We start from the raw sequence: 144,179 nt of genomic DNA, 5'->3' as shown, positions 1-144,179 counted from the left end.
AGGCACAATTAGTTCCATTTGGCAGATGAGCAAACTGAGGCTGGACAAGGCGGCTGGCCCCCGACCCAGATCCCAGTCTGCTGTCCAATCGAGGAAGCTCCTTCTGTGGTGCTGGTGGTGGTTTGATTGCTAAGTCGTGTCCGCCTCCTGCAACCCCATGGACTATAGCCCCCCAGGCTCCTCCGTCCATGGGATTCTCCAGGCAAGAATACTGGAGTGGGTTGCCATTTCCTTCTCCAGGGGATCTTCCTGACCCAGGGATCGAACTTAGGTCTCCTGCACTGCAGGCAGATTCCTAATCTTTTCTGCTGGAGCAAAGCTTGTTTCCTTTTGTTCTGCCCTTGAGGAGGGTAGGGAAGGGAAAAGGTCACCATACTCTCCCAGGGGCCAGGTGAAGACAGCAAGGAGCAAATGAGGGCGTGGCAGGGCGAAACCCCCCCAGATCGGGTAGGCGGCCCCCTGCCCCTCCCACAGGCCGGTTTTGTGAGCTCTGTTGCTCAGTCATGTCTGACTCTTTGTGACCCCATGGACTGTATCCCGCCAGGCTCCTCTGTCCATGGGATTCCCTAAGCAGGAATACTGGAGTATTCTTGACCCAGAGATTGAACCCGGGTCTCCTGCATTGCAGGTGGACTCTACCACTGGGCCACCAGGGAAGCCCCACAGGGTCACATGGGGAGTGTGGATAAACTCCCAGCCCAACGCTGCTGAGGCAGCCCCCCAGCAACACAGGTACGGGTGTGCACGGAGCCACCCCCACTCAGGGCCAGGCTCCTGGTACCTGCCCCACCTCGCCCTGCCCTGAAGGGTGCTGCCGCAGCCTCTCCCAGCCCCCGGGGCCCTCTCCTCTCCCCTCACACCTTGGAGGAACGTGCAGCTCCCAGGTGGGAGGTGCCCACGTACAAGTTTACAACAGCCCACTTTCCCCACAGCTACAGGGGCTGGAGAGAAGGCCGAGGCCCAAGGGGACAAATGAGGCCCTCGGCAAGTCACCCCCCACTCCCCCTGGCCCCACCAAAGCCACCCAGGGGGCACTGCTTGGCCTCAACGCAAAGAACTAGAGGCCTCCCTCCCATCGGTTCCCCAGGCTCTGCTGCCCTCCACCCAGACCCTTTTCTCTAGCCCCACATTGGAGCACAGCACTGGAACTCCATATTGGAGGTTTGGGTAAAGCAGGGGACTTGCAAGGCATACGTATACCAAAGAACTGGGGGTCCCTGGGATACTTCCGTGGCTTGAGAGTCAAGAATACATCAGGACAGATGTGGGAGATGACTAACAAATACATGCTCCCCGTAACACAGATAAACCTGATAAGGGCAAGTTCATATGTGTCCTTTCTTGGGGGTATTTATACTTTGAACAGTGTTCTCAAAATGTGCCTGGATCAGCAGCATCAGCACCATCTAGGAACTCATGAGGAACTCAAATTTTCAGGCCCACAGCAGAGCTACTGAATCAGAAGCTCAGGGGTACGGAGGAAGGCCTAGCAAGGCATTTCTTTCCTTTTCTTTTCTTTTTTTTTTTTCTGGCCACATCTCACGCTTGTGTGAGCTTGGGCTTCCCTTGTGGCTCAGCTGGTAAAGAATCCTCCTGCAATGCGGGAGACCTGGGTTCAATCCCTGGGTTGGGAAGATCCCCTGGAGAAGGGAAAGGCTACCCACTCCAATATTCTGGCCTGGAGAATTCCATGGACTGTATAGTCTATGGGGTTGCAAAGAGTCGGACACGACTGAGCGACTTTCACACACTCTACGCTTGTGGAAACTCAGTTCCTTGACCAGGGATTGAACCTGTATCCCCTACGGTGGAAGTTGAGAGTCCTCACCACTGGATTGCCAGGGAATTCCCAGCAATGTGTTTCAACAGGCCCTTTGATTGTGATGGGGGTTCAAGTTTGAGAACCGCTGCTTTGAAGGCACCTGGCCAGGATGAGGGGGAGGCTTTACTAGAAGCTCTGTAGACCCGCTCAGCCACAATGTGCAGATGGGGTAGAGAAAGAGGCCTGTCTGGAAGGTTCTGGCTTCTATACCTAGGGCCGCAGCTTCTGCATGCAACTCAGAAAATAATGCCCTTTCCTCTCTGGGTAGTGTGGCTTGGTGAGTGGAGCCCAAGTGGAACTTCAGCTCCCCCTTATTCCTCACCCTTGTGCAGTACCCAACCTGCCCAACCTGACTTGGCAGCTCTGCTCTTCCTGTGGCACAGAGAATGCCAGCAAGAAAGAAAGGTGTTCCCTTTCATTTCAAGTCTCCCTTTCAAGTTCCTTTAAGTGACAAGGAAGGAAAGGTTGGGGTGGGGTGGGGTGGGCAGGGATGGGGGGGCCAGGATTGCGGGGGACAGAGGGCAGGCCTGGAATCATTTCAAGTCCTTCTGTGCAAACACACATGTGTGCTGTGGGCCCAGATTATTTACCCAGGCAGAGCCAACAGCCCGCTCTGCCCTGAGTCCCCACCCCGGCCTGTGCCCACACCCTACCCCCCGGGGAGCCCCACCCCTGGAGAGCCCCCTCAACCCCGCCCTTCCCTCATCACCCCCCGCCTGCCTCCCGCCCCATCCACGTCCCCAGAACTCCCCGACCTGCCACGTTAGGACAGTCCCTGCCAACACCTTGGGCCGTGTGCCAGGGAGACGGAATCTTTTCCAACAGGCAGGAGAAACTGCCTCCCTCGTGGCCCTCCTGTTTGCTTGGCCTCGGTCACAGGTAGGATGGGGGCACAGTGGCACGAGGGGTCATTGAGGATGAATGGCTAGGGCAGGGGGCAGCATTGGCCAGGCGAGGACATGACAACACATCCCTGACACATTAGTCAAGAGACTTCGGAAGCCCTCGCCTTCGCCCCCTTCCCGAGAGGTCCTGAGCGCTCATCCCTGCGCTGCGGTGGGGAACTGAACCACTCAGAGGCAGGTCTTCTGGCTCCTGGCCGGGGGATCCTTCACCAGCAGAGACCTCCCGCCTTCTCCTCCACACCCCACATTCCAGCCCCCCGTCACCTTGCCCCTAAATGCCAAGGAACCAAGGCTTGGTTCCAGCTCCAACACCTCCCTGGTGAAAAAGAAGTTAATGATTAACCGTGTGGCGGGAGGAAAGAGCCCATGGCCTGCAGGTGGGACGCAGTGTGGAAGGCTGAGCCCAGCCCAGGGAACCTGGGTTTTCTGGTCAACGAGCCGGGGGCTGGTGTGCCCAGCCTGCAACTCTGGCATCTTCTCCAGGCTCTAGGGCTGGACCCTGCCCTCTGGAGGGCAGAGAACGCATGTCAAGTACCTCCTGTGCCCAGAGCATGTGTACACGTTACCCTTTTACTACCTACAGGGACTCAGGAGCCCTGTTTTGTGGATGTGGACAGTAGAGCTCAGAGAGGCCACACAGCTTGCCCGAGGTCCCCAGCTGGCCATGGGTGGCCTCTGCTCTTGTACCACGTGCCCTCGGAGGCTCCTGCTCTGGCTGGTCCCATCTCCCCAGGGCTCTGCCCACCTCCTGATTGGCCAGCTTGGTCCTCCAAAGTCCATTCGCGCCTCCTATCCGCTCACTCCACTGCATGGTCAAGCTCGCTTCCCTCCAACACTCTTTCACTGGGCAGCCCTGGACTCTAGAACCTCCCATGGCTCCCCACCGCCTGCCCTGCCTGATCCCAGGGGCTGGTCTGGGATCCCACCTCTGAGCATTGGAGCCCAGAGCCCAGAGCGGGAAACAGATTTATTCACTGGTTAGGGGCAGGGTCTGGAGCAAAGCACATATCCCGGCTCTGATGGGAACCATGTTTCTCCCTTGGACCCTGAGCTGTGGGCCTGACTTGGCTTTTCTTCTCTATTTTCTCTTGTTTTCGCTGGTCCTCTGCCCACAATGCCCCTTCCTTCTCATTACAGTTCAGCCCAAAGTCCTCCCCAGCCACTCCCTCCTCTGACTTCTCAGTTCTCCCCATCTGTGCAGTTCAGCCGTGAGTACATTCGTGGGTGATGGTCTCCACATGGGGACACTGGGAAAAATAGGCTTGGAGAATGGCTGGGAGGTATCCATAGTCACACAGCACAGCCTGGATCACTGCGCCCTAGGGTCCTGTGACAAATCCGGGCTCTGCCAGGTCCTGGTCCCTCCCAACAGCCCAGGCTCAAGGGGCTGCCCATCTCCTGAGCGATGCCTCCAGCTCCCAAAACCTCGAGCTGATCTTTTCTGGATTAAGGCTCAGCATGTCCTGGTTCCCTCCTGCCCAAGAGGCACTGGCTCTGACTTCAGACAAAGAAGTTTGGTAACAGCTGGTAGAGGCCAAGACCCAGAGACAGGGCAGACTCATGTGGCTGCAGCCGGAGGGATTACCACCTTGGCCCCTTCTCTCCGTACCTCGTGGTCCCCCAGGAAGACAGAGAGGGGAGAGGGGGCAGGGGGACCCAAAGTCAGAGATTTACAGCAGCTGTTTCCTGCCCCTCGGGACCACCTGGACATTAGAAAGATGCTCAGACAGCCCCGGGGAGTCACCAGGAGGTCTTTACTGAGGCCCCGGAGGTCATGAGGGTGGAGCCTGTCTCTCACATCCTGCTCAGATCTTACCCGCAGTGGGGTTGTGGGGGGAGGGCAGAAATATGCCTCGAGCCCCCACCTCAATCCTGAGACACAACCTTAGTCTGCCCAGGGCCCAGGATTGCAGGCCCTGGGAGAAGAGGGGAGGGGCTGGGGCAAGGTGTGACAGGCCTGCCACTCCGCCCAGAGGCTCCTTGCTCCAGCACCTGGGGGCAGACCGCCTCTGGTTTCCCCACTATTGGCCCTTCCCTCCCTCCATCCCAGCCTCTGGGTCCACATAAATGGGTCTGAATCAGGGGGCTTCAGGAGTACGCCTCCTGGGAGCCCTGCAGAGTGGGCAGGGGCCACGTGGGCCTGTCCCCTGAACCCCTAGGCAGTCGGTCAGCACCTTGGAGAGAAGCCGGGCCTGCCCAGGCCAGTGCCCAGGGCCCGCCTGCTGCAGTCTGAAGCCTCCCTGCCTCTGGCCTCGGCCTTCCTGCTGCCCTAGACAGGCCCTTCCCGCCCTGCCCACTGCCCCCATCCAGCCCCCTCACCGCTCCTGGGACAGCTGCTACACTTCCAGGAAAAGGCAGCTCCCCTGCCCTCCAAGACTTCTCTTCAAACTAGCTAGATCCAGGGGCTTCGCTGGTGATCCAGTGGCTAGGGTTCTGGCTTTCACTGCTGAGGCCACAGGTTCAATCCCTGGTCCGGGAACTAATATACCGCACACCGCACAGCACAGCCAACATAAAAGAGAGGAAAGAGCTGGAAACAACTAGCAGGAGCAAAAGGTCGACCTGGGGAGATCTAACTTGGGGAGCCAGCCCACAGGCCTAGGGAGACCTGGGAGCAGGGTCGGGCCAAGCAGCAGGAGGATGGGGGTGGGGATCAGAAAGAGTCGGGGGACATCAAGGAGCTGTGGTCAGCTCAGAGGGTAAAAGCATCTGCTTGCAATGCGGGAGACCCGGGTTCGATCCCCGGGTCGGGAAGGTCAGAAGGAGATGGCCACCCACTCCAGTGTTCTTGCCTGGAGAATCCCGTAGACAGAGAGGAGCCTGGTGGGTTGCAGTCCATGGGGTCGCACAGAGCAACTTTGCTTTCTGTGTTGACCACCATTCCCGTGGGCAGCCAGGAGCCCGAGGCGTGAACCACCTCCAGCACCACCTCCCATTCGCTCCCGCACAGGGGATCACAGGCATCCACTTCCTGTCCTCCCCCATCCTGCCTCACTGACACCACTTCCAGCCCTTCCAGGGACAAGGTGAAGGCCAAATAAAGAAACTGCTTGGGCTCCCCCACGGTCTCCTGGGGCAGCCAGGATTGTTCCCACCTGACGGGCAAGGACGGTGAGTGCCTGGGGGCATGTGTCCATGGTGACCGGGCAGGGACTGGGAGTCAAGGCTGAGCTCCGCCCTCTTTCCTGCTGAAGTCTTGGCACCTTCCAACTTCTTTAGGGTCACCCCTGTTGCCTCGCCCAGGCTACCTGCGGGGCAAGCCCCACAAAAGTTGCATTGGGGGGGTCTGGGTGGCATGGATGCCTGAAGTCTGCAGGTACAGGGATCCCCCTCAGCCCCAAGCTCAGCCCTGTATTCGAGTTTGCTCCAAAGGGGTGGGAGGCCTGGAAAGAACTCGAGGCCTCAACATCTGGAGACGGGGATTCATAATCTGCTCTGTTTCCACCGTATCTGAGGCCCTGGGCAGCCCCTGGTCTCCGTGGCCTCAGTCTCCTCCTCTGTTCTCCCAGGAGGTAAGTCAGCTCCCAGAGCTCTTCTGGTCCAGACACTGGAGTCTGTGACCCCATGACCTCCATCGTGCCCACCAGGCTGACTTGGGTTGGACATCAGAGGCAGGAAGAACTGGTCCCAGCAGCCTTCAGGCCAACTCGCTGCTCCAAGAGCAGAGACCTGGGCCCCACCCTGTTACCAGATCCAGGTGCTGGGACCCTAACCCAGGCGGTCACCCCCAGACCCTCTCCTCAACCCCAGAGCTGGAGCGAAAAGGAAGGGCCCCTTGGATTCTGGCGGGCCCAGAAGGACCTCATCAGCCCTTCCTACAGCCCAGGAAGGGCTCTGGCCCATGTGACTCCCGCAGAGTCCCCCTCCGGGCCCTGGCCTAGGAGGAGTGACCTGGAGGAGTCTGGAGGCCCTGAAAAGTGGGAGAGGAGAATCTGGCAGGGGGCACCTCCTGGACTGGGAACATGCAAACGAGGCAGGGGAAGGAGCCTGGCATTAAATGTCAGGAAGGGCCCAGGGCAACTCAGCTTGTGCAAAGTTTGCTTTGGGAAGAGCTGTTCCACCTGACAGGCCACTCTCTTGGCTGGGGGTGCAGGGTGGGGCATGGAACAGGGTGGGGGTGGGGTGAGGGCAGGGGAGGGTCCCACACTATTTTGAGCCCTAACCCTAGCTCCAGCAGTCGGGCAAGAAACTCAGTTGAATATCTGTTGAATGGGCTGTTAATAGCAGGTCTTAAAGGGTTTGTGGAGATTGAGGGGGACGGTGGATGGAAATCCCCTGCGAATTACAATGGGCTGAGCATGCAGGAAGGTGGCAGGTGAGGGGATGGGGCTGGAGAAGAGGGAGGGAAAGGTAACAGGGTGAAGAGTGAGGGGAACCAAGGAAGAAGCAGGTGGTGATGCTGGACGGAGGGGCAGGCCCGAAGGGTGGAGTCTGGGGGGGGGGGAGGGGGCGGAGAGTTGAAAATGGTGATGGGAGAGGCCTGGAGCTTGCCCCAAGGTCAGTCTGCTCTCTAGCCCGGTCCAGGGCAGCTGCTGGCTTCACTCACTCCTCCACGGCCTCTAGGAGGAGCCCGAGCCAGAGTCCCCCACTTCCCCTGACCTCAGCCTAGGAGACCAGACTGGGAAAGCACACAAGCTTCACAAAGCAGCAAATCCCGCCAGCCAGCCTGCCTCCACCAACTCCTACACAGCCTTCAAAACCCTACTCCAGGTTGCTCCTTCCATGAAGCTTCCTTTCACAGAGGGCCACCTTGTCTAATCTGCTGCAAGCGCAGGGAGTCAGAGTGGCTTGCCTAAGGTCACACCTTGCGGGTTCTGACCTGCCCCTTCTTGCCCTCCGCCAGAGGGCCTTGACCCCAGGTCCATTGCAGCTGCACCAAGTCGGTTGGCACACAGTTGTGCTCTGGTTTGTTGCAGGATTATTCCCTTTATGGCTGGAACCACCTCCGTGGCAGGAAGTGGGCTCTCCTGGTTCTTCCACTCACTGCCAGGGTCACACTTTCTGAGCATTGATTGAGCACCTACGGAGTTCTACCCTATTTCCTCAGGCTCAGTTGACAAGAGAAGTTTTGTGTAATCCAGAAGCTTATGGCAACCAAGTGACACGGCATCTGCCAAAGTGTTTTATAACCAGTAACACAATAACTGCGTCTGGCAGGGGCTGAGTTTTCAGCTCTGGGCCCCTCATGCTGCCTATTAGGCTCTCAAAGGGGCAGGTGGTCCCTGACCCCATGAGAGACCACCTCCTCCACTCCCCAACTTCCCGGGAATTCTGAATTCTGAATTTTGGGGGAGCTCTGAGCAGCTGGGTGCGGGGAGTCCCTGGCTCCGGCCCTCTCCCCAGTGATCAGGGGTGAGTGAACTGGCTGGCTGAGCTGAGCCCTGGCCTGGGCACCCCGTCTGATGGGTAATCTCCTGCCTGCCACCTGGGGCCTGGGGCAGCCCCAGCGCCTGTTTGCTCTGTTACTCAGCCGAGCAGCTGGGGAGATGGTTGCTTTACTGGGGGGTGGCTGTGAAGCTGTTTATCAGGGAGGTAGGGGCAGGAAGTGAGGCCAAGTCCCAGCCCTGGCTAAAGAGGAGCAGAAAGGCCATGGCTCTCAGGCAGGGGATAGCCCGCTTGAGGCCTGGCTGCGGGCTGCTGTGGGCCCAGCTGCAGGGGAGAGGGGCCCCAGGCTAGCTCAGGTCACTGCCCCCACCCTGCATGCACGTGTGCACACACACCTTGTCCAGCTCCAGAGGAGACTCCAGCCACCGAGACCCTTCAGCCCTCCACATTGTCATCCCCACCACACAGTTCCTTCCCTCCCCACAGGAGGCACCTGGCAAGTCCTAGAAAGGGGCACCTCCAGGTCCCCCTGCCCTCACCCGTACTGTTTTCCCCATGTGCCCAGAGGCACTGTGCCTCCCCGGGGACCCAAGGCGATCACTCAGATCCCCTGGTTCCCGTGCTCACCACGCCCGCCCCACCCCCCCAAGCCCCTGGGCTCTGGGACCGTCGCCCCTGCTCCAACCCCAGACCCTGGCCCTGACCCAGAGCCTCCAGGTTCCAGCAGAGCCCTGCCCACTTGTGACCAGGCTCTGAGAGACCCTGCCCCTGGCACAGCGGCTGTGCTGGCAGCCACAGAAAGGCTGCTTGTGTTTCACTAGCCAAGCAGAACCGGCCTGGTCTCGGGGCCGAGGCTCCGCACCTGCAGAGCCATCTCCCCTCAGGCTGGGCAGGGTGGGCTCAGTGTGGAGCCCAGACGGGGTCATCACAGAGGTGGGGCATCACAGGCCGCCCTCCCCAGGCCGGGGGGCTCAACCGGGCTCTAGGGTCAGCCCGGGGTTGGGGGCAGACCAGGCAGGCAGCATGCACAGGGATCGGGGCTTCTGAGGGTGAAGGACCCAGATCAGGGTCATCAACACTCAGGAGGGCGTTGAAAGTTCCCTCCACCACCCACCTCCTCAGAGCTGGCAGGGAAAGCCCCCATGGCCGGGCACTGCCCCCCACCAGACTTACCCGTTAGCTGCCTGGTGCCCAAGGAGTTGTCCGCAGCAGCGCCAACCTTGGGGGCCAGGGGGAGGTGCGGGCAGCTGGGACTGCTGCTGGGTCTCAGCCAGGCATCTGGGGCACCGGTGGTACCAGGGGCCGGCAGGACTGAGGGCAGAGGTGGCACTCGGGTGGGCCGCCGGGGGTCTGGCCACCCTCGACGGGCAGCTCTCTGAGGTCTCAGGGCTGCACGCCCCGTAGGGAGCCCCCCTGCCCCCAGCTCAGGGCCACTTTCTGGCACTGTGGCAAGACCCAGCCGGGGGGCTTACAAGAGAGGCTGCAGTGGGCTCAGGGGACCGGGTCTGCGGGGCAGTGTGGACGCGGGCGGAGTGCAGGAATGTGCTGGGAGGAAGTTAGGCGGCATGAGATGAAGAGTTGGCCGGGGCCTGATTTCCCATTATAAGTAATCCTTCCGTATTTACCTGAACAAATACGCTCCCTGCTTACCTCAGACCACAGACGGGCTCCTGGTTAACCCTTGCAGGCCTCCCCCTCCTCGCTGGGGGAACCACCCCCTGGCAGCCCGGGAACTCATTCAGTCACTCATTCATACATTCACTCACTCACTCATTCAATAGTTGATATATCGTTACCGAGTTCATCTTATGTGCAAGGTACAGGGGTCAGCTGAGGGCAGGGAACAGGAGCAGTCAGCACTGGAAAGAGCCCAGTGGAGGGACGTGGGAGAACAGTGACGGTGGGCATCTGGCAAAGGAAGTCAGCAAGGGCTTCCTGGAGGAGGCGCTGTCTGGCTCCCCAGGTCAGGGATGGAGAGAGCTTTGGGGAAAGACACCCAAGGCTCATAGGCCCACCCACCCTAAGTTCTGTGTGCCCCACAGGGCCTGGCACAGGCCTATCATAGCCTGGGGCTCAGGAAGGACCGGTAGCTCGCTTTCCCAGGCCCGGAGTGGCAGTCAGCCAGCTGCAGCTTGCTCCCCACAGTCCTCGTGGGGGGAGCTCCAGCCCCAGCACCCACCCGGGCTCCTCCACCTCCGAGAGACCAAGCAAGGCCACGTAGCCGAGCTTTCAGCGTCTTCCTCATCCTGCCAGGTGGGTTGAGGGCTGCCCTGCCCTCCAGGGACTCTTGCTCTGAATCACCTTGGAAGGGCACCTGGCATCTGCAACCCCCACACTGCCAGACGGAGGCATTTTAGAGAGTACTTATTGTTATTTTCCAATTTCAGAAGTAACTGTGTGACTGCAGTCACACAATTGTGTGACAATCTACAGTATGATTTTTCTAGGGCTTCGGGAAGATTCCAAGGTCTTCAGAACTAGCCCCCTCACCATAACTGTTGGCAGAATTCTCTTCCATATGGTTGCACTTTTCACCCTGGAGAGCCTGTGCTTGGCTGTTAGCTATCACAGGTGCCTTGGTAAGCAGGAATCATAAGAGTCATTTCCCTGAGAAGGTACAGGTAGGATGGAATAGAAATCGGGGAGGTAACACGAGTTCCTAAGATGACTACCGTCAACCATCCCAGCCTTCCAGAACCAAGAAAAAAAGGAAGACCTCCAACATTCCCAGGCGGGACCTTCTCTCCGTTCTCCCAGAAGCTTGTGCTTATATCACCACTAATAATAATGGCCACCGAGCACTACTAAATGCCAGGCACGGTCTATCGCTCACGAGACGCGAAGGTATTGATCACATTATAAGTACTGTAACATGGGTAAGTACAGGGAGCATCCAATAAATGCTCATTGAATGGATGGGGTGTCATAGATAGTTACCCCCAATGTCCATTCTCTTTTCCTCAATAAACAACCCCCTACTTTACCTGGGAACTTGGCTACCTGGAATTAAGACTACTTCAGGCTCCCTTGCAGCTAGATGCGACTGTGTGACCAAGCAGCAGTGTCATGTGTCATCTGCTATGACTCTTTCTTAAAAGTAAACTATCAAGAAAAAAAAGTAAACTAGCATGTATGATTTACCTCCTTCTTCTTTATCCTTCCTCCGTGTTACTGCCTGGGATGCAGCTGTGATGGCTGGAATCTTGGCTGCCATTTTGGACCATGAAAACAAAATGGTGGAGCAGTGAGCTGGAAGGAGCTTAGGTCTTTGAGGACTGCATAAAACCTTCATACTGGCTTTGGATTGCATGCCTCAGGACTTTTATGAGAGAAGCAGACCTTTGGTTTTTGTTAAGTGGTATCTTTATTACTCAAAGCCAAGCCTGATTCTATATGAGACAGAACAGAAGATGGGCAGATAGAGGAAGACAGAATACTCTTGCAGCCAGAGAGGCCATTTCACTGCTGGGTGGCATTGAGAAGGGAACTGGTCATACCACAGAAAACCTTGACCTTGGGAAGGCTGCTCCTTGAATGCTGATACAGCTTTGCCTTGGGCCCAAAGGAGCAATTCATAGGTGTCCCCAGGAATGGTGGGCCTGAATGGATGGACCAGGCTAAACTGTGCTGAGAATGGACAGATTATACCCACCCAGGCCTGGAATAAGCAAACAAAGCTGCCTTTGGAGGCTGGAAAGACCTAAGAGGTAGCAAGGAGAGGGCCCTCCATCCATCAGCTGGGGTTTCATGGACTGCAGTGCTAAGAGGCTGCTTGGGGGGATGTCAGTGGTGGGTTCAAGGCAGGTTTGGCGCTCACCTGGGGCCAACCTGCCTGTGGGCTCCGGGGGAGGGAGGGTCAAATAAGGGGCTCTGGCTAACACGCACCCCACCAGCACCTCGATCCATCCAGCTCGGTGTTCTGACACCAGCTCAGGGTTTGAGCCAAATACACACCTTAGTTCTGTCACCTTCCACCTTTGCGACTTTGGCTGGAACCTGCCGAACTCCCCCTCCCTGTCTCTGAGGAACTCTCAGAGCTGTGGTATTAGTGTTACTCACTCAGTCATGTCCAACTCTTTGCAACCCTTTGCACTGTAGCCCGCCAGGCTCCTTTGTCCATGGAATTCTTCAGGCAAGAAAACCAGAGTGGACAAGGAAGCTAAAAGGTTCCTTCTCCAGGGAATCTTCCCAACACAGGAATCGAACCGAGGTCTTCTGCACTGCAGGCGGTTTCTTTACCGTCTGAGCCAACAGGGAAGCCTAGAGTTGTGGTGAGGGGTAAGATAAGGTTGTGAAAAATGCTCTGCAAACCTCAACGCCCTGTCCCAGGGCCTTGCTGATGGCCAACCACAAAGCCATGTCTTCTTAGTCCCCATAGCAGCCCTTTCAGGTAACTTACTGTGCCCATTTTCCAGGTGAAGAAACTGAGGCCCAGATGTTAAAATGCCTTGCCTAAGGTCATAGAAGGGAATCAGATATAAGCTCATATCTGAAGTTTCCTTGATCACCTTATGCCTGATAGTCCCTCTTACTAGCCACCTTATTCCCTTGGGGTCAAGTCCCAGGTCCTTGGCATAGCTCACTGGGTCTACTAGAGTTTCCTTCTCCTGCTCACAGGTCCCCAAGGCTGGTCTCCCCTTCAGTCCCCCTCAGGCCAGCCCCTCAGGGGGTGAAATCTGCCCCCTCCTGTTCCCCCCACCTCATCCATTACGCGGGCAATGCCCTTCCCACATCCACCCACTGCCGACCTGGGGTCCAACACACACCCTCTCCATCCTGGAACTTTTCTCTGACCTACTGAGATAACATTCTCTCCAGCCACCGGGGTTTCTCGGGCTTCGGCGTGTACACTGGGAGCTGTCACCCCCTCGGGCTGTGAGCTCTGACAGCCAGAGAAGGCGCCTGGTGCAGCCATCACCCTCTGAACACCCGGATGAACCAGGAAAAGTCCTTTTCCTGTTGTTCAAATGGAGTTGAGTTTCTTCTACTTCAGTTGAAAGAACCCTCATCTTTTGAGCCCCAACTCAGGAGCTCTCTACTCCAGAGAGTTTTCTCATGTCCCCTCCAGCCCCCACATGTCCCAACTCTTTGTGCTCCATTTTCCAGTGTTTCTTTCCTTCCCAAGACTCTAACTCCTTGAGGGCAGGGACTTCACCCAGCTTGAGCAGCCTCAGACTCAACACAGACTGTGATTTCTGGAGCAGCTGGCTTCAGAGCCTGCATCCAAGCCCATCAGACAGTCAAAAGCGTGGATGGGAGGCAGGGCCAGGGCTTGGCTTGGTGCTGCCAGCGCCTGCCCCCTCTGGACCTCCATCACCTCCCCTGTGAGATGGAAACAACACCTGCCCTGCTGATGCTGCTGGCGGGGCCTTGTGATGAGTGATGAAAAGTTGGCAAAGGAAGTGGACGTACTTTGGAAAGGGCAGTTGGTCTGTTGGTCTGTCTCTGTCTGTTGGTCTGTTGGTCAATAGACCGCTGCTCCCATGTCCTTGGGTCCCGCTCTCCTAGGAGCTGTAGCCTGGGAGTGACAGTGAGGAGAAAGCGGGGACCCGTGTCAGCCACAGAAAGACAGGGTTGCCACTGGGTCCTTGCCCTGCCCCCCTGGCTGACACCAGGCCCTGCCCTGACCCAGGCTCCCGCTATGAGAAGGGAAATGGCTTGGGGAGGGGCTCAATTGCTGAAGAGTCTGGGGTTGGTCACCCAGATGGGGTCACTCAGTGAGGGCAGGGTGGGCAGGAAGCCTGGTTTGTGGGACCCGGAGACCAGGAGCCTGTGCTGTCCAGAGGAAGCCCCCGAGACCAGAGAGGCTAGGGAACAGGTTTAAGGACACATACCAGGGCGGCATCTGAGTCCAGACCCCAAGCGTGCTTATGCGCTACTTCATCTCACCGAGAAGCACCTGGGGGCTTCCCTGACCTTCTCACAAGCTCCAAAGTCAAGGCTGGCAAGCGGCAGAGGCAGAATTTGGGCCGCGTCTGTTGGCATTCTCTTCCCAGGACACGTGCTGCAGCTGGATGGGGGCCAGGGGACTAGAAATAGACTGGGGTCAGCTGCGGGGGTGCCGTGTCCTCAGGCCCACGTATCCAAGGATTCCCACCGGGAGCACGCAAGGCCCCCGGGCCATGACGTGGTGCTCCGGGCAGGCCAGCAGGCATTCACTGAGCACCTACTCTGTGCCAGGCCCTGTACGTGCGTGAGGGGCAGGGTGGCCAGGCATAGTCTGTCCTGGAGGAGTTCAAGGCCTGGTGGCCTCGGAGAGCCCAGGGGACCTCCAGCGTCTCTCCCAAGGCTAGCCATCTATGGTCACTGGTTTCATGAACACCTACGGTATGCGTGACCCTCTCCACTCTGGGAAAAACCGACAGGAGATGCCAAAGGCTTTTCCTCACCAATGCCATCCCTCCTCCTCCCCAGACATTCCCCCCAGAACGGAGGCTGAGCAGATGGACCAGTCTTCCCTGTGTCTAAGGTCTTTGGTGCTCACCCCCCGACACACTCCTGTCTACAGCCTCATCCATCCACCCCATCGCCGATTCACACCTGGGACGCAGCTGAAGAAGCCTCACTCCACCCCAGGACCCCGCATAGCTCTCAAGAGCTTCTCTGGGAACCGAGTCACACAGGGCTCCTGCCAAAGATGGGCTCCAACCCTGGGGAAACTTGCAGGCCTCCCTGGGGGTCAGAGAGGATACACAGACACACATATACACGTGAAACATCCGCTTCTCCCCCGCCAGGCCCCTGCGATGGTAGAGCAGGGTGATGACCTGGCCCCGGGCCATCCGAAACTAGTCACTGCACACATGTGGGCTGCAGGCCTACTGTGGGCCAGGCAGGGCTCCCAGGGATACAGCAGCCAACTTTGGTTGGTTTACATTCTAGAGGAGAAAGACAGACGGTCAACAGGAAAAGTAACAAAGGAGTGAATTACATAGCAGCTAGGGGCTGATGAGGGCCATGAAAAACAGCTCTCCTGGGTGCTGGGTGGGACGCAGGGGGCAACGTGAAACAGGGTGGTCAGGGCAGGCCTCCTTGGAGAGGTGAGATCTGAGCAAAACCGTGAAGGAGGTGAAGACTTGAGCCCTGAGCCCCGAGTTACCTGTAGGTATTCGAGGCGGAGGCAAAGCTGGAGGCTGGTGAAGCTGGAGCAGAGGACAGGGACAGGAGGGGGATGTGGCCCGGGGCGCAGGGGGGACTAGACGGCAGCCTGGGAGCCTCGGCTCCTCGCTTCCCAGGCCTTCCTGCCCAGCACTTACCCTGGCTCCCTGCGCGCTTAATTCACGGCAGTGTCCCCACGGCCCTGGGAGGCATCACGTCTCCCCTCCTCGGCCCAGGTTAAACCGCAGGGAGGAAACTGAGGCAGGCGGAGGGCGCGGAGGCCGGGAGTCAGGAGCCCAAGCCAGGCCCGGCCCCGCCACAGCGGCCACCCCCACTCCACCTCCGGGCATTGGTCGCCCCTCCTGGACACGCTCCGCGGGGGCGCCGGGGGCAGCCCCGGCCCGGCCCGCCGTCGTGGGGGCTGAGGGCGGCGGCCCGCGTCACTCCCTTGCCCTCGAGCCGCTGCCTTTCCCCCATTAGTGCGGGGCCGCGGGCAGACCAAACCGCAGACCCAGATAAGAGCACAATCGAACCTGTTTTGCTCGCAGGCCGTCCTGGGGCTGGGTGGGAAGTCAGGGAGGCCGCTGGCAGCGCCCCGGGCCTGCTATCAGCCCCTTTGAAATTTACCCACCTTATCAGGGCCACGCTTTCCGAGCGGGGCAGAGAGGGGAACCGGGAGGCTGCCTTCCTTCCTCGGCTCGCTCTGCCCAGAGGAGGGTATGGGGGCACGCCCTGGGAAGGGCCGCCCCCCACCAAGGACTCAGACCCCCAGCACCTCCTGTCCTGCCCTGACCCCGCACCCCACGCCTGCAGCACCCACTCCCTCACCCCATCCCCAGCCGGGGGCGCCTGTTACACGACGACCCCCATCACACCCTCAGCAAATGTTTGTTTGCTGAGCACCTGCTGCTAGCGGAAGGAACACACCAACCTCTCTCCCCCACGGAGCTGACACTGGAGCTGGGGAGACAGTAAATAAACACAAATAAGTAGGTAAGAGTGTGTCCGCAGGTGATGACCCCTGCGGTGGGGCAGAAAGGAAGCGAGGGTGTAGGATGGGGAGTGTTGGGCAATTTTAAGTGTGTGTGTGAAGGGGGTGAGGGGTCGGGGAGAGTCTGAGAAGGTGATGTTTGAGTCAAGACCAGAAGGCTTCCAATTCTCTCCCTGGGGTTAGAATCCCACAGGAGGGCAGAGCCAGGAGGAGCGAGATCAGCCAGTCCTCCGAGATCCCTTTTTACTGAGGCTCAGAGAGGGCGATGAAATGCCGAAGGTCACAGAGCACCATGGCAGCAGAGCCAGCCGGAGTTCGAGCCCAGCCAGTACCTTTCTCCGCATTCCTGTGGCCCCCGGCCTGGGGCCGTGCCAGGGCCCTGGGCAGGACAGTAGGCCCCTGCCAGGCAGTGGGGCTGAGCCTGGAAGTGCAGTGTCGACAGCCGTCTGACTCTGCCTTTTGTAGACCAGGGGCCCGCGGGTGGCGTTTGAGGCTGAGGATCAGGTCTCGGCCCATTGCTGGTGTATGTGGATGCCGTCGTGGTGGGGACCCAGTGCCCGGGTCCTCTGGCTCCCTCACCAGCCCTGCTCTCCACTGACCCTGGATGTCCAGGTCCACAATGGCCCGACCTGGAGGGTGAGTCCTTCCAGGAGGAGCCCCTCTAGCCTCAGCACTCCCTCCAGACACACACTCACGCTCCTGCAGTGAAGGGTGAGTGGCCTGGAGGGAAGGAGGGGCAGCACGCAGACCACCCGCACAGTGGCCGTGGAGTCCAGGAGGGGCGGACCCCGGGGCCTGGCTGAGGCCCGACAGGCTCTAAGGAAACAGAAGAGAAAACGGAGCTGAGGGGGCTCAGGGGCCTGGGGTGGTGGGGGCAACGTCCAGAGACCCTCGGGCACTGTTTTTATGGAGCTGCAGAAGCATCTGGGAGGAGCAGAGCCTGGAGACTAAGTTTAAGTCCCAGCTCTGCTGCTTCTGGCTGTGTGACCTTGGGCAGGTCAGTTTCCTGCCCAGCCTTGCTTTCTCTTCTTACTGAAAGGGGAGCAAGAATTTCTTCTTCAAAGGGATGTTGTAAGGAGCGAGTGAGAACGTGCAAGTGCCTGGCACACAGCCAGGACCTGTCAACAGTGGTTCTCCCAGTGGGGACCTCGGTCTCTCTCACCTAGATGGTGGCCAGGGTTAGGGAGCATTGAGTAGGTGTCAAGCACTTTCAGAGGCTGTTTTTAGGACGCTTGTTAATTGGATTGACCATAATCCTGAGTTTATGACCCACGCTCACCAGAGACCCTCTCGGTTATTAATCATGTAGTGAACACAGGGACCCAACTGCTAACCCAGGGTCAAGGTTTTTACCAGCCATGCTACTGAATTATTCATGTATTTCTCACATTAATCCTCCTGTACTGATTTTTTTTTTCAATTTTATGTATTTATTTTTATATTTTATTTTTGGCTGCTTTGCATCTTCACTGCTGCGCAGTGAAGGCTTTCTCTAGCTGTGGTGAGCGGGGGCTATTGTCCAGTTGGGACGCTCGGGCTTCTCACTGTGGTGGCTTCTCTTGTTGTGGAGCGTGGACTCTGGGGCACATGGGCTTCAGGGGCTGTGGCTCGTGGGCTCTGGAGTGTGGGCACCGTAGCTGTGGTGCACCAGTTCAGTTGCCCCATGTCATGTGGGATCTTCCTAGACCAGGGACTGAACCCATGTCCCCTGCATTGACAGGTGGATCTTAACCTCTGGACCACCAGGGAAGTCCCCCTCCTAGACGTTTGACCCCAACGTGTCCCCATTTTACAGCTGAGGAAATTGAGGCACAACTGAGGATTCAGTACATCCTGTCTACTGATACTAGAGATTCATTTTTCCAGTTGACTTCCTGTTCTGGGCTCCAGAGCCCCTGATGAGGAGTCTCCACACGACACCTCACGACGTGCTCGGGGCCCTGCCACGTTCTATAGATCAGCTCAGGGGGTTACAGCCATGGGCTCAGCCCCTGGCTCCCTGCAGGGCCCCACCTCTGGAGTCTGCGGGAGCCCCATGCTCTCTGCAGGCCTCCTCTCCCTGCCCCCCGCCCCCCACGAGTCCCCTCCAGCCCAGCTTGGTGACACAAGAGCCTGGTGCTCCCCAGGCATTCTCTGATCCTCCTTCTGGGCGCCCAAGAATAAATGAAGGAAATGAACAAGTGAATGAATGAATGAAGATGCTGAAAGGGGGAAAGGGATATGGAGAGAAAAACACACAGCATTTCTGAGAGCTGAGGGGGAGGGGTGGGAGGAGACTGAGGCTGGACTTGGCATTGAAAGATGCCCCTTTGCCAGCTGCTGCACTCAGGGAGCCCCTAAGTGTGGATCTGATCCTCAGATCCTGCTGCCCAGGCCCTGACCCTGAGTCCTGCCCCTCCCCCGTGGTGACTTCCCAGATACAGTGGCAGCTGCCGAGTCCCCAGAACCACCCTAAGCTGGTACAGCTGAAGCTGCTCCAGGGGCCGGGCTGTGGCTGGCACACCCCTGCCGGGCAGCCGCACCACCAGGCAGGAAGTGCTCGGGGCCCTCGCCTGCTGCCAGGAATGGCCAGCTCCTTGACGTAGGGTTGGGAGGGTCTAGGGTCCTGGGCAGAGTCAGAGTCAGGTTACGATTGGAAGGTCCTGAGGCCTGACCTCTCTCAGCAGAGTCCAGATGCAATGCTGGTGAAGCAACCTTCTTCCATACACACATGGGTCTTGACCTGTGAGGGGAGCTGGTCACTCTTGAGAATCTACTTGAGAATACACACACAATTCCAGGGGCTCACAGACCCCCTGCAGCCCCTCCATGAACCCCAGATTAAAAGGCCCCATCCTCCTAGGAACAGAGTTGCCATATGACCCAACAATCCCACTCCTGGGTATATATGCCAAGAAAACTCTAATTCAAAAAGATACCTGCAGCCAAGACATGGAAGCAACCCAAATATGCATTGACAGATGAATGGATAAAGAAGATGTGTATACACAGTGGAATATTACTCACCATGTCCTGTCCTATGAGCTCAGTCATGTCTGACTCTTTGCAACCCATAGAGCCTGCCAGGCTCCTCTGTCCATGGAATCCACCAGGCAAGAATACTGGAGTGGGTTGCAATTTTCTTTTCCATTTACTCACCATAGAAAGAATGAAATAATGCCATTTGCAGCAACATGGCTGGACCTAGAGATGATCATACTGAGTGAAGTAAATCAGAAAGAGAAAGACATATAATATCACTTGTATGTAGAATCTAAAATATGTAACAAATGACCTTATTTATGGAACAGAAACAGCCTCACAGACATGGAACTGTGAGTTCTATGGTAATTTCCGGTAACCAAAGAGGAAAGGGGGTATGGGAGGGACAAAGTAGGAGTTTTGGATTAGAAGATCTAAACTATTACATATAAAACAGATACACAGCAAGGCCTGACTGCATAGCACAGGGCACTGTAGCCAGGATCCTGTAATAAGCCCTAATGGAAAAGAATATGAAAAGAATATATATATATATATATATATATATATATATGTAAAACTGGATCATTCTGCTATATACCAGAAACTAACACAACATTTGGAAAACTCAGCAGTGGCCACAGGACTGGAAAAGGTCAGTTTTCATTCCAATCCCAAAGAAAGGCAATGCCAAAGAATGCTCAAACTACCGCACAATTGCACTCATCTCACACGCTAGTAAAGTAATGCTCAAAATTCTCCAAGCCAGGCTTCAGCAATATGTGAACCGTGAACTTCCTGATGTTCAAGCTGGTTTTAGAAAAGGCAGAGGAACCAGAGATCAAATTGCCAACATCCGCTGGATCATGGAAAAAGCAAGAGAGTTCCAGAAAAGCATCTATTTCTGCTTTATTGACTATGCCAAAGCCTTTGACTGTGTGGATCACAATAAACTGTGGAAAATTCTGAAAGAGATGGGAATACCAGATCACCTGATCTGCCTCTTGAGAAATTTGTATGCAGGTCAGGAAGCAACAGTTAGAACTGGACATGGAACAACAGATTGGTTCCAAATAGGAAAAGGAGTACATCAAGGCTGTATATTGTCACCCTGTTTATTTAACTTATATGCAGAGTACATCATGAGAAACGCTGGGCTGGAAGAAGCACAAGCTGGAATCAAGATTGCCGGGAGAAATATCAATAACCTCAGATATGCAGATGACACCACCCTTATGGCAGAAAGTGAAGAGGAACTCAAAAGCCTCTTGGTGAAAGTGAAAGAGGAGAGTGAAAAAGTTGGCTTAAAGCTCAACATTCAGAAAATGAAGATCATGGCATCTGGTCCCATCACTTCATGGGAAATAGATGGGAAAACAGTGGAAACAGTGTCAGACTTTATTTTTCTGGGCTCCAAAATCACTGCAGAATGTGACTGCAGCCATGAAATTAAAAGACGCTTACTCCTTGGAAGCAAAGTTATGACCAACCTAGATAGCATATTCAAAAGCAGAGACATTACTTTGTCAACAAAGGTTCGTCTAGTCAAGGCTATGATGGTTTTTCCAGTGGTCATGTATGGATGTGAGAGTTGGACTGTGAAGAAGGCTGAGCACTGAAGAATTGATGCTTTTGAACTGTGGTGTTGGAGAAGACTCTTGAGAGTCCCTTGGACTGCAAGGAGATCCAACCAGTCCATTCTGAAGGAGATCAGCCCTGGGATTTCTTTGGAAGGAATGATGCTAAAGCTGAAACTCCAGTACTTTGGCCACCTCATGCAAAGAGTTGACTCATTGGAAAAGATTCTGATGCTGGGATGGATTGGGGGCAAGAGGAGAAGGGGACGACAGAGGATGAGATGGCTGGATGGCATCACTGACTCGATGGATGTGAGTCTGAGTGAACTCCAGGAGTTGGTGATGGACAGGGAGGCCTGGTGTGCTGTGATTCATGGGGTCACAAAGAGTTGGACACGACTGAGCGACTGAACTGATCTGAACACAACCTTGTAAATCAACCATGCTCATAAGGAGTCTCAGTCCTGGACTGTGGGTAATGTGTGGGCAGGACTGTTCATTTCCAGCTCCCAGCAAAACATCTGGCATGCAGTAGGTGCTTAACATGTGCTTATTTCCACAAACCACCAGAGGATATGGACTTGGCTGAGAGAAAGGGCAGCTGCAACAGGGCTGATCAGAAGATTAGATCGGGGAAGGGAACGGAGGGTGAGGCGGGTGTCCCTGGGCCGCTTATGGCCCCCGTGGCCCCCTACTGCCCTCAGAGCAAGTGTGTGGGGTCTCTGAGGCCCCAGAGGCGCCATGTGGTCCTGTCCACTAGCGCCCACGATGCTTCAGCTCACAGGCACAGCGGCCACTTCAGCTCCAAGAGCTGTGGGACGCTGTCCCCAAACACTGTGACTTGTTCCAACACCTGCTGAGCACCAGAGCAGGAAGTGGCAGCCCACGCCAAGGCTCTTGCCTGGAGAATCCCGTGGACAGCGGGGCCTGGTGGGTTACAGTCCATGGGGTTGCAAGGAGTAGGACAGGATTGAGCGACATCAGTTTCTTTCTTTCTGTAATTCCTTTTGGAGAAGGAAATGGCAACCCACTCCAGTGTTCTTGCCTGGAGAATCCCATGGATGGAGGGGCCTGGTGGGCTGCGGTCTATGGGGTCGCACAGAGTTGGACACGACTAAGTGCACGCGCGCACACACACACACACACACTGAGCACCAGTTGCACGTTACGCTGTTCCAGACATTGGTGACCAACAGTGAGTGCAGCAGGCCCTGCGCTCGGGGGGCTGACAGACTTGCTTCCAGACTTCTCCACGTGCCCTCATACTTAATCACTGAGTCCAGCATGGGCATCAGCTCCCCTGAGAAGCCTTCCCCGATCCTGCCAGTGTCGGGGGCCCTGGGATCGGGACACAGATCTCACCTTATCAAACAGTCCTTCTGCTTCTCCGTCTCCTGCCCTGAGCAGGGAGTCCATAGAGACAGAAGCTTTGTCAGATTTTCTAGGCATCCTTGGCCTTGAGTGCAGTGTCTAGCAAAAAGCTATGCGTGGAGTAAAGGGATGGATGGATGGTTGGAAAGATGGACTGATGGGCAGCTGGGGGCACCAGCCAGGGAGTGGGAAGGAAATGGGGTGGGGCTGAGGGAGGCCTGGGAACGTCCCTGGGGAGGGCAGAGGGTGTGGGGAGGGTGGAAGGGAGGCTCCCTCCTTCTAGTTGAAGCCTGATTTCATTGGAAACAATGGCCGCATGTGCAGGGAGGAGGGTCAGGGGAGGGCTGACGGAGAGTAACATTTGCTTCCTGGTCCGGGGTTTCCAGTCGGGAACTTTGAGCTCTTACCTCCCTGGGTTGTGACATCTGTGTCACCAGGTCCAGGAGGACCCGAGACATGGCCCAGTCTGTGCTCAGACCCCAAGACAGGCTCAGAGAATCGGGGGTCCCCCGGCCTGAGGCCCCCCAGCTGTCAGGGCTCGGTTCCGGTCTCTGCTGTCTTCATTCTTGGGCAAAGCCTGCCTGACTCTGCCGAGCCAAAGAGGGGACTCCCCTGGGGGTTCCTCTGTCCTGATGGAGGGGGCAAGCCAGCCCTGCCTCGGTAGGCGCCCTCCCGGGTCAGAGGGGAGCAGGGGCCTGCCCACCCCCGGGGCACAGAGGGCAGTGGGAACCGGAAAGAGGGCTGGTCGGAGGGGTCTATCCCCTCCCACTGCCCCAGCCTGGGCCGCCTCCCCGCTCCTTCACCACCAACACTGCCCCTCCTTCCTCTGGCGCCTTTGTCTCTCCTGGAAGAGGGGAGAGGAGAAGGGTAGACAGGGGCTGAAGAGGGGCCCTGCCCTCAGGGGTGTGAGGACCGAAAGAGTGGGAGCAGGGTTCTGGGGACTGCGCCTCCACTCCCCAGAATGACGGACGTCAAAGCCAGAAGGAAGGAACCTCCGGCTGAACTAGTCTAACGATTCGTTTTACAGGGGTGAAGCAGAGGCCCAGAGAGGGAAGGGACTTGCTCAGGGTCACACAGCACTATCTGAACTGTTTTCTCGGTACTCCATAAAGGCACTCTTCCAAGCACTTGACACAAATTAACTGCTTCCAGCAACCCTACGGGGACCGGTGCGCTATTATAATCTGCATTTTACAGATGGAGAACAGGAGGCACAGAGAAGCTTAGGAAGCTGCCTCAGGTAACCAGGCTTGTGAGTGGCAGGGCTAAGCTGCAGGCTGTTAGCCTGACTCCAGGGCCTCGCGCACAGCCCTGCGCTTTCCCACCTCTTGCTAAAGTTACCAAGTGGGAGTCTTGGTCCCTCCTCGGCTCTGCCTGCCGTGTGGCTTCAGTTCAATCTCTCATAGTCTCTGTGCCTGTGACTAACAACCAATGTGACTTTTTGCACTTGTGGAAGCTTTTCAGTGGTGCAGGCGATGGGAACCGATGCCCTTTCTACATAGTGTCATGTAATTCTCATCATCACCCGATGGGGTAGGTATCACACCTCCATCCGAAGATGAGAAAGCCGAGGCAGAGAGGTTAGTTAACTCAGGGACATGCATCTAGTAAGAAACAGCCAGCATGCAAAGCCAGCCAAGCCCAGGGTCTGATCACTGGTCCCTCTGGCCGGTACCCGGGCTGGGATATTCAAGGGGGTCCCAGAGTCAGTCAGTCCCCGGGAGGTCGTTCTGTCCAGACCCTCCCTCCACGTTAGTGGGCATCTTGCCACGAGCACCCTTTGCTGGGCTCGGCAGCTTCCGGGCCCCCAGAAGCCGCCCTACCCCCAACCGGTGACCCTTGCCCCCTTTGGCCACCAGACTCGGCTTCTGCGTCACGTCGGGGAAGCTAGGATCCCCGCACCCAGCCTTGGACGCAATTGGCAGCAGCTGCAGGAAGCGGACTCGCCCAGCATCTCAGGTGTCACACAGGAACCTTCATTCACCCTGAGTCCAGGCTCACCCCCTCGCTCCCTGCATCCCCGGCCCCCCCCCCCCACCATGCTCCCTCACCGCTTCTTACTCAGCCCTAACCGTGTGCCCAGCTGAGCGCCGTGCCCTTGGGGAACCCAGGCTGGCCGCCATGATGGGTGGGCAGACAGGAAGGATTCCAGGGCGGGAGGACAGGGCTGGGACTCAGGCCGCGGGGACTGGCGAGGACTTGGAGAGGAGAGGGGGGATGGTGCGGAACTTTCCCAGGGGCCCCTGAGCTCAGCTCTCCTGCATGAGCAGATGCGTGAGTGACCGGGAGGGCAGAGGAGCGCTGTGATCTCAGGCGAGTCCGCCCACCTCGCTGGCGCATGGAGGGTGGCGAGTACCGTGTGTGTGTGTGTGTGTGCCCGCGCGTGTGCGTGCGTGCGTGTGCGTGTACCGTGTGTGTACTGTGCACGTGTGTGTGCACATGCGTGTGCGCGCGCATGTACCGTGCGCCGTGTGTGTACCGTGTGTGTGTGTACCGCGTGTGTGTGTGTGTAGGGGGTCACCTGATGGGCACCCACAACTATCTTGCGCGCAGTCCTCGTCTTACCCCCATTTTAGAGATAAACAAACTGAGACGACCTGCCCATAGCTGGGCAGTAGCAGAGCCGTTTAGAGCAAGGGTTTACCTAACCAGGCGTCTTAGAGCATTTGAGGTAGGAGTGGGTGGGAAGCATGGGGGTCCGAGGGGAGCAGGGGCTGGAGACACCCTCTTCATCCTCCTCAGGGTGGGTGGGTCAAGGGCCTGGGGCAGGGGGCTCGGGATCTGGCTGTAGTCCCACCTCTGTCTGACTTGCTGTGCAACTTCAAGTTCCTTTCCCTGTCTGGGCCCCAGCCTGGTCTTCTGAAAGCTGACTAGGTCCCTGTGGGCCCTCCTAGCGCTGTGCTGTGCTAAGTCGCTTCAGTCGTGTCCGGCTCTTTGGCACCCCTTGGACCGTAGCCCGCCAGGCTCCTCTGTCTGTGGGGATTCTCCAGGTGAAAATACTGGAGTGCGCAGCCATGCCCTCCTCCAGGGGATCTTCCCAACCCAGGGATCCAGCCCAAGTCTCTAACGTCTCCTGCCTTGGCAGGTGGGTTCTTTACCACCAGAGCCACCTGGGGGCCCTCCTTGTACCTGCCCGCAATCCCCCACTATTGTGGGAGGGGACCCCGGGGCCCCCTCCCTGAGTTTACTCCCCGTCAGCATCCTGAGCAACACTCACAGTGACCGGCAGGCACTTCACGCACGTCGTCTGGTTTCATCTCCACACACCCCCAGAGGAAGTTCTTATTTCCTGTTTACAGATGAGGAGTCTGAGACCCAGAGAAGGCAAGGGGACAGCCAAGGCCCCACCAAGGGGGAGGTGAGTGGGCTGAATGAGGGCACCCGATCTCCACGCCTCCCAGAGTAGGTGGCCACCTGGCCCAGCAGAGTCCACCACTGACTTGTCCTCCGACCACCAGGCCTTCACTCACCTGCATGGTAGCCATGCACGCCTGGGGCCGACTTCCCATGGCTCAGCCTTTCCACATGTAGGGGCTGGTGGCGGGCATCAGAGTGAGCCCTCTGCAACCAGGTGGAGGGGAATATTACGCCTGAGACCAGGCAAGACCCCGTAGGTTCTCAGCAGTCTATGCGTTTAACGTTCAAGCTGAATGTGGACCCTATGAGATGGGCACTTCTACCATCAAGCCCATTCTACAGATAAGGTAACTGAGAGGGGAGGCCACGCTACCTCCTGGTAACAGAGCAGCAAGTGCGGAGTGAGGGCTGCATCCTGGCATCCTGGCCCGAGAGCCACTGTGCTCCAGCCCTCCCAGCACACAGGAAACAGGAAAACAATAGCAGACAGGCGGTCTGTAATTGAGGATTTCACTGTACAGGACGAACTCTCTGTGCCCGAGGGAAGCTGAGCACGGAGGTGATCAAAGTTTCAGAGAAGAAAGCCCGAGTCCTGGGGACCAAGGGGTTGGGAAGGGTGGGTCGGGGTTGAGGCACTGGTCTTCCCATATAGGTGCCTGGTCCATTTGAGATATTGGGGGCCCCACCCTAGCCCACCTCCCTACCCCCACACCAACCCTGCCCCTCCCATTGCACAGATGGGAAAACTGAGGCCTGAGCTCTGTCCAGCAGGACCCTCTGGGGGTATCAAGCCAAAGGGAGGAGTTCCTGGGGGCCAGATGGAGGGGACTTGGGCCCTCCTTGCCTGGCCTGGGACCTTTAGCTCTCCAAGCTTCCAGTCTCTGCCCATCCAGGGGAGGCTTACCCTTCCCCCACTCCAAACTGCCACGGGCAACACGAGGGGCCAGGGCTGCCCTTCACTAGAGGCCTCCTGAAGCATCCTTCAGCCTCCAGAACCCACCCAGGGAGGGGGCTGCTTCACTAATGGAGGAACTAGAGCTCAGACAGCATCAGTGAGGTGCCCGAGGTCACACAGCAGAGGGGAAGTGGGTCTCTCTTGAGAAGGGGGAGAAGGAGCTGAGAACAGGAGGAAGGAAGGTGGGGAGGAGATGGGGAGGGAGTGGGCTCAGGGGTCCTCCTCCTTACACTTCCCTGCCCTGGCCTCAGCCTTCCAGGTTGGCTTTCCCTCCCCTTTCTCGGGGAAAAAAAAAAAAAAGAAAAGAAAACAGCGGGCAGCTGGCCCTGAGTGGCTGCCCTCACCCCAGGCAGGGACGAGGTGTCTTCCTGGTGAGGCTCCAGCGGGGTGTGGCCTCTTGGGAGGGGCCGGGAAGGGCTGTTTGTTCCTGGGCAGCCCAGGTTCGGGATGGCTTTATGGTACCATCTGGATGATGTGGCTCGGGCGGGCCTCGCTGGCCGTGGGCCAGGGCGGGGAGGGGGCACCAGGGCACACTGAGGAGCTGCCCCCCAGCTGTTGCCTGGCCCCACGAGGAGGGTGGGGGCCTCAGGTGGCATGAGCTGGGCACTGTCTGCAGAAGATCTTGAGAAGCAGGAACTAGCCGCATTTCACGGGCGGGGGACACTGAGGCCCAGCGGATCAGTGAACTGCCCCAAGTCACACCTGGCTGGGTGTAAGTGACACGGAGCCCACGTCTCACCCATCCACCCGCCCCTCAGCACCGTCACAGGAGTGCTGGGCACCAATGGCAGGCCTGGAACCAGAGGACGTGGCCCAGATGCCCTGAAGCCTTGGGCCAGGATCTCCACCTCCTCAGCGTTCCCTTTCCTGTACCGTCAAATGGAGATACGATACACCTTCTGGGCCAATCGATGGGAGAAACGGGCGACAGTATTTGTGCGTGAGGACAGCAGTCCCCGGAATGAACATGGGTTTCCAGTGGCTGACCCCACAGGGTAAAGCCCTACCTCGGCATCTAAGACCCTTGACAAAAGAATGTAGCTCAGGCCTTTCCACCTCCATCCTTGCCCCTTTCCCTCTGGGGAGTCTGGGCAAGTCCATCTCCTCTCTGAGCCTCAGTGTTTCTCCTGCATCAGATGGAGGTGGAGGAGGTAGATAACGTTCTCGTAGGGGGTCCATGAAGGCTCCAAGGAGCCCCTGTGGGAGAAAAGACATTATAAACATAGTGTCTTTATTTTTGGGGCTCCAAAATCACTGCAGATGGTGACTGCAGCCATGAAATTAAAAGATGCTTACTCCTTGGAAGGAAAGTTATGACCAACCTATATAGCATATTAAAGTGCAGAGACATTACTTTGTCAACAAAGGTCCATCTAGTCAAGGCTATGGTTTTCCCAGTGGTCATGTATGGATGTGAGAGTTGGACTATAAAGAAAGCTGAGCGCCAAAGAACTGATGCTTTTGAACTGTGGTGTTGGAGAAGACTCTTGAAAGAGTCCCTTGGACTGCAAGGAGATCCAACCAGTGCATCCTAAAGGAGACCAGTCGTGGGTGTTCATTGGAAGGAATGATGCTGAGGCTGAAACTCCAATACTCTGGTCAAATGATGTGAAGAGCTGACTCATTGGAAAAGACCCTGATGCTGGGAAAGACTGAGGGCAGGAGGAGAAGGGGACGACAGAAGATGAGATGGTTGGATGGCATCACCGACTCGATGGACATGAGTTTGGGTAGACTCTGGGAGTTGGTGATGGACAGGGAGGCCTGGCGTGCTGCGGTTCATGGGGTCACAAAGAGTCGGACACGACTGAGCAACTGAACTGAACTGAAACATAGTGTCCTGTGACTCAGTAACAGCATCGCCCCTAAGCGGGGTCCGCCCTTAGCTCCTTAGTGAGAAGTTTATTCCATCTTCCTAAGGGCCTCAGAGATGTAATGTGAGAGACAAGGTTGGGGGCAGCAGGGTTTTCAGGAAGGGACTTGGGGAGCCAGCCGGGTCTCTTTCCTCCCCCAGCACCCTGAGGTTGCTCTTTCTAGGGACAAGAGTACTCAGGGCTCAGCATCTCTGCCCGCAGTGCTGAAAGCCACTTCTCTTACATGGCTGGTTTGGGGGTAGGCTGGCTCCGTCCAAGCTCGCTGGCCTGCCAGGAGGTCTGCCTGGTATGTGAGGGTCTGGGGCCTCCTGGAGTCCATTCAGCCACACATCTAAGACCTGGTCTGCTAGGGAGGGCCACTCAGAGGAACCCACGGGGTCCACCGCCTTGGACCTTTGACATTCGCTAGGTGTCTGGATCCAGCAGCATTTCTTTTTTTTTAAATTTTACTTATTTAATTTTGGGGCTGCCCTGGGTCTTCGTTGCTGTGCACGGGCTTTCTCTAGTTGTGGCGCGAGGGCTTCTCATCGTGGCGGCCTCTCTTGTTGCGAAGCACAGGCTCAGAGCTCATGGGCTTCATTCAGTAGCTGCTCCCAGGCATGCAGAAACTTCCCAGACCAGGGATGGAACCCGCGTCCCCTGCACTGGCAGGAGGAATCTCAATCACTGGGCACCAGGGAAGCCCTCCACTAGCTTTTCTAAACAGCTCTGGTACTGCGCAGGACACCTCCCCTCCACACACAGTCCCCTGTGAGATTTCTTGGTCTCATCTCCAGGCTTGGGCCAGGCACCCTGGGCTGAGAGTCCCAGCACCTGACACCTGCCCCGGGGCTTTTCATCTGGAGCCGTGTTCATCCCCTGCCCCTCAAGGGTCTACAGCTTTTGGAATCGGGGCCACTTTCCTGAGGGCTCCCTTCAACACACTAAGTGCGTGCCTGGTGCTCCCCGACCACCTGCTTAATCTCTATCTACCCCCTTTCTCTGATTTATCTTCTCAGTACTTAGGGCAGTCTGAACCGATCTTCTTTTTTTAAGTATTTAATTGATTGATTTATTTTGGCTGCACTGGGTCTTAGTTGCGGCATGCAGACTCTTAGCTGCGCGGCATGTGGGATCTAGTTCCCCAATCAGGGGTTGAACCCAGGCCCCCTGCATTGGAAGCGTGGAGTCTTACCCACTGGACCACCAGGGAAGTCCCTGAACCAAGCTTCATTAGGTTTTGGTCTTTATGATGGCTGTCTCTCTCCCTCAGAATGTCAGCTCCTTGGAGGCAGGGACTGGCCTGGCTTATCCACTGCTCTGACCCCTGCCGAGCAGGGGGTGGGGAGGCCTTACCACTCCCTCTTGATGGATCCCAGGGCTGGTATTCTGTGTTCTGAGAATTAACTCCACCCTCCCCCTTTCACTTGAGCGACCCCCAGGAACATTCTGTTGTGGCAACCCCAGTAAGTTCAGAAACTGTACCGTGAGCTCCTTACCAGAGACTAGATGACTGTGGGGTGAGGGCGGAGGACTCCGCAGGAAGAGGCAACAGCACAGTTTGTACATGTGCATGCATGTGTGTGCTGTGCTGGGTCTTAGTCACGCCACTCGGGAGCTTCGATCATTGTTGCAGTATGCTGGATCTTCACTTGCAGAATGCTGTTAGTTGGCATGCGGGATGTCGTTCTCTGATCAGAGATTGAACCCAGGCCCCCTGCTTTGGGAGTGCGGAGTCTTAGCCGCTCGACCAGCAGGGAAGTCCCAGCACAAGGTTTTTCAAGGTAGAGATGGACAAGTTCAGGGCATATACAGAGAAGAAATTGTTAACTGTCTGCCCAGTATCCATTCTCTTCTTTCTTACTAATGGAATCCAAATTACCTTGGATGAAATCACGCCAGCATGTCTTGGAGACAGAAGGAAGTTAACCAAATTCTGGCCAGTGGGATATAAATTAAGTTCTTGGGTAGGGATTCCAGGACAGTTCCTTTAAAAGGGGACGGAGTCCATCTTTCCTCCTTTCTGCCTGGAACTGGAATGTGATAGCTGGAGCTGTGGTGGTTACACTCTGCCAGAAAGATGGCCTTGAGGCCAGAAGCCAGCCCCGACGTTAGCCCCAGACTGTCCACTCCAGGGGAGGGAAATAAATCCCCATCTTGTTCAAGCCACTGCCGTTCACGTCTGTTACTTACAGCTAGTTGCAACTCCTAAATGACTCAATAGGGCCTGTCAATATCTCCTTCTTTGCCATTTCCTTCTTTGTCTAGATGGTCTTGGGTAAGCATTTCCCTTAAGGAGGACTTCGAGAAGCTAAAGGTGTTAAAGGGAGAACAGGGCCAAGACATGAAGCCAACCTTGGGAGGTGGTCAGGGGGTCCCCAGGAGAGAGATCCTCCAGAGACAAGCCAGGCCTGGGAGTGTCCAGGGAGGGTGGAGTCTGGAGGGACCCTACTGTCCACTGTTGCCTTCAACAATAAATATGCAAATAAGCCTATGGCGTATGTTTGGGACATGACACCCAGGGCGCACACAAATCCCCAGTAGCTCCACCCCATTCACCCAAACACACACAGCTTTGTTTGGAAATGCTGTAATATCCGGAACTGTGCCAGTGCCTCCCCGACTGCCACCCTGGCCCCTGCATCTAGAATGGTCTGGTCCTGGACCGGAGTATGTGGCCAGCCCTGGAGTCGGGTGGCCAGACCATGGGGCCAGAACTTGGGTGGGCAGAGATGCCCCTCTGCTGGTTAGGGCAGGTCCGTGAGGACAGAGTGCACAGGTGGCCAGGGCAGCTCATTGTCAAAGGCTCACCTCCTGCGGGTGAAGAGACGGAACCCAGAGAGGAAGAGTTGGCCCACCAAAGTCACACTGCCCCGATGGGCGAGGGGTTCAGATGCCAGTCTGCACTTCACAGGACCCACAACTGGCATCTAAAAGGGTGCCATTATTTTTGTTTTGGCCATTCTCCTTGCCTGGAATGCTCTTCCAGATAGCTGCAAAGCTGCTTCGTATCCTTCCTTAAACCTCACCTTCTCCATGGGGACTGCCTATTTAAAGCTGCACTTCAGGATTTCCCTGGTGGTCCAGTGGTTTAGAACTGCCCTTCCACTGCAGGGGGACACAGGTTCAATCCCTGGTCAGCGAACTTAAGATGCCGTGTGCTGCATGGTATAGCCAAAAAAAAAAAAAAAAGTTGTATTCCCCCCTCTCATCCCATCCTCTCCTGCTTCTCCCTTTCTCCTACCCCAAACGCCATATATTTCACTGTCAGCTCCGTGATGCAGGCATATTCTGTGTTGTTTTCACTGATGCATCCTCAGTACCTAGGACAGGTAGTACCTGGGCACCAGGTAGGTAAGTACTCACTACATACCTACTCAGAATGAATGGATGAATGAATGAATATCAAGCTTTGCCACGAGTGCTCCTTTGATGGAAGGCACGAAGAAAGTGCTCAGGTGGCTTCTTTTGGGGCAGAAGTGTCTTCAAATGCATCTCTCGCCCCATGGATACACGGTGCCCCAGGGCAGGAGCAGCAGCTCTGAGCTCACAGAGTTCACCGATCCTTTGATCCTTCCTGAGCCAAGTTGTGCCCTTTTAAGGGCAGATTGAAAACAAAGCTTAAATTGTCTCTATTGCTTTCCTCCTGGAAAAAACAAAATAGGTTCGTCCAGCCCTCTATGACCATGGCCCCTCTATCAGTGTGAGGTGGGCACTGTGTAAGAACAGCCATCTATGTGGTGTGGTGGTCTGAAGTCAGAGCCTCCAGTCTGGCCACTGCTGAGTATGCGACCAGGAGCCTGAGCCTGTCTTCTCATCTCTTAAATGGGAATAATAATGATACTTATTGTAACAGGACACTGGCTTGATTGACAAGGCACACATGTGAGCCTCCTGGGGGAGTGGACATGTTCTAGATCTTGAGTGAAATGACAGTTATGATTCGTGCACTTAAGAAAGAGTTCATTGGACTTCCCCTGGTGGTCCAGTGGTACAGAACCGTCTTGCAATGCAGGGGACATGTGTTTACGATCCCTGGTCCGGGAAGATCCTATGTGCTTTGGGGGAACTAAGCCGTGCATCACCACTGCTGAGCCCCTGGAGCCCAAGAACTGCAACTACTGTGCCTATGTGCCAGAACTGCTGAAGCCCGAGTGCCTGAAAACCTGTGCTCTGCAACGAGAGGCCACCGCAAGGAGAAGCCCGTGCACCGCAACTAGAGAAAAGCCTGCGCACAGCAACAAAGATCTGGTGCAGCCAAAAAATAAAAGTGAAAAAAAAAAAAAAGAGTTCATCAAGCCAAACCCATCGAGTTTCATGTTCTTTTTACTGTGTGTACAGTACACACCAATGACAAAGAAAAAACAGTGCTTCAGAAGTTTGTTGTGAGGATGGAACAGAACTTCAAACATGCCTGACTCGGAGCAAAAACGTAAAAACCATCAACTATTATTGAGGATGAATGTGGGAAACAGGTGTGAACTTTGGTGTGGGCACATGCTGGTGTGAGAGGACGTGACCCCAAGGGTGTGTCTGCGTGTGAACTAAGGTCGTGTCCCTGCACCCGTGTCAGTACATGGAGGGCACAGATGTTGTGTGAAGACACGTTCCTGCCTGTGAGTGGTGCACAGAACTGCACATGTATGTTGGATCACATGCTGCGAGTGTGGGCATGCGTGTGCAGCTGCGCAGACGGCTTTGCTCCTCTGAGCCCCTGTGTTCCACACAGGACAGAGCTTGAATGCTGAGCCGAGGGCACTGGGACTCAGCTGAGCTCCTCACCCTGGGTGAGGTGGTGGCTGGCTGGCACAGGGCCTGCTCCCCCACGCCCACCCCATCCAGAGGGAGGCGGGAGACGGAAGGCCTGACTAAGAGCTCCTGGCGCCCACTCCCTTCCCACAGCTAGAACTTCTCAAAGATGCAAATTCCACTTAGGTCCATGCAAACGAATCCCCAGAGCCAAGGCTGCCTCCCCTGGGGCCCAACCACCACCACGGCTGGCCTCACTGGACACCCCCAGCCTGGATGCCTGGCTTGGGGATCGGAGCCAGCCAGAGTCACTTCCTGCTTCCCAACCTCTCTCTCTTCCCTGGGGGACCTTGGCTCCCCCACTGACTCAGGTGTCCTGGAGGCAGCTGGGGCGGGGTGCAGCTGACACTGGCCGGGGGGCCCTGGGGAGAGAAGGCCCCTTCTCGCTGGGCCCTTTCCGGTCTCACCTTTGGGGATACACTGAATAGTCACTGTTCCCAACCCAAGGCGCTCAAGGGAGGGCTGGCTCTCTGAGACCCTTCTGCGCGGGCTCCTCTCACAGGACACTCAGCCTACCCCACTCCCCACTGTGCCCACTTTGCCTGTCTCCCCCTCAGGGACGTGTCTTCATCAGCCCTGGAGGACCCACATCCGGGGTCCTGGCAGAGGCTCAACACACGCACACACACAGACAGCCCTCTTGACCTATCTTCGTAACCACTGCCCCAGCCCTCCTGGTTAAAGCATGCTCAACTGCCAGGAAGCCAGGATGTGGGGAGAGAGGTAAGTGAAGACAGAAGCGTGCAAGAGCTGGAGATGCTCAGGGGGTCCGGGTGCCTTTGGAAGCAGAAAATGCCACGAGGGTGGGATGCCAGTGCTATCTTGGTGCCCACCTGTGGCCTGGCCTGCGTCCCTGGCCCTGATACAGGTCCTTGCAGGCACCTGGAGGCAAACATGTGAGCCCCAGTGCTCCGCCCTTGGAAGTGGTAAACCGCAGCGGCCAAACCAGTTCCCATAGGCTTCTGGGCTGTCATTCTCAACCTCGAGCGCACCTGTGAGTCGCTGACCCCTCTCTAGGAGCCCCCACAGTCTGAGGTCTGCGCTGGACTAAGCAGTGTCCACGTGCAGAAGTCAGGCCAGTCCCACACGAGGCAGTGTCTCCTACACATGCGGTTGTTTCCTCACTCAACAAGTGTGCTGAGAGCCCTTGAGGACCGCCTCCTCCCCCTCGAGTCTATTCTTAGAGGGAGCTGGACCTTCTTCCAGAACAGTCCTTTCCTGCTTCCCAACTCCCAGCCTGACCAAGGAATACCCTCAGGGCAAGGACTTGCTGTGGTCCTGGGAGAGACTCCTGAGCAGGCTGTGGATTTCTTGGACTCCGCCTCCCAAATGCCCAGGGTCCCAGTCCCCTTCTCCTTGGGAGCTAGACCTCCATCTGGAGGGTCACAAAAATAACAGTGGCCACCACATACTGGACACTCACCTGTGCCAGGTATGCAATGCTAAACTTTTACGAAGGGTTTTGATTTTCATGATCCCTCTGGAGAAAAAGAACTGTCCTCGTTCACAGGTTAGGACACGGAGGTTCCGAGGGCTGACATACACTTGAGCAATCACAGAGCAGAGCAGCAGCAGGGCCCGGGTTCAAAGCCAGGCTCGGTGGGGAGAGCTGACACTTGCCCTGGAGGTGTGCGGATTTGGAAAAGCTATTGGCGCGGGAGCCAGGCCAGGCTGGTGTCTATCTTTTCCAGACAAGGCCTGGGCCACGTGGTGCCCTCTGCTGGCCACGGGCCCACCCGCACCAGCTCCCAAGTGGCCGCACTCCCAGCACCCCGGAGGGCTGCTCCCGCCCTCCACACTCCCCCTTCCCGTCTATCTCTCAGCACAGGGCTCGGAAGACATCCCCACACAGCTCAGCCAGAGTCCCCTCTCTCCACCACCCTGTGTGTGTAGAGGGGGGCCTTGGCTGCTCAGAGGGGCCTCAAGCAATCACGGTCCAGCCTCTCAGGGATCTTCGGCCAGGGGCAGGTGAGCGTGGCACCACAGGGCCCTGCTCCTTGGGCTCCAGGCACACAGCCCCGCCCCTCTCAGACTTCTCCCTTTCCTGCAGCCCAATTGGAGGAATTCCTAGAGTTGGCTCTGGGGCTCCAGGGATTTGGGCCACAGGAAGTAAGCAGCAAGCTCCTGGGGCTCCAGTCTCCCCCCAGGCCCTGGCCACCTGGTTCCATCTAGTCCCTCGGTGACTCTATAACCATCCGCAGGGACACAGGGGTCAGGGACAGGATGGGGATCGGACAGGAGAGCAGTGAGAACGGTGAGTCAGGGGCGGGGGGGTGGGAGGTGGGGGCCGTCGTCTTTAAACTGTATCTGTTTGGCTATGCCAGGTCTTAACTGTGGCATGCAGGATCTAGTCCCCTGATCAGGGATTGAACCCTGGCCCCCTGCACTGGGAATGCAAGTCTTAGCCACTGGAGTAGGAAGTCTCCTTGATCAGAGATCATTGCAGAGGGAGCTGGGCACCCAGCAGACTGAGGGAGCGTGTGACACATGGGGTCAGGTCTGCGGCCACTCCTCTGATGACCTCATCTGGTCCTGAGGCTTTAAATGGTCTCTGATGACTCCTGCCCCAACCTCCCCGCTGAACTGCGGGCTGTGCATCCATCCGCCACCTCCGCACCCTCAGAGGAGCTCCCCGGACACCCCTGGAAGAAGTCGAGGTTGCTTACACCATGCTCCCAGCCTTCACACCTGTTTCCCAGGGAGTCGGAACACTCCAGGGTTACCTGTTCACAAACTGAGCACCAGGCTGGCTGCTGAGTCTGGAAGGTTGTAAGGGTTAAATGAGGTCATCCATATAAACAGTTTAATAGGAGTTGGTCAGCCAATAGTACCATAATTATGGTGGACACTCAGACATTTATTGTTTGTGATGGAAAAACATAATGCTAGAAATAATATTTAAGTCAGAAATTACAGCCTTGGATAAACCCTGGGAAATGTCGGGGAGCCACGGCCCAGCTTGAACATTACCGTTCTAAATGATTTCAGCTCCCTCCAATTCTCATGGGTCTGGACAACACAGCCCTGGCTAGATCTGGCTTGGTCTCCTAGCCCAGGTGGCTGCAGGGGTGGGTGAACCCCTTCAGACCACCACCTACTATCTTCATGTGAAGTGCGGTCGGAGGACTAGCAGAGCCCATTCACTAGGGTGCTTGTTAGAATGGTGGAATCTTGTCCTCTTCCGCAGGAGCTACTAAATCTGAATTTGCATTTTTAACAGTTAGGTTTGAGAAGCACTGTTCCAGATCACAGAACCTCAGAATATTTTTAAAAACCTGTGAGTTCCACCCAAGTCCTGCTTTCTAATCCAATACATCTCCATTTTACAGAGGAGGTATCTGAGGCTCATCCGTCAGTCACGCTAGCTTGTCAGAATCCATTCTCTGAACACTCTTGACTCCCAAACTCATATACCCTTCTCAAGCAGCCTTGCCCGCTCCCTGCTCTGGTGGTGGTGGTGGTTTAGTCGCTAAGTCATGTCCGACTCTTGGAACCCCATGGACTGCAACCTGCCAGGCTCCTCTGTCCATGGGATTCTCTGGCCAAGAATACTGGAGTGGGTTGCCATTTCCTTCTCCAGCTCCCATTACTGAATTATTGAAATAAAGGGCGGCCATGAGTGCCCTTGGAGCCTGTTCTCTTGGCCGCCAGACAGGGCTGGACACCACACAGTGTCTGGGAAAGTGGCCGGGTCAGAGCAAGCAGATAAAGGAGGGGCCTTCCCAAGAACAGGGTGGGAGGTACCCAGCACCACCTGAGCTGGGACAGGGAGGTGGCCGAGAAGACCTGTTTGCTCTGCCTGGAGGGCTGGGCCCACACCACTGCAACCTCCCCCACCGCACCCCCAGACAAAAGCTCGGCTGAGCGCCCTTCCTGTCACCCAGCCCCCGTGGGAATGGCTCTGGCCAGGAGCTACCATCAAATCTGCTTCTTTCTCCCAGGGCCTGGTGACTTCTTGACAGGTTACAGCCCCAAAGACAAACAGATTCTGCCAAGCAAATAACTGTCCAGTGGCGGAGGTGTTGGGGAAGGCCTGGGAGTGGGTCTGAGCTGCCAGAAGACCCAGGTGACAGGGTGGGGGCCCTTCTTCTGCAGAAAACAAATAGCCGTGGGTACCTGGAAGGAAGCAGGATGCGGGAGCACTGGCACGGCACAGGCGGAGGTAAGGTGCTCACTCCAGGGATCTCTGGGCCAGTCTCCCTCGCGCTGGGCTCCTGTGTCACGCTATACAGAGACCTTGTGGCTGAGACCGGTTCTTCTGTGGCGCCTCTGTCTCATGTAATCTGTGGCCACAGGTTTCCTCACCAAACTGCCCGCAGGGCGATGGCTGGGGATCCCCCTCCCCATACCTACATCCTAGACTCTGGCTCAGCGCCAGGGCCACCATTTAGAACATTCAGCTCTGCTAGACAGGGTGAAGGCCCGCAATTAAGTGAAAACGCCAGCATCTGGGAGCCGATGTGCTGGGTCCCAGCCTGGGTGACAAGTAACTCTCTTCCCCCTCTGATCTCACTTTCCCTTCAACATACACACAAGAGTGATGTGGCTGAGGACAAAACTGAGTTCTGAGCTCCCAAGAGTCATGAAAGCATGGATCTAGTGAGCCCACCATTTGCTAATGCATTTGTCAATTAAGTTTCTTTCATGCTACAGACCTTGAAACCTGCCTCACCATCTCCTGGCCAAGGTCATAGGTCTGTCTCACAAAAGTACATGGGGGTAGGATCCAGATTTGCTTGTCAACTGCCTGGAGTGTGGGCCCTAAATGGTTCTCAGACTCCCAGATCAGTCTGCAAAAATGCATCTAATCTGAAATCAACCAGAACCACCAAGGAAACACATCAGGGAAAATGTTCCTTCTCTTCTAAGTCCCAGTCCCAACTCACCCTTGTCTGCTTCTCCAGTAGGAGAGGCTGGTGGTGCTTGGTGTTATCACCCCCACACTGGGCCTGACACGCAGCACGTGTCCACACAGTGCCCGGTGACGGTCCACACTAACCGGTACATCTGTGCTGGGGATGGGGCAGTGCCTAACAGAGGCACGGCAGGGGCCCTGGGAACCGGAAGGCCACTGCAAGGAGGTTCTGGTCACATGACCGGGTCACAGAGCAGGATACACAGGGCTTCAGGGCGCGATAAAGTCACTGACACACATGAAAATAGGGTTTTTGTTTCTCTTTTTTTGGTGTGTGTTAATTTAATCATACAAATATTCATTTATACAGTAAGGAAAAACCTCCTCATCTTCATCTCCTCCCAGGCACCACGAGGCCCCACCAGGAACACCCACCCAGCTCGCTTGCTACACGCCAGTGTCCAGGAGGAGGCAGCAGCTAAGCTGCTCCAGCATTCACCCAAGGAAACAGCAAAAAGGCAGGGCGGGGTGGGACAGGGAACCGGCTTGCACTTCTGGGGCCTGGCAACCCCACCACCCTCTCCTGCCGGGGCTCACGCTCGATTTGGGGAGGTGTTTATTCTTAGGCCCTCTCCCCTCCTTGGCCATCCTGGGGCCACACCAGCTGTTCTGGTGAGGTTCTTTTCTGGCTCCAAGTGCCTTTGATGGACTAAAGTTTACGGCCAGTCCTTGATGGGGGAGAGAAGGCTTGTTTCTTGTAGAAAAATGCCCCAAATTCAACTATCCCTGTGGCAAAAAGAAAAAAAGCATGCACACGTGCACACACACCCACACACACCTCACTCCATGCACACAGAGAGGTTCCTCGCAAGCCTGAGCCCCTCTGCCTCCCCCGTGGACTCAGGTCCTGAAGGATGGCGCATGCCTCCCCTCCTGCCTGCTAGACACAGGTGGTCCTGCCCAGAGGCAGCCTGCCATTTGGTAAAGAGTCCAAGAGGAACTGAGGGGGTAACCTCTGCTGTCCCATCAGGACGGAAGAGGGACTCCAGGACTTGCTTGGAACTCAAGTCAGAGAGAGGAGACAGATGATGGTACAAGGGCCTCCAGGTCCTGGGGCAACCTCAGATTCCTCCTGCCCCTACTCCACAGCTTGTGCGTGCTCTGGTGTCGGCAAGGAGCCTACCTCTCTGAAGACGCATACAGAAATGGTTTTGTTCTTGGGAGGGAAGCCCCACATGCTTGGGACAATTACCTTGCCAGGTGAGATTGCCTAGAAGCAAGAGGAGGAGCAGGAGCCCCCTGGCAGGGCCAGACCCACTGACGGTGACCTGGAAGCCAATGCTGAGTAACCAACGGCAGGCAGCTCCCCGTGGGGAAAGGGGACGGGGCGGCTGGTGTGGGGCACATCAGGAGGCCGGGAACCAGGGGATGTGAAGCCTCCTGCCATCCCATGCGGGCAGCTGAAGATGCGATGCCAGCAAGCCAGGAGGGGCTGAAGGGGGTGTGCTCCAGGAGGGGCAGTGTCTGGGAGGCTGGTACCAACAGTGGTGGCAGTCTGGGCCTGGCAGGGCCCTCAAACAAAAAGCCATCGTGAGCCCCTGGCTCAGGCCTGTGGTAGCCTGGGCACCTGGCAGGGACTCCCCTCTCCTCTGCTGGTAATAGGGTGCTCTTGGTGTGCATAGAGAGTAGGTGCCCCAGTGTGAGCCCTGGTCCACCCCAGCTGCACCGCCCCCTCAGCGCCTGGCTCCACCCTCCCTTGGGGTTCCTCCAGTGGACCAGAGTTTACTCCCCCTTTATTCTGGGGTGGGGGGTAGGTGGGGAGGCATTGGGGGAATTTCATACAAGCTTTTCTCTCACAGTCAAGCTTTTAAAAAAACAACAGTCTCAGAAGAGAATGAGGAGGCACAAACAACACACACGTTCGGAACTCAGACACCCAGACAGACAGATAGGCAGGCAGACCCTCACCCACACCCAGGCTATATGACCCCTTGCCTCATTGACCTGGCCTCCCTGCTGGTTCACACCCCCGGGGAGAGGGACGGTGTGGCAACAGGCAGGCGACCCAGCAGCTGCACCCTGGATCCGTATCCCGGCTATCAAACCAACCAAGACTCAGGGAAGGAGGGGCTGAGAAGAGAAGAGGGCCTTTGCATATTCTTGTATCTTTGGCAGACAGCTGTTCTGGCCTGGTTCCAGCTCCCCATGGAGGCGTCCACATCCCAGCCTGCTCAGAACCCACAGGGTGCCCGTGGGGCCACCTGTTCCTGTGAGCAGCCGGCCTGTCCACCCGGGCTCCGCGGGGCTGCCCCGAGCCCGCCTCCTCCCAGTCACTAAGCATCCTGCTTGGGGCAGGGTCCTTTCATTCCCGGCAAAACGTGGTCTCCAAGATCACGCGGTCAGTAAGCGTGGCCCTTCCCTGTGGCGAGTCCCCCACCTGGGGCTACATTCTCATACCCGAATAGCACAGCCTCCGCTAACAGGCTGTGAAGACACCACACGGGACGACGGCAGGGAGACACGGGGGAGGGGAGCTGTGTGACAACAGAGAAGCACAGGCACCTCCACACGCGCCTGCTGCACACTCGCTGGTGAGCAGCACCGACCCCTGTGCGCGTGCACAGGGCGCACACGCACGCATGCACGCAGCACAGAGGCACCGCTCCCAGCGTGAATGGGGAGCCACTGTGTGCCAAGCATCCAAGAGAGCTGTGTGGTGAGCGTGCCGGCGCCGGGAAGGGAAGTGATCTGAGCTGTTACATGCGTCTGCAGGCGGACACCTCTCGGCCTCAGAAGCTCCGTCACCTGCGCTGTCCTCCAGGCTTCCACTGCTGGCCGCACAGGGAAGCCTGGTCTTCGGAGAGGTTCTGGTGGTAACAAGCCACAGGGTTGACGCATACAAATGTCAAAGGTGTACATCAACAGAAGATTAAAGAGAAAAGAGGAGGAAAAGCGTGGTAATTCACTGGCTGGTGCCATTAAAAAAAACGGGGTCAGAGACTCGAGGAGTCAGGAGGCAGGTGTCATCCTGCAGCGCCGACCTGCACGGTCCCGAGCAGGCCGCGCCAGCTTTTGACCTGAATCGCTTCCAGAGCAAGCAGCTATTCTATAAACAGCATGTTATCCCTTATCTAAAAAAAAAAAAAAAATAGTAAAAAAAAAAAAAAAGTGGGGAAAGAGGGGAAAAAAATTAACATGTGCTCAAAACTACAACCTGTCTGTAGGCAAAATAATTTTTGTTTAAAAAGATGGCTTTTTTCCCCCATTTAAACATTTTTTTCTTTTCCTTCCCGAGCAACCTAGTGACTTGTTAGACTGACACCTAACAAACGAAGCCCAAAGTGGCTGCATGGATCTCTTCTTGGTAGCCTCAACACCACTCCTGCGACTCGGCATTCACACATGCACACTGAGTTTACTCAAAACTAGTCTTTTCTGCGTCTTCCTCTTCTTCCAGGATGGGGGTCAGAGCCAGGGGTCCGTGCGATGTGGTCTGCAATCCAGAGGAACCCCCTGCCCTTCCCCCCCCAGAGTCAAGCCTTCTTTTGTTAGTTTTTCTTCTTGCTGACACCCGTTTAAGACTGGCCGAAGGGGTAAGGCCCGTGGAGCCCCTGGAAGAGAGTGAACACAGTCAGTGGTTGGCAGACAGCAGGGACAACGAGGCAACCAACCCGAGCAAAAGAACCCACGGTTCCCAGTGAGCCAGAAGGAAGCCCCGAGGCACAAACATGGCTCGAGGGCTGACTTTGCCATGCAAATCCTCGGGAGGCCACAGATCGGCACAGTGTGAGGTGCTGAGTCTCATCCCTCAAAGACTTCATCCAAGAGAGCTGAGGCTGGTGGGCAGACTCATCTCTCAACTTCTACATTAACTGGTACCAACTTCCCTCCACCCAGGTCACAAAGTCTTCCCTCCTTCCTGACAACACCTTACATCTCTGCTAAAGATCCTTGGACACCGCCTTCTGCACCTTGACCTCAGATGCAGGCCGCTGTGGGCTGACGACACACACACTATCAGCAGCACACACACTGGAGCAGAGGCAGCAGCCATCCAGCAGGCACCCAGGATGGGCATGGCAGCGGGGGCTTGGCGTACACTGTCTTCACCTCTCACCCCAAAGGCCAGGCTGAGTGTTGTTATGCCCATCTGACCGCAGACAGATTTGTTCAAAGTCACGTAGGTAGTAAAGGGCAGAGCCAAGAGTCAAGCCCAGGTCTGATTTTTGTTCTCTTCACATTGCCTCTCCCTGGCCATGTGATGATAAGGTTTGTTCCAAATTCCCAAAGGCTTTTTCCCTGCTGCTTGGCTGGTGGAGAAAGCACCAGAGTTTCCCTTTTTCCTTATGTTAAGAATGAGACACGAAGAGGTGCCAACCCCAAAAGCAGCTGCATGAATTCGCTGGAGGACGTCCTGTGCCTCCCTGTTCCACTGCTCCCTGAAGCGTGGGCCTTGAAGAGACCGGGTCAATGCCAAGACCTGGGTGGGCAAAGGTAACTGGGAACTAGCCTCACGAAAGGTCCGACATCCCAAGCTGACTCAGAAGCAGCAGGGCCCTTGGACCATTAGCTTGTTAAAGACATGGATGGTTAGAATCTGCTTTTCTTTAAAAAATGACACTTTCCTTTGGGAAAAAAATGTAAAAAAGTGCACGGTTGCAGGGTTGCCAATGATTAGCACAAATCCCTTTGTTTGCTGCCATCTCTAGCTTACCTGTCCCTGAGCAGTGCTTATCGGCACCCAGTAAGTACTACTGAATTAACAGCTGAAAGAAAACAGGTATTTCTCAGACTACTACCTGCAGCATCAGACCCTTTTAAGTCACAAGAATATTGGCCTTTCCAAACCAAGTTTTTGTTGTTGTTGTTTTTGGTCACATGGTGTGGCATGTGGGATCTTAGTTCCCCAACCAGGGATCGAACCTGTGCTCCCTGCATTGAAAGGTGGAGCCTTAACCACCTGACTACTGGGGAAGTCCCCTATACCAAGTTTTTAAACAGCCACCCAGGCTTGGGGACACACGCATCCGAGTCATGCACCCATCTGGTCACAGCCTCCTAGGTCCCAGAGAGGGTGGGCTCCCTGGGGGTGGTTAGCTCGAGATGCACAGCTCGCACTCGTTCCCAAGGCGGTGGGCTGCGGGTTCCACAGAAGCAGGAGGAGATCTGAGTTCTGCTCCTGGCTTTGCACTTAGCTCTCCAAAGTGGCCCTGAGTAAAGTCCCTTCCCCTCAAAGGATCTCAGACTGCTCCTTTAAACTTACAGATTTAAGGTTCTAGGAGCTGACTCAAAGTACCTAACTCAGGAGGCTGAAAAACAGTATTCTAAGAAAAAAAAAAAAGCCCCTTGATCACACTTTTTTAGACCAGAGGTCAAAGCTGCCAAGAATAGGGAACATGAGATTCAAGTTTTCAGTTTTTTTCCCCGCCAGTGGAAAGCACTGAAATTGCCCTTTGCCTTTTTATTTCCTCCCCCATAAAAAGCCTCAAGAGATCAGATACAGGTCTCGAGCTGCTTGGTGGTATTGCCGGAGAGGTGAAAATGGGGAACAGACAGGCCAACAGCGATACAGCGTCAGCTACGTGCTGGGTGCTGCTGGGCAGGTGAAAATGTTCTCCTAAATTCTGACACAGACAAACCGGGGCAAGCACGCTCTCCAAGCTCACAGAAGTGAGGCAGCAACCTGACTGGGAGCACAGAGCTGGCGAGCGGAGCGGTGGTGGTTCAAATGCCAGGTCTGCAAGTCCCCGATTCACTGTGCTGCCAGCAGGCGAGTGGAGGCTGTCACACCACCTCGGTGGTCACAGACCCAGCCACTTGCTCAAGTGTGGCCTGGATGAGCAGAGGGCTCTCAGACCCCATGGTGTGGGGCCTGGCTGGCGGGTCACACGCCCCAGAGGCAGAAATTAAAGAAGCTTAAAACACGCTGCTCTCAGTACTTCCTGACGACGTTCACTGACAAACTACAATCCAAGGAGAGCAACAAAGGCTTAGATCCCTGTGAGATTTAGAACCAACACAATGCTCAAAGGGCTTCGTGCAGGAAAACACACACAGAGAAAAGAAACCTCGAAAAACAAACATGCTTTTGTCTTTTATGAATTTTTTTCCCCTTTACCCTAAATTAGACTACTTTCCAGACGGAAGCTTCACACACTTCATGTGGGCCTTTATAAAGCCAGCACTAGCCTTGTGACTTGTCTGGAATGTTTGGAGAAAGGAGTTGATGACTTTGCCAAGGAGTGGTCGTGCGTTGCTAATTACAGATAAAGTGAATGGATCCCAAGCAATTGGCAGAGAGAGGAGTACAGATACAGGCATTTTCAGATTTCCACCTGAAGACTCTGGTCCTTAGAATATGCAGTGTGGTATTTAACTAGCTTAGATTAAGAATTATCGGTGACCCCTTATTTACTGACTGAGGTGCTGTGTGCCTTTTGGAAAGAAAAATGCCATCTAATTCCCTTTCATCCAGATAATGGCATATTGGAGTTGTTGACGTTTAACTGGTGCAGAAATGTGGCTTGAAGAACAAGCTCTATCTTCCTTCCCCCCAGATTAACTACAATCACTTCAAGGAACAGAGAGGGAGCTGAGTCTATTTCAAAACTACCTGATCACCTAGACTCCCCACATGCAGGATTACAGGCATCACAAGTGGATCACAGAACACAGCAACGCAACACCAGTCACACAGGAGAAGCCTGGCGGAGAGTCCAGGAACAGCTTGTCCAGGGTGTCTGATGGCAGGAGGCCAAGCATGAAGTGCCTTTCCTAAGAGTGGGATGGACGTATATTCGAAACGAGAGGCCCATCCACATTTCAGCTTCCACGGGAGTTCCAAGACCCTGTGGAACAGGTTCTGGTGGCTGATGTCTCCAACGCCAGTCTAAAAGTAGGGTTTGGCAATACAGGTAAGTGTTCGCTCTCTCCTGAGACGTAGCGGCTCTTCAACTGTTACCTCTGGAGAAAGCAAATGCCAAATATTTTCCTTAGCCTGGCATCCCTGACATCTCTTCTACAGCCACTGTGCCACGAATAAGGAAAACAGATAAAGAGATGGATGCATCAGATGGTGCCACAGAGCCCAGAGTTAAACTCCAATGCAAGCAGAGAAGGAGGTCATCACAGCATGATTACAAAGTTCACTGAGTCTGAGGCAGAAGGTCACCCTCCTCTCTTTGAGGATTCATCTCTCACCACATCACTAGCAGCAAGGCTGGATTTAGGCATACTAATAGAGGGTGTGAATGACAAAACCCAGAGAAGAACTCCTCTATCTGACTCTCCAGGTCTAAAAAAACCCAGGACAAACTTGTGCAGAAATGGCTTTTCAAGAGCGACATTTCTTGGGAAGAGGCCCCACATCTGCTAAGGGACCAGAAAGCTATTCCTGATGAAGGAGTGGCAGCCTCTAGGTCCACAGGGGTTGAGGTGCTGCCTGTTTGCCTCAGTCTTCCCTAAGCTTTTTGATGGACACTGTCATGGCTGTGAGCCCTGGGACCTCAATTCTACTGGCAATGGGGCACATGAGTCCCCTTAAACCGCTCGAGGCCCACACGGAGGGGCCTCTCTGCTCGTGGGCGTCTGGGAAGAGACTCTGGCCTCAGGCCAGAGGAGGAGTCCGGTAGTTGGGCCAGGTCCCTGACTGTGCTTCTGAAAGGTAATAACCATTGTGAGCCATAATTTGGCTAACCTCCTAAAATATTTTTAAAAGAGAACACTAGTAGATATAAACAGACAAGCTCAGTTTCATTCATCACAATCTTCTGAAAGGACAATTTAAGATCTAGTACTTGTGGGCCTGTGCTCAAAGCAAAACTAAAAATAAAACTATCTCTATGATCTGTTTTTCACAATGGTTGATAAAGCCCACGGTGATTTGGTTTTCACTGATTTTATGTGAATGGGCACCTACAATATCTTTACCTTCTTCCTAAAATTACACAGAAATCAAAATAACTTTTCCAAAAAGGAGTACAAAAAACCCCAGGAAACTAGTTTTGTTTCAGCTGGAATGCTTATTGATGTTTACCCGTAGGACGATTGTGCTATTAGAAGAGAAAGTCACCTTTTCAAGATGGTAGAACCTGTTTCTGCCACTTATTTGTGCCTGGCATGCAGTTAAGACCCACGTTTCAGTAAAATGGGTGAACGAACTATGGAATACTCTGCATTGCTGAGCCATCTGTTTAACCTTCCAGGGGAGAAAAAAAGATTAAAATTCCTAAAGAAACAAGGATGTCTTATGAGGGCTTTTGGGGTTACTCTTCCTATATGAAAGCTGGTTTAGATAAAGCATCACAACACAAAAACTTCCATATACCTGTCTTTATTTTATCTGTGATTTGATTTAAATAAATAAAAAGGTTCATGATGGTTAATAAAAAGGCAAGAGTGTTTGCTGCATGGCTGTGAAATAGCATGCTCTTGCGGTGTGTACTGATGGCAGCATCAGATACCACCACCGGGCCCTCCTCTCTCTCCCCCTGGGCCCCCAGCCAACGCTTTGCCCACCTAGCACTTCTTTTGTATTGCTTATGTGCCCTGAATGCAAACACAGACGAATACACAGTTTAGTGCTAAGTTCTGTTCTGATCCTGCACTGCAGATCTGCTGCGAGGCCCTGTCAGGGGCTGGCTTGGCTGGTGAGGACCAGAGACTGATCAACCCCTGATGGAACCTGCTCGTCTCTCGTTAATTACAAGTCAAGTCCATACTGCAGCAACAGGCCGCGCAGTGAGGACTCCTCTCCCAGGAGCACACAAAGCAAGGCCCTTCCCTCGAGAGGTGCTGACCACTCAAGGCGGCTCGCTGGTGGGGCAGCAGGGCCAGCCCAGCACGACGGGAACTTCTGTGGACGCTTTAACCTTGGTGTTCAAGCCGCTTTCATGCGACAGTCCTCAAAATTTCAAAGATGTGTTCGATGCAATGGCTGAAGACAAGTGTGAGAATCAGCCAAAGAAAAGAAAACAAATGTACTTTTATGCATGAAAACTGTTCATGGGACAGGCTCAGTTCACAGCCTCTGTGTCAAAGTTGTGCTGAAAAGCTTAACTCAGTTTTAAGCATGGTGAACTGGTGTTTTAAAAGCCCTATAAAGCAATTTTTATACTTACCTCGATAAGACAGTTTTTCTGTTGCTCTTAACTAACTTCTACAATCCTGCTGGGGACCTTCTCCACCCCCCTCTATCCACCCACACATTCTTTCCATCATGCACCCCTCATTCTTCCTCTGTCACTCATCCTCCCATCCTCCCAAGCTCCCCAGGACCAAGCTTTCAGAGCCTTCACCTACCTTCTGACAGATCAAGAAAATCACCATAAAGAATAAAACTCAAACATCACTGCGAATGAAACTGTATTACTGAAAATCCTACAAGGGGATGAAGGATATTGGCTATGTTCGACTTTGCCTTTCATTAAAGACTTCAGAAAAGGCTATTTACTATTTGAAATTCTAACCCCCAAGATCTCATGTAATATCAAGTGTGCTAGAATCCAGGTGACATGCTGGCAGACAGAGAGCTCTCTCATGGCCATCTCCTAGGGTACAGGAGATTCCTAGAAAGGAAGAAAGAAGTGATAAGAGTCTCACTGGGGAGGACAGCTAAAAGGAGGGAAAGCTCATCCCAGTTCCCCGCCACGTGGCCATGGGTACTGTCCCGTGGGCGCCCTGAGGCACGGGGTGAGGCTGTGGGCCCCACTTCCTCTCGCAGTCTCCATCCAAGCCCCAGGACTCCCCTGCCTCTCTCACTGTGGATTCACAGCATCACCTCCCCTACCCTGGACAACCACTGGCTGACTGAGGGAGAATAAACGGTCTCTCCTTCAGCCATACTTGGCTTCATCTTGCCACTTCCCTGCTCAAAAGCATTGCAGGCTCTCTTGTTTCCTTTCACATTAAACGCGAACTCTCCTTTGCTTGGCTTTCAAAGGTTTCCTCCAAAATTCACCCCACCCTCTTTAAGCACACCTCACTCAGCACAGTCAGGCTGGCTGGTGTCCCAGAACACTGCCTGTGAATGCCTCTGGGCCTTCCTGCATGTGGTTCCTTTTTCCTCCACATCAGTTTGAATCTATCATTTTACTTTCTTTCTTTTTGGGGTGGGGGAGGGTCCTACTGCACGGCATGTGGGATCTCAGTTCCCTGACCAGGGATGGAACTCAGGCCCTGCAATGCAAGTACAGAGTCCTGCCCACTGGACCACCACGGAGTTTCAGTATGAATCTATCATTCATCAAGATATCAGTTCCTGGCTACTCCCAAACCACATTGCCTTCTCTTTCCTTCAAATTCAAGTACACTCAAAACTCAATATACTCCATCTTTACTGGCCTCATTCTTTCGTATGAGCTAGTCACATCTATGTAATCAGACAGTAAATTCTTAGGAAGGATTAACACAGGCTGAGCACCCGAGGACATGTCCCTTACTGACCAAATACCAAAGCTCCCTGTTAGTTCTGACTTGCTTCTGCAGGTGAATGTCCACAGTTTTGACAAGGGTCTCCCTCACGGCCCCCTGATGTGCAGCTGCCACGGGTCTCACGTTGTGCACCCGGCCCTGCTGGAGTCAGAGCAGACTTGGCCGAGAGCGCCGGCGCGGCGCACATCCTCACATTTCTGAATTAAACTCATCTGTTTGAACCTGTACATTGAGAAAGTTCCACTCTGAGAATTTTCATCAGAAATTAAAATGCTAAATTCAGAGTATAGGGAAAAGAATACCTCCTTACAACTGAAGTAAAACTATGGGAACACTAGCTCTGTTTCAGTTACAAGACTGCCCAGCGTCAGTGCAGCCTAAAACAATGCTCAGAGCCCCAAAGCACAGAAGATGGAGCTGAACGTTCAGCTTTGAAGCTGTTGAGGGACAAAAGGGAGAGTTCCCGGAGGTAACTTTTTATTCTCAAATAGTAATGTTACAAACAACAAAAGACATTTTCTAAGGCTCATGGTGTTTGCCTATTTTTAAAATGCACATATGACCCATGCCAATGCAAACACCAGCAAGGCTGGGAGGACTGTATGGGTTCTTCTGGGCTCTCAGAAGGGAGTCATCTTAATATCATTAAACCAAGTTTCCTAGCAAACCTCTTCTGTCCAAAATGTGCTAATCTGCCAGCAAACTGGGTCGCCTTCCTCAGTTGCCAGGCACTGCTTTCTCCTTGGCCACGAATTCTTTTCTGGTCCTGAAGATGAACAAGAAGGTCTCTACCACCTGACGTAAGTGTAGAGACTACCTTCAGAGAACAGCAAACAAACTTTCCTTCCTGCCAGCAGGCCTCAGCATAATGCAGTCTAGAACATAAGACTCAAACTGGGTTCCCTGAGTTCCAGCCCACTGCCCACCCCCAATCTGAGCAAGTCATCTGAGCAAGTGAATGTGAGCAGGTCAGTGACAACTTCCTTCCTGTGCTACACTGGGGGCCAGGGAGGTGCTACTGGCTTCCAGTGGGTAAAGGCCAGGGATGCTACTGAACATCTTACAGCGCATAAGATCTGCACCCCCCTGCAACAAAAGAAGACTCGTCTGACCTAAAATGCCAATAGTCTTATTCAGCCGGCTGAGAGAACCCTGCTCAACACAGACTCATCATTTTGTGGACGGCAGCCAGGCTCACAGTGTTAGATATCATCCATATGGAATGACTCCCAAATATGTTATCTCCACCAAACCCTTTCTCCTAAACCATGTTACCAATTTGGATACACAACAGCCTCCCTGATGCCTCCATTTGGATGTTTATAGAAATCTCCAATGTATTTCAAATAGAGTTCCTGATCTCTGCCCACCTCTCCCACAGCCTTTCCTCTCTCCATGGAGAGCAATTCTACCCTTCCAGCTGCTCAGGCCAAAGCCTTGTCATCGTTTACTCCCCCTTACACCACCCTTCCGACTCATTAGCAAATCCTGTTTGTTCTAGCTAATAAAGCAGACCCAGACACAGATCACTGCTCCAACCTATCTGGCTACCACTCTGCCACAAAGTGCCCATTCTCTTTATCCACATGACTGCACTAACTTCCCCACTGGTCTCCTGCTTCTGTCCTTGTCCTTTACTCTCCACAGGAGTGTCAGAGCATATCTTTCACTACATGAAGTCAGATCACATCACCCCTCTGCTCAAAATCCTTTAATGGTTCCAACCTCTGCTCCTCAGGGCAAAAGCCCAAGCTTCACAAAGATCCACAAATCCTTCCATGATCTGGTTTCCATCCTGCAACTTCCTCTCTTACCACGTTGGTCTTGAACAAACCACGTAAACTTCCACTTCAGGGCTCATACTAACTGTAAAATATTCACTGTCCAGATAGCCTTTGCAGAAACAAAATCTGGCTTTAAAGGGAGTAAGACAGCCCTAAGCATGTTCTAGCTTTAAAATATTACGTTCAAAAGGAGATTTTAGATTCATTACAGGAAAATGAAAAAAACTCCAGACTGTATCTTCTGGCCACAGTCATGGAACACAGACAAGCTGCTGCTGTCACAACTGTGAGTTAAAGGAAATCTCAACATCACCAAACATCTACACCCAAGTGACCACGGGTTCCAGGGACTCGTTTCCCTATATGGAGGCTGGAGAGAGGGGCTAATTTCTGTAGCCGCCAGAGACAGCAGCTTATGGAGAGAGAGGGGTTTAGCAGTAGAGAAGTCACATAATATCTGGTCAATAATTGGCTTGATTCTCATTTGAAATGTAGCAGTGTACCACAGAAAGCATGCTATTCCGAGCCGACAGCTGTAAGCTCAGCCAATAAAAACATGTACTTGAATACTATTTGTAACTAGGAAGCAAGGCAATAGATGGTCAAGAAAGCAGACTCAGGAGTCAAAAAGAACTGGTTTTGTTCATATCCTGGTTTTACCACTTTCGAGCTGCATGAGCTTGGGCAGGCCATGGAACCTGTGTGCCTTCAGTCTCAGCAGCTGTAAACAGGGATACTGACAGAGCCTGTATCATGGCCCTGTTGTGTGGACTAAAACAAACGATGTCAGACTGCTGCCTCTGCCTCTGGGGGCTGGGAGGCAGGGAGGTGACTGGTGTTTTTATATAAACTTTGTGGAACTACTTAGCTCCTTATACTATGTACATTGATAATTTTAACAAAAATTAAATTTAAGAAGTCCTCCGCACAGTGCCTGGCACAGAGTAAGTGCTCAATGAGTTTATATAACTGACTACCACACTCCCACTGGCCCCCAAAGGGGAGGGGGCAGGTGCATGCTTCTGCTAGCTGTCCCTCGAGAGAGGAGAGCACAGCTGGACAGAGCACCAACTGACACAAGTTTTCCTTCCAGCTTCTTTGCGCCATCTTTAAACCTCTCAGGGAAAGGGGTTGCCCCCAAGCACGAGGCAGCGGGAAGGACGTGCTGCCCTCCACCGCTGGCAGCCCAGCTAAGGACACCAACCGCCAGCCTGTGGGTCAAATTCAGTGCCCTCAGAACCGAGCAAATGTTGGGCCCAATTCCATTAAATCATTTCTTATTATTATGTGGTACACTGACTAGACTGGCTACTTCAAGGTAGATAATAAGATCCACAAGCCATTACACTCTCAGGCCCATAAAGCAGATTTGCTTTTCTAAATTTCTCCCTCTAACCTCCTGTTGTTGTTCAGCGGCTAAGTTGTGTCTGACTCTTTATGACCCCATGGACTGCAGCACACCAGGCCTCCCTGTCCTTCACTATCTCCTGGAGTTTTCTCAGATTCATGTCCACTGAGTCAGTGATGCTACCTAACACCTCATCCTCTGCCTACGTTTCTAAACCCTCACCTAAGCAGAGAGAAACGAGCTCTTCCCTGCTGTAGGTTAGAAGAAAGGTGATTTCTGATATAATAAAAGCAGACTAACTTTTTCAGCTCCAGATCCAAGATATACTAAAGGGTGATTGTCAGAGAGAGAGAAAGAGGAGCAGGTGGAAATTGTGGGCAGGCAGGGCAGATGGCACTCGGCACTGGCTGACGCTCGAAGAGCATGAGGAGCCTCCCCCAAAGATAATAACACGTTTCTCCTTTCGAACCAGCACTTGGAGGAAGTAATAACAGTGGTTCAGGCTGTAATCAGTTTAAAGGAGGAGTATATGACAAACAGCAACTCCAAACATTAAAAAAAAAAAAGAAGAACAAATACAAAATAAGAGGTATAGTCCAAGTAACAAAATGAATAAATGAATTTGAGATTCTTTTCAGCTCCTCCGATGTAAATCATTACTCAATTGCTAGAGAAAGGAAGCAAGCATTTGGGCTGTCCTGAAGAGCAGGCCCTTGGTCTTGGCCAGTCATACTCATACTTCCAGCTACCCTGAATAAGACCATTTGGTTTGTATCTTGCTCCTCTCTGTAAGGCCGTCTTAAAAAACATTGAGAAATTTAAAAAATTACTGGCAAGTAAGAAAAAGAAGTATCTAATTTCAACAGGACTTACTTTCTCGTTCCACACCTCTGTAGATTGCTTTCTGCTGCTATCTAACACTGCCCAGATAGAAGCTGCTGCGACCTCCAGAGATGCGTCCCCGCTAGAGCGCATGGCCAGACGGGCCTTGAGTCAACAGTGCGGCTGTTTGTCCTCACCGGCTCCCGAGCGAATCAAATAAAAGGGGTCATTAAAACAGCATCTAACCTTCACCAGTACTTGGTCTGACGGTTCACCTGGGACAGGTCAGCCACAACTGAGCTGATAATGAGGCCAGCCAATTTTTAACAAAAGCAGTCAGATTTATGAATCCCTGGAGCAGGTCAGCACATACTTACTCACCTTTCTGACTCCCTCTGACAGTTCTCACACAAGGAGGGCCCAGGCCCTCTGGATGTTGAGGGATGAAGCTAGAACAGACAGAGCTCCCTGAGTCCCTGCCCACAGCACAGAGCACTGGGTCCAGAGAGCTTGGCATTACTCAAGGGAGGCAGGGGAAGGGCTCCCAGGGCGTCTAGCTCCTGCCACTGACAGATGTGCCATTATATTATCTACCCAGCCCTCACAGAAGGTGCATGGAGCAATCTTTTCATCTCATTCTACCAACCTTAGCAAGTTAAACTGTAACTATGGAAGCAGCAGGAAACTGGACGGGTCTCCTACAACTGTGGTCATGGGCTTCCCAGAGCATCATGCTCTCTCCAGCCTTCAGGGCAGGCAGGGAATTTCTTTAGAGTAAATCAAATCTACCGCTAACTCAGTGATCCCTGATACCAGGGCACCAGGTGCTCCGCCTCAGTCAGTTCAGTTCAGTCGCTCAGTCGTGTCCAACTCTGCGTCCCCATGAATCGCAGCACACCAGGCCTCCCTGTCCATCACCAACTCCCGGAGTTCACTCAGACTCACGTCCATCGAGTCAGTGATGCCATCCAGCCATCTCATCCTCTGTCATCCCCTTCTCCTCCTGCCCCCAGTCCCTCCCAGCATCAGAGTCTTTTCCAGTGAGTCAATTCTTCGCATGAGGTGGCCAAAGTACTGGAGTTTCAGTCTCAACATCAGTCCTTCCAGTGAATATTCAGGACTGATCTCCTTTAGAATGGACTGGTTTGATCTCCTTGCAGTCCAAGGGACTCTCAAGAGTCTTCTCCAACACCACAGTTCAGAAGCATCAGTTCTTTGGCGCTCAGCTTTCCTATCCAATAAAGATGGCACCTGGGGTGAACTGAACACCTCTGCTCTAACTCTAGATTTCTAGGAGGCTATCTCAGTCTTTCCACTCATTCATAAATAAAAGGGGGCTATTTATTATTAACACCACATGGTTGGTGCACCCTGAGAGTTCAAAAAGTTTTTATTTTTATCAACTAAAAAAAGAAATCACTACTGTAAAGACTCAACAAATAGAGGAACTCTTCCACCCCCCACCAAAAAGAAATGCCACAGCAATCCCCAGTTTACGTTAGAGCTTCTTTCTTCAACTTTTGTGTCTTTCACACCTTGATAATACTGGTCATCGACTCAGTTAATGCTTTTGATCACAGGAAAAACAAAACAAAGGCAGATCTAAGCGGAGCCCAGGCTCACCTACTAATACCTTCAGTAATGTGGCACCTGGACTGGAGTCCCAGCTCTGCCCCTCACTAGCTGTGTGATACTGGGGCAAGTCAGCCCCTCAGAGCTTTTGTTTTCTTATCAAAATACGAGATGATACATGTAAAGTACTTGGCAGCACACCTGGCACACGGGAATGGTTAAAAAATAACTCTAGTCTCTACTTGATCTCATCACTTGGTCAAGTACACCCCTTCAGAACCTTAAGCAGTCTTGCCTTATAAATAAATCAATCTATATTCTTAAGCCAAACACAAATGCTTAGAATTATGAATGATCCCTACTTGAAGATATCCATTTAACTATAGTCCAATTTTTTTCAGAGCCATTTGTAATTATTCTATCCAGGTTTTTTCGTCTAAAGGAACACATCGCAACTAACTGAACGTCGCCCCCACTCATCACTCCTGACCACACTGTGCTTACTCAGTATTCTGCCTTCAGCACTGCAACTGCTCTGCTATCATCATCCTTCCTGTCTTTCCAAATCTGTGCTTTTACATCAGCTCCACCTCTGCTTTATCTCTGCCTTCTTAACTAACCCCCAGCCGTGCACACAAATCATACATTTTGACTGTGTGGTGCTCCACTGACCACATTCACACTTCACCTGGACCGAACGGCACGCGCGTTTCATCTCCCCCCTGCACTGAGAACTGCGAGCTGGCAGTGATAACTTCTATCCTGCAAGTCTCCATATTCAATAATGTACACTGATCTGTACATTAGTGCAGATGTGTCGACAAATCCTTACTGGTGACTGTCCATCCTCTACCCCATTTCTAAGGTGTCCTCAGAGGCAGAGCTGACTCCATTTTAGCCAGAAATGCTACCGGAGGACTTGCTAGTGCTCACACAAGTGCCTTCTGAATAAGATTCTGATTCACTTAAGAAGAAAAGGAGGCTCTGATTTCTCTTTGGGGTCCAAGTGCCACATTCTCAATGCATTATAGGCAACAGTCTTGGATATCATCTGCAATGAGAAACTTTTCTCTGTGGTTCTTGCAAATGCTATTTCTAAATGATCCCACAGTTTATGAAATAAGCCCCCAACTCCACCCAGGCCAGGGCAATGACAGACTTAAAGAGCAATAGTCCCTAAAGCCATAAAGGAGCAAAAAATAATTAACAGGTTCGAAACCCAGGAAAAAAGCGCAGTCTCTGGCCAGGAGCAGCAGCCCTCTCAGGCTACAGTGACGGCCGAGCCACGGAGCTCGACTGGTCGGAGGGGCCTCCATTATAGAAAACACTGGGGCAACAGGTTCTGCTTCCTGCAGCTCCCATCTTCATATCACACTCAACTGCTTCCGAGTTCTCCTTCTAACAGCGCATGCTTACCCTAGGGCCTGTACCATCTGGAATAGCCATACCCTGAAGGGTTAAATTTAAGCAAGAGCTATCTGGAGCAATAGGAACTTAGAGGAAAAATCTTTTCTTAGAATGTTAAGACGTGAAGACTTTCCTCAAATATAAGCCATTCCCTCGCCTATTTACTTCTTATATCCTGTACGACTAACATGATTCCACACAATCCTTTATAATGACCATCTAACTAATAAATCAATCTTGTTACACTTCTACTGAATGAAGTCCCTCTTTCAACCATGTGGAGAAAGAGTTCACATCACCAAGTTTGTTTTCTTAATTTGCCTGTGGATCTAGACCACATATAAAGCACTGATCAGAAAAATGCCATTCTTAAAACAGAGCAAGCTGTCCTTCAAATAACCATCAATTTTATTTTTAAAATATTGAGGGTGAATGCCAGCATGAAGCAAGCAAAGACTTAACAGTTATATGATTCTATAAGTGGGAAGCTAAGCTTAATGCATCACATTTTTATTCGAAGAAGGAACAGCAGTGCTCACAGGCCCTGCCACACAAATCACCTACAACAGTTAGCTCTCAGCAGCAGGGCTTTATTCAACCAACCAAAAACAACCAGCAACCGTCATCACCCTTAGCAGAATATGGAAGGCGCTGTGTAATCAGCAAGCATAGAGAAGCAGATCAAGAGATCAAACACCTAGAAGACAGTCTTAGAACAATCAGAGTATTTAAAATGATTAACTCAACAAACAATTCTCTCACTTATTCTGCACACACGAAAAGTCAAAATATCACTTGGGCCACTCTGGGTTGTGAGTGAGGAGGCAGATGGGCCACAAGGGACTGGAAAGATAATCAAGGCTTGGAAACTAGGTAAATAAAGTGGAAGCCCAACAACATGTAGGATAAATAATTGAGTCTGTCTTTTTCTTCAGGAAAAACACTCTACCCAAAACCAAAACAAACAAACAAACAGTAGGAACAAATTCCAAAGGTGTGCTATTGCTCTACATTCAGTACACATTTACACTGGAAGAATGCCTGGTGATATTTTGACTTTTTTTTTTAAATGCTAAAGGTAAAGAACTCTGTTCTTTCAACACCCAAACCAGAGCAGAGAGACAGCAGTATTTATAAAATGTGGATGGAGGAGTTAACACCCACAGGACCTGGAGATGGGGGGGGGGGAGGGGAGAAGGGGTAGGTTTTTGTGCTATTGCATTGGCAGGAGAGCTAAGCAGTCTTAAAGAACATTCTAGGCTTCTAGGTTTGCCAGAAGGGGTATCACAAATCCCAACGCCCACCGCCTATCCCTTCTCCTCTTCTCCGAGGGCACCTACCTTACTGTAAGTCACTACTGATAAGTTGTTTGCGTGACTGCTGGGGGATAGATTTACAGAGTTCTGTGAGAGTCTATTCTCATCTTGCTCGGTTTGGTCAGGAGCAGGAGCCCATGTGTTTTTGCTGATGGAGTCGAACTCGGAACCCCCAGGGTCTTTTAAGTTGTTTTCATCTGATTGTCGGTTCTTTTGGGGAGAGGCAAACGGGTTGAAGTTTCCTTCTACCTTGCGATGTGGCTGTGTGTTGAACTCCGTTTCAAAAGATGACAGCTGCTGCGTGACTCCTAACAGTCCACCCACTTCCACACTGAGAATGACCCAGATGACATCTGAAACAAAGAGGCACTCGTGTTAACGCCCGGCATACCCGCAAGGCTCAAAGCAGCCACCACAGAGAGCCCCAGATACCACCCAAACCACACAAAGAAATCTTCCCACACGCTACTTTAGAAGCTTTACTGACAGAGTAACCTATTACATTTGCATTGCATGCAGTTCTACATTTTTAGTAATGTCAAGTTCAAACTCTGGTACAAAATCAGTAGAGGTCTATGGTTGAGACCCATGAAACTATTTGTAAAAAGGTCCCTAGTTGATTTTGATGCAGAACCATATTTGGAAATCATTACTCCAAAGAAAAATGATCAATATATACAAACCCAAAGGCAATATTTTCAGAATTACAAACTCATGGGTTTTGCTTTATTTTGTAGATTTAACTCAGAAAATTCAGGGCAGGCATAACTCTTGAGTTTATTTAAAAAAAAAAAAAAAAAAAAAGAAGTGCCTGTAATGACTAGAATTGCAACTTATTAACCACCTCCCTCTCTTTGGGCAATTTAGAGTGACCACGTATTGTCCAAACTAGGACAACTGAGAGTAAACGAGGTAACTATTAATAGTTATACCAGGAGGAAACCAGCACTAACCCTAACATATGAGAACAGATACCACCCTGGCTATTTTCACCATCTATGAGTTGGTTCATAAAGAAGGCTGAGTGCTGAAGATTTGATGCTTCCAAACTGTGGTTCTGGAGAAGACTCTTGAGAGTCCCTTGGACAGCAAGGAGATCAAATCAGTCAATGACAAAGGAAATCAACCTTGAATATTCACTGAAAGGACTGATGCTAAAGCTGAAGCTCCATATGTTGCCACCTGATGTGACTCACTGGAAAAGACCCTGATGCTGGGAAAGACTGAAGGCAGGAGGAGAAGGGGACGACAGAGGATGAGATGGTTGGATGGCATCACTGATTAAATGGGCATGAATTTGGGCAAACTCCAGGAGACGGTGATGGACAGGGAAGCCTGGCATGCTGCAGTCCATGGGGTTGCACAGAGTCGGACACGACTGAGTGACTCAACAACAAGTTCAAAAGATATCAAGTTCAGTATGCCTCAGGCTTTCTAAAATAATTCAAGTTAATACCAACTTCATCTTTCTGTCAGATATGGAAACTGTACCATCTACACTGAAACTGTAAGAGGTTTCTTTGGAAAGATACATTGTAGGACTTTTGGTGATAATTCAGTTCTTCATTTTCCTTTCCTTGTCAGCAAGCACTTGTACTCAAGCGACCCTTATGGCACTTAATAATGGCTCCAAAGCGCAAGAGTACTGATGCTGGCCAATTCAGATATGCCAAAGAGAAGTCATAACGTGCTTCAACTGCAAAGGTGAAAAGCTTTCAACTGAATAAGGAAAGAGAAGCAAAACCATATACTGAGGTTGCTAAGACTTAGAGTAACAAATCTTCTAACCATGGAACTGTGAAGGAAAAAGGAAACTCATGCTAGTTTTGCTGTTACACTTTTAACTGCAAAAGTGAGATCCACAGCAAGTGATAAGTGCTTTGTTAACATGGAAAAGGTGTTGAATTTGGACAATAAGCTATTTTGAGAGAGACTACATTCACATAATTTATTACAGTATATTGTCTTAACTGTTCAAATATATTATTGTTGACAATCTCTTAATGTGAATAATTTGTAAATGAGGCTTTATCATAGTTAGGTATGTATAGGGAAAAACAGTATATATAGGGTTCAGTGCTGTCTGTGGTTTCACTATCCATGCTAGGGGGTCTCAGAACATATCCCCCACAGATAAGTGGGGGACTAGTATATAAATGGGAGAAGGCAATGGCATCCCACTCCAGTACTCCTGCCTGGCAAATCCCATGGACGGAGGAGCCTGGTGGGCTGCAGTACATGGGGTCGCTAGGAGTCGGACACGACTGAGCGACTTCACTTTCACTTTTTACTTTCACGCATTGGAGAAGGAAATGGCAACCCACTCCAGTGTTCTTGCCTGCAGAATCCCAGGGACGGGGGAGCCTGGTGGGCTGCCATCTATGGGGTCGCACAGAGTTGGACATGACTGAAGTGACTTAGCAGTAGCAGCAGTACTGTATAAATATATAAGCCTAGAACAAAAAGATGGAGAAGCTCTATACAGTCAGCAAAAACAAGACCGGGAGCTGACTGTAGCTCAGATTATGAACTCCTTATTGCCAAATTCAGACTTAAATTGAAGAAAGCAGGGAAAACCACTAGACCATTCAGATATGACCTAAATCAAATCCCTTATGATTATACAGTGGAAGTGAGAAATAGATTTAAGGGACTATATCTGATAGAGTGCCTGATGAACTATGGACGGAGGTTTGTGACATTGTACAGGAGACAGGGATCAAGACAATCACCAAAAAAAAAGAAATGCAAAAAAGCAAAATGGCTGTCTGAGGAGGCCTTACAAATAGCTGTGAAAAGAAGAGAAGAGAAAAGCAAAGGAGAAAAGGAAAGATATAAGCATCTGAATGCAGAGTTCCAAAGAATAGCAAGGAGAGATAAGAAAGCCTTCCTCAGCGATCAATGCAAAGAAATAAAGGAAAACAACAGAATGGGAAAGACTAGAGATCTTTTCAAGAAAATTAGAGATATCAAGGGAACATTTCATGCAAAGATGGGCTCGATAAAGGACAGAAATGGTATGGACCTAACAGAAGCAAAAGATATTAAGAAGTGGCAAGAATACACAGAACTGTACAAAAAAGATCTTCATGACCCAGATAATCACAATGGTGTGATCACTCACCTAGAACCAGACATCCTGGAATGTGAAGTCAAGTGGGCCGTAGGAAGCATCACTACCAACAAAGCTAGTGGAGGTGATGGAATTCCAGTTGAGCTACTCCAAATCCTGAAAGATGATGCTGTGAAAGTGCTGCACTCGATATGCCAGCAAATTTGGAAAACTCAGCAGTGGCCACAGGACTGGAAAAGGTCAGTTTTCATTCCAATCCCAAAGAAAGGCAATGCCAAAGAATGCTCAAACTACCGCACAATTGCACACTCATCTCACACGCTAGTAAAGTAATGCTCAAAATTCTCCAAGCCAGGCTTCAGCAATACGTGAACCATCAACTTCCTGATATTCAAGCTGGTTTTAGAAAAGGCAGAGGAACCAGAGATCAAACTGCCAACATCTGCTGGATCATCGAAAAAGCAAGAGAGTTCCAGAAAAACATCTACTTCTGCTTTATTGACTATGCCAAAGCCTTTGACTGTGTGGATCACCACAAACTGTTCAAAATTCTGAAAGAGATGGGAATACCAGACCACCTGACCTGCCTCTTGAGAAACCTGTATGCAGGTCAGGAAGCAACAGTTAGAACTGGACATGGAACAACAGACTGGTTCCAAATAGGAAAAGGAGTACATCAAGGCTGTATATTGTCACCCTGCTTATTTAACTTATATGCAGAGTACATCATGAGAAACGCTGGGCTGGAAGAAGCACAAGCTGGAATCAAGATTGCCGGTAGAAATATCAATAACCTCGGATATGCAGATGACACCACCCTTATGGCAGAAAGTGAAGAGGAACTAAAAAGCCTCTTGATGAAAGTGAGAGAGGAGAGTGAAAAAGTTGGCTTAAAGCTCAACATTCAGAAAATGAAGATCAAGGCATCTGGTCCCATCACTTCATGGGAAAAAGATGGGGAAACAGTGGAAACAGTGTCAGACTTTATTTTTTTGGGCTCCAAAATCACTACAGATGGTGACTGCAGCCATGAAATTAAAAGACGCTTACTCCTTGGAAGGAAAGTTATGATCAACCTAGACAGCATATGAAAAAGCAGAGACATTGCTTTGCCAACAAAGGTCCGTCTAGTCAACGCTATGGTTTTTCCAGTGGTCATGTATGGATGTGAGAGTTGGACTGTGAAGAAAGCTGAGTGCCGAAGAATTGATGCCTTTGAACTGTGGTGTTGGAAAAGACTCTTGAGAGTCCCTTGGACTGCAAGGAGATCCAACCTGTCCATTCTAAAGGAGATCAGTCCTGGGTGTTCATTGGAAGGACTAAAGCTGAAACTCCAATACTTTGGCCACCTCATGCGAAGAGTTGACTCATTGGAAAAGACCCTGATGCTGGGAGGGATTGGGGGCAGGAGGAGAAGGGGACGACAGAGGATGAGATGGCTGGATGGCATCACCGACTTGATGGACGTGAGTGTGAGTGAACTCTGGGATTTGGTGATGGACAGGGAGGCCTGGTATGCTGCGATTCATGGGGTCGCAAAGAGTCAGACACGACTGAGCGACTGAACTGAACTGAGAACAAATACGCTAAAAAGGAAACTGAAGAAAACTCTTCTGGATTATGTTTGTTCTCAGTTTTCAATTCTATATCTGAAAAGGGGGATCTTAATTGTCAGATAGCCGTAAATACTTGATTTAAGGTAGTGATTTGGAAGCTGTATTAAAACTTGGTTGTATCCAAATAAACTGAGCCAGAGCGGTAGTGAGTGGAGATGCAGTGACATCTACTGTTCACTTCTATAATGAGCAACTCTTTTTACCTATTGTGAAGAGGAAGCTAAAGCTGCTAGTAACACTAGTGTGGATCAAGGAATGGACATCCATTTCAGACACACTGTTAAAGCAAGTGTAAAACTTTACATAAACTAATATCAAAAAAGTTCAACTTGTGGATTTAACACTGTAAACAAAGACAGGGAGAGTACCACTTCATTTAGAAATGTGGAAGAGGAGCCAGGAGTGGGGGTCAGAGGACATTATCATTCAAGACTTTCGTACAAGGTTCAATCTCATAAACTGATACCATGTGGCTTTTAAAGAACAATTCAATGGCAGGCAACTGAGGGAGACTCATTCTGTGCTCTCTTATTTTATACTTTCTAACCAAAGGCAACATTCCTTCACTCTATTATTAATTTTTTCCAAGCAAAATGCCTTGTCTTTTAGTATATTAATTCCTACTTTTGTCTTCCACTCATCTGTTTACCAAAATCGTCTTGTAAATACATGGTATGGATAGCATACTCGGCTATAGGTCATATGTTTCATTCTCTTAGCTCACGAAACTCTTATGAGAAGGAACAGACTTTTCTGAAGGCTGTTAGCAGTATGAGACTAATGCTTTGAGAGCGAAAGCTTCTTTAATACAACTCACTGAGCCTTAATCATACTTAAGCCATCATAGTCTCTTCACCTTGGCTATTTTTCTGTACTGTTCACAGATTCTACATAATAGCTGTAAAAGGAATGTCACTTAAGGAGTCCCTGATTCATAAACACCAAATAATAAACAGCCCAGTTCTGATTCTCCAAAGTCACTACCATAATGGAGCATTCTGCAGACTACATTACGAAGTCTTCTTCATACTCCTAATTCTTCACTACACTATGAAGACTACGTCTTCTCCATGGTACCATCTGAGCCCTCCTCATTCTACCTATAGACCTCACATTTCACCCCACACATAGTGTGTGTATGTGTTTTAATTAAACAAATTAAAAGGATGATAAAGAATGGTCCAATAAGCTTATTTCAAACAGGCTGACCATTTCCAATTCTTGCCAGAGCACCGTAACTACTGAGATTAAACCTGCCAACCAGGTATTTCACTCTCTCTCATTCAAGTACTAAGCAGGCCCGACCCTGCTTAGCTTCTGAGGTCAGAAGAGAACCCGTGCATTCAGGATGGCATGGCCGTATACCAGGTTATTTCACTGTCTCTGATGATAAAACCACAGCTGTAAGGAACTTTAGGAGTTATTTAATGGAACTGTTTCACTTCCTAGATGAAGGATTTGTGGTCTGGAGGTAGACGTGATGGCCCAAGGTCAGACTTCAAGTTAGAAGTTAACCATGATGATTATCAAGAACTTCTAGCTCTTAGTATAGCTTTTTAAACCCACATTTCTTTCTTCCCCACAGGAATTTGGGAACCAAGTGTCTAGGGAATGAAAGCTTTAGTTAAGTCAGTCTCATTTCCTGGGTCCATAATATCTTTACTGATAGGCATATGATCTTTGGCACCAACAACAAGAATGGGTCAACACAGGATGTACTAGAAAAGTAGCCAAGAAAATATAACCAAGTATCAAGCCTACACTGTCAAGACTTACTGAGCAAATGGAGAAACTGAGTTTAGATGTCTTGCCTTAAGGCAAATTTTTAAAAAGCACCTGAGCCAGAACTTTGGGGTGAGAAGGTAATGCAAATCTTATTTCCTTCAACTCGTCTCTTTTACATATAATAAAACCTGTAATAGTAAGTATAAACTTTTAATAAGTCTATACTTCCTTTTGTAGAAATGTGTCATAAATTACTGAAGAGAGAACATAACCTTTTAACTCTTAAGTTTAGACTATCAGAAGTGTGGAGTAAAGGAAACATTAAACTTGTAGACAAAATCCATCATCTTAATCAATCATGCTGACATACAAACACATCCCAGATTAAATAATATGAAAAACACTTAAATCACATCATAATAAAAGTAAACAAGCACCTATGATTTGTCCACTACAATAGAAATAGTTTAAAAAAATGAGTACAATATTAGAACTGGTAAACTTGTTTCTTGTGGGAATATAGGTTACACTATATTTATAGTACAGGAATGGGTATACTGGGCTGAATATAAGTAAATGGATAGTGGGTGCAAGGTTTTTCTTTATGGAAGAAGGATGTTACAGTAAAGCAAGCAAAGAAGGCATTCTAAAACCCTGTGGTACTGGATTAAAGTCAGACACATCAATACAAACTCACCATTATCCTAATATATATACAAATAAAGAAACAGAAACAATTAGACATTCTGCATACAGGGGTAGTGGGCATACACACACACTCTAGCTCTAATTACTAATGTGACCTACAAGTAATGACTCCCCAGGAGCAATGGCCACTCCTAGTGTTCACTGGTTCCTAAACACTATTCTCTAATGAAAAAAACCAAGGGCTTCTTGGAGAAATGGCTAATTCTAGGGCTGGGGCATGGAAAATTTAAGAAAAGCCTGGAACATCTTGTTGCACCAGAAAGTAAGGAAGTGCTCAAAACACAAAAAGATGGAGCATGTTACAGGAATACAGGAGCCATTTGAAAGAGCTCCCTCTGGAGCTGGAACAATGTGGGCGACAAGATAATGGAGCACTGCATTGTAACTCCAACTATAAAATAAATATACATGAGTTAATAGTTCTATAAATAAATGAGGGAGAAGAGACAAACTTTCTTACAAAAGAATTCCAAATAATATACATACATATATAGATAGATATAGATAGATATAGATATATAATATATAAAGATACTCTCCCTTCCAAGAGGTACAGCTTAATTCTATACACCCTCCCCAACCCACTCTATCTTAGTGATAGCATAGGGAAAGAGAAAAGGATTAACTTTATGGTGGAGAAACTGGCAAACAAACTACTTAACCAAGTGACCAAGGTTAGTTTCATCAGAGATATTTTGCAAATATCAAGTACCCCTAACTCGCCGTAGGGCACTTCAGGGCACTTCACTTTCATAGTATTCTTTCCTAAACTTGTAACATCAGTCCAATAATGTGGAAAACATCAGATAAGCTCAGACTGGAGGACATTATAAAGGACAGTTTATATAAAGGATACTTGCCAGTATTCCTCAAAACTATCAGGGGATATGAAAAACATGGAAAGACAGAAACTGTCACAGACCAGAGGAGACTGGGACACATGACCAGTAAGCGTAACATGGGACTCTAGTTTCTGGAACAGAAGGATTTCTGACACAGAAAGGTAGGAAAAACAATGAAATGCAAAGTCTGGAGTTGAGTTCATAGTAAGGTACCAACACTGATGCCTTCACACTAGCAAGAGTGTCATGATTATGTAAGATGCTAACAATGGGGCAAACTGGGTACATGGGAACTCTGTTCATCTATGAAACTTAAACTGTAAAGCTAAAAATTGTTACAAGTTTACTAAAATAAATTAGTGTAGTATTTTAAAAGTGTATTTTCAGACATTAAAAGGTAAAGTTGTAACAAAGTCAACACTAACAGTTCTCTCTGTAGTGAAGTGATGACAAAGGAGAGTACTTTGATCTACAGCGGGCAGAACAAAGCTGTAGCAGGGCAGGTAGGAGGAGCCATCACTCACTCAGTTCTTCAGAGGCCTCAAAAAGACCACCTCATCAGCTGGACACGAGTCATTCCTACCTGCAGGGAAATCTCACCCTTACAGGTCAGCCCCTTCTCAGCAGTGCAGTAAGGGCATTACAGTCTTCAAATGGGAGCAGCAAGGACTGCACAAATGAACCAGTTTGATGTGGATACTGGGCTGAAACTGCCTAATTCCAGAGCCTGCCTGTGCCCCACACAAGATGCAAATGGAAGCCATGGAAAGCAAGTGATAAATTGCTGCATTAATAGGTTCTACTTGATCTGGGGTCCCAAGGGGAAAGGGCTGGAGGCTTCAGAAAGTACCACTTTCAAAGATCCATTATATAAGGACACCTCAAAGTAATTCCAACTGTGGCTAGGACTGAAATCTCATAGTCTTCTGAGCTCTAGAACAACTGCCTTGGGCTCATCCCCAAGAGCTGTGAGACAGCACCAGGAGACACAGGCTGGTTTTAGCCACTCCTAGATTTGGATTTGGAGGCTGCAAATTCAAATCCTTCCTAAAGCTCAACTCATCTTCAAAGCACTGTAGGAACCCCATATTTCTCCCTGAGGATTAAGAAACAACTTGGGTCTACAGAGGTAAACAGGCTCTAGTCAGCTGCTGGGCTACAAGCCATGGGGGCTCATATTTCATTTCCAGAGTAGGGAGGCTGGGTGTGCGCTGCCTGGCTTCAGTGAGAAGCATTTGGAAGGGAGAGTCTGCGCGCTGGTGGTCTGGCGGCCTGAAACATGCCTCTATCAGGCAGTGCAAAGGTCGGCGTTACAGCAGGTCTCGACACCTCTGTCTGTCTCTGCCCAGCCTCAATCTCCAGTCTGTATTTCCGTACTCTTTACTCCACACATGCTTTGCTCCTGTGACACCTGCCCAGGCACTTAGATACTTTCACTATTAACACAACACCTACCTTAGCATCTACGGGGGAAGAAGGGAGAGCCGGGCTCCAGTTCATCCGCTCCTCACAGGCAACTCTTGATTTCTGGGGCCTAGGCGCCATCTACAGCAGAGTGACTGCTCCAGGGCTGCCTCTACTCAACTCCGCCTCCCTCCCCATCCTCACTCCCCTCCATCTTGCCACACTGTGTAGTAAAAACGTATCCCTTAGTTTCATATTTTCTCAGGAATTTCTTTTTAAAATTTACTTTTGATGGAAAGATAACTGCTTTACAATACTGTGTTAGTCTCTGCCACACATCAACGAGAACCAGCCACAGGTATACATGTGTCCTCTCCCTCCTGAACCTCCCTCCCACTCCCACCCCATCCCACCTCACCAGGTAGTCACAGAGCCCCAGTCTGCCCCAGTCTGCGTTCCCTGAATCACACGGCACATTCCCACTGGCTGTCTATTTTACATATGGTAGTGTGTCTGCTTCCATGCTGCTCTCTCAATTCATCCCACCCTCTCCTCCCACTTCACTTTGTCCCTAAGTCTGATCTCTGTGTCTGCATCTCCACTGCTGCCCTGCAAACAGGTTCGTTAACAGTCCCCAAGGAGCAAGAGGAAATAAACTGCAAGTGGCAGACTTTTTTTTTCCTTTTCTCTTCTAATCCTGCATTGTCAAGGCACGGGTTCCACTTGAACTGAACTTTATCTCAAATCTTGAGCTAACCAATGAGTTTTTCTCAGGGAAATATCTTCCTTAAGGGAGAAGGGGACGACAGAGGATGAGACAGTTGGATGGCATCACTGACTCAACGCACATGAGTTTGAGTAAGCTCCAGGAGTTGCTGATGGGCAGGGAGGCCTGGTGTGCTGCAGTCCATGGGGTTGCAAAGAGTCGGACACAACTGAGTGACTGAACTGAAGCTATGTTAATGAACTATGTATTTGCTTGAAAATCTGCCTTTCTTCAAGATTCATGTCAATTGTTTTATGACTGGGGATGACTCACCTGGTGCCAATGCTACCTCAAAATGCATGTTGTGGGTGAGGGGTCTGGTGCAACTCTCTCAGTTTTGAGGTGTTTCCTTCCTCTAATTAGCAGCTTCCTAACAGGTAAATAACTTCTTGCTAAAAACTAGCAAGGGGGCATTCTTTCTGTCCCCTTCTGATGTCTATGTCAGAAGCTTTCACTATCTCTTTTATATTTTAATAAAACTTTGCTACACATAAAGCTCTGAGTGATCAAGCCTCGTCACTGGCTCCAGGTCAAATTCCCCTCCTCCAGAGGCCAAGAACCCCAGCATCCTTCACAGCTCGTAGCAGTACCCTTTCAGTACCGTCTTTCTAGATTCCACATATATACATTAATATACAATATTTGTTTTTCTCTTTCTGACTTACTTCACTCTTTGTAATAGGCTCTAGGTTCATCCACTTCATTAGCACTGACTCAAATGCGTTCCTTTTTATGGTTGAGCAATATTCCATTGTATATACATACTACAGCTTCTTTATCCATTCATCTGTTGATGGACATCTAAGTTGCTTCCATGTCCTTACTACTTTAAATAGTGCTGCAATGAACACTGGGGTATATGTGTCTATTTCAATTATGGCTTTCTCAGGGTATATGCCCAGAAGTGGGATTGTTGGGTCACATGGTAGTTTTATTCCTAGTTTTTTAAGGAATCTCCATACTGTTCTCCATAGTGGCTGTATCAATTTACATTCCCATCAACAGTGCAAGAGGGTTCCCTTTTCCCCACATCCTCTCCAGCATTTATTATTTGTAGATTTTTTGATGATGGCCATTCTGACTGGTGTGAGGTAAGGAATTTCATTTTAAAATGAAAACGCCTCCATAAGGAACATATTAAGCTACATTAACCTCATCATTAGATTAGCCAATAGGCCTAAGAGCACAAGGGGGAGAAGAAAGAGAAGCCCAGGACAGAGCACTAGAAGCCTGGATGAGACGAGACAGTGAGGGGTATTCAGTGCCTGGAATAGGGATAGAGGCTCAGAAAGAAAAGCAACAACAAAGAGATGATTCATTTTCACAGTTTTTTCAAATCACGCCCTATGTAATAATCATGAGCTTCTGCGGTAACATGGCAGGTGAGGGGAGAGAGGGGGTTTTAGTTGTCATTTAATCTCTTATTAAATCTTAGGATTTAATAATCTCTTATTAAATCTTAGGATTTAATAATCTCTTATTAAATCTTAGGATTTAATAATCTCTTATTAAATCTTAGGATTTAATAAGGTCTTAGGAAATAAGGATTCCTACTTCCCAAACCCAGTAAAATCAGTGCCACGAAATGAAGAGTAAAAACATAAACAGGTCTGAGACAAAAGATGAAAACTGGCTCAGAATGGGGGGAAAATTGCCATTAATTGGGCTGGAAGGACAAACACAGAGAAAGGTAGACACAAAGGTAACAGGAGACACTATTTCTCGCAAGGTCATTCAGATGCTGTAAAATGTTATATTGACTCTCTTTCAGTGGCTACTTGCTTTCTTATCAGTGATGCCCCCAGATTAGCTTTGTTAGAGCCATCTATTATCACTGAGGCTATCCAACTGCCAAAGTGCCCTTTCCCACAACATCACCCAAATCCTAATAATCCTCCCCTCTAGCCCTACCTCAGAAACAGCAGCCAATCCAAAATTGATCCCACTTCCCCAGAGCCTTTTCTGGCGCCTTCAGCAGGAACCCAAGCTTACAGAAGCTGCTGACCCCAGCCGGTGTCAGACATGGCACCCCACAGTTCCCCTGGAGTGCCTTCTCTCACCACATGTCAATCAATACACCTTTGTCAGACTACAGGCTCATTTCAGGTGCTCTCTGAACCCAGATGCCCTCCTCTCCTCCCACTCCCAGCCTCAACTCCTAGAAGCACAGAGATTCCACCCCTTCCTACCAGTCTTCTCTTCTTGTACAACTACCCTCCCCTGAAGTAGGCCTACCACCAGCTGATAACAAAAGGAAAGAGGAGTGAATTCAGGAGGCCAGAAAAAAAGAAAGAGAAGGAGGAAGCCAAAGAAAAAAGGAAAACCAGGAGTATATAGTACTCAAGAAGCCTAGTGACAAAAGTATATCAAGGAGAACAGAATTATTAACTGGACCCAGTGCAGCTAACAAATCAAGTTAAGTTGAGAACTGAGAACAAAGCACTGGCTGCAGCATCATGTAGGTCACTGGTGATTTTGAAAAGAGCAGCAGTTTTAGTGGCGTAGGAGGAACAGAAGCCTGAATGGAAAGAATTCATGAGACTAGGCAAACAGGAGGGAATATCCATTTCTGATACTATCAGGAATGTGAAAAAGAGAAGAGAAATGGGGAAGAAGCTAGAGAAAAATTAATAGTACATTATTAATATACGCAACAGCAAGGAATTTTTTTTATCAATCCAATCTATACGTACTTTTTCAAGGCATGTAAAACAATAATGTGTGCCAATATTATGTCTCCAAAGGATTTTTATTTCATATTGGAAGAAGTTTTAAATAACTCAGATGTCCATCAATGGAGTCTAAGCTAGAAAAATGAAGACATATCTAGCAAAGAGAATACACCACAGCCAGAAAAAGAATGAAGATTTCTAAACTAATCTCTAGAATTAAGTGAAAAAAAAAGTAAGATGTATATCAGTATCTATAGTTATAACACTCCTTTGTAAGATAAGAGACACATTTACATACATCTGCTGGTGTCTGCAAAACACAACTCCAAATGGACACTCCATAAATGAATAAACAGAAACGAGCACCTAGAGGAAGAGCAGCGGACTAACTGAAAGGGGCAGCACGGGAGGGAGATGTCTGGGGAAACGTCCCAGGATGGTGACGGCACACAGGGTAGGAGCGCTCGATAAATATAAAAAAATATTAAATTATGTATGCAGAAGTACTTAGCACTGTAAGTGACATTAAAAAAAATGTTTACTTTGTTACTTTGTTGGAAGATAGAGTCAATGATAAGAATAAAGTCTGATGATTGGTGACATCTAACTGTAGTAGAGGACTCTAACAATAACAGTAAAACAGATTTATTGTATAAAATCTAACAGTTTATGATACCTATAAAAAGGATATATAATCTTTAATGCCCATCATTCATTAGTTTCACCAAAGTAAATACAGCAATTAACCCTTACTCTTAAAGAACTGCAATTAAAGGAAAGAATTAAGCATGTAATCTAGCCTTATTTGTAAAACTGAATTTCAGGAAAATAAATCATTGTTGATAAAGAAAAGCTTCTTCCCCCCAGAACTACCCCAGCTAATAAATGTGGGGGAAAATTGCCATTCTCTAATCCCTATTTGAAATGATTCAGGCAATAATCAATGAACAAAAACATTAGGCAAAAGGTTGGTTGATGGGGAGGATCTTTGCAGGGATCAGGCTGTTACCACTTGAACCCTTTCACTGATCTCAGCATCACTAAGAGTCAAACAATTTTGAAAAAGAAGAATGGCGGTATCACACTTTTTGATTTCAAATCTTATTACAACAAAACAATAGTAATCCAAATAGTGTGGTATTTACAAACAGACATAAGGATCATGGAAGGGAATAAAGAGCTCAAAAATAAACCCTCACATTTAAGGTAAATGATTTTTGACAAGAATACTAAGCATTCAATGGCAAAGGGAAATATTTTCAACAAATGGTGGGAAAACTGGATATCCACATGCACAATGATTAATTTGGATCCTTACCTTACACCATATATAAAAATTAAATGGATCAAAGATCTAGACATAAACCTCTTAGAAGAAAAGAGTCACGACACTGGATCTGGAAATAATTTCTTGGCTTTGACTCCAAAAGCACCAAAGAAAAAAGATAAATTGGACTACATCAAAATTAAAACGGTTATCCTTTAGGTCATTTATCCATTCTTCTGCCTCAGTTATTCTGCTATGGATCCTTCTAGCATATTATTCATCTCTGTTTCTTCTTTAGTTCTTCTAGGTCTTTGGTAAACATTTCTTATATCTTCTCAATATTTGCCTCCATTCTTTATCCAAGATCCAGAATCATTTTCACTATCATTATTCTGAATTCTTTTTCTAGAAGGTTGCCTATCTCCACTTCATTCAGTTGTTTTTCTGGGGTTTTATCTTGTCCTTTCATCTGAGACATAACTTTCTGCTTTAACATGCTGATTGACTTTCTGTAATGTGGTTTTTGTTTTAGTCACTGTGGGACTGTGGTTCTTGCTTCTTCTGTCTGCCCTCTGATGGAGGAGGCTAAGAGGCTTGTGTAAGCTTCCTGATGGGAGGGACTGCTGCTGCTAAGTCGCTTCAGTCGTGTCTGACTCTGTGCGATCCCATAGACGGCAGCCCACCAAGCTCCCCTGTCCCTGGGATTCTCCAGGCAAGAACACTGAAGTGGGTTGCCATTTCCTTCTCCAAAGCATGAAAGTGAAAAGTGAAAGTGAAGTAGCTCAGTTGTGTCTGACTCTTAGCGACCCCATGGACTGTAGCCCACCAGGCTCCTCCATCCACGGGATTTTCCAGGCAAGAGTACTGGAGTGGGGTGCCATCGCCTTCTGGTGGTGAGAAAAACTGGGCCTTCCTCTAGTGGGCAGGGCCTTGCTCAGTAAAGCTTTAATCCAACTATCTGCTGATGAGTGAGGTTGTGCTCCCTCCCTGGTATTTTTTGGCCTGAGGTGACCCAACCCTCTGGTTGATGGCGACCTCCAAGGCGGACCTTCCAGGCTGCTGCCCCATTCCTGTGGTGAGCCCCTGCCAATCCGTGCCTCCCCCACAGGAAACCATCCAACACTAGCAGGTAGTTTTGGTTCAGTCTCCTGTGGGGTCACTCCTTTCTTCTGAGTCTTGGTGCACAAAAGGTTTTGTTTGTGCCCTGCAAGACTGGAGTCTGTTTTCCTGGAAATCACTGCTGTAGAAGCGAATAAGAAAAAAGAATGAGAAGAAATGAAGACAGCCTAAGAGACCTCTGGGATAAACACACCAACATTCACATAGTAGGGGTCCCAGAAAGAGATAAGAAAGAAAAAGGACCTGAGAAAATATTTATAATAAGATAAAAATATTTATAATAAATATTTATAATTATTAATAAGAGATTAATAGCTGAAAACGTCCCAAACATGGAAAAGAAATAGTCAACCAAGTACAGGAAGTACAGAGAATCTCAGGCAGGGTAAACCAAAGACGGAACACACTGAGACACACCTTAATCAAACTAACAAAAATTAAAGACAGAGCTGTGCTTAGTCGCTCAGTCGTGTCTAGCTCTTTGCTACCCATGGACTGTAGCCTGTGAGGTTCCTCTGTCCATGGGGATTCTCCAGGCAAGAATATTGGAGTGGGTTGCCATGCCCTCCTCCAGCGAATCTTCCCAACCCAGGAATCAAACCCAGGTCTCCCACATTGCTGGCGGATTCTTAACATCTTAGCCACCAGGGAAGCCCTAAAAAATATTAAAAGCAACAAGGGAAAATGACAAATAACATTCAAGGGAACTCCCTTCAGGCTATCAGCCCATTTCTCAACAGAAACTCTACAAGCCAGAAGGGAATGACATGATCTATTAAAAGTGATGAAAGGAAAAAACCTACAGCCAAGAATACTCTATGGAGCAAGACTCTCCTTCAGATTTGATGGAGAAATCAAAAGCTTTCTAGACAAGCAAAAGTTAAGAGAATTTAGCACCACCAAACCAGCTTTACAACAAATGCTAAAGGAACTTCTTTAGGCAGGAAACAAGAGGAAAAGACCTACCTACAGAAAATAAACCCAAAACAATTAAGAAAATGATAACAGGATCATACATATTGATAATTACCTTAAATATAAATGGATTAAATGCACCAACCAAAAGACACAGACAGGCTGAGCAGGTGTATGCACTTCCACTTAGCACATCACTCTGCTTGACCCCCCAAAATGTATGTAATTGTGTTATATTGTTAGGTTAATCATGTTATTATTGTGACTTGCAATTGTAATTATTTTTTATTTTTTGTCTGGCTATTGACTGTGAAACTGATAAAACACCTTTCACTATTGCGATTATGTAACTATTACTCACAATACCATTGTATCATGATTGGTCAGCAGAAAAATAATAGAATTCTATATTATCAAAACTAACATTTAATAGAAAACTCTAGAATTACTTTTTAAAATCCAGATGCATATCAGAATTATTTTGGAATTTTTTGAAAACTACAAATGTACAGGTATTACTTTATATTTATTAAATCTATTATATTTAAATTATTAATGACATCATTCAAGATGCTCCTATTCCTATTTTTTCTGCACTTGATAAAATATTCTCAGAGAAATGTTAACGTGTCTCACTATGATAATATATATATATTTTTTTCCCTTATATTTCTTCTTATTTTTGCTTTATATATTCTGGTTTCTGTTAGGTGTCTAATGTTTTATGATCTCTATCTTCTTTGTGAATTGTACCTTTTATCAGTAAAAATATTCATATTTGTGTCATTAAAAATAAACAAACAACCCAGGGAAAAAACAATTAAAATGTTTGTGGATCAAATGACACAATCAATAGAGTGCAAAGGCAAACCATGGAATGGAGAAAATACTTACAAATCAATATCTGATAATGGGCCAAAAAGTTGGTTTGGGTTTTTCTGTTAACATCTTACAGAACTACTTTATACACTGGTCAATCCAATATATATAAAGAACTCCTAAAAAATAAAACTCATAACCTGAGTTTTAAAATGGGCAAAGGGCCTTGTGCCTGATTGCATCTGAGAAAGAAAGATGGGTCACCAGCGGCTCTACTGGAGCCATCCAGGAAAACCAGGCCAGGGTTCTTGCTCTTGCTGCATCTGCTCAAACCCGCATTGTCTGATCCAAAAACACAGCCTTAATATGCTGTTTCCAACAGTACCTGAAGGATATAGGCTTCATTAAGTTGGACTAAGTGAACTTCCTTGAATGGGTCACCCAGGACATCTACCTTACCACAGAGACAATGTACATCAAAAAAAAAAACAACCCTTTTCAATTATGTTTTAATGTGAATGAAACAGTCAACTGACTACAGAAATCTTTTAAAAACGTACTAACTAATCTCAATGGATTCATCTTCAAAATATGTGACTTATTTTCCCTCAGTTATATAAAAGTATTCATGCTGGGGGGTAAAATGTGCAAAAGGACTTTTGAACAGACAAAGAGAAGGACCTAAAAGCACAGGTAAAGATGCTCAGTATCATTCATCATTAGAGAACTATAAATTAAAACTACAATGCAATACTATCTCATACTCATTAGGATGGCTACTGTCAAAAACAAAACAAAAGCAGAAAATAGTAAGGATGTGGAGAAACTGGAACTCTTGTACCCTGGGGAGAGTAGAATGGTATAGCCACTATGGAAAACAGTATGGCATTTCCTCAAAAAATTAGAAATATTTTGCCACATGGTCCAGCAACCCTCACTTCTAGGTATACACCCAAAAGAACTAAAAGCAGTTTTGAAGAGGGATTTGTATACTTGTTTTCATAGCAGCATTATTCATAATACTAAAAGGGAGAAGCAATCCAAGTGTACATCAATGGATAGATGATTTTAAAGTGTGGAATATACATACAATGGAATATAATTCAGCTTTATAAAACTGGGAATTTCTGAACCATGTTAAAACTTGGATGAACCTTTAAGATGAACTGAAATAAATAGCCAGTCACAAAAGGACAAAAACTGTGATACCACTTATCTGAGGTACCTAGAGAGATAGGAAGTACAATGGTGGTTGTCAGGGGCTGGAGGGAGAAGGAAAAGAGGAGTTAATATTTAATAGGTACAGAGTTTCACTCTTGCAAGAGTTCTGGAGATAGATGGTACTGACGGTTATAAAACAATGTGAATGCACTTAATGCCACTGACCTGTATACTTAAAAATGGTTAAGATGGTAAATTGTTATGGGTATTTATTTCACCGCAATTAAACAAACAAAACCCTGAGGTCTAGTAACTTTGAATTAGTAGCTCAGGGTCAATCAGTAATATATTACATGGCAGCATCAAAACCAGAAGTCAGATCTTTTAACTCCTGGACTAGTGGCTTATCCGTAACAACTTGCAGCACTTCCTCCCTACCTCCCCCTTCCTTCCCTCCCCAGTCAGCTTTGAGTGTTCCACAAACCAGTAAAGACACAGTACTCATGGACACAATTATTCCTGGCAAAAAAGATGAAAATATTAACATTCTAATAATTAAAACTTTTATAGCCCACTAATATAACTGAATGGATGATAGTGCAACTGCAGAAAACCAATACAGCCTGAAAATACATTTAAGCAACTTAAATTACTAATTTAAATCTCAAAGTATAATCAAAACTACAAAGGGAATCAAAACTATAGCACATTAAGAGCCAAACTTATGCAACTGGCATGAAACACACAGAATTAAACTGGTATTTAAACTATCATTTTGCATTAACTTTTTTTTGTTCCTAAGTACCCCTTCCTCTTCATTTCCACTCCAGCCCCTTAACAGGCCAGAATATTCTCCTGGCTTGAATCTGGGCACAGAGCTTTGAGAGAACAAATGATTATCATCCCTAGACTGAAGTAGCAGCAACCACCAACTTGGGGTCTCAGGACTTCCTCCAGGCCACCGAGACTTTCCACGCCTGCAGCGGGAGCCACCCTCACTACCGTCTGGCTGCTGCGGGGCAGCACACTGAGCCTTTCAGTCTGGACCACAAGTCTGCTACTCATCTCTTTCAGACGACCGCCACCTTCGATCTATCTCCCACTCTTTGCACACACAGAACCTTCAATTCAAGTCAAACTGCATTAGTCAAGCTCAACCATAGTTTATACTTATTTATTACAACCTGGAAATGTGATATGCTGCCAATCTGAATCTTTCCAGTTAAATTACTGCATCTCTGGGGAAGCCCCTTCAGACACATTTGACCTAGAATGTTATTATTTCCTAATGTTTATTATTACTATTATTGAAAAGAAGCATTTTAAACAGATTGTATTATTTTTAAAAGTAGATGCAGGTTCACCACAAAACTGAGAAGATAATATACTCTCTGCTCCACATACACACCATCTCTTTTACCATCAATATCCCATGAAGTGATGTATCTGTTACAACTGATGAACCTACACAGATGCATTATTATCATCTGAAGTCAACAGCTAGGGTTCACTCTTGGTGTTGCACATTCTGCGGGTTTTGATAAATGTATGATGACATGTCTCTATCACTATAATATCCCATAGAATAGTTTCACTGCCTTGTGCTCTGCCTATTCCCTCACCAGCCACTGGCAACCACTGTTTCCACAGCTGTGCCTTTTCTACTATGCTAATACAGTTGGAATTGTACCTTTTCAGACCAGGTTTTCATTTAGTAATATGCACTTAAGGTTCTTCTGTATCTTTTCATGAACTGAAGGCTTATTTCTTTTTAGTTTATTTATCCATTCACCTACTGAAGCACATTTTGACTGCTTCCAAGTTTTGACAATTATGAATAAAACTTCTGTAAATATGGTAAGAATATTTTAGTTTTGTAAATATTCTAATCAAGCAGACAGCCCTTCCTCTCTCCTAGTTTGCTGAGAGTTCAATCACAAATAGGTACTGAATTTTAGCAAATGATTTTTCTATATCTATTGATATGAACATGCTGATTTTTCTTATCCTGTTGATATAGTTAATTATATTAACTGATTTTTTGAATGTTGAACCAGCCTTGAATATCTGGGATAAACATCATTTGGACATAGTGCTACTATTCTTTCTATGCGTTGTTGGCTTTGATATGCTAATATTTTGTTGATAATTTTTACATCTATATTCATGAGATAATGGTCTATGATTTTCTTGCCTTGTACCATCTGGTTTGGCATTAGGATAATGCTGGCCTCTTGAATGAGTCACAAAGTATTCTTTCTGCTTCATTCTTCTGGAAGAGATCACAGAGTAGTTGTATAATTTCTTCTTTAAATGTCTGGTAGAATTCACTAGTGAACTCACCTAAGCCTGGTGCTCTCTATTTTCTAAGATTAGTAATTGTTGGTTCAATTTCTCTATAGAAATGGCCAATACAGATGGTTTATTTCTTCTTTTGTGACTCTGGTAGATTGTACGCATCAATAAATTGATCTATTACATCTAAATCCATCTATCAAATTTGTGGGCATTACATATATTTGTTACCAACACAAGTTGCTCATTAATATTCCTTTATCATTCTTTAAATGTCTGTGGGATCTGAGTTGATGCTCTCTTTCATTTCTGACTTTAGTAATTTGCGTTCTCTTCCTTTTTTTTCTTAGCCTGGCCAGAGGTTCCTGACTTAATCTTTTCAAAAAACTGTTTTGGGTTTTGTTGATTTTCTCTATTGATTTTCTGCTCTAATTTACATTTTACTTCTGATTTAATTTGCTCTTATTGTTTTAGTTTCCTAAAGTGAAAGCTTCGATTGGAGATTTTAGGTTTTTCTTTTTGTATTCAGTGTTGTATAGGTGTTATTTTCATTTTCATTTAGTTCAAAGTATTTAGATTTCTCTTGAGATTTCTTCTTTGATCCATGTGTCAGTTAGAAGTGTGGGGATTTTCCCACTAGCTCTCTGTTGCTGCTTTCTAGTTTAATTCCTTGTAGCCTGAGAGGATACATTGTATAATTTCTATTCTTTTAAATTTGTTAAAGATGTTTTATGGCCCAGAATGTGGTTTACCTTGGCAAAAGTTTCATGTGAGCCTAATAATAATGTATATTCAGCTACTGTTCAGCAGTTGCATATGTCAATGATATCCAGCAGATTGTTGGTGTTGTTGAGTTCAACTATGTCCTTAATGGTTTTCTGCCTGCTGGGTCTGTCCATTTCTGGTAGTTGAGTTCAGTTCAGTTCAGTCGCTCAGTCATGTCCGACTCTCTGCGACCCCATGAATCGTAGGAGGCCAGGCCTCCCTGTCCATCACCATCTCCCGGAGTTTGCCCGAACTCATGTCCATCGAGTCGGTGATGCCATCCAGCCATCTCATCCTCTGTCGTCCCCTTCTCCTCCTGCCCCCAATCCCTCCCAGCATCAGGGTCTTTTCCAATGAGTCAACTCTTCGCATGAGGTGGCCAAAGTACTAGAGTTTCAGCTTTAGCATCAGTCCTTCCAATGAACACCCAGGACTGATCTCCTTTAGAATGGACTGGTTGGATCTCCTTGCAGTCCAAGGGACTCTCAAGAGTCTTCTCCAACACCACAGTTCAAAACCATCAATTCTTTGGTGCTCAGCTTTCTTCACAGTCCAACTCTCACATCCATACATGACCACAGGAAAAACCATAGCCTTGACTAGACGGACCTTTGTTGGCAAAGTAATGTCTCTGCTTTTGAATATGCTGTCTAGGTTGGTCATAACTTTCCTTCCAAGGAGTAAGCGTCTTTTAATTTCATGGCTGCAATCACCATCTGCAGTGATTTAGCCCCCAAAAATAAAGTCTGACACTGTTTCCACTGTTTCCTCATCTATTTCCCTTGAAGTGATGGGACCAGATGCCATGATCTTAGTTTTCTGAATGTTGAGCTTTAAGCCAACTTTTTCACTCTCCTCTTTCACTTTCATCAAGAGGCTTTTTAGTTCCTCTTCACTTTCTGCCATAAGGGTGGTGTCATCTGCATATCTGAGGTTACTGATATTTCTCCCATCGAAAAGCAAAGGAGAAAAGAAAAGATACAGGCATCTGAATGCAGAGTTCCAAAGAATAGCAAGGAGAGATAAGAAAGCTTTCCTCAGGGATCAATGCAAAGAAATAGAAGAAAACAACAGAATGGGAAAGACTAGAGATCTCTTCAAGAAAATTAGAGATACCAAGGGAACGTTTCATGCAAAGATGGGCTCAATAAAGGACAGAAATGATACAGACCTAACAGAAGCAGAAGATATTAAGAAGAGGTGACAAGAATACACAGAACTGTACAAAAAAGATCTTCATGACCCAGATAATCATGATGGTGTGATCACTCACCTAGAACCAGACATCCTGGAATGTGAAGTCAAGTGGGTCTTAGGAAGCATCACTACCAACAAAGCTAGTGGAGGTGATGGAATTCCAGTTGAGCTATTTTCAAATCCTGAAAGATGATGCTGTGAAAGCGCTCCACTCAATATGCCAGCAAATTTGGAAAACTACTGCTGAGTTTTCAAACTACCGCACAACTGCACTCATCTCACACGCTAGTAAAGTAATGCTCAAAATTCTCCAAGCCAGGCTTCAGCAATATGTGAACTGTGAACTTCCAGATGTTCAAGCTGGTTTTAGAAAAGGCAGAGGAACCAGAGATCAAATTGCCAACATCTGCTGGATCATCGAAAAAGCAAGAGAGTACCAGAAAAACATCTACTTCTGCTTTATTGACTATGCCAAAGCCTTTGACTGTGTGGATCACAATAAACTGTGGAAAATTCTGAAAGAGATGGGAATACCACACCACCTGACCTGCCTCTTGAGAAACCTGTATGCAGGTCAGGAAGCAACAGTTAGAACTGGACATGGAACAACAGCCTGGTTCCAAATAGGAAAAGCAGTACGTCAAGGCTGTGTAGTGTCCCCCTGCCTATTTCTGGTAGAGGAGTACTGACATCTCCAGCTCCCGTGGTAGAGTCGTCTGTGTCTCCCTGCAGCTCTATCACCTTCACCTCCCAGAGTCTGAGCGTCTGTTGTCAGGTGCACACAAATTAAGAATTGTTATCCATGCACAACTACCGAGCTCCTGCTCTAGGGCCCATGAGCCACAACTACCGAGGCCCTGCACCACAGCTACTGAAGCCCGAGTGTCCTAGAGGCAGCAAGCCACAACTACTGAGCCTGTGTGCTGCAACTACCGAAGCCCACGCACCTAGAGCCTGTGCTTCCCAACGAGAGAAGCCAGCACAATGCAAAGCCCACGCACCGCAACCAGAGAGTAGCCCTCACTCTCCACAACTTGAGAAAGCCTGCCTGTAGCCACAAAGACCCAGTGCAACCAAAAATATTAAAATAAATTATATTAAAAAAATACCAAACAGTCCCCTTTATCATTACATGCTATCCCTCTTAATCTCTGATCACTTTCGTTCTGCTTGGACTGAATACAGCTACTCCTGCTTTCTTTTAACTAGTGTCAGTATAGTACATCTTTCTCCATCCCTTTATTCTTAATGTATAAATACATTCATATTTGAAGTGAGTTTCTTGAAAGCAACACAGAGTTGGGTCTCGTTTTGTGATCCATTCTGACAATCTCTTTCTTTTCATTTGTGTATGTAGAGTATTGAGGTTTGAAAGTGGTGACCGATATAGCTGGATTAATATCTATGATATTTGTTACTGTTTTCTATTTGTTGCTCTTGTTCTTTGTCCTGATTTTTGTCTTCTACCCTAGCTCTGTCTTTTAGGTTTTAATTTTCTACCCTGTCTCTGTCTTCTAGGTTTTAATTGAGTATTTTACACAATTACAGTTTCTCTCCTTTCCTAGTATAAAAATTAGTTTTCTTTTTCAAATGAGATTGTCAGTTTGGAATGTATATTTACAACTAATTCAAGTGAAATCATAAATGACACTACATCATTTCACGAGTAGTTCAAGTATCATATATTAGCAAAATACTCCTAATTTCTGCCTCCAGTCCCTTGTATCATTGCTGTCATTCATTTCACTTATTCATTTGCATATACATAGGTACACACACAGATCCACACCACAAGCGCATGTAACTGAACACAAGCATATGTAAGTGATTACACTGCTACTATTATTTTGAACAAATTGTTATATTAGATCAATTAAGAATAATAAAAACAAAACTTTTAATTCTACCTTCACATACTCATTCCTCAGTGCATTTTCTTTGTATAGATATGAGTTTGTAACCTATAGTTTTCCCTCTCTCAGAAAAACTTTCTTTCACATTCTGTGCAAGGAAGGACATTTATTTTTTTATTCAGTCACTAAGTCATGTCCAACTTTCTGCAACCCTATGAACTTGCAGCACACCAGGCTTCCCTTGTTCTTCACTATGTCCCAGAGTTTGCTCAAATTCATATCCACTGAGTTGGTGATGCTATCTAAACATCTCATTCTCTGCTGCCCCCTTCCCCTTTTGCCTTCAATCTTTCCTAGCATCAGGGTCTTTCCAATGAGTTGGCTGTTTGCATCAGGTGGCCAAAGTATTGGAGCTTCAGCATCAGTCCTTCCAATGAGTATTCAGGACTGATTTCCTTTAGGACTGATTGGTCTGCTCTCCTTGCTGTCCAAGGGACTCTCAAGGGTCTTCTCCAGCACCACAATTTCAAGGCATCAATTCTTCAGTGCTCAGCTTTCTGTATGGTCCAACTCTCACATCTGCATCTAACTACTGGAAAACTATAGCTTTGACTATACGGACCTTTGTCAGCAAAGTGATGGATCCACTTTTTAATACGCTGTCTAGGTTTGTAGGGAGGACTACTGGCAACAAATTCCCTTAATTTTGGTTTGTCTGAGAAATTATTTCTCCTTAACTTTTGAAGGATAAGTTTCCAGAGCACAGAATCCTGCGTTGGGAGATTTTTTTTTCACCCTTTCAGTATTTCAAATATTTCATTTCACTGTCTTCTTCCTTGCCTAATTTCTAAGAAGTCATTATATACTCTATCTTTGTTTATCTATCTGGTTCACTTAGGTTCCTAGCTCTGTGGTTTGGTGTCTGATGTTAATTTAGGAAAACTCTCAGTCATTATTGCTTTAAATATTTCTTCTGTTCCTTTTTTCTCCTTCCAGTATTCCAATTATGCATTTGTTACATCTTTTGTAGTTGTCCCACAGTTCCTGGGTATTCTTTTCCATTTTTACCCCCAATCTTTTTTTCTCTTTGCTTTTTAGTTTTGTAAGTTTCTACTGATATATCCTCAAGCTCAGAGATTCTTTCCTCACCGGGTCCAGTCTACTAAAGTGCCCATCAAAGGCATTCTTCATTTCTGTTACAGTTTTTGATCTCTGGCTTTCTGTTTTGCTTTCTTCTTGCTCACATCATCCGTTTGTTCTTTCATGTTGTCTACTTTTTTCATTCCAGATCAAACCAATGAATCCTAAAGGAAATCAGTCCTGAATACTCACTGGAAGGTATTTAATATGTTAAATAACATATTAAAATAACATATTAAATATTAAATCACAGATGTACTAGTCTGATAATTGTAACACTCCTGCCATGTTTGACTCTGATGCTCGTTCAGTCTCTCTGAACCGTGTCTGCTGTCTCTTTTCTGTTGAAAGGTGTACATGATACACTGTGTAAAAGGAACTGCTGAAAAGTACATTCTGCAGTCCTCTGATAGGCCTCAGTCTTTTGGTGATCCTGTGCCCCTGAACTGTGAACTTCATCAGCATTTCTCAGCTTTCTTCCCCATTTATGGGACAGGAAGGCTAAGCGGACTGGAGCTGGGTGTTTCCCTTTCCCCAGGTCAGTCAGGCTCTGATAAACCCATAGTGGGTAAGACTCTGGTAAAATAATTTCTCCTGAGGGCAGGCCTTAAGAAAAACAAAATATTCTGGGTAACTGCAAAACAGTTACTTTCCCCTTTCACCTGCCAAAAGATTTAGGGGATTTTTCCTCCAGTATTCACTGGGAAAACCCAGTAGAGATTCTTGACAAAAGTGAGAAGAGATTCCTAGACTCTTCATCTCTCAGGCTTGTCCACACTGAGCCTCCAGCATTTTGTCAACTGTGGTTCTAGGTTTTTGAGCCCAGTACTGGTTCCCACAGAGGATTCTGCAGCTGGTTTCTGCTCTGGTAAAATTTAATTTCCGGCAAAATTTTCAGTGCACATTAAGCTATATAATCTTCTGCCTTGGGTACTCCACATAAGTGTTTAACTTTCTTGTTTTATGACCTGGAATTTTTGACTCACCTTGAAGATGCCATTAGGGCAAGAGATCACTGAGACACCTGAGAAGGAAAAACTTAAGGAATCAGCATTTACCAAGAGAGTTCATACAAGAGTTGACAAGGATTACTGCACAAGGTATCACAATACAGTCCCGTCGAAGAAAGCAGCAGCAGGAGGGCAGCAGCACCTCACACCTTTACACTGATGACCGTGCCAGGTGCTGTTCTAAAAGCTTTCACATGCATTAACTCACCAAACTCCCTCAAGATCCTATGAGGTAAGTACTGTTTTTCCTATTTTATAGGTGAAGAAACTCAGCCATTGAAAGGTAAAATAATTTCCTAAGGTCACAGTGCTACTGCACTATTCATGCTACAACTATACTATCCATCTTCAATAAAAAAGAATATTTAAGAATTTAACTATAAATGAACCAAATAAGTTATGGTTACTCTTTCTTAGTAAGCAACCCAGATTCTGTCTTCAAGATGGCTGTTTAATATAGTTTATTGTTTGATCACTATTTATGTACCTTGCCCCAACACAACAAAAAGAATTATCAACCCACAGAGAAAAAAAGTACATTAGTGGACACCAGGAGTTTTATGAATGTTTAACAGGTACAGAGTTTCCTTTTGGGGTGATAAAAGTATGTTGGAACTAAATAGATGATGGTTGCACAATTCTGTGAATGTACTAAATGCCAATGAACTGTTCACTTTAAGTGGTTAACTTGTTATGTGAATTTTATCTCAACTGAAAAAGAATGATCTATTAAAATATTTTGGTTAATAATAAGGGGAAAGGTTCTAAAATATTAGTGAGCAGTAAAAAAGTAGGTTATATGATTATATGTAGCACAATGCCAAACCTGAAAAGCAAAAATTTTTATGCTTTTAATATTTGGATACATAAACAGTATCTATATCTGTACTTCAGAATACATGTTCTTTTTGGTTTGTATTTTCTGTATCTCCTAGGTCATATATTTCTTTTATTATAAGAACAAATACATTATAAGTTTGGTATGTAACTGATTTAAAAGTTTTCAAATAATAAAATGGTTTTAGTAAATTCAAATATATCAACAATTGTAGTAAATGTGAATTCTCTTAACACATTAATTAGAAGACAAAGATTGTCAGAATGGGGGGAAACAGCCTAACTATATGCTATCTATAAGAAACTCCAAATATAATGATATACGTAGGTTAAAAGGGTCAAACAGGAAGTCAAGGGAAATTAGAAAATACTTTGAACTAAATGAAAATACAGTATCTCAAAATTATGGTATGCAGCTATAAGCAGTATTCCGAGGGAAATTTATAGTTGTTATAGACTAAATATTTGTATCTTCCCTTCCCCACAAGTTCTTACTTTGAAATATTCGTATAATACCAAATATAAGGGTATTTTGAAGTTGAGTCTTCAAGAGGTGATTAGGTCATGAGGGTAGAGCCTGCATGAGTAGGATTAGCATCTTTATTTTGAAAGATCCCAGAGAGGATACAGGGCTTCCCTGGTGGCTCAGACAGTTAAAGAGTCTGCCTGCAATGTGGGGGATCAGGGTACAATCCCTGGGTCGGGAAGATCCCCTGGAGAAGGAAATGGTTACCCACTCCAGTATTCCTGCCTGGAGAATTCCGTGGACAGAGAAGCCTGGCGAGCTACAATCCCTGGGGTCGCAGAGTCGGACACGACTGAGCGACTAACATACACAAAGAGGACACAGTGAAAAGAAGGCCGTATCATGAAGTAGGAACCAGCCCTTGCCAGACACTGAATCTGTCGGCACCTCTATCTTAGGCTTGCTTCCCAGCCTCCAGAAATGTAAGAAATAAATTTCAGTTGTTTAGAAGCCACCCAGTCTTGAGCTTTCATCTTAAGACATTATGAAATGAGTAAAGATAAACATAAGTCAAGCAGAAGGAGGGAAATATTAAAAGAAGAGAAACCTATGCAACTGAAAACAAAAGAATAGAGAAAAATCAATGAAACCAAAAGCTATTTTCTTTAAATTATCAAATTCTTTAAAATTACCAAGATTATCAAAGAAAAAAAGACAGGAGACACAAAATATACAGAATGAGAGAGGATTATCACTACATGCACAGAAGGCATTAAAATGATTTAATAAAGAATAGTATAAACAATTCTACACAACATAAATCCAACAATTCAGTGAAAAGGACTAATTCCTTGGAATTACCCAAAGTCATCCAAGATGAAAGATAACCTGAACAGATTTATAATTACAAAAATAAACTGAGTTAGTAATTTTAAACCTTCAAAAAAGATCCCTCCCGGCCCAGAAGGTTTCACTAGCAAATTTTTAAGATGACGACCACCAATTCTGTATAATTTGCTACACGGGGAAAAAAAACCTGGTACAAATATCAGTTTATATAGCTGCAGGCCACTAGCCACACGTAGCTATTGAGTAGCTGAAATGCAGCTAGAGCCACGTGTTGAAATTATAATATTTTGGCTATACTGAGTTAGGTAAATAAAATGTATTATTATTAAGTGTTCCTTGAAGTCTTCGAAAGACTTAGGTCAGATAAGGTCTGCTTTCCTAATCACTTCTGATTTCTAACTACAAGACAACTGTGAAACTAAAGGACAAAACTGAAGTGGCTACTAAGCCAAAGCCTGATGCACTCTAGAATTCAATTACTTTCAAGATGATCTCAAAACCAAGTATAAGCAAAATCCTTAGAAGCTGTAAGAGGAAACTGGAAGGGCACTGACCACTACAAAGCAAAATCTAGAGGCTCAAAGCACTCCTTTGAATGAAACAACAGAAGCAACAGTTAGAACTGGACATAGAACAACAGACTTGTTCAAAACTGGGAAAGGAGTATGTCAAGGCTATATTTTGTCACCCTGTTTATTCAACTTACATACAGAGTACATTGTGTGAAATGCTGGGCTGCATGAAGCACAAGATGGAATCAAGATTGCCAGGAGAAATATCAATAACCTCAGATATGCAATGAGGGAGACCTGGGTTTGATCTCTGAGTTGGGAAGATTCCCTGGAGAAGGGAAAGGCTACCCACTCCAGTATTCTGGCCTGGAGAATTCCATGGTCTGTATAGTCCATGGGGTCACAAAGAGTCGGACACAACTGAGCAACTTTCACTTTCAGATATGCAGATGACACCACCCTTATGGCAGAAAGCCAAGAGGAATTAAAGAGTCTCTTGATAAAGGTGAAAGAGGAGAATGAAAAAGCTGACTTAAAACTCAACATTCAAAAAATGAAGATCATGGCATCCAGTCCCATCACTTCATGGCAAATAGATATGGAAACAGTGACAGACTTTATTTTCTTGGGCTCCAAAATCACTGTGGACGGTGACTGCAGTCCTAAGATTAAAAGATGCTTGCCCCCTGGAAGAAAGGCAATGACAAATCTAGACAGTATATTAAAAAGCAGAGAGATCACTTTGCCTGCAAAGGTCCATATAGTCAAAGCTATGGTTTTTCCAGTAGTCGTGAATGGATGTGAGAGGTGGACTACAAAGAAAGCTGAGCACTGAAGAACTGATGCTTCTGAACTGTAGTGTTGGAGAAGACTCTTGGGAGTCCCTTGGACAGCAAGGAGATCAAATCAGTCAATCCTAAAGGAAATCAACCCTGAATATTCATTGAAAGGACTGATGCTGAAGCTGAAGCTCCAATACTTTGGCCACCTGATGTGAAGAGCCAACTCACTGGAAAAGACCCTAGTGCTAGGAAAGATTGAGGGCAGGAGGTGAAGGGGACAACAGAGGATGAGACAGTTGGATGGTATCACCGACTCAATGGACATAGTTTAAGCAAACCCTGGGAGATAGTGAAGGACAAGGAAGCCTGGAGTGCTGCATTCGGTGGGATCTCAAAGAGTTGGACACAACTGAGCTACTGAATGACAACAAAGCACTCCTACCTTGGAGCCAAATGTCCAATAGGGACATTCTCTTTGTAAAGAAAGGAAACTAGAAGCTGTTTAAAGTAAAAGGGAAGACAAATTAAGTATTTTTTAAAGGGAGATTTTTTTTTTTCAAGGTAAAGATTATAGAATGAACTAATTTCTAAGTGATATGTATCTCTGTCATTCCAAGGAAAAACTCATTAGAGCACTGTGTGGCTAGTCAAACCATCATGAAAAGAACAGAATGGAATTTGCTTTTCAATCATGAGAAACGCTGGACTGGAAGAAACACAAGATGGAATCAAGATTGCTGGGAGAAATATCAATAACCTCAGATATGCAGATGACACCATTCTTATGGCAGAAAGTGAAGAGGAACTAAAAAGCCTCTTGATGAAAGTGAAAGTGGAGAGTGAAAAAGTTGGCTTAAAGCTCAACATTCAGAAAACGAAGATCATGGCATCCGGTCCCACCACTTCATGGGAAATAGATGGGGAAACAGTGGAAACAGTGTCAGACTTTATTTTCTGGGGCTCCAAAATCACTGCAGATGGTGATTGCAGCCATGAAATTAAAAGACGCTTACTCCTTGGAAGGAAAGTTATGACCAACCTAGACAGCATATTCAAAAGCAGAGACATTACTTTGCCAACAAAGGTCCGTCTAGTCAAGGCTATGGTTTTTCCTGTGGTCATGTATGGATGTGAGAGTTGGACTGTGAAGAAGGCTGAGTGCCAAAGAATTGATGGTTTTGAACTGTGGTGTTGGAGAAGACTCTTGAGAGTCCCTTGGACTGCAAGGAGATCCAACCAGTCCATTCTGAAGGAGATCAGCCTGGGATTTCTTTGGAAGGAATGATGCTAAAGCTGAAACTCCAGTACTTTGGACACCTCATGTGAAGAGTTGACTCATTGGAAAAGACTCTGATGCTGGGAGGGATTGGGGGCAGGAGGAGAAGGGGATGACAGAGGATGAGATGGCTGGATGGAATCCCTGACTTGATGGACGTGAAGAGTGAACTCCGGGAGTTGGTGATGGACAGGGAGGCCTGGCGTGCTGTGATTCATGGGGTCGCAAAGAGTCAGACATGACTGAGTGACTGAACTGAACTGAAGAAGACACCCTCTTCAAATATTCCTACCTTTAACTACAAGACTAATAGGGGGTTAAAAATAAAAAAGTGTATCATGAGCCATAATTAAGGAATATAAACTGCATCAGAGAAATTAAGATATCAGATAAAGTTAAAAGCCCTATCCTTCAATTATTTTAGATCCTAATCACCAGTCCGCTTAAAAAAAAAAAAAAAAAACCCACATATTTTTCAGTAGTTACACAGATCCCCTACTTTCAGTTTTGCTCTCTGCAAGCTGAGTTACCCGAAGCCAACCTCAGTCTGAAAATACTAAGTGGAAAAGTCCAGAAACACACAACCTGTAAGTTTTAAACTGCACACCATTTCTAAGTGGCATGAGGAAACCTTACGCCTTCCTGCCCCATCCCACCCAGAACTCCCAGCCATCAGCACTGCTTGCTCTTGACATCTAACCACTCACACCAACACAGCTTGATGATCCAGGATCCCCCAAAGCAAATGGTTCCCTCGTAGGCCTTTTATCATCTCACATCATCACAAGAAGGGCGAGTACAAACAGTAAGATACTGCTGGGCTGGGGGGAAGGAGGAAGACCATACTCACGTAACTCTTATCATAGCATATTGCTGTAATTGATCTATTTTATTATTATTATTATTAATTTCTTATTGTACCTAACTTATGAACTTTATCACAGGTATGTATGTATAGGAAAAAAATATATACACGGGGTCAGCACTATCCATGGTTTCAGGCATCCACTGGGAGGTCCTGAAATATATCCCCCAAAGTGGGTAGAGGGGATGAGTGCTATCATACTGATAAATTAGGTACTCACCATGATTTGAACAAGAAGCAACTACATTTGCATCCTTATTTTTAAGAGATATGCTCTGGTCTAATTCAGAAGCAAGTGTACACAATGACACTTACTAAAAATTCCCATCACACAACAATTCAGTAAAAATTACTCATCTGAAACAATTTCTGCATATATATAAACATTTTTTTGTGATGGAGAAATGTACATATCTCCTCCACTGTAAGTCTTACTTGTTGCCTCATTTTTAATGTTTCCAAAACCAATATGACCAAATATGTTCATTTAATATAATGGCTCTTCCCTTCTCCTTCCAAGAAAAGTAGTCATTAAACCAATTATACATATTAAAATTATGTAAGAATCAAAGAAGTGCAGGAAGTTTTATGGGTATATGTTTTACTAGGGTAAGGATATACTCTCTAACTAAACACTTTTTAAAACTAGAGTCAGTCTCAGCTATAGCCCTTACCAGTGCATACACACAAAAAAGTTAAGGATTATGTTTTTTTTAAAAAGCAAATTATGCCAAAGATTTTACTTCTTAAATGGTCAGTGGTTTGGGGATTATTTTCTTTTTAACAGTAAGTATAACAATAAATATAACTAAATATATTTGTTTTTTTTAATGAACTATCAATCCCCAAACTTTGAATCCCTGGAACCTAACATTCCAGATCAAAGATGTTTCTACTATGAAGGGCTCTGGCTCCTGTGAGAAAAAGAGATGCTGCCTTTAAATTACATTTTTGCTCTTCTACCAAATCCTTATAGTTAAAACATTTGACACTTCATACCTAGACATGCAAATATCTTATTTACTACATTTTAAAGATATAGCCCTGTTTCATCTCATCTCTCGATTTTCCATACTTCATAGAGGCTCAGGACCCACATGTCTACGTTTTAGAGATTAATCTTCACACAGCCTGTGACTCCTGGACACAACCACCAAACAACAACGACCACCTGGTGTCAGCACAACCAGCGGCTCATACAAAGCAGGAGCTCAAGCTTCTCTGAAGCGGAAATAGGCCACCACCTTTCATTTTTTACATTTTTAATTGAAGGATAACTGCTTGACAATGTCATGCTGGTTTCTGCCATACAACAAAGAAAATCAACCATAAGTGTATACATATTCATATATTCCCTTCTTTCCACTCCCCAACCCATCACCTTTGAAACTTAATATAGACCTTAGAATGTAAAGATATTTAAGGATTTCGGATCTCATTTACAAATTGAAATGTCCCTTCTGAAAAGTTTTCCCATACAAATCACAATCAGCTTAGACTACCATTTCTTTTATCGGAAAAGAAATATGTTTCATGACTACTCATATTTCTGATACTGAAGGGATCTAGAAATTAGAACTGAAACAGAGAGCATCTATTGAGGATAGTCTAGAAGTAAATGAAACAGGCTTTCTGAGTGCAACATAAAAGAGAGACATTCTAAAGGTGGGGTCAATAAGTAAAAGGGAGGCGAACTGGTAATTAGTGCGAAGTAGGACAGCATCCATATATTAATAGAAGACACCGGTGTAGAGTACAGAGGAGTCTATGAAACCAGCACTTCTTTTATAACATGATCAGTTAAAACACTGGAGAAGAATGAGGAGAGGCAATCCTGCACTACCTGGTTAAGGTGGACATTCTGTAAACTGGAGAAGCTGGGAGATATTACAAAGGTTTTAAACAAATGGTGTGCTTACACAGGGGCACCCATCAAGCTTCCTAACCTCTGGGTCTATATTATGTATTATGATTTGGGAGCTTAATAAGAGAAGTTCCATTTTTAACCTCTGAGAAAACTAAATGAATAATGTTTAAGTATTTTGTCTACATGTGAATTGTCCCTAAAGACTTGTGTGAAGCCTTTAGTAGGAAGAGTTATTTCAAGTGGGAGAAACCTTCATTAGCACTTGATCACCAGAGTATCACATGACAACAGCGCCTACTTTACAACTAAAACCATTCTGTTTTAGAAGGAACCATCAAGGGCAGGGGTACAGCTCTATTGTGGAACTCTGAAAGAGGGTGCTCCATTAGGAAGAGGGGAGGCATGTTTGTATCAAGGTTAAAATGGGGACGAGCACTCACGCTCCTTTGCTGCTGCTAAGTCACTTCAGTCGTGTCCAACTCTGTGTGACCCCATAGATGGCAGCCCACCAGGCTCCCCTGTCCCTGGGATTCTCCAGGCAAGAACACTGGAGTGGGTTGCCATTTCCTTCTCCAATGCATGAAAGTGAAAAGTGAAAGCGAAGTCGCTCAGTCATATCTGACTCTCAGCGACCCTATGGACTGCAGCCTTCCAGGCTCCTCCGTCCATGGGATTTTCAAGGCAAGAGTACTGGAGTGTGGTGCCATTGCCTTCTCCGTCACGCTCCTTACTCCTTTCCAAGAGTCCAAAGTGTCCCACTGACAAGCAGGAGCTCCTTGGGAAACACTTCTTACGTAGAAGTCACCCTTCTGATCTCAGTCTAACCCTCATTTCACTCACTCTGGAAATGGAGAGAACTTGAGGACCATTTACCCCAGTCTCCCTAAACTCCGCCAAGTTCCAACACCCAGGAGCCGAAGTTTTCCTGTGAACCCTATATGTCCAATGGCAAAAAAATCATAAAACTTCTTCAGATGATTTATAGCTATAATTTACAGCTAATTCATAACTTTTACCAAAACAAATCATTACTTATTTCTGGTCTTCAGTTTCCCCACCCATAAAGTACAGCTAATACTTCCCTAAGACAATTTATATGAAAAAGCCCAATACAATGCCCAACGTAAAGTAGGCATTAGATAACAGGTTGCTTTTATCTAAGAAGCAAAAGTCTGTAGGAAGAAGATAAAATATTTGGGCCTGAAAATAAATCTGCCAAGAATCAAATACTTAGTGGTACTCAATCAAGGGAGTTAGAAATGTGTGCAGTGAGAGAGGAAGGGTGGCTGTCAAGACGAACATGGGGAGCTACAGGTATTTACTCAGAGAGGGACAGAGACGCCTCACATAATGAAGAACTGTCCAGACGACAAGCCAACAGCACAATCCTGCTGAGAGACTGAAACAGTACAACCATTCTAAAGTGAAAGAAGACCCACTCTGTAAACTGTTAAATATAAGCAAAAGGTCCTTTTAGGAAGAGAAATGAGTTCAAACAACATAAGTATTACTACAAATATAAGGAGAATGGATTCTTTCTAGAAAAGACCATCTAAAGACAACAGAAAAGACCACCCAACCAAAACCAAGCAAACAAATAAGCTTTGTTCTTAAAACAGAAAGATGAGGCAAAGAGAAGTTACCTAACTTATACAAGTTTGTGCCCAGGAAACACAGTCCTACATTCCAAACTCCTAGCACTACACTAACCTCAGTACACTAGCAAGTTACGAGTGAGCAGAAAACCTGAAAGGCCAATCACGCCAAGGTAAACACGGCAGCTTGTTTTTTCCCCACGAGTCCACAGTTGCGGCTTTATGCACATTATGTATATTTCACTTTCTGTCATTTAGCAGTTCTGCTATCACTATGTGTTTTATAATCAACAGTAAAAGGAATTCACTGGAATATGGTAGCTTGTAAATGGAATTAAATTCTTTATTAGACTAGATGACCAGTTTGCAAACTATACTCCCCACAGCAATGGAGATCATCTCAGAAAGCAGGTGACATAGGCCACGGAGGCTCCCAATTCAAAAAAGTCAGTTTCATTTTTATCTTTTCTTTTTTGGAGGAGGCATTCACATACATTTATCAAGGAAAAGATTCCACTAATTAAGAAAAATGCTTGAAAACCATGGATTCAGATGAATTATTAAGATCCCATGAAGGTATAAGATTTCAAAGTCCTGAAAAACAACTCACAGACTATATAACCAAGAAAGGCTTTCCATTTTTTACTGCCTTCAGAGCTAATATATTTACACTCTACGTACTTACAGAATTTGGGACGGATGTTATAAGTATAAATTTTAATGTCCCATATAGTGATAATTATTTTTAATTTAACATTAACACACACACACACAAAATAAGACTAGAGCTCTCAAACAAGGGAGAACACTAGGAAGCAGTATCTCTGCATCAAAGAAATTTTTTTTAAAAAGTCATGTATGTTATCTTCCTCCTCCCTAAAAAACACTGACATGCATTTAAAAATTTATTGAGCAGCCACTCTCCAACAGGCTCAGCTTTTTCAAGATATACAAAGATACACAAGACATGTATCATCTTAAGTTTTAAAAGTGATATTAGACATTCACCAAATTAACTGGGCAGAAAGAGGTACAGTGACAAAGAGAAGCAAAGGAGGGAGAGGGAAGCTTATAGGGAAACGGAGCTCAGCATGGGGAAACGACTTCTGCCTGTGCAAGCAGGAAGACTCTCAGGAGCGGTGGCCTGAAGTCAGAGTCCAAAAAGGAAGAGACACTCTCTCCGCATGCTGACTGTAACATGACTGTTACATGATGCTGACTCTTTAGCCAACAGTTTACTGTTTAGTAGGAGAAAAGGATAAATAAACACCTAAAACACGATATGTTAATTATAACGACAAGCGTGTGCGTAACATACGAACTTCCTTGGGGTGGTGGGGAGAGCAGGAAGAGGGGAAGAGGGAAGGAGGAAAGGTGACTTCACCAGGGCCCTGAGGATGAGCAGGGGTTTGTCGTAAGGAAGAAGGCATTTCAGGCAACAGGAACAACACAAGCAAGGGCATGGAGAAGAGAAACCATGTGGTGCCTCTGGGGACTGGATGCGTGAGTAAAGAGGTGACAGGATGAAAGCGAAATGAGGCCGGACCAGATGGTGAGGAGCTTTATGCCCAATGCCAAGGAACTTGGCTCTATTACAGAAGACACAAAGGTTTTCAGAAGGGAATGATTTCACAAAAGATGACACTATGAGACACACTTTCTAACTTTTTTTCAGGCAGAAAAATATTTCAAGTTTCCACTGGCTGCAAAAATACATATGAGAAAATTAATTCCAGGACTTCTTGAAGTAACTCCAAAGGTCCCACTGGCTATGAGTCCAGATAAGAGCTCCCTGAGGACAGGAGCGATTTGTATTTATTTTTCTCTGGATCTCTAGGACATGGGATATAGAGAAACAAATAGGAATTGGTGTGTGATTAAGGATGATAAGACAGAACAAAAGATGACTCAAGCTTCTGGCCTGATCATCTCAGTTGGGTTCCCATAAGAAGAATAAGTTTTGCCTAGGAGATGTTAAAATTCAAAACTCTACAAAACATCCAGGGGTTCTGTCTGTCCATAAGCACGTCAATAAAGGTTTGAAGCTCCAGAGAGTCTGCACCACAGACATGACTTTGAGCACTGCTGTATATGCTGCACTGGTGACAGCTGAAGCCATCTGGGTGATGAGGTCACTGAGCATGAGCAGCGCCCAGTTCACAGTCTAATACAGGCATACCTTGGAGATAAAGCTGCTTCGGTTCCAGACCACTGCAATACAGTGAATATTGCCATAAAGTGAGTCACATGAATTTTTTTGTTTCCCAGTACAAATAAATGTTATGGACAAAAATGAAGTCTGCTGCACTGACTTCCTTTCATGAACAGTTTCTCTACAGCACGAAAGGCTGTTTTGACAGCATTTTCCCCACAGTAGGACTTCTTTCAAAATTGGGACTCAGTCCTCTCAAACCCTGCCATTGCTTTATCAACTAAGTTTATGTAATATTCTAAATTCTTTCAACAACCTCCACAGCACCTTCACCAGGAGTAGATTCTATCTCAGAAATTGCTCTCTTTCTTCATCCTTAAGACGTAACTCCTTATCAGTTCAAGTTTTATGCTGAGCTTAGATATTCAGTCATATCTTTAAGCTCCCCTTCTGGTACTCTTGTCATACCCACTACACCTACAGTTACTTCCTCCAGTGAATTCTTAAACCCCTCCAAAGTCATCCATGAGTGTTGCAATCGACTTCTTCCAAAATCTTGATCACGTTGATACTTTGACCTCCCATGAATCACAAATGTTCTTAATCTTTTCCAGAAGGATTTACTTTACCCAGGTGCATCAGAGGATTCACTATCTACAGCAACTATAGACTCACAAAATGTATTTATTAAAGGATAAAACTTGAAAGTAGAAATGATTCCTTGATCTATGACCACACAATGGATAGTGTGTTAGTAGACACGAAAATCTCCTACATTTCCCTTGGAGCTCTTGGGTGACCAGGATCACTGTCAATCAGTAGTAATATTTTGAAAGGAATCCTTTTCTCTGAGCAGTAAAAGTCTTAACAGTAGGCTTGAAATATTCAGTGAACCATGTTGTAAACAGATGTACTATCATCCAGGCTTTGCTGTTTCATTTACAGAGCAGAAGCGGGATAGATTTGGCATAATTTTTAAGGATCTTAGGGTTTCAGAATGGTAAGTGAACACTGGCTTCAACATAAAGCCCCCAGATGCATTAGCCTCTAGCAAGAAAGCCTGTCCTTTGAAGTCAGGCACTGCCGTTTCCTCCTTAGCTATGAAAGTCTCAGATGGTATCTTCTAACAATATTAGTATTTTGTCTACACTGCTGTTTAGGGCAGCCACCTTGGTGAATAATCTTAGCTAGATCTTCTGGAAAACTTGCTGCAACTTCTACATTAGCTCTTGTTCCCTCACCTTGCATTTTTATGTTACGGAGATCACTTCCTTCCTTAAACTTCAAGAACCAACCTCTGCTAGATTTAGCCTTTTCTTCTGCAACTCTCACCTCTCAGTCTTTACAGAGTTGAAAAGAGTTAGGGCCTTGCTCTGGATTAGGTTTTAGCTTAAGGGAATGTTGTGGCTGATTTCATCTTCTATCCAGACCACTCAAACGTTCTCCACATCAGCAAGAAGGCTATGTTCCTTTCTCATGATTCATGTGTTCACTGGAGTAGCACTTTTCCTTCCCTTGAAGGACTTTTTCTTTGCTTTCAAAACTTAGCTGTTTGGTGAAAGCGACCTAGCTTTCATTTGGTCTCATCTTTTGAGATGCCTTCCTCACTAAGCTTAATCATTTCTAGCTTTTGATTTAAAGTGGGAAATATGTGACTCTTCCTTTCACTTAAAACACTTAGAGGCCACTGAAGGGTTATCACCCAATCTAATTTCAACATTGTTTTATCTCAGGGAATACGGAAGCCCAAGGAGAAGGGAGAGAGATGGGGGAATGGCTGGTTGGTGGTCAAAACACATGCATTTACCAATTAAGTTCACAGTCTTATGTGGGTACAGCTCATGTCACTCCAAAAGTTATAATAGAAACAACACAGATTGCTCATTACAGATCACCATTAACAAATATAATAAAAATGAGAAAGTCTGAAATATTGGTAGAATTACCAAAATGTGACATAGAAACGCAAAGTGAACAAATGCTGTTGAAAAAATGGCGCCAGCAGCAGATATGCTCAACAAAAGGCTGTCAAAAATCTTCAACTTGTAAAAAACAAAATAATCTGTAAAGCACAATCAAGTGAACAGCAATAAATCAAGGTATGCCTGTAGTCCCAGGGCAAAGATGAGGCTAGACAGAGAAAGAACATTCAGAGGAAAAACAAGAAAGGGATCATGTGTGACTAAGAAGGTAGACATTTCAGAAACCATTCAGAGTTTGGAGCCAAATGGTCAGTTAGTGTGAAGACTGGAAAGGAGCTACTGAATTTGGAAACTCGGTAGTTGTTAATCAACATTGTCGAAGTGGGTACAGGATTGACCCGGTTGAAGAATAAAGGGATATGGAAATAAGAGACAGTGAATGGAAATCACGCTGTCCACAAAGCGTGGCAATAAAGAGAAGGAGTGAGAGGTTTTAGTATCTTGACAGGTCATCAGAGACAATAGGCACATTTTGTGCATTATATCTTTTTTTAATACAACTTGTGTCTAGAGACTGTGAGAACAAAAACTGCCTTCAGTATTCTTAGAGCACCTACTAGATTATATTATAAAAACAGCAGCGCTACTAAGTCATTGTTCAGACTGCAAGATATATCTCATATACTTCACTAAATGTTAACTAAATTCCAGCGTAAAGAGAACACTTGACTGAATCAATTAGTCATTAAATTCAAATCATTTACCTGCATGGGGCTGGAAAAGAGACCACACCCTGCTATGTAATTTGACAAGCTCCGTGAGCAGAGCTGGGGAAGCTGAGATGTTACCTTAACCCCTTCGCCCCTGGGCTGCACAGGGACATACTCACCTCCATAGTAGAGTCCTGTAGCAGTGCACATCCGCCACTGGCCCTGATACATTCCTGCTCTGCTGGGGCTGCACATCTGGACGCTGACATCTGCAATCTCTTGGGGCTCTAGCGATCTCACCATCACCATGTTCACATGTCCAAACTGGTCTCCCCCGACATATTTAAGACAAACCCCTGGAGGCCAGGCCTCTGCCCCTGAGTTCAAGCAAAAGAAAAAAATGTTAGGCAATCAGTGGTCCTATGCTGGGTGCAGTTCATTACAAAACTGTAGATGCCTCTTGGTCTCTCACACATACGTAAACCTACCCATACTCTTGAGCTATACACTGATTAGGGAGAATCAGAGTCGACAACCTCTGATCAACAGTCTATCCCTAAGAGAAAGCACACACGGCAAAAGCAAGGTGGTTTCTCAAGAAGTAGCGTTTTGGGGGCCCAGGGAAGGCTACGCATCACACTAACCTGTAGAACCTAGGAATGAAGTCTGAAAGGAGCCATGGAAACGAAGCTCAGCCCCACATCTCTGGAGGACTGCTTTCTCTACTAAGAAACATGCCCATTTGCACTTGAACTTTTAAACTGACATTCAAAGTAAAAATATGCCTGACTGTCCCCAGTTTTTCCATTGAGGAAAGAGGATGAAACTCATGAAGAGTCATTTCTGTATTACTTTCATTTTAAAACTACTTTTTCCCTGCTTTTTCTTCTGGAGTCCCTAACAATGAAAAGATTGAGGGTCAAAAGACTGCAAATAAAGACAGAGGAGTCAAGTGAAAGCTTCATTTTCAGGGGCAAACAGCAGTGGGGAAAGTGTGCACAGTAGGCCCTGCCAGCAGCACGCGGACCCGTGGTCTCAGGGGCGCTGACACTAGCCAGAGGTGCTTGTAGAAAGAACAGGAATGGCAAGACAGAGAAGTAGCTTTGGCAGGAATGTCCTGCCCACCTTTGGAGGTGGCAAAGGTCCTATTTGGTTCCCACTCCTGGGCACCTAACTCACATGAGAAATCAATACACTGACTTCTGACCGGTCACAGTAGCCACATACAGTGACTAGATGTGATACTTCCTGTGTAGTCTCTCCGACATACTCCTTTTTACTAGACACAGAAACCTCTCTGTATCTTTTTTACATTCATTATAAACATAAATCACTATGAAAAGCTGGGCACGGCAGGACTCTCAGCATGTTGAAAACTCATCTAACAGTACTCTAGGATTCTTCAGTCCCTTGTTCTTGAAGTGCCAGGCCAGTTTAGAAACTTGATGGCTTACTACTGAAAAAAGCGAGAACCAGACAGGAAAAGCAACCAACACTCTATTGCTGAGATCTCAGCCTCATGAATGGTACCTGCTGTGGCTCATGGTATTTAGGGTAGCAGATGGAGCAGGGGTTGCTGTTTTTTTTTTGTTTTTTTTTTTTAAATCTAACAGCAAAGTGCCCTCTTAAATTAACACTTTAAAGGGCAACTGCTGCTGTTGAGAAGGTTGTGGATGATACACTGGTAATACATGCAAATTCTTTTTTTCATTTCTGGGGCCTATGGCCTAGCAAAAGTATATTTGTCTTAGGTCAAGAATAGTAGCAGTTGAAGTGAAGTACCTTGGAAAATGTTGGTCTCTTTAAAGATAAATATCCAAAAGAAAAATTAAATTACTACTATGGGGTGAATCCATAATTATTCTTTAAAAGACACATATGCACACATGCACACGCACGCACGCACACACACACACATATCAAACAAGACAATGTCTGTTTATATGAAAACCCAAGACTGTTTTTAGAACTTTAAAGAAAATGAAAACCAAGACCGCCTGGGTATGGGAAATATTTGGCTGCCCTGATCAGACACGCACAAGCAGCTGAGACAGTTGGATCTCTCATCTATGCAAAAGAGGGAGTACCGCTCTATTCCCAGGAGACTTGGTAAGCTGTGACACTATTAAAAATTATGTGGCTACGGTCCTATCTTTTTCTATGTCAGACCCTACTCATGTGGTACTTGGAGAGCTTCTTGAAGAAAAACTGGGTTATGCATCATCAGCTCTAAAGTGTTACTAGGCTATAAAATGAAGAACCAATCATCTGCCTTCTGAGAGCTGCCAACAATTTACAATGACATATAGTTCTTACAACCCCAAATGTAAAGGCAGGTAACTCTGAAAAGGTCACTGATACTGGTTCCTGATACAGAAGGAAGGGAAATACTGATGACTGTTTGACCTACCAAGCTAAGCATACCAGAAAAATCTGGATTTGAGAAGTGTAACATAATAGGGCTTCAAATTAAGTCTCTTACAAACTGGCTTACTGTGGGGTAGATACATGCTTCTAGAAGAAAAGACTAGTCTATGTTTTATGACTTTTCCAGTTAAGTATCACAAGCACACAAAGGTTGTGATTCTTCAGTTATTATGGAATATAATTTTATTAAAAAATAAAAAGTCAAAACAAGACAAAAAACCCTATCATGTGGCAACTTTGAGATGACAGTGAGTATGGCAAAAACAAAAGTCCACCAGTTCCAGAAAGTCTGAGATTTAGTTTGGGGACAGAAGGAACAGCCAAAGAGCAAGACAAAAGACAAACCTCAACGAAGACCCCCTTCTGTTTTTTAACCCCTCGTAGTTTAGAGAATGCATTTCAAATTAAGCTACAGGCAAACAGAGACCTTCACTGATCTGGGTACCATTTTCTTTCCTGTACCTGATAAAGTGACTGGAACATAAGAAATGTAACTCTATTAAGAAGCTGAAGAAAAATGGAGGGAATAGTTTTTCTTTTTCAAGTTTCCCTTCCTCCCCCATCAACTCTTGTTCTATATTCACTTCTATGTAGTTTAGAAAATATAGATGACTTTGAGGTCACTGTCTCATATGACAATCACAACTACTTCATTAAAGTCATATAAACGTAAGAGTTATCATAATATGCTTAGTTAAACACTCATCACAGCTGGATAGCAGAGCATGGCTATAACTGAGAAGCTTTAAGTAATGGTAAAGAGAATGGTCTACTTTTGGCTTAAGACGGACAGTTTCAAATTTTCATTTTAAACTATAAAGTATCCTTGGCAAGTTTCCCCAAATTTCTAAAACTCACACAGTACCAAAAGTGTGGATCCTGGGATTCTGCATCTATGTCATTATATGTCTCACTTCTCTTTTTCTGTGATATGAATCTAAGGACTTTCATAGCAGGCATTTAATTTTAAACAATGCATTGACATTTATCTTCCTTGGGGAAGGTGCTGGGATAGCTATATGCAGTTCCTTCCTATCAATCTCATCTTTTGTAAACTTGAATGTCCAGTATGCCTGAAACATGACAGCAGAGAGGCACCATGAAAACTATTTATGAAACTCTTTCAGGGGGAACTTATCTCTTAAGGAAGGTTATGAATGAGAGCCAGAGGAGAAAGAGCTCAGGCCTACTCTACTTCTTCCTCTTTTTTTTTTTTTGGCCTCACTATGCAGGATGTGAGAGCTTAGTTTCCTGACCAGGGACTGAACCCATGCCTCCTGCACAGAGTCTTAACCGCTGGACCACCAGGGCAGTTCCAGTCCACACTACTCCTGTGTTACCACTCCATCTGCAGAAAGAACTCAAGCCAGATTAGGATGACGCCGAAGAACCAGCTCACATGCCTGCCTTCCTTGTATCTCTAATAACATATCTGTCACGTAACTATGGCAGGCCAGTTTCTTCTTAATCAAATGGAAAGCATTTAGTCTACAAACAAAACTATTTTACAATTGTATAACAACTTCCAGAAGAAGACAAAACCTATTTGTTCGAAGTACCTTTCTAGCAACCGTTGCCCAATTTTTCAAGAGGTGTACAGGAACAAAAATGTCCTTTACAGGAAGAAAGGCTGTAGACCCAGAGACTGTTTTAAATTGCACTTATTATGCAAAAAGTAGGAGGAAAAAGAGCCAGTTCCACCAAAACAAATTTTGCTTCAAGTCAAGGTGAAAGTCTCTTTGGGGTTCTGATTTGACATTCTAGCCATTTTATATCAATCCCTTCCAATCTCCCATTAACCCAAGGAACTGTCTAGTGAGTGAGAAGATATTTCAAAGAGGCTTTCTGAAATATAAAATGGTATTCTGCAACAAAACGGTATTTAAAACATTTAACAGTACTCTAACAACTTTCAATATTGAAGAACACTATAAAGAACCCATGGAAAGCCAGACCATTTCCAGTGTTTTCACTATTAAGTAAACAAGGTCTTGGATTAATTATTTTAAATAAACAAAACTTTTAATAAGTTATACTTTCTAAACAAACATCACTCATTTAAAAAATTCATGGCTAGGTTTCAAAAGCATTTTTGATCAGCAACACAGATTTTAGTGAGTCAGAGAAGAAACATGAGTAAAAGCTGATGTGAAGAAATTGTTTTAACGTTTTTAAAAGCAGGCAACATTAAGAAGGTGAGACAAATTAGGAACATAAAATAATCAAACTTGTAACAAGAATTTCAATAAAAATAGAAAACATGGCTATTTTCCTGTATTACCATGTGCCTCTCAAACTTACAATGCACCACACTGTTACAATCAAAGGGGAAAAGAAGCTAATGAAAATTTTATAAAGTCACTGATGTCCAGTCACCTGTAACAATGGGTCAATCCAGATTATGTGTTTTTGCTCCAAGACACACCAAACCTTCATCCAAGCTAAAGTTACTTCCAAATAAGCCAAACAAACTAATAATAAGTTTGGTATATTAATTATGATATAAAAGGCTAGCTTAGCCAGTCTCTCCCCATCATCTTTATACTGAAGTATAAAGAACTGAGAAGTAAACAGCGTCCAACAAAAGGTTTGAGTCCCCAGAGTTTTCTATGATTTCACATCAGATTACCATGCTAGACAGGGATCCCCAACACCAACAAATTTTAGCTAAATACTCCTTTTGTACTTTTAGAAAACTTTCCATCTCTCAGAATTTCTTTTGTAAACACTCAATAATAAGGATGTTAAAGCATCCTCACCTAGTCAGCATAAATTGTTACTGGATGGAATAAGACATGCTAATAAACTCATTCAAATTTTAAAAGTCATTTGAAAAGAATGTAACAAGTTATCAGACATTATTTTCAAAGAACCATAATTAATTTACGCTGAATTTTTCTTAAGTCAGCAGTAAGTCAAAACAATAATTCTTTAAAAAAGCAACTTCTCAATCTTTCCATCTTTTCTATTCTGAGCAAATTGGTACACTTCTTACCCTATTTTTCAAAGTGATAACAACAGCTCAGATAGATAGCTCGATGAAAATTTCAGACAGAATAATCCTTGTGGTTGCAAAGAAATGAGCTTTCAAAAGAGCAGATGCTCACAACTCTAGCTACCTTGTTCTTTTCAAGGATGTACCTTCTCTAGCATGCTGGAAATAACTGGAAGATTAATTAGAGCAGAAATAAAACGATGGAGTAGAGCTGTACTTGTGGAGACAATAACACAACCAACACATGCCTAGTTCCTGGTATCAAAAGAATATTGAATTGTGCTTAAATGTCAAGACCTAAATTCTTCCTAATCTACGGAATATTTTATTGGTGTTTGGGTCATCATACCAGTACAAGAAAATGCTACATCATGTATAAGGCAAAAAAGAGTTACACAATCACGTAATTTAAGCTAAAACATTTCCTTGTTTCTTTTAACTGCTAAGAAAAGAAAACTGGGCAGGGAAGATTGCTCTTTATACATTTACCAGAATTTTGGATCCGCCACGTTTTTATAAACTGAGTATCAGGAGGTATCGACTCCCCTTCTCCTATGGTGACATCTTCAACAAAGGACATGGAGGGTACACTGATGTTTGGGCTCTCAAAGTCATAATATGCGCCAATTGCTGCTTGTAGGTTCCTACAAATAAAAAGAAAAGGCAAACGACTTCAGTCCTCTCCAGAGCATATAATCTAATTGTCAAACAAAAGAAAACTAGGCCTGTTTTCTTAGGCCATGTTATAAAACCTGTATAAAGAAGGTATATAGATGGCTCCTAGTATGTTAATCTTCAGAGTCGTTGATTCTGGCTTAGGAACAACAGGAAAAAACACAAGGACCAACAAACTTCTGCAACACTTTCCTCACAAGGTACCCACATAGAAAGTAAGCATTATTAGCACCATCAGCAACAATGTGAGGAAGTTCCCCTTTTACCCATAAGGACAGCAAGTATGGGTAAGAAAGTCAATTAAAAGATAGCTCCTCTGTAGATCTGACTAAACTTCAAGGAAGCTCCATTAAAGAAAATTCTCATTTTTTAAAAAGGCAATACTTGGTTCAAAAAGTTTAATACAATGGGGATTTCCGTGGTGGTCCAGTGGTTAAGAATCTGCCTGCCGATGCAAGGGACATGGGTTACATCCAGGAAGATCCCACATGCCACAGGGCGCCTGTGTTGCACAAGTTTTGATCCCACACTCTAGGGCCTGTGCTCTGCAACAACACAGGCCACCGAAATGAGAAGCCCACACACCACAGCTCAAGAGTGGCCCCCATTCTCTGCAACTGCAGAAAAGCTGGAACAGCAACGAAGACCTGGCACAACCAAAAATAACAAACTTTTAAAAAAGCTTCATATGATGAAAAATACCTATCTCATCTCTTCTTTTCCATACACACACACACACACAGAGGTATTATTTGTGGCTTTAATAGATATATCTAAACTTCCTTCAATAAAAAGTTATACACTTAGTGAATGCTCTCACCATGAACGTATGGAGTGTCTATTTCCCCATTCATTCATTAACAATACTTCTCTAACATTTTGTATTTTTGTCAATCTGATGGGTGAAAAATAAGATCTTGGTGAGGTCTGAAAATGGTTTTCTCTTTTCATGAGAATATCTTTTGCCCCAATATCTTTTGGGGCTTCCCAGGTGGCGCAGTGAGGTGCAAGAGATGCAGGTTCAATTCCTGGGTCAAGAAGATCCGCTGGGGCAGGAAACGGCAACTCGCTCTAGTATTCTTGTCTGGAAAATTTCATGGACAGAGAAGCCTGGCTACAGTCCATGGGGTCGCAAAGAGTCAGACACAACTGAATGACTGAGCACACAAGTATCTTTTACACTTTCACGAGCCATGTGCAGCTTCTTTTTAGAAGCACAATTTTGTAAATGTTGGTGTTTTTTTTAATTACTTATAAACTTCCTAATGAGAAGGAACTACTAAGCATACAAACCAGTCCCTAACTGAACAGAATCATACAGCTGACAGCTTGGCTCATCAGTGCCAGAAACCAAAGGCCACTAAGTTAAGTAAGCTGTGTTCATTAAAGAAATTCTTGGTAATTACATTAACTGCTTCTCTTATGGTCTTCTTCAAACTAGTGACATCATCCCCAGTCCCCAAGGAAAAACAACACAAAGAGCATTTTTCCAAATATAACCCAAGCATAAGCCAATGGATCCAGTGGGTTGTTTTTAATTATGCATAAACATAGCATGATATAAGGCCTGACAGTACACAACTGTTCAACACACACGCTGTTAACAGCGAATGCTTCTCTGCTGAGGGCCTGCATACTCTTCCAGGTGTTTGCAGCTGCCAGAAAGGAGGGCTATATTTAGAGCAGCTACCTCAGGTCAAGCCCCATGCAACGGTGGCCTCTAGTATTAGTGAGTAATGACCGGAATTACATTACCACCAAATGCTGGCCTGTCACGTGTGTGCTAGATAAAATTTACATGGAGCAGAGCTGGGTGAGGGTCCAAACTGTGCCTGTTTATTTGACCATTCAATAGGAAAGCTTGGGCTTCAGTCTTTCCAGCAACTTCCTTATCTAGTTGGTACTTATCTAAAGTGAAGAATATGTGACTGGTCAAACTTAGGGAGGCCCAGATCCTACCACTCAGCAACAGACTCAGGAGTATGTCTGGAATCAGCCTTACATTTAGAGATCAGACATAAAACGAGGGAAAGAAAAAGAGGCCGAATTTGTATTTTGTTCTTCTGAAAACTTTTTAACTGTCCACCTTTTCATAAAGATAATTTTTTTTTTGCCAAAGGTCTCAGGCAGACAGCCTGAATTGTTTTCTGTTCACTTCGCTGTAAAATATGCTTGGGAGGGAAGAAACTATTTGTGCACTCAGGACAACTGCCAATTCTCATATTCAGCCTGTGTCATATTTCACCACTTGGCTGTGCCTGCTATCAGACAGGACTTTGAGACCAGCATAGCAGAAACACGAACAAGTGGAAAAGTCCAGTTACTCTACTTAGGCGGATCCACCCAACTCCTCAAACCTCTTTTCATACATTCCTACTTAATCCACAGCCAAGCCAACAAAACTGCTTACTTGTACCTATATTATCCAGAGAACTAAGCCAGAGAAAGATTAAGAAACATTTTTAAACCCCAAAGTGAAACTGAAAGTACAGAACTAGTCTCCTGGCAGGAAGGAGTGAAGGATGACAAAGCATAATCATTTCCCAAGTACAAGGCGGAAAGAGAGGACATTAGCCTGGCAGTTCCCTAACCCACAGGGCAGGTACACAGCCCCCTCAGCGCTTAGACCATTTAGATCAATGCCTCCCTGGGCCAAGGAACAGGAGGAACAGACTTAAACAGCTCCAATTCAGTGTGAGAATAAGCAAACATGATAGCATGCACTTCTGCTTAAAACAACAGGCTCAACTACTATTAGGCAACAAGAAACTCCACATGCAACACAGATGGCTAAGGACATGGGAAAGAAACCCGGACACCACTCAGTATTCAGCCCAGCCTGAAAGTTTAAACCTCCAGGCTCCTTCAGTGTCTTCGCTCAAGAAAAGTTTTTACTCTGATCTCAAAGTTAAAAGTGCCTAAAGAACGAAGGGGAGCAGTGTAACAAGCGGAAAAAAGGCACAGGTGAAGAAGATGGGTGATGGTGATGATTACATAACATTGTGAATATACTTAATGCCACAGAACTATGCACTTTACAATGGTTAAAATGCTAAATTTTTATTTTACTTTATTTTTATTGATATGACCAACCTAGACAGCATATTAAAAAGCAGAAACATTATTTGGTCAACAAAGGTCCATCTAGTCAAAGTTATGGTTTTTCCAGGAGTCATGTATGGATATGAGAGTTGGACCATAAAGAAAGCAGAGTGCTGAAGAATTGATGCTTTTGAACTGTGGTGTTGGAGAAGACTCTTGAAGAGTCCCCTGGACAGCAAGGAGATCAAACCAGTCAATCCTAAAGGAAATCAATCCTGAATATTCATTGGAAGGACTGATGCGAAGCTCCAATACTTTGACCTGATGTGAAGAACTGATTCATCAGAAAAGACCCTGATGCTGGGAAAGATTAAAGGCAGGAGGAGAAGGGGACGACAGAGGATGAGATGGTTGAATGGCATACATGAGTTTGACTAAACTCCGGGAGCTGGTGGCAAGAAGCCTGGTGTGCTGCAGATCATGTGGTTGCAGAGTCAGACACAACTGAGCAACTGAACTGAACGGATAGTTGATTTACAATGTTGTGTTGGTTTCTGATGTACAGCAAAGTGATCCAAATATATTCTTTATTATATTCTTTTCCATTATGGTTTATCACAGGATATTGAATATAGTTCCCTGTGCTCTACAGTGGGACCTTGCTGTTCATCTGGTAGTCTGTATCTGCTAATCCCAAACTCCTAAATTTATATTCTCTGCACCCCATTTTCTCCTTTGGTAACAATAAGTTTGCTTTCTATGTCTGTGAGCCTGTTTTGTAAATAAACTCATTTGGATCATGTTTCAGGTTCCACATGTAGGTAATATCACTTGTTATTTACCTTTCTGACTTACTTTGATCAGTATGATAATCTCCAGGTGCATCCATGTTGCTGAAAGTGGCATTATTTCATTCTTTTTATGGTTGAGTGATATTCCATTATATATATTCACCACATCTTTGTTATCCATTCATCTGTTGATGGACAATGAGGCTGCTTCCATATTTTGGCTATTGTGAACAGTGCTGCGATGAACATGGGGGCGCACGTATCTTACTAGTTTTCTCCTGATACAGGCACAGAAGTGGAATTGTTGGATCATATGGCAACTCTATTTTTAGTTTTTTAAGGAATCTCCATACTGTTCTCCATAGAGCTTACACTAATTTACATTCCCAGCTGCAGTGCAGAAGGGTTCGCTTTTTTCCACACCCTGTCCAGCACTTGTTATTTGTAGACTTTTAAATGATGGCCTTTCTGACTGGTGTGAGGTGATTCCTCACTGTAGTTTTGATTTCCATTTCTCTAATAATTAGCAATACTGAGCATCTTTTCATGTGCTTACTGGCCATCCGTTTGTCTTCTTTGAAGAAATGTCTATTTAGAGAGTCTGCTCATTTTTCCATTGGGTTGGGTTTTTTTATTATTGAGTTGTATGCACTCTGTGCGTATTTTGGAAATTAAGCCTTTGTCAGTACATTGTTTGCAAATATTTTCTCCCAGGCCATCGGCTGTCTTTTCAATTTATTTATGGCTTCCTTCCTGTGGAAAAGTTTGTAAGTTTTTTATTAGGTCCCATTTCATTACAAAAACGTAAAATTTTAAATGGCTTTATTTAGAGGAAGCTCCTAACCCCCGGTTGTGGGGCTTTGAACAAGTGGCTAATCATCTGTGTCAGTTTACTCATGTACAAAACTGAGTTTTTTATGGTAGGTTTGGCTTATATTTTATATTACAAAGTTGGTGTTACAAGGTGGGCTGTGAAGACTGCATGAGGCAATGTGTGTAAATGCAATGCCTTAGGTTGGCAGACATTTAATTAACGAACATTTATCCATGTGCAAGGCACTCAGCCTTGGACAGAAAAGACACCCATTACAAGCAAGGGTCCTCTCCATTATAAAGCCCAGCAGCCTGCAGCAAACCAGGGACTCAAACAAGGGTAACTGCAACTATCTCTCACACTGATGCTTATCAGCCCAAGGCAGCTTTTCCATCTGGGGATAAAAAAATGGGCTTGGTGCACAACACAGTTTCAACCACACTGATAATCAAGTTAACCTGACTGGAGTAGATGAATCTGATAGTGCTGATATGTGTTTTCTGATGAAACACAATTCTGTAACTCAGAAGTGATACTGTCCAACCTTCATTTTATAGATGAGGCCACAGACACACCGACAGGTAAATAACTTGCACATGTCTATCTATATATCTTTTAACGTATCCAGAATTCTCCAATTATCTACTAATGCTCTGAATATCTTATTTTCTTAAGAACATACTAAGTACCATCATGAATTCTATAAATCGGCTAATTATAACATCTCATTAAGCCAAATTTTTGAAAGTGGTCAAATGTTTAATTGTGTATATATTCACAAACACAGAAGATTTATTTTTGTACTGTTTATACAAACAAGTCAGATTAACAGTCTTATGAAGAAAAATCATCAATATACTGAATATATGTCAGGAACATCATCCCAAAAATACAGGAGTAAAAGAAAACAGTTAAGAAAACTAGGAAATCAGAATTTAAGAAGGAATGCCACAAGTCCAAGTATTAGCTCAGATTTTCAGCAAAATAAAATTAGATATCTTTCCTTTTCCTCTCTGAACAAGAAACTGAAAAGGATTCAAATTACTTATAAGAAAAAAAAAAAAGAAAACTATCCATACAATCTGGATATAAATTGGGAAATCAGAATAATGAATCGATCCATTTAAAAATGAACAGCAGCATCTTCAGGCTTCAAGCAATACTTACTCAGAACTTCAAGAAGTCTCTCTCACCTATGGAGTGTCAATGACCCTGCTCTCAAGGCACAGGCCTAGCAGGAACCAGGAAGACCTCACTATCCTGAATGACTGAGAAAACCTGACTAGAAAAAGGGTCAGCAAAACAGGTGGCAGTTTTTACCAGGGCTTTCCAACATCAACTCAACAGGCCTCTCGCGTGGAAGACGAAAATGAGGAGCAAAAAATGTGACTCTCAAGAATGTTAAGGCCTTCGAAGAAACAGAGAATTTTATTAAAACAAAGATGAATGCAGGTAGGGAACAGAAGCTGAACTAAAGAAGGCTCAAACATTTTCAAACCTAAAAATTAACTAACAGATGATACTATTTATTATGTGAAGACAGGAAGAAAGAACTAGGGAAAGATTTCATTAAGAGGAGCAGCAAAGGTCACACCACTGTTTACCCACTTCTTAGAGCCCTCGCCAAGTCCAAGATCATTTCTTCATCTTTCTTTTCCTGGCTATTTATTGGCCCATTAATTCTTAAACTTTTTAGAACTGGTCCTTCTAACAGCAGCAGCTATACCACTTCCAAAGAGAAAGTAAAAAACTAGCATTCTGCATGAAAACCCAAGGCAGCAGCGCTGTTTCAGATTATAAGTATGCAGTTTCAGGCTACATACTTTAAAGGATAAGATATAATTCAATGGTATTTACTTTATTCACAGGGATTTGCAACTACCTCTACTTTTAAACTTTTAAATCATTTGAGATGAACACCACATACCCATTAAGTAATCATTTCTCATTATTCCTTCCTCTCCAACCCCTGACAACTACAAATCTGTTTTGTCTCTATGAATTTGTCTATTTTGGATAATTTATATAAATAAAAGGAATGACACGATATGTGTAACCTTCTATGTCTGCCTTCTTCCACTGAGCATAATATTTTTGAGATTTATCCCAAATGGTAGCATGTTGATCAGTATTTATTCCTTTTTATGGCCTAACAATATTCCATTATATGTATATACTACATTTTGACTATCCATTCATTTGTTGATGGGCATTTGGATTGTGTCTACCTTTTGATTACTACTGCTATAAACATTCATACACGAATGTCTGGGTGGGCATATGTGTTCATTTCTTCAGATATATATCCAAGAGTAGAACTTCTGGGTCACATGTAATTCTTCTGTTTAACTTTTTTGAAAAACCACCATACTGTTTTTCACATCAGCTGAACCGTTTTGCCTTTGTATCAACAATGTATAAGTGTTTCTATTTTTCTACATCCTCACCAATACTTCTTTTTTCTATTATTAGAGCAATCTTAGGGTGACTCCCTGGTGACTCAGACGGTAAAGAATCTGCCTACAATGTAGGAGACCCAGGTTCAGTCCCTGGGTCAGGAAGATTTCCCTGGAGAAGGAAATGGCTACTCACTCCAGAATTCATGACTGGAGAATTCCATGGACAGAGGAGCCTGGTGGGCTACAGTCCATGGGGTCACAGTCGGACATGACTAAGCGACCACCACTAGTGGGTGTGAAGTGGTGTCTGACTGTGGTTCTCACTTTCATTTTCTTAATGAGCAATAAACAACTTTTCATGTACTTGTTGGCTATTTGTATATCCTCTTTGGAAATAACATCTATTCAAATCCTTTGTTCATTTTTTGTGACTGGGTTGCTTTCTTTCTATTGTGCAGTTGTAAGAATTCTTTACATATTCTGGATACTAGAACCTTATTAGATATAAGATTTACAAATATTTTCTCCCATTATGCTGACTGTCTTCACTTTCTTGATAAAGTCTTCTGATGCAACACGAAGTTTTTTTGTTATTGCAGTCTAATTTATCTAGTTTTTCTTTTATTGCACGTGACTCTGATGTCAAATCTAAGAATCAGTAGCCAAATTCAAGGTCATGAAGACTTATCCCTATGTTTCTTCTAATAGTTTTATTGTTTTACTTTTATTTAGGTCACTGATTCATTTTTTATTTAATTTTTGTATAAAAAGTGAGGCAGAGGGTCTAACTTCATTCTTTTGTCTATGGTTATCCAGTTGTACCAGCCCCACGTGTTAAAGAAGATCAAATATTTTTAATAGAACAAAAAGCTGGACAGCCTCTTGGGTATGAGTGGGATTCCGCCCTCTGTGTGATCCTAGCTAGCCAGTGGTGACACTGGTTGCAATAAATGGAAATAAATAAACAGCCAATAAACAGAAAAGCTCAGCCCCCGGAAACCGAGCGGGGACAAGCGGGGACAAGCTGCGACGCGCGCTGCACCTCGCCATGACTCGGGCGCGGGGCACGTCTGCTCTGAGCAACTGAGACACATCCCACTCCCAAACACAGTTTCCAGGGCTGAAAGAACCAACAGTTATGTTCAGAATCAAACTAAATTAGCAGCATAAAAACCTTTCCCTAACTGCCCATCAATAACTATAGATAGTATTTACTTCTCCTATATTTCTTTTCATTAAATTTTCACTCATTCATGACTCTAGGTACTAGAACAGTAGATAAATAAGACAAAGTCTTTGCTACCAAGGAACACGAAGTCTGTTAAGAAAGATTTGGGGGACTTCCCTGGAGGTCCAGTGGTTGAGAATCCATTTTCCAAAGCAGGGGACACAGGTTCAATTCCTGGCTGAGGAACTAAGATCCCAAGCACCACAACTAGAGAGCCAGCATGCCACAACTGAGTCCATGCACTCTAGAGCCTGTGCATCACAACAAGAGAAGTCTGCGAGCTGCACGCAGAGAAGCCTGAGCGTGCCACAGCTAGAGAAAACCCCGCAACAAAGAGCCTGCATGCCACAAGAAGACAGCGCCAAGTTTAAAGGAAAAAAAAGGTTAATATTAAACAAGAAAAAGATGTGGAAACATAATCACAATTCAATGAAGTAAATTCAGAGAGGAAACCTAACCAAGGACTACAAAAGTACAGAAAATACCCTTCTCCAACTTAGGACTTTAGGGAAAGCATCATCAGCTAGGTAACATCAAAACAGTACCCCCAATGAACTGTTTAACCATCTAAAGAAAGAGGGTGAAGGGGCATTTCAGATACAGGGAGAGAATCTCCAAAGGCACACAGAACACCACACACTCACAAACAGCCAGAAAAAGAGATCTAACAACATTCAAGTCTCTGGTTCTGGTTGTTTATGAAGCCTAAAAGAATTGCTAAGTTAGGTTCTAAGATACTTTTGTATCGTTATTAATTCTCATTTTTATTCAGACTAGTTTAAGACAGAGTTCCATTCTCTCCAATAAAGTCCTAACTGAGACAAGACTAAGGTATTACAAAAGTTAGAAATCCACAATATATAACAAAGTCACGGTGAGGTAGGAAGAAATGGGCTCCCTCTGTCTTGGCTTAGCAAGACCACAGTCCTCGTATGTCGCAAAGTGACTGGTTACACTCCATACATACTCCAAAGCTAGATGAAGTCTTAAGAGCTTGGACAATAAAAGGAAACTGCCCACAGAACACTGGGCAAACTTGAGTAAAGTTCTTCAAGACAATCCAGTCTGGCCTTCCAAAGGAAGGCATGACATACAAGATAAGAATATAACTTTCTGCCTAAAGTCAGAGACCTGAAACTACTAATGGTCAGGTATTTAAGAGATTTATGCTGAATTTCAGGGCAAGAATTCTCTGTATCAAGAAAACGGTGAGACCCTGATGAATACAATATAGACAGCCCCTTTCGAAACTTCTCCCAGGGTCCCCCAACCTGCCATCTCCTCCTTTCATTATGAAACATATCTGAAAGAAACATAGCTGGGGAGAGGGGAAATTTTAAAGGGAGTAACATTTCACAGATTTGAGAAAGCTCAAAATCCAGAATTATGCATCCATGCCCTGAATAGAAACCTTTAACCTGAAGTGGTAAGGAGAGCTAAGGGATCTAACCCAATGCTAGCAATTCTCTTTAGCAATCTCAGGAGACTCAAATCTGATTATATTATTACTGGAGTTGGTCATTTATCAAAGGGGATGTTTGAATATGAAATGGATAAGCAATGAACTAAAGTTTTTAAAAGAGCTCTATAATTATAGAGGTGCCTATAATTACTATACTCCTCATCAAGCCCTAGGCCCCCAAAGTAGCAGCTCACTGGAAGCGGAAAGCTAAGCAGCATGGCCTCATAAAGGACCTCTCTCCCACCCTGCCCCTGTATCTCTTGTGCTTCTCTCAAGGATGCAAGAAAAATATCAGACACGTGGAGTCTTTCTGGGAGAAGGCAGGCCAAGGCTTTTAGTTCTCTGCCAATGAGATGAGTCAACAGGTGACCACAAGACTTACTGACTGTATTTTATTGCTCCTGCCCTACAGAAGATGGTGCACACTTCTTCCTGCTTGTATCCCCCAGATTGAGAACACTGCCTGGCATATAGAAGGTGCTCAATAAATCTTTGTTTGAACAGAATACACTAGCGACCAAATACAGTACTGTTGACCCTTGAACAACATGAGGTAAATTGAGTATGTTCACTATAATTAGATTTTTTTTCAATAGTAAATACTACATGATCTGAGACTGGTAGAATCCACAGCTTGGGAAAAGCAGATATGGAGAGTCAAATTATATAAGTTATACACAGATTTTCCACTGCAAGACAGGTCTGCACCCCAACCCCTGCATTATTAAAAAGTCAACTGTATTTTTCCTTTCCTTTTATTACATTTTCCTCACAATTTTCCTCACAACTGTATACTGGAAGTATTGGCATATCTTCATTTATTGTGCTTTACAGATATAATTGCTTTTTCTTTTTGAAGACTGTGACTTAATTTATATAGTTATGGCTGCGCTGGGTCTTTGTCACTGCTTTCTCTAGCTGCCGTGCCCAGGCTCCTCTTGTGGTACCTGGGCTCTACAGTGTGCAGGCTTCAGGAGTTGGGGCTTGCAGGCTCTAGAGCACAGGCTCAGCAGTTGTGGCACATGGACTTGGTTACCCCAAAGCCTGTGGGATCTTCCTGGACCAGGGACCAAACCCATGTCCCCTGCATTGGCAGGCGTACTCTTAACCACTGGACCACCAGGCAGGTCCCTAGAGTTGCCTTTTTACAAACTACAAGTTTGTGGCGGCTATTCTCACCTTCTGAGATGGCCTACCCTCCTTCTGTGGAGTGTGTTTCTCTCTAAATAAACCCACTTCTTACCTATCACTTTGCCTCTCACTGAATTCTTTCTGCCACCAGACAGCAAGAACCTAAGCTTCATTAAGTCCTACAGCAGGACTAAAACCACCGATGAATGGACGATGTCAGCGATGTCAGTATTCTTCATACCAGAGAAGACCACCTGAGGCCAGGAACAGAGAAGCTCTTGAAAAAGACTATCTGAGGCCAGCTTAGGAACCACAGAAACCCATCAGACCACCTGAGGCCAGATTGGAGTGCAGGCCCTGTGCACACCTGATCTTTGATCTTATTAGCAACCCCACCCCTGAACAGTGGCTATAAAACTGCTCATCAAATTCTCCACCACTGGGACCCACAGTTTTCAAGGCAGGACCCCTTTGCCTGGCAAAGCAATAAAGCTATTCTTTTCTATTTCATACCCCTCAAAAAAAGTCTGTGGCAAGCAAGTCTATCATTACATTTTTCCAACAGCATTTGCTCACTTTGTGTCTCTGTATCCCATTTTGGTAAGTCTTACAATATTTCGAACTCTTCCATTGCTATATTTGTTATGGTGATTTGAGATCAGTGATCTATGATATTTCTATTGTAACATGAACTGTGCCCACATAAGACTGTAAAGTTAATTGGTAAGTGTGTGTGTTTTGACCACTCCACCAACCAGTCATTCTCCCTTCTCCTTGGATCTCCTTATTCTGAGATACACTGTTGAAATTAGATTGTGGCCTCTAAGTGTTCAAGTGAAAGGAAGAGTCACACATCTCTCACTTTAAAAGCTAGAAATGATTATGCTTAGTCAGGAAAGCATGCCAAAATACAAGACAGCCAGAAGCCAGGCTTCTTGCACCAAACAGCCATGCTGTGAAAGCAAAAGGAAAGTTCTTCAACAAAATGAAAAAGAGCACTCCAGTGAACGCACAAATCATAAGAAAGTGACACAGCCTTATTGCTGATGTGGAGAAAGTTAGAGTGTAGATAGAAGATGAAATCAGCCACAGCATTCCCTAAAGCCAAAACATAACCCAGAGCAAGACCCTAACTCTCTTCAGCTCCATGAAGACTGACAGAGGTAAGGAAGCTGCAGAAAAGTGCTAAAGCTAGCAGAGGTTGGTTTTGAAGTTTAAGAAAAGATGTGATCTCCATTTAATATAAAAGTGCAAGGTCCTGGAGGGAGCAAGTGCTAATGCAGAAGCTGCAGCAAGTTATCCAGAAGATCTAGATAAGAAAATTCATGAAAGTGGCTAGATTTTCAATGCAGATGAAACAGCCTTATAATGGAAGCACATGCCATCTAGGACTTTAGTGGCTAGAGAGAAGTCAATGCCTGGCTTCAAAGCTTCAAAATGAGAAGCTGACTCTCGCAGGGGCCAATGTAGCTGGTGGCTTTAAGTGGAGGTTGATGTTTATGTACCACTCCAAATACCCTAGGGCCCTTAAGAACTTTGCTAAACCCACTCTGCCTGTGTTCTGTAAAGCAACAACAAAGCCTGGATGGCTGAACATCTGTTTACAATATGGTTTACTGTTGTGATCTGCTCAAAAAAGATTCCTTTCAAAACATTACTGCTCATTGACAATGCTCCTGGTCACCCAAGAGCTCTGATGGAGACGTGCAACGAGATTAACATCGTTTTCATGCCTTCTAACATAACATCCCTCTGTAGCCATAGATCAAGGAGTCATTTCCATTTTCAAGTCTTTTTCTCTAAGAAATACATTTTGAGGCTACAGCTGCTACAGATAGTGATTCCTCTGGTGAATATGGTCAAAGGCAATTGAAAACATTTTGGAAAGGATTCACCGTTCTAGATGCCATTAAGAACATTTGTGATTCATGGAAGGAAGTCAAACTACCATCATTTACAAGAGTTTGGAAGAAGCTGATTGCAACCCTCATGGATGACTGTGGAGGGGTTCAGTGAAGGAAGTAACTGCAGATGTGGTGGATGTACCAAGAGAACGAGAAACGGAGCCTTAAGATGTGACTCAACTGCTGCAATTTCAGGATAAAACTTGGACCAATGAGGTTCTTAGGGATGAGCAAAGAAAGTGGCTCCTGAAATGGAATCTACTCCAAGTGAAGATGCTGCAGAGATTGCTGAAATGACAACAAAGGACTTAGATTATTACATAAACTTCCTTGATAAAGCAATGGCAGGGTTGAGAGGACTGACTCCCAATTTTGAAAGAAGTTCTACTGTGGGTACAATACTGTCAAACAGCATTGCATGCTACAGACAAATCGTTCATGAAAGGAAGAGGCAATCAATTGGGCAAACTTCATTGTTCTCTTACTTTAAGCTGCCTCAGCCTGAAAAAGCAGAGAAAGCAATGGCACCCTACTCCAGTACTCTTGCCTGGAAAATCCCATGGACAGAGGAGCCTGGTAGGCTGCAGTCCATGGGGCTGCAAAGAGTCGGACACGACTGAGCAACTTCACTTTCACTTTTCACTTTCATGCATTGGAGAAGGCAATGGCAACCCACTCCAGTGTTCTTGCCTGGAGAATCCCAGGGACGGGGGAGCCTGGTGGGCTGCCGTCTATGGGGTCGCACAGAGTTGGACACGACTGAAGCAACTTAGCAGCAGCAGCAGCCTGAAAGCAGTCACAAAAAGAAATGTGCACATCCACGTTCACAGCAGCATTATTTACAATAGCCAAAAGGCGGAAGCACATGTCTATCAACATGTGGTATATACATACAGTGGAATATTACTCAACCTTAAAAAGGAAAAACTGTCCCATGCTGAAACATGGGTAAACATTGAGGATACTATGCTTAGAGATAAGCTGTCACCAAAAAAGACAAATACAATATTAATGGTAGTCACAAGTATCTAGAGTAGTCATTAACAGAAACGGGAAGTAGAATGCTGACTGACAGGGGCAAAGCGAAGGGGGAAATGAGGAGTTATTGTTTAATGGGTACAGAGTTTCCATTTTGCAAGATAAAAAAGTTCTGGAGATTAACTGTACAACATGCTTAACACTACTGAACTATACACTTAAAAACCATTAAGATAATAAATTCTATGTTACATGTATTTTACCACAATTTTTTAAATTATTAGGATGAAACCAATGTGTTTCATTAAGAAATTTGGACTTATTCCTATAAGGAAATGAGAGCATAGAAAGGTTATAAAAACAACTCTTTTGAAGTACAATTTAGGCAGCATAAAATACTCATTTCAGCTGCACAACTGAATGATTTTTAGTAAAGTTACCGAACTATAAAACAATCGTCATGTTTCAGAACATTTTCATCACCCCAATAAAGTCCGAATGCCTGCAATGTACACATATGTTAATGGCACAGGGGAATTAAGAATGCTAATCAGGTGACCTGGACATAGGAACATTATCCTGGATTATCCAGGTGAACTCAATGTAATCACTTCCTTAAGCACAGAAGAGGGAACTGACAGAGAGAAGCAGAGAGAAAGCAGTGTGAGAAGGAGCCACCTGACGTGCTGGCTTTGAAAATGGAGAAATGAGGCCATAGGCCACGGGGCGGTATGTGGCCCCTGAAGTGGTAAAAGGCAAAGACATGAATTTGAATTCTCCAGCAAGCTTAGCAGCAACAGCAAGAACACAGCCCTGATACACCTTAATTTTAACCCAGTGAGACTCATTTTGCATTTCTGAACTCCATAACTGTGAAATTATAAATTGGTGTTTTTTAAAACCACTAAATTTGTGGTAATTCATTAACAAAAAACAGGAAAAAATTAATACAATGGTTATTTGCTGTATTAGTTTTGCTACTTTACTGTTAACATGTGTTTGAAAATGTATATCATACAAGGAAACTATGAATGTAAAAAAAAAATGAAGAAATGTTACAAATAAAAAGCTGCTATTTTCTGCTGAGTCATTTCCTTCATCATAGCTGTGCTCTCAAGAACTCAATTACCCATTAAAGATGCACATTTAGAAATAACTCCCATCTTTCTTGCTTCTGTCCCCCACCCTCTGCTATGTAACTGTCGTGGATACTTCCTAAAAAGGTCAACAATCGCTAGGTTCAGTGCTAACTGCAATTCTGAAGATACTGGACTCGAGGAGACGTGCCCAAAGTAGACGTGAAAGCGTATGACACCCAAAAAGTCCCAGAATGACGAACACAAAACACGATTCAGACAAAACTATTTTCATAAACAAAGCATTTGTGGCTTATTGTTGTTCATGAAACTTTCTTTGGCATATAATTTAAGGCAGCAGTTACAGAATGATCAGGTAAATCTGTAATTAAGTATGGTTTTCACAAGTGTTTACCTCACAAGGAACTTAGAATAGGCCAGTAATGGTTAAAATGTGTCTTACCCTACAACCTAGTCAGAAATGTGTCTAAAAGGTACTACTTTTATTATTTTTTTAAAAGTGCCACAAAGCCAAATTTTAAACCAACATTCCACTCTCAAATCTAGCTGTTGTTGCTGCATATAGAGCAAAATAAATGAAGGGCCTTCAAAAAGAAATCACACATCTTTTACCGTGTGTGTGTGTGTGTGTGTGTGTGTGTGTGTATGCACGCTTAGTTGCTCAGTTGTGCCCAACTCTTTGAGACCCCATGGGCTGTAACCCCCAGGCTCCTCTGTCCATGGCATTCTCCAAGTGAGAATACAGGAGAGGGTTGCCATTACCTTCTCCAGTCCTGACCCAGGGATTGAACCCAGGTAGGTCTCCTGATTGCAGGCAGGTTCTTTACCGTATGAGCTACAGGGAAGTCTTCTATCTATACCTTTGACTAAAAGGCTCCACACCAATCTTATATGTCCTGCCTAGAGATTTCCTGATGGTGTGTTACAAGAACTACACTGACCAAACCATCTCTGGAGAACACAACAGTAAGCCTCAGCCTATTCACCTCCAAAAATGACCGTACCTTATGAATCTTAATAAAACTTGACCAAGTCCTATGTAATATGATGAACAATGCCAATGCAATGTTATCACTACCAAATAACGTCTCGTGGCCTTAATGTCTACTCTGCTCATTCTGCAGCCAACACATCTCCAAATACTCTGGCTATATTTGGCTGTTCTCTGGTACATGTGGGATAGGTACCTTAAAAAGCTACATACTTAGAGCTGGAAGACTAAATTAAATTGGACAGAACTCGGGAAAAGGCAGATTTTGTCACAGCTCACAAACCTGTCAGGACCAGGCCCCTTTTTCTTTTATGAACAAATAAAACAAAAGTATAAAGTGTCACAAATTGGTGCCATCTTTAGTAACAACCCACTGAGAACAAACAAGGAAGACAACATGGAGAGAATATTTCCTGTAAAAGCCCTTACAACAGTCTCAAGTATTCCTAATGTTCTCACGTCTGGGCAACCATCTGCACAGGAGAACAGTCAGGTTTGGGCAGCTCATCCAACTATGGCATTTCTTCTACGTTACAGAAGAAAAGGATTTTTAAAAATAGCTACTTTGCATGATACTACATAATTACCACCAGTTAAATTACTATCAAAAAAAACAAAAAAACAAAAAAAATCACAAAACTATCCAAAGGAACATGGGGTGGGGAGGGGGGAACTAATTTGGTTCACAAAGCAAAACTAACAAAAACTCAGGAAAAAACTTTCTGTAACTTGTTCTGATTTTTCCCTAAAAAGAGTGGTCTCTCAAAGACAGAAATGCAAACATCTCCAATCAATGCAAACACAATGAAAAAGTATATGTATTTCAAGCTTCACAAAGGCCAAGGAGATCTCTCTCTCCGGTACTGCTTCTTTGGATCCTCTATAGCTGAGGTCAAGGTAAATATGTTCAGCTCCACACTATTGAGACAAGTAACCAAAATCTGCTTCATTCATCATAAAATCCTTCATAACTCTGGTTAAGTCCCATTTAAAAATTAGCAGTATCCATATTCCTGGGGAGAAAGAATCAATACTGTGAAAATGACTATACTACCAAATGCAATCTACAGATTCAATGTGATCCTATCAAATTACCAATGGCATTTTTTCACAGAAGTAGAACAAAAAATTTCACAATTCATATGGAAACACAAGACCCCAAATAGCCAAAGCAGTCTTGAGAAAGAAGAATGGAGCTGGAAAGAAGAATCAACCTCCCTGGCTTCAGATTATACTACAAAGCTATAGTCATCCAGACAGTACGGTACTGACATAAAAACAGAGATATAGACCAATGGAACAAGAAAGAAAGCCCAGAAATAAATCCATGCACCTATGGGTCCCTTCTTTTTGACAAAGGAGGCAAAAATATACACTAGGACAAAGACAGTCTCTTCAATAAACGGTGCTGGGAAAACTGGAGAGCTACATGTAAAACAATGAGATGAGAACACTTCCTAACACCACACACAAAGATAAACCCAAAATGGATTAAAGACCGAAATGTAAGACCAGAAACTATAAAACTCTTGGAGGAAAACACAGGCAGAACACTGAATGACATAAATCAAAGCAAGGTTCTCTATGATTCACCTCTTAGAGTAATGGAAATAAAAACAAAGATAAACAAGTGGGACCTGATTAAACTGAAAAGCTTTTGCACAGCAAAGGAAACTATAAGCAAGGTGAAAAGACAACCCTCAGCATGGGAGAAAATAACAACAACTGAAACAACTGACAAAGGATTTATTTCCAAAATATATAAGCAGCTCATACAACTCAATGCCAGAAAAACAAACAATCCAATCAAAAGGTGGGAAAAAGACCTAAACAGATATTTCTCCAAAGAAGACATACAGATGGCTAACAAACACATGAAAAGATGCTCAACATTGCTCATTATTAGAGAAACGCAAATCAAAACTACAGTGAGATGTCACCTCACACCGGCCAGAATGCCCATCCATCAAAAAGTCTACAAGCAATAAATGCTGGAGAGGGTGTGCAGAAAAAAGGAAACGCTCTTGCACTGTTGGTGGGAATGTAAATTGATACAGCCACTATGGAAAACAGTATGGAGATTCCTTAAAAAACTAGGAATAAGATCACCATATGACCCAGCAATCCCACTCCTAGGCATATACCCTGAGGAAACCAAAATTGAAAAAGACACATGTATCCCATTGTTCTTTGCAGCACTATTTACAATAGCTGGAACATGGAAGCAACCTAGATGCCCATCGACAGATGAATGGATAAAGAAGCTGTGGTATATACACACAATGGAATATTACTCAGCCATAAAAAGGGACGCATCTGAGTCAGTTCTAATGATGTGGATGAACCTAGAACCTATTATACAGAATGAAGTGAGTCAGAAAGAGAAAGATAAATATCGTATTCTAACGCACATTTAACAGAATCTAGAAAAATGGTACTGAAGAATTTATTTACAGGGCAACAATGGAGGAAACAGACATGGAGAGAGGGGAGGAGAGGGTGAGATGTATGCAAAGAGTAACATGGAAACTTACATTACCATATGTAAAATAGATAGTCAACAGGAATTTGCTGTATGGCTCAGGAAACTCACACCAGGGCTCTGCATCAACCTAGAGGGGTGGGACTGAGAGGGAGGTTCAAAAGGGAGGGGATATACGTATACCTATGGCTGATTCATGTTGAGGTTTCACAGAAAAAAACAAAATTCTGTAAAGCAATTGTCCTTCAATAAAAATAAGTTAGTTTTTTTAAAAAAAGCAATCTTTTCCTTCAAACCTCTGAAACAAGGCTTAGACTGCATTTCCCACTAAATTTCTGAAAGGCCTCAATGACCACATTTAAAAAAAAAAAAAAAAAAGCTGTATCTTCAGAAAAGACTGCAAACTAATATACACAGAAGGAACAACAGAATTGAAAATTCAGAAAATTTATCTTATTGCAATCACCTGGCAGTAAACAACCCAAGCAAGGATCATCAATGGATACTAAAACATCAATGGATACTAAAGATTGCTGGGAAAAGGGATATTCTCACAGTTTCTCACAGATTACTTATTAATTACAAAGGACAGTTAACAGATATACACTGTCTTAAATAACTAAATACTCAAATTTTGCCCAATAATGGAACAAACAGCAGATGTAACAGAAGACACAGAATCATCTGTTATTATTTCTAACAACAGAATGCTTATTAACCTTAATTTGGCCATGAGGAAACAGATTAGTCAACAATATGGGACACTCGAGAGGACAACTGGCCCGAACTCTTAAAAAATGTCAGTGTTGGACTTCCTGGGTGGTGCAGTAGATAAGAAACTGCCTGTCAATGAAGAGGACATGGGTTTGATCCCTGGTCCGGGAAGACTCCACTTGCTGGGGAGTAACTAAGCCGCTGCATCATAACTACTGAGCCTCACTCTAGAGCCTGCGCTCTGCAACAGAAGTGGCTAACGCTAGAAGCCTGAGCACCACAACAAAGAGTAGCCCCCGCTCAGCGCAACGAGAGAAAGCCCAGACAAGCAACAAAGACCCAGCGCAGCACGCCCCGAGAAAACACCACCAAAAACCCAAGGTCATAAAACATGCAAATGGTAAAGGTGAGGGGCTGTTTCAGATTAAAGACATGACAACCTAACATAACACGAGGTGCTTGAGAAGATTCTGGATTGTTTCAAAGGGCATTTGGGGAAAAAATAGGAAAATCTAGATATGAACTGTATTTGAAAAACACTAGTATTTCCAGGCTAAATTCTTTGGGAGTGACAATGACATTGCATATATGCAGCATGATGCCCTTGTTCTTAGAAAATACCTACCGAAGGACTAAGGGGTGAAATGTTGCGATGACTGCAATTTATCACAGATGGTTCAAGGGGCAAAGTAGTATAAAATCCAGAGAGAGAACTCGCATACATTGCGGGTGGGAATGTAAAATGATAGTTACTTTGGAAAAAGATACTTGGGAATTTCTTAAAAAGTTAAACATAACTTTACAATAAAAAAATGGCAGTTAATTCCTAGGTATCTACCCAGAAGAAATTAAAACACACATAAAAAGGTCTTGCAAATCAATGTTCATAGCAGTTTTATTCATAATTGCCAAGAAGCAAGAAAAGATCCAAAGGTCCATCAACTGGTAAATGGATAATCAAAATGTGGTATATATCAATACAATGGAAAATTACAACATAATAAAATGGAAAATAAATAAAAATACTGATACATGCTAAAACATGGATAAACACCACACAACACTAAGTGAAAGAAGCCACATACAAAAGAGCACTTATTATATGATTCCGTTCATATGAAAAGTAAAGAAAAAGCAACAATTCAGAGACAGAAAAAAAAGTAGTGTTTGCCTGAGGCTTGGAGTAGGAATGGGGATGAATTATAAACATGTAGACGAAATTTTATGGAAATGATGAAAATATTACACAACTGGACTGCAGGGATGGTGGCTCAGTTCTGTAAACTTACCAAAAACCATTCAGTTATCTATTTTAAGTGGGTTAACTTATGATGTGTAAGTTATATTCAATAAAGATACTGTAAAAATAAAGCAGACATGGTAAAATGGCCATTACACAGGTATTCGTTGTGCTAGTTTTTCTGTAGTTCTGAAAGTCTTCAAAATAAAAAGCTGGGGGTAGACCAGAATGAACTCTGCAAAGCACACACTTACCCAAAATCAGTTTTTAACTGCAGATTTCCCAAAAGAAGTAAAAGGGCAGAGCACAACTCTGAAAAGATTAGGATTAAATAAAAGAACACAGTAGAGGGATTCCCAGTGGTTAAGAATCCGCCTGCCAGCGCAGGAGTTCAATCCCCAGTCCGGAAAATCCTACATCCCACGGGGCAACTAAACCTGGGCCCACAGCTACTAAGCCCACTCGCCCTGCGGCCCACGATCCGCAGCAAGAGAAGACCTCGCGCGCAACGAGGGAAAGCCCTCACGCAGCGACGAAGCCCCAGCCCAGCCAAAAATAAAAACTAATATGGAAACCACTGTTTATAAATAAATTCAAAATAGTGGTTAGCTTAAAAAAAAAAAAAAAAAAAAAAACAGTGGACCAAGGTCCAGTTTTTATCTGAGACTGTGATTTAAAAATTTTCTCTACTTTTAGGTATTATTTTTCCTAATTACACAATACATTTTCTTTACAGAAAATCTGTAAATTAATGTGAAAAAGGATTAAAGTATAAAAAAGAAGATAAACAACTATACAATCTCACAGTCAGTGATAACCATTTGTAGTTTGTTCTTTATCCTTCAGGTAAAAGCAGACCCATTTTAGTGAATGGACGCTATCTAAATACACATCATTACCTGATCGGTTATTCAACTGGTATACCAAAACTTTATAGCATATCCAATCACATGAATCATAAGAATAAAAAAACAAAATAAAAAAATTTTAGATGCAAATCCAATACTTCTTTTCAGCTTCCAATTAAAAACTTCATACTTTAGCCTCTGTTCTCTCCCAAAAGCCTCCTAAAATTTAAGTACTGTGCTATAGACTGAATGAATGCTTGTGCCCTTGCCCCCGCCCCAATTCACTGTGAAACCCTAACTCCCAATGCGATGGTAATAGGAGGTGGAGCCTTTGCGAGGTGATTCAGTCATGAGGGTAAAGCCCTCTCAGAGGATGGAATCAGTGTCCTTGTAAAAGACATCCTAGAGAGCTCCCCTGCCCCTTCCATCACATGAGGTTACAATGAAAAGCCATCTGTAAGCCATGACCCTCACCAGACATCCAATCTTCTGGCACCCTGATCTTGGACTTCCCAGCTCACAGTCTATATTTTTGTTATAGCAGCCTGAATGAAGAAAAATTGGAGGGAAAAGTCAGAAAAATCACAAGGACAAAATAAACAAGTGCGGAGGCAACACATGGGTCGCTAGAAAGCAGGCAGCAAAGTGGTCAATGACTTAGCTGACCTGCAACAGATGACTCCTCCTGGGTCAGCAGTCACAACAAGCAGAAAAGCAATCCAACTTAAGATCAGGATTCCCAAAAGGTTGAGAAACTAAGAGCACCAAGTACCCTACACGTGAAGGTTTTTAACATGGATAAAAACAGAAGTAATGCATTTATTTGCCCAAACTATGCATTAGACCGCAGATCCCCAATTCAGTCTAAACACTGTGGAGCTGGTGAGTGCTCCACCCTGGAGGAAATGGGTGGAGCTGTTAAGCCCTCAGTTAACAAACCCTACAGTCTGGCCCACAACTTCCAATTTACTTTTGTGTCCTACTCTTAAATAAAAGTAGATAGCTAAGAAACAAGTACTTAAGGTAAAAAGTAATATAAAAAACTAAAACAAGTCAACACAAAAGGCAACTTGAAGAAAACAACTCTCAGGAGATCTCAGAAAGCAGAGCAAAAATTTTGTCAAAAGTTCATTAAAAGAGAAAAGAAAAAAATAAAATAAAACAGAAGACCAGACCAAAAAATCCAGTATCTGAAAAATAGGCATTCTAAAGAAAGAGAACAGAGAAAATAAAGAGGAGGAAATCACAGAATTAATTCAAGAAAATTTCTAAGATCTAAGAAAAACAAATGGACAAACAGAACAAAATACAGAAATACAGAGAGAACAAACAGGTGGTTGCAAGAGAGAAGCAGCTAAGCGGAGCAAAGAAATACGTGAGGGAGATTAAGAGGAACTTTCAGGTGCAAAAAAAATGAGTCACAGTTATGGAAATGTACAGCGTGAGGAGTATCAAGAGTGGCCATCTTTGTACAGTGACATACCATAACTACACTTACCCGACTTACTATGGTGATCATTTCAAAATATACTGAAATATCAAATCACTATGTTGTGTGTCAGGAACTAACTTAGTGTTGCTGTAGGTCAATCATACTTCAAAAACATAACTCCTTAAAAAGATCAGATTTTTGGTTACCAGAGACAGAGGCGGGAATTGCATGAAGGCAGTCAAAAGCTACAAACTTCCAGATATATGATAAATAAGTACCAGGGATGTAATGTACAACATGATAAATATAATCAACACTGCCACATGTTACACATGAGAGCAAATTCTAAGAGCTATCTCACATGAAAAAATGTTTTTTTCTATTTCAATTTTGTATCTATATGAGATGATGGATGTTTACTAAACTTACTGTGATAATCATTTTATGATGTATGTAGTGAAGTCATTATGCTGTAAACCTTAAATTTATACAGTGCTGTATGTCAGCCAGGGGCTTTCCAGGTGGCTCAGTGGTAAAAGAATCCGCCTGCCAATGCAGGAGACACAGGAGACATGAGTTTAATCCACCGGGTCAGGAAGAGCCCCAGGAGAAGGAAATGGCAACCCACTCCAGTACTCTTCCCTGAGAAATCCCATGGATGGAGGAGCCTGGTAGGCTCCAGTCCATGGGATCCAACAGAGTCAGATACGATTGATCGACTAAACAACATGTTAACCGAATCTCAATAAAACTGGAAGAAGAAAAAATAAGAGATATTCCAAGAGAGAATAGTTTCCACACTAAAAGGGCTACCCAAAACTAAGCCCGACGTAAGAGAACACAGGCTGAAATGCATCACTGTCAAGTTTCGGGACACTGGGGACACAGCTAAGTTACCAAAAGCTTCCAAGAGGGAAAATGCAGAATTCGAAGAACAAAGCACCAGGTCAGCATCACATTTCAACATTTTCACTGCAAAACACAAGATAAAGGAACAATGCTTTCAAAAGTCTGAGAAAAATATTTCTAATCTTCAAGTTGCTACCTAAACAATCCTGGGGTATAAACTAAACATCAGAGTAAAATAGTTTTCAGAATATGAAAGTCAAATTTTATCTCCTCTACATTCTCTATTGGAAAAGGAAATGGCAACCCACTCCAGTATTCTTGCCTAGAGAATCCCGTGGACAGAGGAGCCTGGTGGGCTGCTGTCCATAGGGGCGCATAGAGTTGAACACGACTGAAGCGACTTAGCATGCATGCATGCATGCATTGGAGAAGGAAATGGCAACCCACTCCAGTGTTCTTGCCTGGAGACTCCCAGGGATGGAGGAGCCTGGTGGGCTGCCATCTATGGGGTCGCACAGAGTTGGACACGACTGAAGTGACTTAGCAGCAGCAGCACTCTCTATAGGAAGTTTACAAATGGGGTCCAGGAAACTGAGGTTCTGACAAAGTGGGGGAGAATACGCAGCAGACCAAGAGTTCTGCAGTGCAGTAGGCCAACACTCTGCAAGAGACTTCTTCACAAAGATAAAACTGAGAGCGGGCACCTAAAGCATCTCAACCTACTGAGAAGATGTTTGTAATTGGTAGAGTTTGAGCGACTGAACTGAAAGAGTTTGAGGATAACTCAGTTTTAAAATCTGACTCCTATACAGAAAAAAATATAATTTTCTGTATATCCTGTATATAGACGTTGTATAGATGTTGAACTGAGCTGTATACCTGAACTTAATAAATAAAGCATTTTAAAACTAAGACGGAGCAAACCAAAAAATTAAGTCAATTATCCCCCTTATGGCAGCAAAAGATTGTGCAGAAGAGGAAAAGGAATCCCAACACACTAATGGCTCAAGTGTCAATGAGGATTTTAAATAGTTAAAAAAAAAAACGAACAAACACTGAAAACTGACTTAGATAATTAAAATGGGAGCATCAGAGAGGATTAATGTAACTAAAAATAACCATGTGCTGCGTACAGCTCTAAATCTTTACACATATTTATCCAATCCTCAGATATAAACTGATATTATCCTTTACATATAAGGAACCAAGGCACAGAGAGAATAAAATAACTTGCCAAAGGTCACACAGATAGTAAACAGTAGAAGCTTTGAACTTTGCTCTTCACCACATTGGCTCTCACAAAGTGACATTCTCATCTCCCTATAAAAGTCAAAAGATAATGGTCAAAACAAAAAAATCAATAGAGTGGTAAAAACCCAAAATTCGGTTTAAAGAATTTAAAAAGACTGCCTTTGGGGAATGAGACATACACACCAATACAACAGAAGCAGCAGCTCAAAACCAAGCCCAAATATACATATAAGCACAGCACTTCAAATCATTCAGGCAAGATGTGAATTTCACAATGAATGGGAAAACTGCCTAATCATCTGAAAAACATGTTAGATACCAACCCCAGCACACTGTCCAATAAATTTCAGCTGTATAGAAGATTTATAAGTAAATTATGCAATCATAAAGAAAACAGATGTGAATAATTATATAACAATTAGGTAAGGGGTTGGATTTTTAAGCAGAAATCTTAGGAAAAGACTGCTGGATTCAACATCATAAAAATTCACCAAAAAAACCTGCTACATGGTTTTAAAAAATTATAAACAATGTTAAAAGACAAACTGGAGGAAAGGCAAGCATTTAATAAGCTATTTTCCTGAATATGCAAATGGCTCACACAAATTAATAAAAAAAAAACACAAACAGTAACAACTGTTTGAGGTGGAAAACACACATGAGCCACAGAACAGTATAAATGGTTCCAGTCAAGCTGGGGGGAATACAAATGGCCAATAAGGATAAAGGAAGATGTCCCACCAAACTCAGAATTACAGCAATACAAGTTAACCAGAATACATATTTATCCTATCAGACCAGCAACAGGTAAAACACTATTCTTCCATTGCTAAGAGGGTGGCAAAACAGGCATTCCTTGTATGTAGTAAAAATAAATACTGATACAATACTCTTGAAGTGAATTTGATACTACCTATCAAAATTTAAATTGCCCATACACCTAACCCCTGCAATCCCACTTCAAGGACTGCATCCGCAAGTTTGTATCAAGACACCTAATACCAGAGTAACTTTATAAAACCAAGTACCTGTCCATCAATAAGAAAGGAGCTAAACAAAATGTGGTCAGCCACAACTGAATAATACCATGCATCCATTAAAAAAAAAAAAAAGATGGTACACATTGTGAAGTTAAGCTAACTTAAGAACAGTTATGTACAGTGTGATTCCCTCTGTGTGTGTGTATTTTAAAGCATGACAGGGATAAGACCTCTATATATGAAATGGTACACCAATATCTCCTGCTCTCCCAGTAGAGTCTTGACAACCAAGGTGAATGATGGACCTAAAACAGCTTGGCCTAAAGTCCATACTAATAACATGTCAACGTTTCTTTTAAAGCACTGAGCAGGGGCAAGTTTCTATATACAGGTAAAGGAATATTGTGAAGCCTTTAAAAATAAAAGTGTAAGGGCTTCTCTGGCAGTTCAATGGCTAAGACTTTGTCTTCCAAAGCAGGGGTGTGGGTTCAATCCCCGGTGGAGAGCTAAGATTCCACCTGCCTCGGGGCCAAAAGCCCAAAACAGAAGCAATATCGAGACAAACTCAATAAAGACGTTGAAAATGATCCCATAAAAAAAACTATTTAAAAAAATGTAGAATCTTATTAAGAATGGAGAAATGGTCACAAGACGTTGTTGTTGCTGTTGTTTGACTGCTTTTTTTGTTTATTTATTCGGCTGTGCTGTGTCTTAGTTGCAGTATACAGGCTCAGTAGCTGGGCAAATGGGCTTAGCTGCCCTGTGGCACGGGGGATCTTAGTTCCCCGACCACAGATTGAACCCCCATCCCCTGTATTGCAAGGCAGATTCTTAGCCACTGGACCACAAGGGAAGTCCCATAATAAGAGAGTTTTTAAGTGAAAACAGATTACAAATAGTGTGTATATGGGTTGAAGGGTATCCCCCTGAATTCATGTCCTCCCAGACTCTCAGAACCATAATCTTTGTAGATGCAATCATAATAGATTTTCTTGTTTAGTTGCCAAGTTGTGTCTGACTTTTCTGTGACCCCATGGACTGTAGCCCACCAGACTCCTCTGTCCATGGGATTTCCCAGGTAAGAATACCGGTGTGGGTTACCATGTACAGAAAAAGGTCATAAGACTACTGAGAAAAAAACGGGACTGAGGCAACTACCAGCCAAGGAATACCAAGAAATGCCAGGAGCTATCAGAAGCTAAGAAGAGGTAAGAAGAATTCTTCCCTAAGAACCTTTCAAGGGGGCATGACCCTGGGGATGCCCTAAATTCAGACTTCCAGCCTCCAGAGTAAGAGAATAAATTTGTTTTAAGCCACCTAGTTTGCGGTAATTTGTTATGGCAGTCCCAGAAACCTGTATAGTGTGTAAAACACAACAATCAGGAGCACAGAAGTCTGGTCCCAGGCTGCTTATATTTTAATCCCACCATTTATTACCCACATAACTTTAGGTAACCTCTTTAACCTTACTCAGTCTCTTATTTTCTGTAAAATGAGGGTAACAGTATTTACCTCTTAGAATTTTTATGAACATTAAATTATATATTAAGCTTAATCACTTAAAACGATACCCAGAATATAGCAAATACTCCACTTCTGTAATGCAAACACAGGTACAAACACAGTAGTATTAGAAGGATATAGATCAAAAGGTTAGAACTGTTTATTTCTGAGTCCTATAAGTATGGCTTATTTTTTTCTTTTTGGTACTTTCTAGCTTATATGTAACAAGATTTATGCCATAATAAAATTATTATTATTAAATTTTAAAATAAAAAGGCAGCAGTTCCCAGTTACAGTTGTATGCAAACTGTATCCATCAGCTAATGATTTCCACTACTCAAAGCCAGTTATCAAAGTTTTTTTTTTTAATTAAAAAGCAAAATTTACTTTAGAAGATAAAACACTGAAAAGCATTTAGAAGCACATGATTGTACCATTCAATCAATCATTAGTAAGCTGTTGCTGCACAATAGGCTATGAATCACTGACCTCAAGCACAGTAAGTCAAGTTCCAACTCCTGGAAACACACTGAAGACTCCAGGCTCACACATTTTAAGAAAACACAACTGTTCATTTTTAAAGTGAGTCTTTTCAAACCCAGTACACAGTAAATTCAATGGGGCTGTTTGATATTTAGAATAAACTGCTACTGCTCTCATACATTAACTTTAACAAATCATTAGAAAATCACTTACAAAATCAGTTACCCTTCCACCAAGCAAAAAAATGTATTAGTGTCATTTGCACAAGATGGCTTAACAACGAGTTAAGTCTCAGACTTCCCTGGTGGTTCAGTGGTTGAGAATCCACCCGCCAGGCGGTTTGATCCTGCTCTGGCAAGATTACACGTGCTGCAGAACAACAAAGCCCATGCGCCCCAGCTGCTGAGTTCGTGCCCCAGAGCCTGCGAGTCAAAACTCCCGATGCCCTCGTGCCCTAGAGCCCAGGCTCCGCAACAAGAGAAGCCACCCCAAGAAGCCCGCACACCCAGACTAGAGAAAGCCGGGGAGCAGCCAAAGGTAAAACAAATAATAAAAATTTTAAAAAAGAGCTAAACCTCTTCGGTGAGTTTTGGGTCCCTAAAAAGTTCAAATTATGAAGTGTGTTCTCTGACAATACCTCATGAGTAAATTCAGTCAAGCACACTACTAGATGTTTGACTTACATATTTTGCTCTTAATACACCAAAACAAAGGTTTAACATGGAATCACTAGATGAGAATCTGTTAATACAGCGAAGGAATTCTACTATATTTGAAGAGACCAAATCCACCAATGCATGGGGTTTTTTTGTTGCTGCTGCTTTTTGTTGGTTTTTACTGTGTTTTTTCTTATTGAATTATAGTTGGTTTACAATGTATTAATTTCACCATTGCCCTGACAATTTAAAAAGTGTATCTATTTGATCAGCCTATCCAAGTACTTTGACAGCTAATTCAGTACCCACTGAAGCTAAAGAGGTGCAAGAGATATGGTACTCACTACTCTGGATAGGAAGAAGAATTATTCAAATAGCAATACCACTATTAAAAATTTTTATACACATTTAATTTTTTATATGTATATACAAATATATGAACTTCCCTGGTGGATCAGTGGTAAAGAATCCACCTGCCAATGCAGGAGACACAGTTTGATCCCTGGGTGAAGAAGATCCCCTGGAGAAGGAAATGGCAACCTACTCCAGTATTTTTGCCTGGGAAATCCATGGACAGAGGAGCCTGGCGGGCTACAGTCCATGGCGTTGCAAGAGTCAGACACGACTGAGCGACTAAACCACCACCAGCACCACCCTGCTTGCTACCTGCTTATAATGCTTTTTAAGTTTTTCCTCAATAAAACATAATGGAAGGGCTTTGATGGCTCAGTGGTGAAGAACTGCCTGTGAATGCAGGAGCCATGGCTTCGATCCCTGGTCCAGGAAGATCCTACATGCGTGGAATTACTAGACCCGTGTGCCTCTAGGTACTGAGCCTGTGCTCTAGAACCCAGGAACTGCAACCCCTGAAACCCACGCTCTAGAGCCCTCAGGCTGCAATCAGAGAAGCCACTACAATGAGACGCTTGGTGCACGCTGCAACAAAGAGCACAGCTAAAAATAAAAGCTTTGAAAATATACATACAATGGCACAGATCCAAGAGAACTTTAGAAAGTTTACAGAATACTTTCCCCATTCATATCTACATAACTACAAATGTTACCTAGTTTTGAATAACATTCTCTAATAAACTGATTACAAAGGATATTTAGTACAAGCAGACAGGCCTGGAAAGGCAGATATATAATATGGTGGAACCAACCTGTAGAGGGTTCAAATTTCTTCCAGAAACGATATTTTTGTGGCTACTTAAATCTTAATTTGCTTTCATGTCCTGTATGCCCAAATTAAACCTACAAACAAAAAAGCCTGAAAGGAAGCTTAGTTTATAGAACTTGTTTCTTCTAACAGCACTAGACTTCAAGACTTCCATACAAACGAAATATTTACTCTCATCTACCTTCAGGCAGGTATTTATTAGTACTTTAACAAGTATTTATTGAGCACCTACACATACACAGCATCGCGTCGGCTGCTTAGGGAGAAACAAAGGCTGTTTTTACAAGGGGACATGGTCCTCTCCAGGGTGTGTGCTATATATGATATCTGTGTGTTGCAAAGACTTGTACATGATATTAGTAAAAAGGCAAGAGTGGAGTTCAGAGAAGACAGCACTACCAAGAACTAATGTCCCAATTAAAAAAAAAAAAAGGATTTCATGAGGTATAAAGAGGAAACAATAGCATTCTAGGCAGAAGAAAAAAGTCAAAAGTTGGAAAAGCCAAAGCATGTGTGGCAAATCAGCAGGTGGCCAGCTTGAAAGGGGCAGCTGCTGCTGCTGCTGCTAAGTTGCTCCAGTCGTGTCGGAGTCTCTGCGAACCCATAGACGGCAGCCCACCAGGAGAGGAGCAGAATATCCATCACAAAAGACATGCCGGCTGGATCACTCTAAGGAGAGTCCTGAAAGTCAAGCTAAAAGTTCTCTGCTCTCTACCTGGCCGGCAACCAAGCCCAAAGGTTTCTGAGAAAGGAAGGGCCCTGATCAAAGCTGTGATTCAGAAAGACTGACCTAGCACTGGGTTATCCACAAAACGGATTGGAGGAGGAAAGCCTGGTGCAAAACACCAGTTTGGAGACTATTCCAATGTTACCCTGTTAAAGTGGTAATATAATCTATCAACTAAAGTGATGCCAAGGAGAATGGAAAAAAAGACAGTTGGGACGTGCACTGCAGAGTGGAAATGAACTGGATTTGGCAAATGATCTGGGGTGTTCAGGAAGGAGAGGGCACAGGAAATAACTCAGTTTGACCTTTTCAACATACATTTAGTTTTGGGTGCCCATAGAACATGCATACATTTTTTCCCCAAACAGAAAACCGTGCACACTTTTTTCTTGACCAATTTTCAGTGGCGGGCAAAGATAGTAAATGAATGAATGTGAATGAATGTGAAGTCACTCAGTCGTGTCTGACTCTTTGTGACTCCATGGACTGCAGCCTACCAGTGTCCTCTGTCCATGGGATTTTCCAGGCAATAGTACTGGAGTGGATTGCCATTTCCTTCTCCAGGGGATCTTCCCAACCCAGGGCTCAAACCCGGGTCTCCCGCATTGTAGACAGACGCTTTACCGTCTGAGCCACCAGGGAAGTCTAAAGATAGTAAAGTACATACTAAATAAAAGTAAAGGGTATATTTAGTGCAGAGTCAATGAGAAGCCAGTTCCAGAGCATATGATATGACAAAATTAAACTACAGAATAAAGATGGACTCCTACCTCAACAAAATGCAAAAATTAACTAAAAATAGATCAGTGACCTAAATATAAGAACTGAAACCATAAGATTCTTAGGGAAAAAACAGAGGTAAATCTTCAAGATCTTGGATAAGCAATGAATTATTAGCTGTAACACCAAAAGTGCAAGCAGCAACAAAAAATTAAACAACCTCATTAAAATTAAAAACATTTATGCACCAAAGGACATTAACAAGAAAATTTAAAAGACAATCCACAGAACTGGAGAAAATATTTGTAAATCATATCTGATAAGGGTCTATAAGAACTCTTACAACCGAACAATAAAAAGACAGTCCAGTTAGAAAACCAGCAAAGGACCTGAACAGATGTTTCACCAATAAAGATACAAATGGCCAACAAACATATAAAAAGACATTCAATATGATGAGTAATCAGAGAAATGCAAATCAATCTCACAATGAGGTACCTCTTTAGACTCACTTAAATATAAAAATGGCATACAAGTGTTAGCAAGTTTGTAGAAAAACTGGACCAGACCCTCAACCTTGCTAGGGGAATGTATCAGATTGCTGCAAAAGTAACTGCGGTTTTGCTCTGTTGAATTTTGATGTTTGATATTGGAATACATTCTTAAATAAATGTGGTTATATTTAATGCACATTTCTCGCTTCACTTTTCTTGCTAATGACTTGCTGTTTATTTTACATTTATTTTAGACTACGGAAATGATGTTAGACAAAAAGCAAAGTCAAGTGATTTTCTTATTCAAGTTCAATATGGGTCATAAAACAGTGGAGACAACTCTCAACATCAACAGTGCACATGGCCCAGGAACTGCGAACAAACACACAGAGCAGTGGCGGTTTAAGAAGTTGTGCAAAGGCAACAGGAGAGCCTTGAAGACACGGAGCACAGTGGCCAGCCATCAGAAGTTGACAGTGACCAACTGAGAGACCAAAGCTGATTCTCTTAACAGCTACAGGAGAAGTTGCTGTCGAACATTCCGTGGTCGTTTGGCATTTGAAGCAAATTGAAAAGGTGAAAAAGCTGGGTAAATGGGTGCCCCTTGAGCTGCCCCAAGATTGCTGGGGAAATATCAATAACCTCAGATATGCAGATGACACCACCCTTATGGCAGAAAGTGAAGAGGAACTCAAAAGCCTCTTGATGAAAGTGAAAGTGGAGAGTGAAAAAGCTGGCTTAAAGCTCAACATTCAGAAAACAAAGATCATGGCATCCGGTCCCATCAATTCATGGGAAATAGATGGGGAAACAGTGGAAACAGTGTCAGACTTTATTTTCTGGGGCTCCAAAATCACTGCAGATGGTGACTGCAGCCATGAAATTAAAAGACGCTTACTCCTTGGAAGCAAAGTTATGACCAACCTAGATAGCATATTCAAAAGCAGAGAGAGACATTACTTGGCCAGCAAAGGTTCATCTAGTCAAGACTATGGTTTTTCCTGTGGTCATGTATGGATGTGAGAGTTGGACTGTGAAGAAGGCTGAGCGCCGAAGAATTGATGCTTTTGAACTGTGGTGTTGGAGAAGACTCTTGAGGGTCCCTTGGACTGCAAGGAGATCCAACCAGTCCATTCTGAAGGAGATCAGCCCTGGGATTTCTTTGGAAGGAGTGATGCTGAAGCTGAAACTCCAGTACTTTGGCCACCTCGTGCGAAGAGTTGACTCATTGGAAAAGACTCTGATGCTGGGAGGGATTGGGGGCAGGAGGAGAAGGGGACAACAGAGGATGAGATGGCTGGATGGCATCACTGACTCGATGGACGTGAGTCTGAGTGAACTCCGGGAGTTGGTGATGGACAAGGAGGCCTGGCATGCTGCGATTCATGGGGTCGTGAGGAGTCGGACACAACTGAGTGACTGAATTGAAACTGAACTGAGCTGCCCCAAATAAAAAATTCAGTGTTTTGAAGTGTCTTCTCTTATTCTATGCAACAATGAACCATTTCTCAGATTGTGACGTGCGATGAAAAGTGAATTCTAGGGCTTCCCTGGTGGCTCAGTGGTAAAGAATCCATCTGCAAAAGTAGGAGACACAGGTTCGATCCCTGGTCCAGGAAGATCCCACACATGTCGGGGAGCAACTAAGCCTATGCACCACAACCACTGAGCCCGTGCTCTAGAGCCCGGGAGCCCCAGCTACTGAACCCACGGGCCACAACCACTGAAGCCTGTGTACCCTAGAGTCCATGCTGCTGCTGCTGCTGCTGCTGCTGCTGCTGCTGCTGCTAAGTCGCTTCAGTCGTGTCCAACTCTGTGCGACCCCATAGACAGCAGCCCACCAGGCTCCCCCGTCCCTGGGATTCTCCAGGCAAGAACACTGGAGTGGGTTGCCATTTCCTTCTCCAATGCATGAAAGTGAAAAGTGAAAGTGAAGTCGCGCAGTCGTGTCTGACTCTTTTCGACCCCATGGACCTCAGCCTACCAGGCTCCTCCGTCCATGGGATTTTCCAGGCAAGAGTACTGGAGTGGGGTGCCATTGCATGCTCCCCAACAAAAGAAGCCACCGCAATGAGAAGCCCTTGCACCACAAGCAGAGAGAAGCCCCCGCTTGCCACAACGAGAGAAGAGCCAACACAGCAATGAAGACCCAGCACAGGCGAAAAAATACATAAATAAAAAAATTTTTTTAAGTGGATTGTATACAACTGGTGATGATCGGCTCATGCTTGGGAGAGAGAAGAAGCTCCAAAGCCAAACTTGCACCAAAAAAAGGTCATGGTCACTGCTTGGTGGTCTGCTGCCAGTCTGATCCACTACAGCTTTCTGAATCCTGGCAAAACCATTACATTTGAGAAGTAGAGACGTATGCTCAGCAATGGATGAGATGTACTGAAAACTGCAACACCTACAGCCAGTCTTACGTCAACAGAAAGGGCCCAATTCTTCATGACAACGCCTGACCACAGGTCACACAACCAACACTTCAAAAGCTGAATGAACTGGGCGACGAAGTTCTGCCTCATCAGTCATCTGACCTCTCACCAACCTCTCACCAAGGGACTACCACTTGTTACAAGGAAAATGTAACAACCAGCAGGAGGCAGAAAATGCTTTCCAAGAGTTCACTGAATCCTGAAGCTCAGATGGTTACAAACTTAAAAACAAACTTGTTTCTCATTGGCAACAATGTGTTGATTATAGTGGTTCCTATTTTGATTAATAAAGATGTGTTTGAGTCTAGACAGTCTGAAACTCCAATTACTTTTTCACCAACCTAATAAATGACTCAGCCACTGTGGAAAATAATTTGGTGGCTCCTTAAAAAGTTAAACATAGAATTACCATATCACCCAGCAATTCAACTATGTATATTCCCAAAGACTGAAAACAAGTACTCAAACAAATACATCAAAACTCATACTCATAGCAGTACTATTCACAATAGCCAAAAGGTGGAAATGGCTCAAAATGTCCACCAACAGATGAATAGACAAACTGCATTTATACACATACAATGGAATATTACACAGCCATTTAGTGGTTTGGTTACTAAGTCGTGTCTGACTCTTGCAACCCCATGGACTGTAGCCTGCCAGGCTCCTCTGTCCATGGGATTCTCCAGACAAGAATACTGGAGTGGGTTGCCATTTCCTTCTCCAAGGGATCTTCCCAACCCAGGTCTCTTGTATTCAGGCAGATTCTTTACCAACTGAGCTACAAGGGAAGCCACATAGCCCTTACAAGGAATGAAGTACTGATGGATATTAGACACAACACAGATAAAGTCTGAAAGAAGTCACAGACAAAAAGGAAAAATATTTTTATTCCATTTATATGAAATATCCAGAATAGGTACATCCATAGAGAAAGAATTCAAACTGCCAGAGGCTGGGTGGAGAAAGGAATAGGAAGCAACTTCTTAGTGGGTGTGGGGTTTCCTTCTGGAGTGATGGAAATGTTTCAGCTAGATAAAGGTATGGTTGCACACTATGAAGACACTAATTGCCACTCAAATTGTTCACTTTACCAGGGTTCGATTTTAAGTCAATTTCACCGCAATTTTTAAAAAATCAACAATATTCCAAAGCAAAAATAAAAATAAGCTCCAGCTCTTGTTCACTTCTGATCCCATTAACCACATTCTTGCCAAGCCAATCATCCAGACAGCTCTGTTCCACTTGCTCCTTCCTGGTTTCACTCAGGAAACCTAACATGACACAACTTTTCCATCAGTTCAAATCCCCCAGCCACGTCAAATCTTCTAAGAAACCTGCCCATAGTGAGCAGTCAATATTTGTGAATCGCTGGTTCAGTCTGTTTCAGTCCATCCCTACCAGTTCTGAAGCTTTCCTCTGTTAATTCAGCATCAGTATATAAATGTTTCTTCCTTATTGTCCCCAAGCTTTTTCTCTCTTAGTTTCAGGCATGTTCTTTCCCTACTAGAGAGCAAATGATAATAGAGGCTGTCTCCTGCTTTGTATTACACCATCTACCAGGGGTCCATCCAAAATACATTTGTTTAAATACTGTCTGGTTGAGGGAATTCTTTGGTAGTCCAGTGGTCAGGACTCGGCGCCCAGATTCAGTCCCTGGTCAGGGCACTAAGATCCCCCAAGTCATGTGGCCAATAAATAAATAAATACTGTCAGCTTGAGTTTTTGCTGTTATATGCTAAACAAATTGGAGTGGGGAGTCGGAAGATAAGAGGTGGTAAAGAAACACCTCCACCCACCCTAGCTATAATGGAGACTAGTTCTGACTTGATATATAATCAGAAATGCAAGTCTCACAGTAACTGAACAGTACAGGACAACAAGGTAGCTTTTACCATCCTCCTTTTAAAACTAAAAGGAGTCTGGATGTACCATTTGCAAACTATTTTATAGTATACCCAGAGTCCCAACCTTTTAGTGGGGAAGAAAGCCCAAAGCAAGAACTCCCAATCTTCTTAAAAATGAAACAGCGTGGACAACACTCTATCACGTTATGCAACCCTTCCTACCGATTCTAAAGCTGCTGCTTGGCACACATTTTTAAAGGAAATCATCATTAACAAGTTTTAATCTGTCATAAAGGGACGTCTAGATTCATACGTATACACCAGCAAGTGCATCAGAAACTCATTTAGCATACATGTGACTGAGAAACGGATCTCGATCAGGCAGGGGAGGCATGGTGAGACCAGAGAAGTACACCTGATTTTCACCTTTAGGTTCTGATTCCACTTCATTGCACAGCGGTTATACCTTCCTGTTACCCAGAACGGTACCTCTGACAAAGTTGAAAGTCTACAGGACATTATTTAACAAAAAGTTTTTCCCTGAGTTATTTTTCTAAAAAAACATCTGTTCCATCATCTATAATGGGTGCATGCAGTCTTCCAAAAAACAAACACTGCTTCCTGAAGATACCTGTAGGTAACCTAGGATGTTGCAACACCCAAACTGCAAAGCACTAGCCTAATGAATGCTGTTATTTAGTTGCTAAGTCATGTCCTGCTCTTGTGAGACCCTACAGACTGTAGTCTGCCAGGCTTCTCTAGGTCCATGGGATTTTCCAGGCAAGAATACTGGAGCAGGTTGCCATTTCCTTCTCCAGGGGATCCTTCCGACCCAGGGATGAAACCCACGTCTCCTGCACTGGCAGGTGGAGTCTACCACTGGCCACCAGGGAAGGCTAGCCAAATGAACAGGAGGGACAGAACAACCAACACTGTCTACATGCTCGTCAAAGATAATTAACTTATCTCTATGATGAGAAATAGGGCTTTCTCAGGTGGCCCTAATGGTAAAGAACCTACCTGCCAACGCAGGAGACACGAGAGACGCATGTTCGATCCCAACGTCGGGAAGATACCCTGGAGTAGAAATGGCAACCCACTCCAGGATTCTTGCCTGGAGAATCCTATGGACGGAGGAGCCCGGTGGGCTATCCATGGGGTCGCAAAAAGTCGAAAACAACTGAAGCAACTTAGCACGCACGCATAATGAGAAATAACTTCCACGTTAATGTCCTCTTTTAACCTAGAATTGTTATTCGCCTCTTGTCACAAATGCTAAAGACTAACTCACCTTGAAAACATAACAGACACAAATGACTTAGAGGGAACACAACTGAATTTAAAATCTTATGCTGCACTGAACTGTACATTTAAAACTGATTTAAAATGGTAAATTTTATATTATGTATATCACACCACAATTAAACTGTGCTCTCAATCCTGTTGGTTTTTGTTGGGGAAAAAATAAATCTATCAGATTACATTAAAGGATGAGAAACCATTAAATTGAATATTTTTAAATTATGTGTGGTTGAAAACTTCTAGTGATTTGTATTAATAGAGGCTTTCTTATCTTTTAAGGAAGGTGTTTATTGGATATTCATCTCCAAGGGGGACACAAACAAATGAAAAAAGCTAAAATTACAGTAAGAAAGTTTTAGTTTTGACATAATTCTAACTAGCAAGGTAATTAAACACTATAATAAGGTACCATGCAAATCTCTGCCCTTGAGGATTCAAGAATAAGCTACCTGGAAGAGTTAAATGCAATCTTGCAGGAAAAACTGGAATGAACCAGAGAATCTTAAGCCAGCTTCCAGTTTCAGAATTCCAAGTTCTATACTCACAGCCTAATACTGTCTTTAGAAGACATTACCTATAGAAAGTTATTCTAATATACAAATCATCTCAGTTTGGCTTCAGATACTGGGTTCCTTCACAATACCATTTATATACTTTAGATACTCAGGAACTGAAAATTGACTACTTTTGTTAAGAGGCAGTTCCACCAATCTCTGGCAACATGGCTGCCAGCTCAGGTATAAACAGTACAAAACTGAAATAATGCTGGGTTCTAAATTAAATAGAAATACCTACATAGTACACATCCAACCTAAGACGAAAAAAATCTGTTTGCAGGGTAGGTAATTTATAAGGCCAAAACATTCAATTTTGTCAGTTTTCAACAGTTTCTTAAAAAGTTGCTGGTTAACAACAGAAAATAAATTCTTACCTTTGAAAACAAATACATTGTCTTTCTAAATAGGGTTTCATTTTAAAAGACTCATTTTAAGCTTTCATTTTAAAACTTTTATTTTTATTTTACCACATTTTTTTAAACCATCACTAGACAACTGAATGGCGGTTATTTATTACAACCCAAAACAGGCACTTAGGAAGTCAGAGGTTATTCATCTCAAACTCAACAGGTTAACCACAGCAATTTGAGAGAAGTTTTGGCAACCTGTTATCAGGACTATCTCAAAAGTTCTCAAAGTCAGACACTAAATGACGCTTAAAAACAACACATTTCTAGACTTTAGATATTTAACACACAAATATTTTTACCAAGTATGCATTCATGTATTTTATTTTAGCTAGACTTTATTAATTATAATTAGTATTTGTTTAAAATAAAAATCTAACAAGACAAATTTAGCCAGGTCAACACTGGAATCAAAACACAATACTGGATTATGAAGCTAACTGCTTTCATTGGAAAAAGAATAACAAGCCTTACTTCCTTTAGTTCACAGATTTTTCACTTTATAATCAAAGAAAATAAATAACATATGACTTCCACAGTCAAAAAATATAGGTAATGTACTTACAGCTGAGTTATCACTGCATAGTCTGGATTCTTAAGAAGCTACTGACTTCTAACTGCTTTAGAACCAGAATACATTTTTAATGGCTCACTCCTTCGCTCAGAAATGTATCACACCTTGTTTTACACAGAGATAACATCTTTTCAGAACACATGCTACTGTCACTAAGCTTAATAATTTTTAGATAAAATTCAAATAAAATTTTTATAATGCAACCATAATTTTTTTTTCTTATCTGCACTGAGCCTCACCTTTCACACCACTTAAAAACAATCTTAGACGTTAAACACATATACCTCAAGCATATAAAATTCATTACACTGTTTTTGTAGCCATAATAATTGGACTAATAAATACTGACTCTAAAAAACTAAAAACTTATTAGGGCAGGATTTAAATGGTACAACTCACAAGAGGGTAGGGAGAAATAATGATTTCTACCAAACTGGCAGCAACAATATGCCAAGTTTCCTATGCTGAACTAGTGTAAACAGGAAGAAAAGGACCTGGGGGTGGAAAGCAGGCAGGCAAGGGCACAACCCTTCTCAAGACGTAGCTTTACTTCCAAATTTCACCAGGGTAATACCTCTGCTCAGTGTTTCCAATAACCCCTGCCACTCTCTATTAAACACACAGGCTGGTGCTCAGAAAACGACTGGAAGCTGTAGTCCCTGTTGGACATAAAAGTGGGGATCAGAAATACTTCTAAACATCTGGGAAGTCAACCCCACTCTTACTATATCAACTTTACAGATAAAACAACAGGCACCACCAATGATGTTACACACAAAAATATTCACACATCACCTCTGGAGCCACCACAGCTACAAAACTCTCCTTTATACGATGAGCACCACTCAGGATAGGGCTGCATGAGAAAGGCGATAAAGACAAAGCTTACAGACTCTTTTTCTGGCATTGCTTGAGGCATCAAGTAGACACGGAATAAAGGGAAGCCTGGCTCTATAAGTCATGCCAAAAGAAACAAGATTCCACATGCCAGGGGACTGAGTGCCCAACACAGAGAGCAAAGGGCAATCATCTCATGGCTTTCTGACCAAAGAAAGATGAGCTGCTTCACCTGAAATCCTTTCAAAGGAAGTCTAATGGTCTCCACTTTATCACTCACCTAGAGTGAACTCGACAAGCCCTCCTCAGAGAACAAGGGGGAAACCTTGCTTACCAGAAACAGTAAGTGCTCCACCCAAAACCAAGAAACACCTTTGTAGTCGAAGTTATCACGGCCCTCTGTCCCAAATCAGACTTCTACAAGAAGACCCCAGGCCAAAAAGTCAAGTTCTCCATTTTCCCAAACGGCTAACAACCCAGCATTTTTTTTTTCCGTAAGTGCCTCTGAGATAAGCCCCTCTCCCTTCCCGCACTCTGGAGCCCAGAGCGCCAATCCCGTCAGAAGAGTTCCCTCCCGCAGGATAACCTCCTCTCCTTCACTTTTCCCCAGACCCTGCCCCCCGGGTCTAGCACGCCCGTTCCTCCATTAGTAGATCCCACCCCTTCCCTGGCACAGCTCTTCGGAAAGTCCTCTTTCTTACCCTACTCACTTGTCCTTCCCTGTAAAGTTTCCCCCTTTTTCCTGTCTGTTCTCGAATGGAGACATACACTTTAAGAGAGACGCACACAAATGTTCTTAACTCCCAAGTCTCACCCGTGCGCCAGGTTCTGCCCATAGCACCCAATTCTCTCCCAGAGTTTCCCCTCAACCCCCGTCATCTTCAGCCTCTAACTCCATACCCCAAGCTTTTTTTCCACTCCGCAAGTTTGGATTTTCCGCTTTACTTTTAGCCAACACCACGGCCCCCTTCTTCCCAGGTGGACCCCGTTCCTCGATGCTAAAGCCCTTTTCCTTCTCTTCCCACGGTCATCGGCGGCTAAGAACACTCCTCGGAACCTCAGCCCCAGCTCCACCCCCCCCTCCCTTCCGCCTCTCCAGCCCTCCGTGGCCCCCCAACTCTCCTCCTATGTCCCCCTCTAGCCCTGCTCGGGCCCCTAATTCCTCCCAGGCCCCGAGAGCTCCCCACACGCCCTCCCCGCCCCTGGAGAGGGGTGTCCCTCAGAGCCCGCCCGGCCCGCCCTGCCGCCGAGCTCGGGTGTCCCTTCCCTTCCCCTCGGGGCCCCGAGGCCGCTGCCAGGGGCTGGCGCGGCGGCGGAGCCGGCTCACCAGTTGGTCATGTCCAGGAAGAAGGCGCAGCCGGCTGGGTTGAGCTGGAAGCCGAGCAACCGCTGAAACTCGGAGATGAGCACGTCCTTGTCCGTGGTGCCCAGGCAGCTGAACTTCTGCATCAGCTCGGGGTCCAGGTCCACGTCCATACCCTCCATGGCTGGGGCCGGACACTCGCTTCCCCGCCTCCTCACAACCAAGCAGCCGCCGCGCCGCCGGGCCCGGGGACCGGGAGGGGGCCCGCTGCTAGCTGGCGCCGCGAGCCCGCTCCGCTGAGGTAGGCCCCGGGCCTCTCACCGCCTCATCGGGGTAAACTCTCTCAGCCGCTCACTCGCTCTCGCGCTCCCCCCCCTCCCACCCCCCCGGCGCCGCCGCCTCCGCCGCCGCCGCCGCCTCTAGCTGCGCCGCCGCCTCCGCCTCCTCCCGCGCCGCGCCCACTGCGCAAGCGTCGCCTGCCTAGGCCCCGCCCCTTCCTCTCTCAGAAGCCCGCCCTCAGTGGCGTCACAACCCCGTGACGTCCCCCGCGTGACCTCACCACAGTGGGGCGAGGGGGTGGGCGGAAGGAAGGAGGAAGGGGAAGGCCAGGAGGCGCGGGGAGGTGACTCCCGGCCTGACCTTTTCCTCGGCCCGCCCCTACCCTGAGGAGGAGGAGTTAAACCCT

The 144,179-nt window shown here is 45.5% G+C and overlaps 1 protein-coding gene and 1 pseudogene across 4 annotated transcripts; one reads left to right on the top strand and one right to left on the bottom strand.

The window, feature by feature from the left end:
• Positions 1 to 38,201: 38,201 nt before the first annotated feature.
• ILRUN (inflammation and lipid regulator with UBA-like and NBR1-like domains) lies at positions 38,202 to 143,877 on the bottom strand. Of its 4 annotated transcripts, none has more exons than XM_055571659.1 (5): positions 143,519 to 143,876; positions 102,651 to 102,805; positions 96,919 to 97,116; positions 56,584 to 56,912; positions 38,202 to 41,490 (listed from the first exon to the last, which is right to left on the bottom strand). In XM_055571659.1, exons 1-5 carry the CDS (start codon positions 143,674 to 143,676, stop codon positions 41,455 to 41,457), a joined length of 876 nt encoding a protein of 291 aa, XP_055427634.1. In that variant the 5' UTR covers positions 143,677 to 143,876; the 3' UTR covers positions 38,202 to 41,454. The 4 variants fall into 4 exon arrangements, with proteins under 4 accessions (XP_055427634.1, XP_055427636.1, XP_055427637.1 ...); XM_055571662.1 differs by lacking the exon at positions 38,202 to 41,490 and adding an exon at positions 47,224 to 47,445 and having other exon boundaries at positions 56,809 to 56,912; positions 143,519 to 143,877; XM_055571660.1 differs by lacking the exon at positions 38,202 to 41,490 and adding an exon at positions 47,226 to 47,445 and having other exon boundaries at positions 143,519 to 143,877.
• LOC129646020 (40S ribosomal protein S29-like) lies at positions 73,741 to 73,903 on the top strand (annotated as a pseudogene).
• Positions 143,878 to 144,179: the final 302 nt, after the last annotated feature.

This window comes from Bubalus kerabau, chromosome 3 (genome assembly GCF_029407905.1).
Source record: "Bubalus kerabau isolate K-KA32 ecotype Philippines breed swamp buffalo chromosome 3, PCC_UOA_SB_1v2, whole genome shotgun sequence".
NCBI lineage: Eukaryota > Metazoa > Chordata > Mammalia > Artiodactyla > Bovidae > Bubalus > Bubalus kerabau.
This window is presented reverse-complemented; position numbering and strand designations above follow the sequence as displayed.

Bases quoted from the DNA above. Each gene is read 5' to 3' on its own strand.
- ILRUN (XM_055571659.1), bottom strand. From the start codon at position 143,676: ATGGAGGGTATGGACGTGGACCTGGACCCCGAGCTGATGCAGAAGTTC. The intron at 97,117-102,650 runs GTAAATGTATAA...GCTTGAACTCAG, and splicing joins GTGGCGGATCCAAAATTCTG to GGGCAGAGGCCTGGCCTCCA. The intron at 41,491-56,583 runs GTAGGTGCCCTC...ACTCTCTTCCAG, and splicing joins CAGTAGTGACTTACAGTAAG to GGGCTCCACGGGCCTTACCC.